Here is a 144,179-nt window from a genome sequence, read left to right on the forward strand (position 1 = left end):
GGAGAAGGGGGCCCTGCTGGAGCGCCCAAAGTCTGTTTCTGTCTGTCTGTTCATGGTGGTGGGACCGCCATGAACAGGAAGTTGCAAAGGGATATTGTAATCCCTATGGCTGTGCCTGCAAAGGCCCCACCGCCATTGTGGGGTTAGGAATCTAACCACTGTCTCGACAGGATCTTTGATCCTGTGGGAGGTGGCAGTCCTACCCCCCCAACCTCTGCTGTCTGACCGTCTGCATTGTAATGCGGCTGTCGGATTGATGCTCTGGATGGGTGGGTGGATCACCACCGATGGCCTGTCAGTGGGGGTCCGCCCGCCATCATAATGAGGGCCTCAGTGTTTAATGTAAGATGTATTAAATTATAAGACTTAATGTCAATCAAAGCGCATCTATATCAATATGTTTGGAAAAAGGTAAATCCTGGCATCATTACACCAATCCCAGTATGCAACAGCTCAGGGGCTACTTCTTAGGATGCTTGGCTTGCTCATCATTCTCTGAAAGATGTCCCAGGAGAGCAATGATCACTGCCAGCCCTGTTGAGTATCATGGTCCACCTTGTCAGAAAAGTGCCAGCTCAACTGACATCTGCAGTGCAGTAATAAAGCATTTATTTATTTATTTATAAAGTCTTATATAGCGCGAACGTGCCCCACGAGGATATCAGAGCGCTTTACAAAAGAAGAATAAACAATGGAAGAGGTAGTCAACACAAACAAAATGTCAATTTGTCATAATAGAGCAATAGCATCTGCAGGACAACTTACATTAGACATTGTGCTATCAGCCGCACAGATCTACATCCAACGAAAAACATTAATCAGCAAACAATTGTGGAGCAACAGGGGATGTGATAAAAAGACATACGATCAAATACGTCCCATACTTAGATTTAGGGCATGAATTTGTTCATTAATAGACTTTTTACTTCCTTTTTTAATACAGTAAGGGAGGTGATTCCACGCACTCGAGGTGGTAGAGAGTTCCAAATTTTTGGAGCAATCCCTGAGAAAGCTCTACAGGCTGTTCTCTTCTTCCTAAAGGATTGGGGTTTCAGAAGTAGAGTGCTCGCACTTCGTAGTTGTCTGCAGCCTCCTGATTTTTCCAACTTTAGCGCCAAGTAGCTGGGTGTATTGTTGTGAATTGCTTTGTGCGTCATGCACACCACTTTAAGGTGTATTCTTGCTTCACAAGGCAACCAGTTCAGTGCTTTCAAGGTTGGTGAGATGTGATTGTTTCTTTTGGTTCCTGATACCAGTCTAGCCGCAGCATTCAGAGCTGCTCTCAACGGTGCAAGCCTGTATTTTGGGAGACTAGCGAGGGTGGTACTTCCGTAGTCTAGTCTTGGTAGTACAATAGCTTGTACAGCAACTTTTAAGTCAGCCTGAGGGAGGAAGGGTTTAAGTTTTCTTAATATACTCATTTTGTAATTAGCTCCCTTGGTGGCAGTAGAGATGTGCGACTGCATATTCAAGTGTTTGTCAATGGTGACACCTAGGGATTTAGCCTAGTCTATGATGAGGGGTACACAGTCAAAGGAGGTTAGGTGTTTTAACCAGAGGTCTATCTTTGGGGTGTAGTTTGGTGGTGAGATGAGAATGAATTCTGTTTTTTTGGTATTTAGCATGAGGTGGTTGTTGGTGAACCAGCTTTGCGTGTTCAGAAGCGTAGTATTAAGAGCAACAAAGTCATCTGGCGAGGTGATTTTAAGGTATAGCTGGGTGTCATCCGCATATAGGTGATATAGAATGTTCGCAGAATTCAGAGCATTCGCCAGGGGCTCCATTAACAAATTGAAGAGAATGGGTGAAAGGGCAGATCCCTGAGGTACACCAAGAGTGGTTGCGAGAGTGAGTTATTCATCTTGAATCTTTGAGATCTGTTAATCGTGCTTTTAAACACATGCTTTTAAAAAAACATGTGTGGGTGCTCTATTGCATTGCCGACCACACACAGCTCATGTCTTTGCAGGGTTATAGTCAGCTGGGGCAGTGACCCTGGCAGGTTGTCACTCCTGGCATCAACAATGTTTACCTGTTTTTAGGTATGACCTTTTGATTTTATTAAAACTGTATGCATAATATAATTTCTTACAGGGGCTTTCATCCATGGTCTGCTATTGTGTTATTCACATTTTTATTCTACATGCTACAGCATACAGCCTGGGCAATGGATCAGCCCCTTGGGCTAACTTCAACGTGAGTGACAGCATTCTTCTGTTTCACAAGCAGTTCATCCACACACAATGTAGTTCCCTTAAAGACTATAGACTACTAAAGCAATACATTCTTCTTGAGACCATAAAATATTTTAGCATTTAGACAATTTTTTAATTCAGGATTGAAGAGGCCTGGCTGCTTCTTTGACAATAAGGTTTTGCAAACACCATGAAAACACAAAACAAAATAAGGGCTTACTTAACCATAAAGCTTGACATACAATTCAGGACCTATTGGCTTTGACAGTGCTTTCTTTATAGTGCTCCATACCCAATTTATGATGTTTCTGAGCACTATAGTTAACAGATGTCACTAGTATCTAATTTCTGCAAATATAAAGGGGTTAGAATAACAGTGGGAACCAAGAAGAAAGCTAATGAGCAGGACACCACCACCAGCACGTGATCTAGGAAGGGTCTGAGGATAGAGGGAACTGCAAGGACCATAATGCATCAGGGAAGTGAAACAGAAACATGGACTTCAAGGTGAATTGAAAATAAGTATGATAAGCGTTGGTGTGTATATTGACCTCTACTGATGTAAAGGCAGGTTCAGAAAGGGCCCACATGAGTGGCATCTTGTAACAGGATGGTAGAATCCTGACAGCTTAGGTTAAGTGCACAGGTGTAGGCAATGTAGATCATTCTCAAATGTCAACTGAAAATTTGTGATTCATGTTATGTGTGGGGAGGTCTTAAGTAAACTTGGTATTTAATGTTTTTGGATGATCGTTCCGGATCAATATGCACTGGTGCAGGCAATGCAGAAACAGCAAGTATCAATAAGTGTGACAATTAAAAAGAAGCTCCAAGACTAGATGGATTAAAACCCATTGAGAGATTGGTATGGGAATAAGGAACAGTGGCCAAAACCCAACAAGCTGTCAATAAAGTATCTAGCATGTCCTGTCAACAAGGTATGTTCAGAGTGAGTGTTCAGTGCAGTGAGCTCAATTGTCACAGTGAGAAGGATTAATCTATCTCCTCAAAACTTGGGGAGAATGCTGATGATTAATACTTAAAAATTATAAGACGTTAGAAGGCACAGCTGTGGAGGATGGCAATTTCTAAGACATCACATGTGTGATGTGTGATCATCCTTCAGACGAGCTCCCAGAATATGAGTCTGAACTCTAATTTCTGGATTAAAAAAGAAACAATAGCACAATAGAAATGTTTTATATATATAAAAAAAGTTGTATTTTTATGTTTGATTAGTGCCTATTGTAAATAAACTTAAATAGACTATCGTGCATGGCATAGATAGTCCATCAAGGAGGACACAGTCATTATGGCATGAAGACTAACTGATGAGAAGTGACAAAGAAGGAAACAAAACGTTTGAGTCAACTTTAGACTTTATGTGAGCAATGTATGGTAAATAAGTCTGCAACGAAAGCCTCCATTTCCTAAAAAGGGCAAGGGGGCTGCCATGCCTAACCTTTCATTCCTATGCTCAACTATCAGGAAAGATTCAAAGGACAGCACTGCTTAAATATGTACATTACTTTCATGAGTGATAGAGAGACATTGGGAAGTAGATATCATCACACTAGGAAAGGTAACCTGCATGATGGGTCGGAGGGTCTACGGTAAAGTTGGTATTTAATGTTTTTGGATGATCATTCCAGATCAAAGCTTCCACATGTCATTATGAGTGTTACTTGATTGTCCTTTCGTTAACTTAAGTCCATCATTTCAAGGTTCTCCCGCGACCACTCAATTTTTCTAGACTTAACTAAGGCTCACTTTTCTTTTATTTTCCTATTTCAAAGATCTATCTATTTCTGGAAGAAATAAAATTGCAACTATTGTCAACAACATGTGGAAGAAGAACCAAATGACTATTTTCTTCAATGGAAAATAAAAGACTTATGTTAGTGGCCTGGAAAAAGGTGAGATTATTAGAATAATGCAGACTAGTTGCAAATTATAATTAAGTGGTTATGGACCTGCTGATCACAGCTAAACCGTGTTATTGCTTGGGTGATCAGGGTACATGCAGCTAGTCTCAGGTTGTCTGCTATCAGTATGAGATTAGTTCTTAGTTAATAGTATTCCAGCCTGTACTCTGCAATCTGATTTCTCATGGGACATGATTACCTTAACTCTCCAATACTGTGCATTTCTTTTTTCATTCAACAGGCTTTCTCTTGTGCAAGGAACCTCCACAACACTCCTGCTTTGTGATTGAGCACTGCAGCCAGAAGAATATGGTTGCACCAATGGTATGCAGTACCTTCTTTTTTTCTTTTATCATAAATGTCTTGAACTGTATGGATCCTCCCTATTTTGAATTCCAGCCTAGTAACTATTAACTAAATTGGGAACCTTTGACTGCTAAAGAATAGCTTAACTGTTATCTTCCTTCCAAGGAAAATGTGAGGCGATCATGGAGGTGATGAATGGTGATCTCTTCCGGGGGAAGTATCCAGGTTAGGCTCGGGATAAGGGAGATCACGTCAAGAAGAGAGTAGACTTGATGTCAGTACCACGCACCTGTAACTCAGCATCCACAGGAGCAGAAGAACTTTTCCCCAAATCCCAAACTCCACTGCAAGCTAATTAATTCAAATCCACTCACAGTTAAGAGGGGGAGAGGGCATTGGGAAGACAAGAGAGACTGCCACTGATTTGTGCCTCTTCCTCACTGGTTCCTGATGGCTGTCTTCTAGGGCACCTGTAAACATAAACACAATTTTACAACTCCTTTCATAGATTCACTCTTACAAACCCATTATAACTCACTCTCTATATTTCCCCTATTACCTGTCACTCACAGTGGACTGGCTGCTCTCTGGTTGATAGTAATTATTTGTTAAATGGTGTGACTGAATATTATACTGTTGACTTTGTTCTGAGATTAATATTCTTCTGTATTGAACTAACACCTTTCTTTTCTAGCTTGCAGTTTAGGCGACTCTTGGTAGTAAGTACAAATATATATATATATATATATATTTGTACCTACAGAGTTTGATTCGATATCTATCTCTTTGTACACCCTTTTCAGGAAGGATAATTTTTCTCTTTCTTTACTCAGTTCAGAACCTTCCTCATGAATAATGCGAAGACTAAACTCTGGATTGAATTGATAGTCTTTTCTTAGCAAGCTATTACATCTCTCGTACAGTTGAATATTTCCACTCTCTTTCTCAAAAAACAGAATGATAAGAAGGAGCACTAGAATGCTCAAAAAGCCTCAGAACAAGGTTTAGGGAAAAAAGATCTTTTGATTTTAGACTAAATTCTTTAATGGAACAGTTCAGGTGAGTCTTAATCCACATTTCGAGACTCCCCTTAGCCCGCTTCACTGTAGTAGATGATGCCTCACACTAGAGTTCACAAATCACACCCAATATATTTGATCTGTAGACCATGTTTCCTGAAAAATACAAATGTCATATGTAAAAGCCTTCTATGAAACTCCTCCACTCAGAACGATAAATTTTTTATTTGAGGCTGACAAGGCTCCAGGAGAGAATTTTTAGAGCGTTGTTAGACACTAGTGCTGGCACCCTGAGCTCAAGGGATTGCCTCCCCTCAGCCTGAGACTAGGACTGGGCAGAGTTGTGCTATGTGGAACTCTGCAAGGGTCCAAAAAATTCGTCAGCGCTACGCGAAGTTCCGCAAGTGGCAGAGCGCGTTAGGTCGTGCCTTTCATGCTGATTTTTAGCAGCGGGTATTTGTCACGAGCTGGAAAATCCACATGAACTGCACCATGTGGAGTGGAAGAGGGTGCTGCTTCTTTCTGCCGCTCGAGTGGATTTTCTACTCAAGTGGCAGCTTCCTCAAGGCAAACGGATGGTTTCTCAACATGAGCAGTCCCATTATATCTAACCCATGCTTCCTGACATGGGATGGCAATCCCTCTTCCCTTAATGCCTAACCCCCACCCTAGAGGTTTTGTGTTGTTGGGTAACATCTAGACTTTTCTCCAGTAAGTTGGACCTGTCCCCACAACCACAAAAGGTCTTTGCTAGATTGAAATCAGGGAGATTACATTTAAACTGGATCTTTGACCCATTGCGGGAAGAGGTGTGTTGGTCCAGAGTCAGTAGGCCAGCCCCTAGAGAATCAATGGCTAGATCTAGAGTGATGAAATCAAATTCTTCATTGGAGTGCTGACGCTTGGCTGCTAGTATGTCAGATCTAATTATGGACTGGCAGTTCCGCCTCTGCATAATCCAATGGGTTACTTTACTAATTATTATCTCTCTGTTCTCCTGCTTATCTGTCACAATTTTTAATCATATGTATTGTAAACCCTTTAACTTCTCCTGGGGGCAAGTGACCAAAATGATTTGTTCCAGGCCAGCGATTTATGTGCGCACTAGTGGCTAAGTGGTCTCCCCTAAAATCGTGTCTTGGTCTCCCATTTGGCAGATGGAGTGGCTGGGGAAACCCTTTATTTACAAGGCTCAGTTCAGTGTGAGTAGGTTGATATCTCATGCGTATGTCTAGAGGAACGTGCAACTGCCTCTCCACTATATTACAGACAGTGGGATCTAGATTGAATTTAGGGGCTATAGAATCTTAGTTTGGCCCTACTCCCTACCTCTTGGCCACACCAAGCGTTGCTGATTTGCTTGACTTCCTTCAGGACCAGATGCTCTTGCAGAGAGTTCCCCACCATACTCATGCAAGCTGGTAGCTCCTTTACTTTTTTAAAATAGGTGCAGGATATAAATGTTGTCGATTAACTTCTAAATTAATAAAGGCATTGTATAAATCTCATTAGAATGTCTCTTAACCAGATCTTTCACTGGGCAACCTCAACAAGGTACATACAATTAACATCATTCTGCTTTTTTACAGTCTTTCTTCTAGTCCCCGTTAAGATGTAATTATTCATTTCAACCTCTTTGTTGCCCTCAATTAAAGAGGCTAGCAAACTAAAATGATTAGAACGCACAATTTGTTGAATTTTAGAAGTTTCTGATGAATTCACATGTGCATCATTGACAACAGCCAGGCTTTATGGCCCTACAGCGGGGGTACCCGTCTCCACCCCATCACCTGCACTTGTAACATCACCCTTGTCTATACCATCCAGACAGTTGGTTTATTGGTGGTGGTAGTTGGTTCCTGAGCAAGAGCTTGCTCTTTGTTAAAAATATCCGGCACATGCCTGTTGGGTTTAGGGGAGTTAGACGATGATGCCCCATCAGGTAGAGATTCAACTTCCCCTATTAGTACACCAATATAATCTACCACACAATTATTTGCTGCATGCAGTTTTTGGCCAGTTTAAGCCCCCGTGGGGGATGTCTTTTGCTTTCCTTTTGCCCATTAGTAGCTTTGTGTTACCTAGAGCAGGTTATGAGACTCTAGAACAGTCACAGATGTATGAGAATATCCAGAAATTGGAGCAAGGGGACGCAAGGCAGGTGTTAGAACTCAGGCCCTGCCCTGCCTCTTTCTGTCTCAGACAGGCTAAGACGGGCACCGTCTTGGCCCAGTCTTGGCCCGGGCGCGGCCTATGCTGCAGGAAGCCAAGAGCCCTTTTTAGCTTGTCGCCAGAGGAGGTCCAGTGTGCTTTGGAGATGCCGCCTGCAACTGCACCTCCTGGTGCACTGTGAGCTGGGAGATGGAGTCCACAGAGATCTTTAAGGGCAACAAGGTAAGTCCCTCCAAACCTTCTTCACTTTAGTGTCCCACTCTCCAGGAAGTCAAGAGCCCTTTTCAGCTCATCCCCAGAGCAGGCTCGCCCCCTCAGAAGATGCTGTCTTCAACTGCGCCTTCTGACGCTGTAAGCTGGAGGATGAAGTCCCCAGAGGTCTTCAAGAGCAACAGGGGTAAGTCCCCCGACACTACTTCACTTTAGTGTCCTGAGCCCTTTTCAGCTCATCACTCGAGGAGGTCACGTCCCCTCTGGAGATGCCGCCTGCAACTGCACCTCCTGGCACTCTGTGAGCTGGGGAATGGAGTCCCCAGAGGTCTTCAAGGGCAACAGAGGTTAGTCCCTTAACACTTCTTCACTTTAGACATCCAGTATCGAAAAGGGAATGAAAGTGGGTGGGACTTTTTGTACACTGGATCTCATATTGAGGCACAGGTGTACTATTCAGAGGATACAATCTCTTTCTGCAGTTTTTGATTTGTGTTCTCACAAAGGATTACACTGTTGACTAAAGCAATGCTTCTTCAATAACTGAACCACTTGGCTCAGGGTACAGTCATCCTTGCTGACTTCCTTATCAAATTCTCAAAAGGCACTAGCATTTGTCAACTTTCACCATCATCACTTTGGCAGTTGCATTCCCTCTCCTTTGTAGTATGTAATCGTTGATAGATCAGTACTGATCAAACAGGCATTTCAGCATTTAGAAGGTGGAGTTCTAATGGGTTGGCACCTTGCTATGAAAGAATGACTGAAATGAGTGCAAATCCTGTGACAGATGAACAGTATGTTGTTGACTACTACTTTTAGTTTAGGATGTCCTGCACAATTAAACATAAAATCAAAACTATCCTGAGTCAGCCACGGCTTTGACATTATTACTGCCATTGTCAATGCCATCAAATCCAATACTGAGACTTCTGGGTTGTAACCATTCATAGACTTTGGTATTAAATCATTCCAAGATGTTGGCAGCTGCATGTGAATTCTCCATGGAGAATGTTGCAACTGTGGCAATCTGATGAATGCCACGAACAGCATCCTCATTGGTGAGACCAGGGGCTGGACTTTGTGTAACCCTCTTCAAGGAAACACTGTGTGCAGTGATGCATTTGTAGTCTATTACTAGACAACTGGTCCATATGTCTGTCTTGAGGTGAATGGATTGAGCAGCGCTATCTATCATTGCTTCGTCAACCAATTGCAGCAATTGATGGTGCACCACTGGCACAGAAACCATGTACAAGTAGGTGCAGCTTGGAAACTTCAATTTTTGACAGACGGTCTGCACAAATTTCAGAAGCCCACCTCCTTTCATCAAGGAATGTCATGAACACAGTGAGCCTAGATCACAAAGGTAAACTTACACATAGGCCTGTCCTAACTTGTTAAGTGCAAAGGTCTCTGCCTTGACTGCAGAGTCTCCGCTGTCGTAAACTTACTACTAAATTGCAATTTTGTGAATACTGAAAAAGAGTAACCTTACATAAACATGTCCATCTACCTTTGTGAATCAGCCCTGTGCATCAGGACTCAGGAGTGTGGTGTCTCCCTCTAAAGGTAGACTTACCATCTTGCACTCAACCAAGGATGGTAAATACGACCCAAGTAAAGGGGAAAAACAGGGCAAGATGTAGAAAGAGAAAGATATTCGCCTGCAGGCTGTTATTCAGAAAATCCCAAATATAGTCTCATCCTGGTGATGGGAGAACATGATTTGATTAGTAAAATGACAACAACATGGAATGAACATTATATATAAGGGTAATAATGTGCAGGACCTATCCAGTGCAAGTAGAGGGGACGGCGTTGTAGAAAACACTGGCCTCCGGGCATCATGTGCCGCTTCTATACCGTGTCAGGCTTTTGAGGGTTGGATGAACGATGACTTGGTAGTTGCATGATCCGACACATCCTGTACCCGATGGATCCTGCTGGTCCGGGGTGCTTCGCTTGGTTCCCAGGCTGATCACTGTGTGCATTTGGAACAGAGGGCTACCCCGGGACCTTGGGGTGGGTGTTTTTGATTTCAAACTGATTTTTTTTTTTTTAATATATCTTTTATTGTTTTCACAAACAAAAAAACATAAACTGTGCATCATTCATTGACTCACATTATAACAGCATATGGTATCTCCGCGGGGAGGTCACGAAACACAGTGTTACATCACATTTTGTACATCATCAGGTTCATGTCCCATGCAGTCTAGCTGTAACGTTATCTGCGTAGTCTCAATAGGCTGGCAACGTGCGATTTGTTGCGGTCCCCGCCCCTTCTGGTTGCCACAGGGTCGCGGTCACTGGGGGGGGCCTATCTTGTACCGCGTGTTGCTATTATAATGACACGGTGTTGTGTGTTTTTGCAGCGGCAACCACGAAGCCTGGAAGTGAGACTAACGCGCCATTCACATGTTTCGGGGCGGGTAGGGAGGCCCGCCGTCATCGCATCTTGGTACAAAACCTGATTGTCAATTGCGGTCAACGTCATGGTTGGTGTGTTAATGTGTATCTCTCCCACTCTGGCGGCCCGGTGTATATCTAACGCCATGCGGCGGTGGTCGGGTGGAAAGGCCGTGTCACATGCTCCTGTGTTCCAAGATAGTCTGCTAATGTGGTCAAAGGGGCAGCTGGGAAATGAAGGGGTAATTCGTGACCATGGCAGAAGGAACGGAGGAGGCAGGAGGTTTAAGGAGAAGAGTGAGTGGGGATGCAATTGGGAAAGGGGAAAAAAGGGGATGGGAGGGGGAAGAAGGGGGGATGGGGGTTAGTCAACTCGGAGTTGTGGATCGTGTGTCATGGTAGGAACGCATCAATGTGGTGGGAGCTAGGAAGTGTCGCCATTTGTTGTTCATGGCCGCTCGTCCACTCCTGGGAGAGTAGCATGTCAGTCAGAGGGTAGGTCATGGTGTGGGTGAGGGGGGGTAGGGGCGCCATCGTGCAGATTAGATAGAAGTGCCACCAACAGGTCAGAGGGTGCCCCAATCTGACGGTTCAAATTCGTCGACAATGGGGCCTACGGGGCTATGGCTTGTGGTGTCTATCTAGTGTTTGTGTCGGGGGGAGTGTCGTTCGAGGGAACTTCCTGCGTCTGGCATTCTCGATGGAAGGAGCTCAGCATCTCGTCCCATAGGGTCGCAATGGGGAATTTCCGCAGTCCTGCTGTTTCCTCATTGTGAAGGTTGATACTCTCAGCCCTCGCCCAGTTATCTAGGGAGGCGCGCCAGTGTTCAGTTAGAGGTGGCTCCGCGCGCTTCCAATGCTTAGTGATGAGTCTTTTGACTGTGAGCAGGCCTAGGTCCCAAAAGCGGGAGGGGACTTTGTTAAGTTTGGTCCTCTTGTAGAGGCCCAGCAGACAAGCCTCCCATGTGTGTTGGATTGGCATGGCCGTGCTCCGCTCGAGTATCAACAGTACCGTCTGCCAGTACGCTTGGATCCGCGGACAGTGCCACAACATGTGTAGTAGGTCCGCCCCTGTCAGCATGCATCTCAGGCAACCCGCTGAGGCGCCCGGGAAGTACTGGTTAATTTTATCTGGAGAGAGGTATGCTCTGTGCAATATATAAAATTGTATCAGTTTAAATCGTGCGTTGCGAGGGATATTTCTGGGACTCACTATTACCGTCGCCCATTCCTTGTCCATCCATTCTTTCCCTCTATCCACCGCCCACTTGTCACGCAACGGTAGTAAAGTATGTAGCGTGTGCGATAACAGTGCTTGTGTTAACCAGTGTACCACGTGCGAGCCATCACCCAATACGTGGAGGTATTGAATTAGTTGATGTGTGGGCGGTTCCTCTGAAATGTTTCCCCACCGCTGTGTGTATGCCCTGATTATGGAAGCATGTTGCAAGAACTGTCCTGCCGGCAGTCCCGTATCGTCTGCGAGTGTTGCGAAAGGTATTAGGGCGCCATCGGCGTACAGGTCCGCCATGGTGTCCACTCCCGAGCGGGTCCAGAGCTCCATCGCTGCTTCGGTCACCACGTCCGTGGCCTTGGGAGTTCCTAGGAGCAGGAGTGCCGGGGCATATGGCCTAATTGTCTTTGCGAGCCGAAGGCTCCTAATATAGCATTTCGTGGCTACCGCTATGTGTAGCTGTATCTGTCTCTTCACTTTTGTCAGCGGGTGGAACAATGTGTGGATCTGCAGAGGGGACATCACATCTACGTCTGTGGCCGTATCTGCCAGATGTCTGCCACTGAGCCAGTCCGCTACCCATTGTAGTTGTGCCGCTAGGTAATAAAGCTCTAGGTTTGGTACTGCGAGACCCCCGTCGTCGACAGGCGCATATAATTTACTCAGTGCCACTCTGGGCCTCCCGGTATTCCAAATCAGATCTCGGACCATGGTTTCCAATTCCTTGAATGTACGGACCGGGACGTATACCGGGATGTTGGCGTGGTAGTATAGGAGCCTAGGTAGCACAATCATTTTTGTCAGTGTCACTCTGCTTGGCACGTTGAGTGGAAGGGTCTTCCAAAAGGCGATTTGGGACCTTATGGACGTGATGGCGCGTGTCAGGTTGCCATCCAAAATGCCTGGAGGAGTCCTATATATATATATTCCTAAGTATTTGAACGTGGTGGGGTACCATGGTAATCGTTCACCACTGATCCTGATTTCGGGCTCTGGGGTGTCAGGGTCGAACGAGTACACCCCCGATTTAGCCCAGTTTACCTTTAGGCCCGACATGGCCTCGAAGGTTCGGAAGATGTCTGACAACTCCGGTGGTAAGCGGGTCAGGTCTCTAATGTACAGGAGCAGGTCGTCTGCGTACAGCGAGACTACGTGTGTGCCGTCCGCCAATGGGATGCCCCAGTTCGCGCCTCCATTGCGCAGTATCTCGGCGAGAGGCTCTATCGCCAGCGAGAAGAGTAGTGGGGACAACGGGCACCCCTGCCTAGTGCCTCGTTTGACCTTAATGGCATCGGACAGCAGCTTGCCCGTGCGGACTCTTACCACTGGGTTTCTGTATAGCAACCCGACCATTTCTATGTAGTCATCCCCCAGGTCGAATTTGCGCAATACTTCCAGCAGATAGGGCCATTTGACCGAGTCGAATGCCTTTTCAAGGTCTAAAACCAAGCATCCCGATCTCGGCCATCGTCGCACCGCGTATTCCTGCACTCGGAACAGCCTCCTGATATTTTGGGAGGTGCACCTGGTGGGCACAAAGCCGTTCTGATCTCCATGTACTAAGGTGGGCACCAAGGCCGCTAGTCGCCGGGCTAGGGTCGATGCCAGGATCTTGTAGTCAGTATTTAAGAGAGCCAGAGGCCGGTACGAGCCGAGGAGTGTGCCATCTCTGCCTGGCTTAAGAAGAGGCACTAATGGCGCTTCATTCATCGACTGGGGCAGGGACGAGTCCTCCAGCGCCGCAGAATATACCAGGAGGAGCTCCGGGATCAGTATGTCGGAACAGGCTTTGTAGTACTCAGCTGGCAGCCCATCTGGGCCAGGAGCCTTGCCATTCGAGAGGGCAAAGATGGCTTCATGTAACTCTTCCGGTGCGATCGATAGCCCCAGGTCATCTCGCTGGCCATCATCTAGTGTAGGCAGCGTGACCTCTTCGCGGTAGGCGGCGATGCCCGGCTGGGGAGTCTGGAGTCTCGACTCATATAGTGCGCGATAGTGCGTTACGAAGGCCTCATGTATCTTCACCTGTGTGTATACCACTGGGCCGTCAGCGGGGTGTATCGCCGTCACAGGTGACGATCGATCCTCGCGACTTATCAGCCAGGCTAACAATTTGCCGGGCTTATCCCCTGCGTGATGTGTGCGGGCCGAGTGGGCAGTGTAGTTAACATGTCGTAATCTATCTAGCAGTGTGTTATGTTCTGTCCGCGCCGCCAGCAGTCTGGTGTTTGTGCCCTCGGTCGCTGCATGTTCCGCCCACATCAGGTCTGACTCCAAACGCCTCAGATCTGTTTCTATCTGACGCCGGGAGTGAACCTGAGTGCCCAGGCACTGCCCCCTAAGGACCACTTTAAATGCGTCCCATTCAAGCTGTGGGGTCGATGCCGTGCCCGTGTTTTCTTCGAAGTATTGCGCCGTTTGTGCGCATATGGAATTTCTAAATGGACCGTCCAGTAGCAGATCAGGTTGCATTCGCCAGGTAGGCACTGGAGGTCATGGCTGTTCCCATGCCAGGTCCACGAAATGTGGGTTGTGGTCCGAGTGTGTGCGGCCCATATAATAGGTGTCCGTCACATATGGCAGTAACTCACTGGTGACCATGTACCTGTCCAGACGTACGTGTAGGGCATGTGCTCCTGAAAAGTAGGAATATATTTTAGTGTGGGGGTTGCGACTGCGCCATGCATCTTGCAAGTCCCATTGCGCGGACCATGCCTGCAGGGTTTTAGCAGCGTGCTGCGCCTGTGAGCCTGGTGGCGGGGGATGTGACCGGTCTAGTGTCAGATCTAATGTGCAGTTGTAGTCTCCACCCAACACCCATGGGATTCCATACCAGGGCGCTAATGTGTCTGATAGTTGTGGTAGGAATTCCGTGTGACCTGTGTTAGGTGCATATATCGAGGCCAAGACCACTGGGTTCCCGTCTAGTCTACCATTTACCGCTACATATCTCCCGCCGGGGTCTATATGTTTTTCCATTACCGTCAAAGGAGTGCCCGGCCTCACCCACACCAAAGTTCCTCTAGCGTAGGAGGAGTAGTGCGTGGCCTATAGTTGCCCTCGCCATCTGCGTCGTAAAATACGAGTTTCTGCCTCGCTGAGGTGCGTCTCCTGTAAGAGGGCTATTTGTATGTGGTGACGTTTAAGGTATGAGTAGATCTGATAGCGTCGGGACGGTGTGTGCATGCCCCTCACATTCCACGTACATATCTTAACAGTAGACATTGTAAATCATCAGCGAGTCTCCCTCTCCGGCCCTCCCGCCACCCTCCAGAGGACCGCACAGGTCTTAACGAAAATACTCTCCCATCAGTGCTCTTCAAATCGTACCCATGTCCACACACCACATCATTGGAATAAGGGGGAGGGAAAAAACATGACTAATAAAACGATAAGCCATGGAACGTAATATACATGTAAAATACCAAAAGGTCGGTTGCTAAACATGCCCCCGGCCATTCTCTCGGGGAGAGCAACAAAGTCCAAAGCTAAGGGGGTTGCTGTGCAATTCGCACTATAACTGTAATCTAAATTAACTAGGGTCGTTGTGTGAGGGCCCCTCACCTTCCCGGGACATGCATACCAGTCTAGACCATGCTTGAAAAGGCAGGGAATCATTTGCACACGCATTGAACATCATACATTACGTGTCTCCGTCAACTGGCAGCCGGGTAGGACCTCTCAGGTCTCACGTGCCGGTCACACGCGGGCATCTGCTCTGCCCCTGAGATGTGTGTCCATTGGAAATGTATCTGGTGTACTCCCGCTCTGCTAAGTGCAGTCGGGCTCGGGGATGCCACTTGTTGTAATGAGCGTCTCTCGTGCCCGTGGCACCACTGTACAATCGACTCAGTGCTCTGCGTCCGCAGTGGTACTCCTCAGCAGGCGTTCCGAAGACAGTAATTTGATTTCAAACTGATATGTGTCCCTGGCGATTGACTTTTGTGTTTGTGCTGGGGCTATCCCAGGCAGTGGGGTGTGCATATCTTGGTTGTGCACTGGTTTAGGTATACCAGATGTTTTATGATTTCTGTTAGCCAACAGGGGACGGTAGTGGTCCTTCTGAGGATGGTAGTAGTCCTTCTGCCTTGACTTGTACCCACCATCAGCTGTGGGGTTGACAGGTGTTGTAAGGTGCACCCTAGCGGTTCTGTCATTCCCACGGTTCCAGGCACCTGGTACCTAGAGCTCTCCAGTTGTATCCAGGTGCACTTAGGTACAGGGGGATGGTGATAACAGGTGATTAGTGTGAGATTAGGTCAAGATTAATGACAATAGGCTTAGGGTGAGGTTAGGTTGCTTTTAATTTTTTTAGCTGTTAATGATGTATTTTAGTATTGCGACGGGGTATATATTGTTTATTTGGTTTTTTTCTGTGCCTATGAATTTTTCTGTTCACATGCAGTGACAATTTTTCACCCATTACCTCCCAGGAGATTGCCCTGCTTTTTTGTACGTTAAGGAATGTGTGAGTGAATGCAGTGTTCACCACCTCTCTTTTTGTTCTCCCACTTGTGGACTCTTCATGGTCAACTAGTAGCAGCTGGCTTGCTGAAATGACCAAAATGATTATTTTGTTTCCACTAACAACATTGTGCAGGGCTGATTGCACGATATGTGTATGTGAATGCGTTGCTTCCTCCTTGAGTGCATGAACAGTTTGTTACGCGGTAGGGACAGCTGCTGTATCTTCAACAATGGAGGTGTGAGAGGAGGCAGCACCCCTCCTGGGCCTCAATAACAATGACATACCATCTCATATACAGAAAACCATAGATTTTGCTCAAGGGCTTTGTGCGCAAGGCACAAGGTTACTTGCACGTTGGCAGGAGTAACTACAGAATTGGGGTATGCAACAATCGCGGAGCTGAGGGAGCAGCTCTCTGCACAGCATGCAACACATGATGTTGAAATACAACAACCAGATAGGATTTCTATTTGCTATCTTACTGCTGCTCTGTTGAAGGAGTTTCACAATTTGACTCAATTGGCCTGTGGTTTAGTGGCAGAGGGTCATGGATTAATAGTGTGTGTCCACAACCCATACTGAGAGGCAGTCCAAACAGACTCGCGACTGTCCAGATGCATTGACAGTGGGAATATCTCCACTTCATGTTTCTACTGTCTTTCTGTGCGATAAGGATCCCCCAGAGAGACCAGCGACACCAATTTCCCTATTTAGGTGAAAGATCTGATAGCAACAATTTATACAATGCAGAATGAGCAATCATAGAACAGAATGATAAGAGAATAAAAACATTTACAAATGTTTTCATTTTAGACATGTCAGCGGAGTTTAACTTCCCCTTTTGTTTAGGCTTTTTTCGCCGGCTGATCACAAACTCTGGGCAGGGTTCCAGACATAAAGCCACAGATTATCACAATATCCTGTGACTAGCAATAAGGGTATTATATCCGCACAGGAGACAAAGGATAGTTTGGTTGGTTTAAATATATATATTCTCTGTAGTGGAGAATGTACAACGAATGCTGATGAATAATAAATATCTGGATAGACTTAAGATTTGAGGTTTGTATAATTGTCCATACACCCTGGACGCAGGGATGTATATATATTCATGTATGAGTATTTTGTTAATTAAAATATTTGGTTGTTGCAAATGTACTTTGTTTCCTCTCATGTTTTTCCTAGGTTTCAGGACATAAAAGAAAAGATGTGTTTTCAAATGTGTCTGTCCATGTTCAGCGTTATGTTATTCCTATTGTTTGTGGGTATTGTTGCCTGAGGTACATGTTTTTTTTTTTTTTTTATTAAACTCAATCCAAGCAGGTACATAACAAAAAAATATTATTACAAAAGGATCATAGGAGCAAGAAACATGTTGAATGGAATACAAGTTAACATCAAATCATAAGGCATCATACTCATGTTCAAAAGAGTTTTACATATTCAAAAATGTTCCCACTCAATAAAAAGAAGAAAAAACAATAAAACAAGACTTAATACATAATTATACTGCTTAATATTTTCCACCCCATCTGAGAAGATCTAAACAGGTGGATTTAATCCTGATTTCCACCTCAAGACTGGAGACCAAATTGATTCGCCCAACTTTTTCCATTTAATTCCTCTTGTTGAATATATGGCTCTTTCAAAGCTGAACACGGCTAAAAAGCGAGCTAGCCACATCTGGAAGCTTGGTGGTTCAGCTTCTTTCCATCGGGCCGACAAAATAATTCTGAGCACCGCAGTGCCTATAAATAATAGATTTTGCTCACTCTTTGATAGGGCGATTGAAGAGTCATATCCTAAAATAAACAATGAATCTGTCTCTGGAAGATTATGACCAAACAGGACCTCCCAGTAATTAGCAATCATATGTTTAATTTGACTGAGCTTGGGGCAACTGCTTAGCATATGTATTAAATTAGCTGGTCCATGTGTACATCTTGGACAAAGATCATTCTCCCTTTTACCCCAGGAATATAGTTTGGCTGGTGTATAATAGAGGCCAAAAATAGTTTTATATGTTTGAGCTTTAAGGTTACTGGCCCTGAACAATCGTTGGCTCAGCTTAAGACTCTTATAGATGTCAACATTCGGATTGCTGAGTTTAATAGCCCAGTTAGATTCAATCTTTTCCAAATCATCTTGTACGTTTATTAGAAGAAGATTATATATAACCCCAATTCGTGTGTTAGACCTATTAATGGCCTCCAACAAATCTATTTTTCCTAGCCCAAGGGTAGATCTTTTTGCCTTAAGGTTTGTATATAATTGAACATATTTAATGTAGTCCCCGTTGGAAAGATGATATTTATCCTTTACATCTGAAAAAGTGGTTTCTAAACCATGTATTAGAAAATCTTTAACACGCAGAATTCCAAGACTCTGCCATTTTCTTGCTATTGTATCGTTTGAAAATGGTATGAACACTTTCATATGCCATAAGGAAGTATACCTGTTCACATTACTAATATGCAAATGTTTAGTAACTTTGCCCCAAACCTTAAATGCACCGTTTATAATTTCGTATTTCCGGTCATGTGAATAATCTCGTGCCTCCTTCTGTTGTAAAAGCAATCCATTGGCCACGTTTCCCAACAGTAACTCATAAATTGAAGGTGGAATATTATTATTATCAAGGGGTGATGCTTGTAAGTTAAAACTAATCAGTGGAGTCATTTGTTTAAGACGTGCAGCCCAGTGATACATGCTAATATTGGGTATTGCCATCCCACCTCTTTCACTAGGAAGAGACATTAATTTATGAGACCTTCGAATTTTGCCATGTTGCCAGATAAACTTAATCATAAGGGATTCAAGAGTTTTTAGGATCTTAGGATCAATAGCCAATGGGATTGCTCTAAACAGATAGAGGCATTTAGGAAGTATATTCATTTTGAGAAAATTGGCTCGTCCTATAATAGTCAGATGAAGTCCATTTACTCTATCCAAATCTTTTTTTATACTTTGAATTAAAGGATTATAATTATAGTTAATTACAGATTTAATGGCGGGAGTAATAACAATTCCTAAGTATGTAGCACTTGCTGCTTTCTTTGATCATTGTAGTCAATGTTGTCCGTACATAATTGTCTTTGTTTTGTTCAGAGAATATCCAGAATAGAGGCCAAATTCTGTGGTTAAGGCTTCATTTTCCCCCATAGCTTCAACCGGGTTTGATGTTACAACCGCGATATCATCAGCATATGCTAATACCTTAGTGGAAAATGGGCCAAGAACAATTGGAGTGATAGAAGGGCTCTCAATAATTTTCAAAATCAAGGGATTAATATATACAGCAAATAATAAAGGGGAACACGGGCAACCTTGCCTGGTACCTCTAGTTATGTTAATATCATCAGATTCAGAACCCATCAATTGTATTTTAGCTTTAGGAGAAAGGTAGATTGATCGTATCGCTTTGATAAATTTAGGGCCGAAATTGTTGAGCTTCATAGTTGCCCACAGGAATTTCCACGAGACGCGATCAAACGCCTTTTCAGCATCTAATAGTATCATTGACATTCGACCCCCCGTGACAGTCATGGCGTCGAACAGGGCTATTGCCCTAGAAGTATGATCTGTTGTTCCTTTACCAGGTACAAAGCCATGCTGCCACGGGGAGACGATTTGCTCAATGGCCCTGCTGAGTCTCGTGGCTAACACCTTGGCATACAATTTAGAGTCCGCATTGATTAACGATATGGGTCGATATGATGTTAACTCTTCAGGTAATTTTCCTTTTTTCAGAAAGACAATTATATTAGTATAATTCCAGGAATCCGGGGTTATCCCGTTCCATTGGATACCTAAAAAAAGATCATGCAGTATTGGACCCAATTGAGAGCTTAGAATTTTATATAGATCTATAGGTAATTTGTCAGGGCCTGCTGCTTTACCTGAAGCAAGTGTGGTTAGAGATAATAAAACTTCATCTAAGGTGATTTCGCCTTCCAGATCCTGTCGTGTAATATTATCCAATTTTTTTAGACCTTTGGTATTATTTATAAAGTTGTTTAAAAACTCATATTCTGTACTTGCTAGGGGGGTAGGGTCCTCCGTATAGAGATTTTGATAATACTGATGGAATAAATCAATGATCTCGTTTGATTGGGTATACGCCTTACCATTCACAGTTATTGACTTTATCTGATTAGAAACATTCCTTTGTCGGGTGTATAGCGCCAACTGTCTCCCCACTTTTTCTCCATTCTCATAAGTATCTCTCCTATGAGCACTATACGTTTGAGCTGCTTTTTGGCTAAGGTTGTTGTTTAACTCATTTCTTAATAGAGTAACTAAATACATTAGCTGGGTAGCATCTATCCCCTGAGAAATAGCTGTGGTATGTTCCTCCTCTGCCTTAGCCAAGGCTAATACCCTAGTATTAAACTCATTCTTTTTTAACTCTCTTGCTCTAGCTTGATAGCTAATAGTCTCACCCCTAAGAGCTGTTTATAAGAATCCCATACAGTATTTCTGGAGGCACTAAAGCGATTGATATCAAAAAATTCCTCCGTCCATTTTTTAACGTAACTAATATATTCATTATCAACCAGTAATTTTCGATCAAATGACCATTGTCTATGTTGCTTTCGATCACCAACTATTACTGTAAGAACCAGGGGATTATGATCCGATAATGATCTTGGGGTATTTAGTTATTGCTGCATTATCCACTAAGTCCCTTGTTGAAAAAAAGTAGTCTATCCGGGCATGTTTTTGGTGTGGATGGGAGAAGTATGTACAACCTGAATCTTGCTGATTTTTTACACCCCATATATCCACTAGTCCATGACTGTTTGTTAATCTCTTAATAGCCTTATATACTTTAGGTTTACGTCCTACATAATTCTGCAAATTAAAATTATTTTGACCATTAAATAAATGTGTTTTTAGAGAGATATTAAAGTCCCCACAAATTACTAGCGAACCTTGCCAGGTTGCAAGCTCAGCTTCCAGTTCTGAGAATATGGTAGGATCATCCTGATTAGAGCCATAAATTGTGGAGATAACCAAACCATTTGCTAGTTTCGCTATTGCCCATCTGCCGTGTGGATCCGAAGCAACGCGTATAGGTTGGCCAAGATAGATTTTTGCAAGTATTGCTACCCCTCTTATATTTGATGTTTGGGTAGAAACGGCTATCAAGTTATATCCTCTAATCCTCAGTTGTGACCTTTTTGTCCATGGTATGTGTGTCTCTTGTAGACATAAAATGTCTACTGGATTAAGTTTAATTAATTCACACAAACGGCGTTGTTTTTCCCTATTTAATAAACCCCCAATATTCCATGTTTGAATTTTCAATCTAGCCATTAGCTAATGTATCAACATAAATAAGAAACTCTCTGATTCTCTCATTATACTTATCAGTGATCTTCAACTTCTTCATCATACAGCTACTTCCTTTATTCATACAGTATTTAGACTTTACACAAAAAATACTACCTTTTGGATCAAGTTTTTTTCCTTTTTGTTTTTTAACCCCAACCCCCCCCCCTCAAGCCCCACCCACCCCTACAGGCCCCTCCCCCTCTAGGGACCCCCCCCCACCATTAGTGGGCAATCGGACTCTACCAGAGTCCTGGTGATGCTAGCAGTGTAGCACCTGAGCTACCGTGTCCATATAAACAATATATTATAAATTTAGAAAAAAAGAAACAGAGAGTTAGTTACACAATATATCCTAAAGAATGCTCACTTAAAAGGAGAAAAGAAAATAAAACAGAGAAAGCATAAGTGTCAAGCATTGTCAGATACTAATAATCAATCAATCAATCACTGATATCAGTTAAACAAGAAACTCTAAGTTCCATATCACAATACAGCATTATAGGCCACTATTTGTTAATCTCCTCAAGGTAAGCCTTTGCTTTAACCTCAGAGGTAAAAAATTTCGCCTGCCCTGCCCATACAACCTTTAGTTTTGCAGGATTGTTTAAATATGCCTGGGCTCCTTTCTCTTGAAACGGTTTAATTAAGGACCTTAGCCGCCACCGCCTCTCTACTGTAGCATGACAAAAATCAGGCCTAGTAAAAAAAGAAACCTCGTTATATGTGATTTTATGATCAGGTCTAGCCTTTTCGGCCACTGACTGTCTCAATAAGAAGTTTCCAAAATAGACTAAAATGGCCCGAGGATAAGGGCCAGGTTTAGCAGGATGGTTGAATGGCATCCTGTGGGCTCGCTGAATCGCAAGTTCCCAGTCCCAATTTTTTAAATCTGGCATAGAATCTTTGAACAATTTAATCACAAATGCCCGTACATTCTCTCCCTCAATTTTTTCCGGTATTCCCAATAGGCGTAGATTGTTTCGACGCTGTCTATTTTCAAAATCCTCCAATTTCCATTTTATATCCATCAATTCAGCTTCCTGAAGTTTGATCTTTTCTTCATTTACTTGAGTCTCGTTTTCAGTGGTCATCACCCTTGCCTCCATTTCAGTAACCCTTTCAGCAATTGATTTACAAGTTTTAGTCAAATTTTTTACCACCCCTTGTATCTTAGATAGAGCTAGCCTTGATCGTTTGCTGTCCTCTTCTGTATGCTCTCTGTGGGCTGCGATGGCCTGTAAAATTGCTTCTACTGCAGTGGAGGGGATTGTATCTTGACTAGGTGGATCCATATTATAAGGGCCTCTTTGTTTAGCCCTGGATACAGATTTAGGTTTGGATTTAATTGTATTTGATTGTCCTTCCTCCTCTATACTTTCTTCTGGTGAGGTTGTAAACAGAAGGGAATCACCATCTTCATCATATTCTATATCAATCTCATCACCCTCAATGCTAGAGTTATCTTGATCTGTTTCATCTTCCTCGGTCTCTGCCTCTACTCCTGTTTCATCAGAAAAGGAGTAAAATACATTCCCTTCTTTTTCGGGAAGGGAGGATCCTTGAGTTGCCAGTTCCCCTCTGTCCGATACATTACTGTCAATCAATGGCTGAGGGTCTGCATTTACATGGCCTTGAGTTAAAATACGATCTCTTAGAGGTGTTAGAGGTGTTTCTTCCATCATGTTCATCGTATTTATTAAAGAGGAGCTCCCAGTCAAACCATTCTGAGGTAGAGTTTCTTCAATTACCCCCATTATATTTTCACCAGACCCACAGAATGACATTGAAGATTTAGTGATTGTATCACTTTGTGTATTAGGAGAAACGGTAAGTAAATTGGGAGAGGGAGTAGTGGTTAAAGTGATAGTAGTATCTATAGGATTATTAATGCTAGTGCCAGTACCAGTACCCGTACCAGTACCACCTTTGGCAGATCTTAAAGTACTCACAGTTGCATTCTCCCCCTGGCTCATCTCCAGGCTCCCCATCGATGTACCCTGGACAGAGGTAGAACCATTTCCCTCTGGTTGCTGCGAAGGCTGCTGTGAAGGCTGCTGTGAAGGCGATAATACCTCAGGGGCTCCCCTTGTGTCAGGTGAGCATAGCGACTGCGCTTGGGTATCCTCTGTGCTCCCCAGGTTTGCTGTGGCCGCTTGCTTTCTTCTAAGCAAGTCAATTACCGTATTGCCTGGGCTCGCCATCTCATAAGTGCTGTTAATCCTCCGTTTAGTGGCTAGCACCTCCTGGCGTGGCAAACATGTAGTTGGTGTCTTCTGGGTTTGTTTCCTTGTACGAACATTACTTTTAGGAGCCACGGATATATCACCATTTTGACTACCGACAGACTGTTGTAACTGCTGCTCCTCCAGCTCCGCCTCTCGTAGTGCCCTTGCTGCTTTCGCAAGTCTTGCTCTTGCTGCCGCTGATGAGGCTGACTTAGAAGGCATTTCTGCAACCAGACTCAATTGAAACCAGCAATCAGGCGGTATCAGGGAAGTCAACTCTGCTAGCTTCAGCTTCAGTAGCTCTGCAATTACCTCTCCCAGATGTAAGCAGAGATTGTCGATGCCAGATTCCTCGTTGTTACAGCCAAAACTGACCTTGTGCTGCTCAAAATGCTTACTGTGCTTACTGTGCGGCACCGATACCTTCAATGCACCTTCAATAAATTTTTCCCATTTCCACTCTCGTTCCGCTCCGTTTTGCTCTGCTCCGTTTTGCTCTGCTGTGTGCTCCGCTGTGGGCTCCGCCCTGTGCTCTACGGAGTGCTCTACGGAGTCAACCCGCTGTCGGGAGATTGTCGGCGTTACCTTGGTGGCAGCCCAGCCCAGGAGGATCAGCAGCTCCCTGCGGGTCGCTTCGTCGAGTGCCGGTAATTCACTTCCAAACTCGAGGGAAGAAGGTAAAACGGTTGTGCGCGAGCCCATGGTTTTTTTTCCCAGTTACCAGCTTCGACCACTCACTTCTTTCTTTACCGCTTTGGTTCGGCTCCGCTTAATAATCTTTCTTAAAGCGAACAAAAATCTGTATTTTAACAGCTTTATAATTCCGTATTCAGTTTCCCTTCCTATTTCGTTTTCTCCATTGTTAACTGCTCCCGGTCATTGCATTTTCACGGAGCTCAGGTAAACGCTGCTACGCGATCTACGGCAGATCGCCATCTTGCCAAAAAAAAATCATTCTACATTAGACCTGAGGTACATGTTACTGTATTAGATACAGTAACATAAATACGCCTCCATGTCTCAACAGGTCGCAACTGCATGTTGTCCATAATGGTATTGAGTATTGATAAGACCTATATTTAATTTGCCTTTCTCTCTCTTATTGCTTATTCTCTGTTCTTTGTTTTTATAATAATATATGCCTTAAATGTGTTAACAAAAACGAAAATACTTGCATGTGTAATTGAGACAGGATAACGTGAGAGGAGTATGGGATTATATGTTCAAGTAGGAGACAGCCTTGTGCACTAGGGACTTTAGGGAATGGAACAGACGGGTTTAGTAGCATGTGAAGTAAGTGATGTTGGTGCGTGGGTTGGGCAAGGGATGAAAAGTAGGAAAAGGCTTTGCAACTGAGAAATGAATGAAGATGCAGCATGGTGCACCAATAATATTGATATTGACTATGCACTGATTATGCAATAAGGCTTTGGTTAGTCACCATGATGGCGTTTTGTTTTTAAGTTATTTCTCTCTTTCAAAAGAGATTATGTGTGTTACAGCACACGATACAACAGCACAGGGTACAACAATACAGGAGCAAACGGAGGTCTGGAGGAATAGCTAACCACAGACCGCCACCACATCAAAGTCCCCTGCTCACCCCCAGTGACCAAAGGAAATATCTTTCAAGAATTAGTGAAGGATAATAAGTGAGAAATAGTAAACAAATACCCAATGGTTTTCTTAAGATAGAGGCATGATTATCCAAAAGCAAAAATGAAAGTTTCTAGCTAAAGAAGTTAAATGTTTGGCTTATTATATTTCACAAGAGGGTATGCCTTCCATATCTAATATATTGCAGTACATTGAATGAATAGAAGCTCCCTCAAAGAAAGGCCAACTTTGTTCTAATTTGGGATAGTGTATTTTATTCAAGATTTGTCAATAAGCTTTGCCATGACTGCTTTTAAGGCAGTACTAAATTACCTTTGTGTATAGCCCTGCATGTGTATTAGAGACTGTGAATAAGAATAAATACTGTAAATTGTATTTCTCGACATTACCTTTATTGCAGGCACAGTTTTCTTCATGCAGTACCTTCCAAGGTGCAAGTAGTATTGTTGGACTCCCATCTGCTTATTTGATGCATGTGGGCTTTATTAGATGGGGGTGTGTGGAAGCCCCACTAAGGCAATAATGGCAATACTTGTCAGGGTTAACAACAAAAAGGCACTAAAACTAACTTTGGGTTCACCCTTGGAAGCTTGTAATGTATTTATGCAGCACACAACTAGTACTATAATGGAAACGCAACATGCGGTAAATACTAAATAATTGACATAAATAAAGTACTTTTTAAATTAATAAAGATATACCAGAACCACAGAAATGCAACAAGTAGAGCTAGAGACATTGACATTTTAAAGCTTTTCACAAATTAGTGCCAATATGAGAAAGGACAAACTTTATACATATATATATATATATATACGTGTGTCTGCATATTAATATTTTCCTTTGTATGGACAGCTGGCTTGCGGACAATATTGTACAATAGTCTTAGATTGTAAGTGGGGAGCGCTATAATGCATTTTGAATCAGTGCATTCGCTGGTGGCTAGAGAGAATGGGCAATGTGTGGTAAGGTTATCTTTATATATGTTTTAGTTGATGTTTTAGTTAGATGAAGTGTATTCAAATGCAAAAGGCACATTATGCATTGAATAACTATGTTGTGTATTGATACATTTACAGAATTAAATGTGTGTTACATATTTAAAATGCTTTTAATGTAATAAAAAAATAAGCGTGAGTGGCTGAGGTCCCATAAGCTTACAGTGCAGACATTTAACATTGAACATGACAGTTGCTTGCAGCATGATGCTGGCACCTTCCACGCGTCCCTCATTTAAAAGAATGTTCCCATTTTCTTGGCTTAGTGTAGAGTTGATAGGGGCTGCGAACATTTCTCATAGCCGAGGGGAGGGATAGAAACTATTCATTCACTCATCAAGTTATCTTCCTTATATTCTGTGTTGCTGTGACTGAAATTATACACTTCTTCATGCTTTGGGTTTTGCACTTTGATGGAATTTATTGTTTTGAAGTATGTCTCTTCATCTCCTTATCCAGAATAAATAGAAAAGTTTATGTTACAGTTGTTGCATCAAGCATCAATTAGGAAATGTTTATTTTCCTGTATGAATAAATGTTATGTTTAGATGTATTATGTCCTTTCAAGCTGATGCGGCCATGACCAGAGGAGGGAAACTGTTCATTTAGAAGCAATTTAACTGTATATGCCCTTGAAAATCTCCGATACCGTACAAATATGCTGTACACTGCTCAAATGTGTGCCCTTAATGTATGATACATTGCTGGATAACTATTGGTCTTGCCGTGCCCACAAATAATAGAAAGAAAGTGTTCAACGAGGTGTGATACGCCATGTTGAATGAATTAATAACTACACTTATTTATACTGCACAGGTAGTACAATGGGCTGTAGGATCAGGTGTACACAAAGGGGAAGGGTTACATCACAAATTTCTCAGATATGCTAATAGGTTTACCGTCATGAGCTAAGAGACTAATATACGCTCAATCATTTCTATTTTTTCAAGTATTGGTTTCTACCCTCTTATGCTGGAGTGATAAAAGGCAAAGCCGCACTGTGGCTGTGTTCAGAGAAAAGATAGAACATAAAAGATGTGTGCATCCACCGAGCTGTTCTGGATTGACGCACTACCACATGGTCGCCGACTAGCTGCCGCCCCCCTCCCTCGAACTCACCATGCCAAACCCAGGACACAGGCTCATGAAACATGGTTAACTTTTGGAAGGCGGGGGTCACGAAACCCCCGGCCGTATTTATTAAGATATAAGATCATAAAAATTTTAATTGCATGATAAACGTTTTATACAAAAATCATCAAGACATTAGATACAATGTTGTCAACAAATGTGAAAGCCTAACCTTAACAGAGACTCTAATACATTTTGTTTCCTAACCGAATCTAACATCCTCATCTAGATTTTTGTATATTACATTTCTGGCCATATGGCAAGGTCGCTAACCGGTGTCAGGTCCTACAAGCTGCGCCTTACCTAGCGATGTGCGCATGCGTAGCCAGGCCCGTTAAATTACCCGGTCCACGCCGTGAACTCCATTTACCCACTAAAGGAGGGCCCTTACTCTGCGCCATCCGGTGACGTCCTGAGTATGCGCGCGCGGGGTGGCTACCAGCCAAAGGAAAGCGTGACTACTCCAACCCGCGACCCTTTGAAGCACCAGTTACCTTGCCCCTGAAGTTCTAGGAGGTGCCAATGGCCCCTCCCCCTGGGCGGGAACCTCCATGGGATGATGCCCGCCCCCTCAGACCTTAAAAATTAGCTGCTCACCGGTCATGACCTTACCGCCACAGGCCAGCATTGTTAACCGACAATCTGGCCTCCCCTATTCAAGAATTCACCCAGGAGCGTGTTCACCCAGTAAATCCTTCCAACCAAGCCCAGATATTATTAGACCACAGGACATTCCCTGCCTCCGTTAAATGGACCCCATCCTTCAGGTAGAACCTTTCGCCCCAGATACACCCATGTGGAATTGTCTGCAACCGGGGGGCTCGAAATAGTTTGTCCAACTGAGTGTTGATCCTCTTTACCGAGTGATTCAAAGCCCTGACCGAGTCCCCCCCTCGCCACTGCCACCGAGGAATAAGTTGCGACCACACTACTGTGCAACCCGGGCAAGTCCTGGCCACCCACCCCGCAGTGGACATGATCTCCTCAATAAGGATGCGCCTCCCTAGTTTTGCCAGGTCATTCTCCCCTAAGTGAAGTATCACCACTGACGGGGTGGTGGGCTGCTGAGTTAAAAGTCCCTGGAAAAAAACCCTAAACTGGCTGAGGCACAGACCCCCTCTCCCAAAGAATGAGATAACACACCCCTTACGCGCCGCCCTTTCCTTACGGTCTCCTGAAAGAAAAACGCGTTCAGCACGCCTCACATAAGAGTGTCCCACAATCCAGATAACCTTTGTCCTGTGTTCTTCATGTTGCTTGTGCTGTGATGGTGCCGATCGCTGACGCCCGGCGGCGAGTTCCTCCCCTGCGTCACAGGTTTGAGAAACTGCAAAACCAAAACATACCAAGCGTGAGCACCAGCTTGTTACAGCATGTCAATTCGTATATAACGTTTATAACACTCAGATGTCCATCTCCCAATACTCTTCACATTTTCAGCTGAGAGACCCCTCAACGCTGCTTCAGTTGCCGCCCCTATCCTAAAGGAGTGGGTGCCAAATTCTTTGGGATCCAAACCCGCCTGCCTGACTGTTAACTCCAGGACTCTCCTAAACTGGTACCTAGTTAATGGTGTCCCATCAGCGTGACACAACAGTGCACCCCCCGCCGTGCCCCCCCGCTGCCTGTGGAAAATCTCTACGTGAGAGACCGGGCAGCAAGGGTTGACCCGGGCCCGGTGGAGCACTATGGTGTGACCCCGAGATTCCTGATCTGTTTTGGACCTCTGAATCGTCACCCACATAGTATCCTCCCTGATCTTGACACTAGACCACTGCAGGCCGCCCAGCTTATCCTTTTTTGATCCTGCCACCAGTTCACCAATCCTCAGGGCCCCATAGAAAGCCAGGGAAAATGCAGCCTTGAACAAAAGGACCTCCCACTGTGAGCTGCAGACCTCGTGCAATGCTCCCAGTAAGGCTGCCAACCGAGCCAATCCTATGGGCCTTCTCGCATCTACAGAGTGTCCCTGTAACCGGCGCCACCCCCTCAAAGCCTTGCGCACTATAAAGGTATTCGTGGGGTCTCGCATGCCCTTAGCCTGCGTAAAGAAGGAGACAGCTGCCCTATGCCTGCTTGCCGCTGCCACTGTGCGTCCTTCCGTGTGCATCCATTCTAAATAGGCCTCAAAACTGGCCTCCTGTGCCCATTTAGCTTCCCATTCCTGACCCAAGAAAACACAGTAAGACAAAAACGCCCCTTCGTATGCTGTCCTGGTCCTGGGGGCTAAGCTAGCAACCACGAGGTCCTGTAATTTGGGGCACCAATCTGCCAAAGTACTGCCGGGAAGTGTGCTGGCGAGGGGTCTGCTGCAGGAAGGTGTTCCCTGAAGACCTGCATTTTAAAACGAGAAAGGGAATCGGCTGCATTGTTGAGGATGCCTGGGACATGCTTGGCTCTGAAAACTACATTCCACTTTAAGCATTGCAGCACAATCTCTTTTATCAGACGTAGTATAAACGGACAGCGAGCCCCCTGTTGATTTATACATTCCACCACTGTCATGTTATCTGACCAAAACACCACTGATTGGTTACATAGGTGTTCTGGCCAGACCTTTAAAGCCACCCATACTGGGAAAAGTTCTAGGAAGCCAATGTTGGTGGTCAGACCCCATGCTCTCCATTCCTCCAGCCACCGCTGAGCGACCCATTTGTTCCCAAGGATGGCACCAAAGCCCACACTCCCAGCCGCGTCTGTCCACAGGCCTAACTCTGCTGATGTAGCAGGGGGACCTGACCACACTACCCTGCCATTAAAGTCCTCCAGGAATGCCATCCATATATGCATATCCTGGCGCACCTCAGATGACAGCCTAGTGCGGTGATGTTTCTCCCGCAATCCCTTCATAGCCTGGGCAATAGAGCGTGAGAATGGGCGGGCCATAGGGATGACCCGCAGTGCAAAGTTCAGTTGCCCGACTACTTCCTGCAGCTGCTGCAAGGAAACCTTGCTCTTACTTAGGCATTGACGTAGAGCAGCCCTAAACTTAGACACCTTGTCCCTGGGTAACCTGAAGCATCCCTCAACAGAGTCAATTTCGATACCAAGGAATTCCAAGCAAGTGGCTGGTCCAACCGTCTTACCCGGTGCCAGTGGGACCCCAAAAGCCCGCATGAGCACGCAAAATTCCTGCAATGCCCAAGCACACTCCTGAGAGTCCGCCGCACCTAAGAAAAGGAAGTCATCCAAGTAATGCATGACCTGCTGGTGGCCCGTCGCCTGTCTCATAGCCCATTCTAGGAATGAGCTAAATGTCTCAAAGTATGCACATGATATGGAGCAGCCCATGGGCATACATTTGTCCATGTAAAACTTGCCGTCAAAAGTGAAACCTAAGAGGTGGTGGTCCAACGGATGTACTGGGAGAAGACGGAAAGCAGATTCAATGTCAGACTTCGCCATTATTGCTCCTCTACCCAGAGCACGCAATAAATCAACCGCCTGGTCAAATGAAGCATACTTCACACTACAAATCTCTTCATCAATCGCATCATTCAAGGATGCCCCCCTCGGGGCCGACAGGTTGTGGATCAGTCTAAACTGGCCTCTCTCTTTTTTGGGTACCACTCCCAGAGGAGAACACACAAAATTGGGGACAGGCACCTCCTGGAAGGGGCCCGCTATCCTGCCTAGCGACAGTTCTTTGGAAATCTTAGCGGCCACCACCTCTGGATTCTGTGCTACTGAAAGTTGATTTCTGCAGTGTGGGCTACCCGAGTAACCCATTGCTGGGATCCTAAAACCTTGAGAAAAACCTTCCTGAAGTAGAGTGGCCGCTGTGCGATCAGGGTATCTATTCAACCAAGGTAGATGTGGTAGATAAATAAATAATACCCTATTTTTGAATGAATAAATGAATAACAGATAGCTCAATAAATAAGAGTCAAGATTCGAGGTAGTAGGAGTTTGCAGGTTTATTACAGCATAAAGGACAGGAACAGGATGGTAAGGCCCAGCAGCGCTGCCGGGGTCAGGATCGGGACAAGGGGAAGAACTTTTTAATAACAGTGCGTGAGCATATATACATAACGCAAACACATAGCATTACATTGCAATAGGCGTAGCAGTGGGTGGAGCAAAAGGCGTGACGCGTAGCAGTCGCGAAAGATAAGGGTGAAAAGAGGTGTAACAGGGCGTATACATAGACATGTGATGCAAACGTAACAGAATATGTCATGAATGGGGCGGAAACCATGGAGGGGGCTACCTGAGGAGCCGGGACCTCTAACCTGATGGTGCGCGCAAACTAGCAATGACGTGTTACTAGGAGAAGCTGGGGGCTATGAACTCTGTGCTAGGAGCAGAGACTGAAGTCTGGAGAGTCAGGGCGACATGTACCTAAACAGCATCTAGTATCTGATGTTTAGAGAACATGTTGATATAAACTAGAAGTCAGGAGGGGAAAGGCTAACTTGATTCTAAGACTGGACCATGCATTATTCTACATGTAGTGCGTGGTGAAGAATATTGAATGACCATTAAATGCAGTGTTTCTCTAACGTGGAGACGTGAAGGCTAGACAATGACGGAAACTATCGATGCGATTCAGTAGCTTTAGGAATGCAGAGAAGGAGGACTGAACTGATAACTGGAATCATAACATATTCTTGGCAGACTCAGAGGCAGAGCCAGGGTGAGCCGGGCACTGCGAGGCAGGAAGTAAGTGAAGGGTCGAGGATACAGGTGGGGGCTGTATCGCTCCTCAGCGAGGCTTCAGGAGACAGGAGCTGAATCTTGTGTCCAGGCCCTTTTGAGGCCTAGAAACGGGGACTTTTCAATAGAATAACGTGCACACTGAGAAACGTGGCAACGTAGCTTTACATAGGCCTGATATTCGTAGTATTCACGAGAACTGGAAACTGGCATACTAGAGGTGGACACAACTGTAATTGCGTCATTAATCGAACATAGGGAATGCATATGCATATTTAATCATGCACACATAACATATGATGGATGACACGTAGGGACACAGAACATGGCAAAATTTACTTTTCCACAATTGCAAAAATGTCTATTGGCGTTGGGGGGGCCGGCTGGACTGAATTACTCTGGCTTCCCCCTTCCCCTGTGACCGTGGTTACCCTGCTTGTTCCTACACGTTGTCTCGGGGTGGGACGGGTGACCACAGATTGCACATGCATGTCTAAATCTACAGGTGCCCTGAGGCCTTGTGCAGGAGCGTTTATTAAAGTCCCAACATACCCCTTTTCTCTCTGACCCCCCCCCCTATTCTTCCCGGGGACCTCACTCCCCTGGTTTGACCAAAAGGGGTGTTGGGGTCTGGCGGAGAACACCCTGACAGCACTGGTAGCCTGTGTAGGGGCTGTGTCCCCTGAGAACTGCTTGTGCCATGACATAGAATCCACCCTGTCCCACGTTAATGATGTATCAAACTCTTTGGCCTTCCTGAAATTAACATCATACTCCTTCCAGGCATCCCCGGTATACTGATCGCTCCACCCCACAATCCTACTCATGTAGCAAGACATAGCTGCCTGCACATTTGGGGGGCGCTCGGCCGTGATAGCGGAAAGGACGGCAAACGCCCTGATCCAATTCTTCAAGGTCTCCTCTACCTTGAACCTGGAGCACTGTGCCCTCCATTCACTTGGATGCATCCATTCCTTTAATAACTTAGCCTGTTCCATCTCCCTATTGTCTAATAACAAGGAAAAAATGTAGACATACTTTCCCGCCCAAATCAATTCCTTCACTGCCTAAGACACATGTTGCCCCAAGTTTTCACTCCTGGATGGCACTACGCCGTCCCCCAAAAGGGGCAGCGCCACCTCCTTACCATTTACGGGCACCTGTGCCGATGGCACACTATCTCCGTTCGGCTGGGCGGGACTGGAACCTGCAAATGAAGAAGATACGGGCACCGCAGTACTATCAGCCGCCGTTGCAGCCTTAATCTTCTCTACCAATTTAATCGCTTCCGCCGCGTGATCAGATGAGTCAAGACACACACCCCCTTTACGCAGCCAAGGCAATAAGGCCGCTATCTGGGATTCCAACTCAACCGGGACTGGGTCCGGGTTACCAGCTGGCACATTTGGGACCCCAGGAGGGATATCTGATGGACCTGGCGTATTAGGCAATGGGGCCGGTGACGATGGCCCACCCGGGACTGGTACCGGTCCCCCGGGCGCAGGTGGGGTAGGCACTGCAGGTGGGGCCGGAGCTGCAGGGGGCACCGGTGCCACAGGCGCCGCAGGCGCTGGGATCGCTGGCAGAGGTGCAAGTGGAACTGGTATCGCGGGTACAGGCACAGTCGGGACCGGTACTAAAGGTACAGGGGCAGGGGTACTGAACCTCGGCTTTTTTGCCCTGGATTTCTTGGGTGGGCAACGAAATCCCCCCTCGGCAAGGGTGCCGTTCTCTCCCGCACTGGCCTACCAGATGGGCCCGGGGGATCTGCAAATCTGTCATTCATGCGGGCCTCTAGTTCATCAACCTTCCCCAACTTTTTATTAATTTGAGCCATTTCACGCATCATGGCCTGCATCATCGCCTCCATGCTAGACCCCCTTTTACCACCCCTTTGCCCTGGCATGATTCGCACGCCACTGCCCTACACTCCTTATGTTGACAGACCGTGCGCCTTGTACCTTCACCAGCTGGAGGATGTACAGGGGGCTGTAAGCACCATGCAACAGCAACCGCAACGCCCCGGCTTATCCGGTTTGTCAGGGGTGAGTAAACTCTAACGTAGACCCACCCGGCGGCAACTAGAAGCTATGGAATGCTAGCCCCCCGCTCTCCTCTTACCGATAAATCCTGCGTGCACCCAGCCGGTATTGGATCAGCAACGACTTCTTATGTCCCCTTCTGTGAGCGAATTGCACCATTAATGTCTATAAATGCCTGGAATAGAAGATTGTATCAATACCGTGGAATATAAGGCAGGAGCAGATTTATGTACACCAAGCTTGAAATTATTGGAGGCTTGATCCCCCCTGTTAACTGTTTTGTGATTTCAAAAACACCAAATTCGTAGGATCATTAAATTGCACAGTAACCGTCATTTAAATCACGAACATTTATGATAAAATAAATAACCCCTTCTTTGTAATGTCGATTCACTGATTTACACAAATATTGCCCACTTTCATTAAGGGTCCATCCAGGTCCTGCCCTGGTCGACCCTGCTTCGCTTCCTCCCCGTGTAAACTGCACCAAACCCAGCCCGATTGTGACACCCTGAGCGGAGAAAAACAAAGCGCAAATGGGGTATTTTTAAAACCACCGCTTTAAATCAAACAGTAATCCTTCCCGCGCCGCTGTGAAGGCAGGAACTGCCCAACAAAGGAATTATTACACCGCCGATACCGCCCGGGTCCGCGTGTGTACCCAAGCGCCGGTCTCTTCCAAAAATAGACTACCGGCTGGCTCACAGGTCCCCGATGCGGCGCCCACCCCCGCAAAATACCTCTTCTCGGACCGACTAATCAATTGCTCTCCGACCCGCTCCCCAGCCGCTCCGTGTCACGGTGACCTCAGCTCCAGCGCGATGCCTCGGATGGACTCCGCCCGCGATGCTGCCCCGAAGCGCGTGTACATCGGCAGCCCTGGAACCAGCTCCCGGATCGTGAAGCCTGCAAAACAAATCGAGAAAATATTAAAAAACAAGAGGCCCCCGAGCGCGGGGCACGACCGGCTGCGTGGGAGCGTCCAGGAACAAGAGGGTTTCCTGGGCGCTCCCTGCCTCTATATTCCTAAGGGGCCCGGGGGGGGCGGCTACGCCCCCCACCCGGCCCCTCCTGCGGCCCGCCCCCCCGACCCGGAAGTCCCATGATGACATCCGGGTCGGGGAGGGCGCCACCCAATTGGTGATGAGGCGCGCCCAGAAGGGCACGCCCTCACCACCGAGAGGCCTGGAGAGGGGGGCGGTCGCCGCGCCGCCATGCGGGCGGGGGGCCAAGAGCCCCCCCTTTTCATTTGTTTGAAAGAGTGGTGTTCTGGCTGGCCTGTGCACATCTCAGACCACATGTCCATTGCTAGACTTTCAGTAGCTGATACCTCATCATCAGGCACTGCAGACCCTTCCTGATTGAATGACACCAACTGCATACGATCTCCAACCAGGAGACTGGAACCCTGCCAACGCCCTCATCAGAAGACACTGCCTGTTCAGCTGTTCCTCTTACCTGCTGTTGAATGTGAGGGGCTGATCCCCTGGTCCCACGGTCCTCATAACAAGAAAGAATCGGAACAAAAGCGAGAACACCAGACACCAATGGCACCACCTGCAGTTCCACCAACACCACCCCGGTACAACCTTCACTCCACCCAAGCACCAAGCAAGCGCTAAGAGGGCGGCTCATGCTGTCACCGCCAGGGGTGCAACTGGTCCCTGTTCCTAACAAGTACCCGGTTGGCATTAATGCCCACATGCATCAAACTGAATTGCATTTGCAAACGGTGCGAATCGCAAAATTCGGCCGTTTGCGAATGCAATTCATAGATTTGGGATGCATTAACCTTTTTTGCATTTTTCGCAATTTATTTGCGATTTCTTAAATTGCGATTGCATGTAAGAAATCGCAATTTTGCGATTTCTTAAATGCAATGCATGATTTTTTTTAAGGGTTTTTTTTTTTTTTTTGGGAGGCCGTTCGTTTGCTCTGCTGGCCCCATCCTTATGGAATTCTCTTCCTCAGTCTCTGCGCACGGAATCGTGCTTTCTGAAATTCCGTAAGGGAATAAAAACCTGGCTCTTCAACAACTAATGTCCTTCCCTCCTTTCCACTGCTCAGTTTGCTCTAGCGCCGGGAAACCTCCGGGTAGCTGCGCGCTCAATAAATGTAATAATAAATAAATAAATAAATAAAATAAAAAAATCGCAATTTGGAAGTGGTAAATTAACATGAAGTTAAACTTCATGCTAATTTACGAAACCTTTAAAAAATGCACAAAAGTGCATTTTTGAAAGTTTCATTTTAAACACACACATACCCTTTGAGCATGTGTGTGTGAAAAATGTACTTAGGACCCCCCCTGCACCCTTGAAAATGCATTCTCATTTTGCGATTCCTTCATTGCAAATCGCAAAATGAGAATGCCTTCCAATTGATTCCTATGGACCTCTAGGCCCATAGGAATCAATGTAAAGGGATTCCTTATTTGCGATTCGCAAAATTGGGAATCGCAAATAAGGAAAAATAAGGAATGGCAAAATAAATTGCGAATTTTTGATGCATTGCCGTTTGCGATTCCTTAATTGCGATTCCTTAATTTTCGCAATTAAGGAATCGCAAACGCAACAATGATGCATGTAGGGGTAAGTGCTGGTAAACCTCTGATGCTGCACAAAGGGGGTACCTCCAACTTTGGCATCATAGTTGCTGTTGCCTGCCTCAATAGGAGCAAGGGACCTGCTAGGTAGTTACAATAATTCATCACTTTCATTGTCTGTGGTTCTGGCTGAAAGGTTCTGCTGGAGCATTCTTTCTAGAGTGCCTCGCCTTCGTTTTAGAGTACCTATTGCTCAAGTACTGGCAACATCTGATGCAATAAATAGGGTACAGGAGATTGAAAATGTTAAAGGTTTCTTTTGAAGTTCTTCGAGACACCAATGACAGACACCTCTGCAAGGCCTGCCAATAAATGGCTATGGGTACAAAAGAAATATCTGAGCTACTGTATTTCTCGGGGTGGCTGCAGATTTCATCAGCAGACCTTCTAATAGGATCAATGAATGACATTAAGACTTTGAACTTTTACCACTGATTTGGGAATACAAAGACGAAGAAAAAAGTACAAAATAACCATATTGAACGAGAAGCAAAAAATGATGCACAGTTACATGTATTGTGTAATATGGGTTTTGCGCACACCTTCTCCAACAGTACCGAATAGATAGTAACATGCGGGGTAATAGGGAACATCACCACTACTTCTGTGAAGAAAGGACCTACACTTGACAGCCTGGTTACATGTCTAACATGCACTGCCACATATAACAGAACAGTGCACAATTCCTAGCTTATTGGCTACATGAAGGATTTGATTGCCTTGAATTTAATGTTAGACCAGCAGATAGTGGCCAAAAAATACATCCTTGATTACTGATGCATAGGGAGGAAGTTTTCTTACTCCATATACACACACACACACGGATAGCCCCAATATTTAGGTTTTGTCATGAGAGACGCATCCCATGAACAAATAAATAGGCACACAATTTGATAAAAGACAAGAATAAGCCCTGAGAACTGTGATACCAGAGATAGTGTAACACAGCGATAGTAATTGTTACCTAAGGTAGAACAGCCAATATGTCAGACATAATAAATATATGGATATACTAAAGATTTGAGGTTTGTATAATTGTCCATACACCCTGGATGCAGGGATGTATATATATTCATGTATGAGTATTTTGTTAATTAAAATATTTGGTTGTTGTAAATGTACTTTGTTTCCTCTCATGTTTTTCCTAAGTTTCAGGACATAAAAGAAAAGATGTGTTAAATACAGTAACATAAATGCGCCTCCATGTCTCAGCAGGTCGCAACTGCTTGTTTTCCATAATGGTATTGAGTATTGATAATACCTATATTTAATTTGCCTTTCTCTCTATTATTGCTTATTCTCTCTTCTTTGTTTTTATAATAATATATGCCTTAAATGTGTTAACAAAAACGAAAATACTTGCATGTGTAATTGAGACAGGATAACGTGAGAGGAGTATGGGATTATATGTTCAAGTAGGAGACAGCCTTGTGCACTAGGGACTTTAGGGGATGGAACAGACGGGTTTAGTAGCATGTGAAGTAAGTGATGTTGGTGCGTGGGTTGGGCAAGGGATGAAAAGTAGGAAAAGGCTTTGCAACTGAGAAATGAATGAAGATGCAGCATGGTGCAGCAATATTATTGATATTGACTATGCACTGATTATGCAATAAGGTTTTGGTTAGTCACCATGATGGCATTTTGTTTTTAAGTTATATCTCTCTTTCAAAAGAGATTATGTGTGTTACAGCACACGATACAACAGCACAGGGTACAACAATACAGGAGCAACCGGAGGTCTGGAGGAATAGCTAACCACAGACCGCCACCACATCAAAGTCCCCTGCTCACCCCCAGTGACCAAAGGAAATATCTTTCAAGAATTAGTGAAGGATAATAAGTGAGAAATAGTAAACAAATACCCAATGGTTTTCTTAAGATAGAGGCATGATTATCCAAAAGCAAAAATGAAAGTTTCTAGCTAAAGAAGTTAAATGTTTGGCTTATTATATTTCACAAGAGGGTATGTGATGTATTCCTATAGGTTCTGTATTGATTCCCCTATTCCCGGCCCTGTTCTGGTTAATACTTAACTAGCAGCCGACCCACGGTGCAAAACCGTTATCTGATTAAGCCACACCACGGCACAGAAACGTGTTATCTGATTAGGTAATAACGCATGCCGTCTAATTAGACAAGCACTATTCCTCCAGCCCCTGATAAGGCATACGTAGTTCTCAAAACAAATCAAACCTATGACAACCTGGGAAAATCCCTGCGGCCATTGTTTTGATTTCACCGAGAACTTCAGCAAAAGAATGTGCGAACAAGCCCGTTCGTATGACATCCTTATTGACGTATCCATGTCCATCCTTACGTCAATCTCGACACCTTACAGGTATAAATATTTCCGACATTGCCTTAAGCAAACACACGCGGTGGTGACGAGATCGGAGCAGCGAGACGCGCTGAGGAGCCCAGCAGAGAGCGAAGCCCACACGCGCTGCCCCGCCTTCCTGATGCGCTGAGAAAGAGACGCTGCTTTTCTCCTGCCGAGAAATCCAGCTCCGGCGCTTCCAAGCAGCCCTCGCAGGCAGCTGGAATATCAAGACCAGAGACGAGAGATACCAGCCCTCAACCATTCTAGATCTCAGGTACAGAACTGAACAACCCCTTGCAGAGAATTCTTGAGTCAGTCACTTGGCAAAACAAACTTAACTTAAACTGCTACTTATCTACTCCCGCCCACGTATTAGGCTTAGGTCAGGTACACTGGGGTAGGCGTGGTTAGAAGCACCAGTTGAGTACGGTTAGTCAAATGTATATATGTATGTATCTATTTTATCAATTTTAACTATCATATGGCTTAGAAACCATATCAATGCTTCTGCAGTATTATTTTATACTTCTGCTTTTATTGTATGCACTTTACTTAACCATAAGTATCGCAATAATATCCATTCATTTCTCTTGTACGAGAAAAGAGACTGATCAATAAATAACATCTTTTATTGAACACGCCCGTCTCTTCCTTTTCTCTACAAACTGGTGAAACTAAGAATGCACGTACTGACTGAGTAAAATAAGTTGTCTTTTGTTTTCACACGACTCTAGAGATACACTCTTGATTGGGGGAGAGCAAAGTTGTCATGTTCTATGGTTGTCAGAAACTAAATCCCTTCTTGTCTATCCAGGGAAGTTAAACTCCTCCTTGCCTATTCGAGAAAGTTTCTAGTGAACTCTGAGCTAGCTGGCAAAACCAAAAACTTTAAGTCTAATATCGTCAGTAGAAGACCTAGTTAACCTCTGCCCTAGGTCTATACTATTGAAGATATTATTCCAATGCGCAGAGCCTATTGGGATAATAGGAACTACACTACATGGCGCCCAACGTTTGGATAGGCGATAAAACTAACGCAAGACATTAGAGTAACTCAGTCGTGCTTTTTCACACAGAACCCCTTTTTTCCCATAATACTCCAAAGACGTCTGGAGTGGGTAAAAGGTCATATCCGCCAAACCTCGCAGGAGGAGACTCCTATGTATGGTTCTTGGTTTATTCAACGTTGAAGGATACACTGTTCCAAAATATTGTGCATCTAATCTTTGTTTCCATAGAAACCTGATCTGCAAACAAACAGAATAACCTTCCTGTCGGTAAAATGATAGACAGTGATGAAGAAAGGGAGACAGTTAGAATAGCAGCTGAACTCCAAGTAGCAGACAATACTCTGCTGCAAAATGACCCGGAGGCAAAACTCATCCCGGTCAACATAAGAAAATCTATAACTTTAAAACTTATAGAAAATGGACTGACATCGAGAGGTGGTACAGTCATATTCGTAATTGAGGCACACGAATATCGGCAGACAGAGGTATTCTATTCATGGATAAACTTTCCAGCAGCAAACGCTGTAACAAAAGAGTTCAACTATTATAAAATAGAGGAACCACCGGATACCTACACTCCTTTCGAGGAGGTGGAAGTACCACTCAAATTCCAAGAGCACCTGCTCTTGTTTAATGGCGCCCTAAAGCCTAATAATCACATCATTAGGCTCGGTCCACTAGGTAGACCAGGAGCAACGTGGCCGGTCCTAGCCGGATATACACCACATCCAGACATGGAAGAAATGTCTGCACCAGATCTTTTAGCACAGCTAAAACAACTAATCAAAATACATAGACAATTAGTCCAATATGTAATGCGGACTTCAACAATCCAACCAGCAAATAAAATTCCACAGCTGACCCCTCATCAGGGTAACACAAATAAAATTACACCACAGAACATACAGTCCTGTCTGGGTAAAGTACCCGCAAAACGGGAACAAATACCTTTCTGGCTAGCACAAAAAATCACTCAAGTAGAGGCGGTGTTTCCAGACACCACCCCGGTAGAAAAACACAGGATTCTGACTAGCTGTCTTCCAATGGGAATCGCACCACACGTGGAGGACTGTGACACCTGGGGTACAGTCTTTGCTTCTATATACACAAAAACACATGGTGTACCATCCATGTCAGTAATACCAGATGTGCTAAAACAAATTCAAGATGAATATGGTCCAGAACCTGCTTTAACTCTGGGTATGAAACTACTGAAAGATTTCAAGCAGGTCTCTGCAATATTATTAGCCAACATAAAGGGAGAAGCAGCAAACGTGGCGATCCGCCAAAGGTTAAAAGAGACAGATATAGCAGACCAACTAGGAAGAGATAGTCTGGGTGGAATACCGGTAAAACCTCAACTGATTGAAAGTCCTGAAAAGATATTTATTAAAAATAATTTAAACACTCAAAAAAAGAGCTGGGATGGAAACAAACAATCCAATCCTAAAGAAAAAAGATTCCAGTCCAGAGGAAGGTCTCCTCGGCGGAGAGAAAGATCTCCGAACCAAGGACGCAGGTCTCCCCAAAGTGAGCCCTCTGGGAAAAAATACAACCTTAGAAATAGGGATAATATAAAGAAACCTGATAGATATCAAGATAATGATACGCGTCCCTCTCAATCTTTTCAGATTTCCTCGCAGAAATCGGAAAGAAGAGGACGATCAGAACACAGGGAAGAGCACGTCAAGTCCAAAAACAAGGAACCTGCTCATCCGAATAAAAAGTTACAATTTCCAAAAAAGAAGGTAGCCAGTATTAAAGTAATCAAAGATGCCGAGAATACTGAGGACACAGCTGAAAAACGGAGAATGGGCTCAGACAATGCTAGACAGCGCAGCAGAAGTGAGCATAGCTCGCAAAGCCCTTATGAATCATCTGGAGACAGTGGACACGAATTAATATATTCAAGTGGAAACTGCCGACACCAGAGTTAGCAAACCTCACAAAATATATGAAATTACATTGCGTATAGAGGGGGATAAGAGTAGAAAAATAAGGGGACTATTTTGGGATAATCTCTCCCAGGGCTATGACATCCTTCTAGCTGAAAAAGACTGGCCACCCGAGTTCGTCAGAGAGTGCCCTCATGGCGAAGAAATAATTATGCCTGCCTTCTCAAATCACATTCCAATTCATAAAAAATATACACTTGCTAGAAAGTGGGCAGTAGCTCAAGCTCCTGCTTTATATAAAAATCATGTAGGATGGGATGAGGACTCTCCTCCTCACAAAATCCAGTTAAAATCACAACCTACTGCACAGAGGCAGTACCCAATTAAGCAAGAAGCTAAAAAACAGGTAAAAGAGATCCTAGATCAACTTGAATACCAGGGGGTGATTGAAACTTGCACCTCACAAATGAACAATCCTTTGTTTCCTGTCTCCAAACCAGACAACTCATATCGTCTAGTTTTGGATTACAGACACCTTAACTCATGTTGCAAAACTTTTGCAGTGCAAAACTCACATAGTGCTGCACTAATGAATAACATAGTACGCAAAAAATACAAAACAACATTAGACATCTCTAATGGATTCTTTTGTCAAAATATAGCACCAGAAAGCAGATATTTGACTGCGTTCTCGGTAAATGGCTCACAAAAAAGTTTCTGCCGTTTACCCCAGGGGCACAAGAATAGCCCAGGATTATTCTCAAAGAGAGTAACAGAATTACTACAAACATACGATGATGAGGCATTATCATATGTCGACGACATTTACCTAACAGATGATGACTTGGATACTCACTTGAAGAGAGTGAACACCATAATACTTGGGTTCGCAGCAGAGGGTTACAAATTCAACTTTAAAAAATCAAGAATTGCCCATCTAACAGTCCTGTTTTTAGGATATGAATTATCAAGTGAAGGCAAAAGCCTGGCTGACAATTTCCTAGAGAAATGTGCAGTACTCCAAGCTCCTAGAGCACTAAAATACTTACAATCAATTCTAGGCTTCCTAAATTTCGGAAGAACATACATTGCAAATTACGCAGAAAGGATCAAACCCCTTTATGATCTAATAAAACCAGATTTTAAAAGAATCAATTGGACTCAAAAACACACAGAAATTTTGAGATCTTTACAAACAGACATGCTAATTAAAACAAAATTAGAAACACGTGATAACTCACGCAATCTTGTGATTCGAGTCATCCCAGGAAGATGCGGATTCACATACCTGACCTCTAATGAGGGAGAAAAGGTACCAATTGCATACAAATCACACTTGTACACAAAGGCTGAAATGAAATTTAGTCCAACGGAAAAAATTCTGACAGCGGTACAGACTGCTGTAGCAAAGGAAAGGGCCCTAGCACAAGGTAAACGAATAATCATCGTGACACCAATACCAGCCCTGGAGGCGGTAACAAAAGCAAGCATTCCAAATGCTAAAGCACTCCATCCAAGGTGGATACAGTGGGCTAATTCTCTTGCTGCAACAGACGTTGTATACGAATTTGATCCCAACTTAAAAACACAAGAATTTCTCCAATACGAATTTGAATGTCCTCCGCCAATCGAAATTCTGCCTCTAGAACACTACGGCTGTATAATATATACAGACGGGTCAGCACAACCCGCAGTAGGGGGTAAACAAGCTTCCAGTGCTGCGTGCGCGATCGTTAAAGGTCGCTGGCACGAAGGGAAATTTAAACCAACGGTCACTAAAACACAATCTCTAGGAGATTGTACAGCTCAAAGAGCAGAACTACTAGCATTCAAGATGGCGCTTGAAAATACCGATCGAGAATTCCCCACACTCATAGTGTGCGATTCGTATTATTGCGTTCAGTCTTACAATTAATACTTACAGATCTGGCTTCAGAATGGTTTTAAGGATGCAAAAGGAGGCACAATCAAGCATAAAATGCTTTGGGAACAAGTAGTTCTTTTGCAAAAAGAACTACCAAAGACTCACGTGATACATACACTGAGTCATCAATGTGATGGCGTTCACGTTGCAGGGAATTCATTGGCTGATGAGGCAGCGAAGGCAGCTGTGCAAACGGCTTCCGTAGCCGCCATCACACGGTCAAAAACAAAAATAGACAGCGATATATTAAAAGCTGTCAGCGCGACAGGAAAGGATTCGATAGAAACACTCCCAAAAGGCTTTCCAGTGAAATACTCATATATGACTGATACAAACAATGTTCCGTTTGCTCGAATCCCTGGAGTGGGGGATAGGGCAATTCCAAACATGGAACATAGGTTAGGACTTATCATAGCGGCACACGAAGGACTTGCTTCTGTACATGCTGGCGTCTCAGCCACAGTATCATTATTAAAACAGAGATACTGGTGGCCGCAAATGAGAAGACAAACACGGAACTATGTTCTAGAATGTGAGATTTGTCAAAAAATGAAAGTATCAACAGTGAGACGACCAGCTCAGACGCCCCTTCTAATCTCGGATAAACCATTAGCTTGTGTTTACCTGGACCACTGTGGTCCCTTACAAAGGGATGGCAACTATAAATATATCATGGTCGCAGTGGATTCCTGCACGAGATTCATTTGGATGTGGCCCCAGCGATCGGCTGACGCCAGAACTGTTATAAGAGATTTGCGAGTCTTTATCGGCACATACGCAATTGGCATGTTGCATTCTGACCAGGGTCCTGTTTTAGCTCTCGCACTTATAAGGAGGCCATGACCAGCATGGGCATTGCATTGCGGTATTCTTGTCCATTTCATCCCGAGGGAAACGGAATCGTAGAAAGAAAAAACCGTGACATAAAGCAATCTATAACAGCGAAGGTATTAGGTTCGGGAGCTGGGTGGGTCAAACATCTAATAAGTGTCCAACGTAGTCTAAATAACCTGCCAAGAAATTCTCCGAGGGGATTCAGTCCGTACGAACTATTGTTTGGAACTAGAATGATGGTCTTAGATCTTGACAGTCAGACTTCAGTGGTTAAAGAAAAAAGCTTTGATATCAAAGATCGTTTGGCTATTTTACAGGACTTAAACGAAACAAGGAAAGACCTGAGCAACATAACGTTGAAACAACAGCCAACGACCACTGAAGAAAAACCACCTGTCCCAGCAAGACCTGTCTGGATTCCAAAAGTCGGGGATCTAGTCAGAGAAAAGATCGCGGTAAAGAAGGAATTTGGGCCTTCTTACAGAAAAGCAGTTCCTGTCTTGTCTATCAACGGGACAAGATCAGTAGTACTACCGCCCCTTGCTGGTAAAAAGGAGAACCGAGTTGTATCCATTGACCTGGTTAAACCACAATCATGTGGCCGATAACAAACAGTAGGCCAAGTGGACTCCCGATAAGTAGTAGAACACCAAGGTTTGCTACAAACACAGAGGTTCAATCTATGAGGCTACTCACGTTTGAAATGCCAAAAGAACAACAACAAGGTCTATGCAACAATGCTATGGAACTTAAAACTCTACAAACCCAAATAAAAACATTTAGCAAAGACACACCAATCTACAATGAAGTAATAAATGACTATGCTGCTGCAACAAAACACACGGATAAAGCAAATATCAATCCTGAAACTATTGGAACAATAGACAGAACGGCATCCGGTTACTTCATCAACTTCAGCGATTCATCTGAAAACCTGAGTGAATCAAAGGAACAAACATCAACAAAAACCTTTAAAGACAAAGATAAGGAACTTTTTCAACAACTGAAAGAAACCTATCTGATTTCTCCATGGATTGAATTCTGGGTGGCCTTAGGTGCACTTATCCTCATACTTTGGCTCATCATGATACTATGTTTGGGACACTTCATTGAGGGAAAATATGCTAAAATGGACACAGCAAGCCAGAAAATCAACTTGGTCCTCAAACCACACACGTCTTCACACGTCGAGAAAAGAGAACTTTCTTCAGTCAACTTCACAGCCAATCCTATACCCGGTGGGGTAGCATGGGACAATACTGATTATGAAATCTATGGTCCGGTTGAAATCCTGAAATATCCACACCAAATCAAGATCTCATTGAGTGACTTTGTAAAACCAAGCTCAGTTGCTGATGATTGGGACGTGGAAAGCATTAAGAATATGATGTCTGACCTAGTGATGTCTGCTAAATTTACAAAACATGATTATTTGCAGGGTTCATCTAATTATGATAAAATGTTCTGCTATAATCACTATAGTAATCATTATCTGCATAAATCTGCACAACCTAGAAATGTTCTAAATTATAATCAATGGGAATACTGTGCAACCCCTCCAAAAGGTAGCTCAAGAACCTTTTATGACAAATATTCATATTTTTCAGGGTTCAACACAAGTAATGCAGAAACGTTTTATTTCAAATTATCAAACAAGACAGGTACAAAAACGATGCTTACAAACACTAAATTGATATATTCAGACTCGTTTTTTGAACAAATGAGTACGTTTGGTTTTGAATACTGGGACAAAAATGTTGAAGTAAAAAGTGTTTGGGGTACAAAGGAATGGCAAGTATAAGGTATAGAATCATTGTTTAGAGCCTGCATGATCCCAGAACAAATGATATTTTTGAATGACACTATTCAACAAACTACCTGTCTTGGCCTAGCCAAAATCAAAGATTTAAACAAACCGTCTATTCCAAAGCCAACGATAAACAGTAATAGCTCGACAGATGAGGAGATAGACGTAAACCATATATTAAGCAAAAACAGAACACATCCAGATTGGAAAAAGTGGTTGATCTGGCCCACAGATACTAATAACTGTCAAGACAGATTCCTGAACAAAATCCAGGGGTTCAAATTGACCAGGCCAGACCCTAGATATTCCCAAAGACAACACCCAGGGATAATTACCACGTACAGTGTGGGCAAGCTCTGCCTTCAATGGCTACAAACATCCACACTGGCAGAAATTAAGCAACACCTAACTTTACTAACTGATGGTGCTGACTTGCGTGATTTCATTATGGGACCACGCAAACAGCGTCAAAAACGCTTCATAGCAGCCTCTGTATATGCAGCTTATAACGAAGCCTGGAAAATAACTCAAATTGAAACATCAGAGAGAATACGGGAAATTGACCGTATTAATTTGGAAAAATCACTTTCTGTAGTGGACAATGGGTTAATGACTCTGTCCTCCAGAATATACTCTTTGGACAGCATTGTGTCTTCAGCAATCGACATAATATCGCAAGACTTACTGTTGTTACAACACGGTCAGTCCCAATTGCGTTCTATTGTACAACTTGGCTGGACGTTACAAAATCTGCGTTCAGGCTATGTGCCTTGGCGTTTAATCAACACAACGTCACTGTTCAATATCTTTAACCTTACTGATAAACAAATCAGTATGGCACAGAAGGGTGCTGATTATACAATCCTGAGCATTGAGAAACTCGAGAGATTACCATTGACAATGTCAGAACGACCTGTCAGTGAGTGGATAATACATGGAATAATTAATATTCCAATATCTACTTTCAGGTTTCAATACTGCCAAAAATATATACAGGCTGGCATGTACGAAAAATTGGGTAAAGGGTACATTAAGTCAACATGGAACTTGCCCTATTCACATGCTTGTGTCAGTAATAAAGGCCGGAAAGTGTTTCTTAGTGGCAATAATTGTGCCATGTCACTAAGCGGTACACTTCTGTGTAATGGTATTAGTTTACACGGAGCCTGTGAAGGGTCCTCAAATAGCCTTTCATGTCACCAACTAGGCACACCTGCAACACAAATAGAACCATTCTTTAGGAGACTATCGAACGGGAGTTACATTATAATCGTAGACCGCAGATGTTGTAGCTTGGTGCCCGGAGTAGCTTATCTCATAAGTACGACTGCGAAGGTCATGTGCTGTGAACGAGTATTGTTCCCCAGCGCAATGCCAGACAGGGAGGCAAGGTTATGGCCGAATTTGAAAATTTCTTCCATTAGAGTCAATACTTTAAGCAGAATGAAAACAGTGCTCCTTCAGACGCCGACCAGGCTCACGTCATCAAAAGAAACGTATGATCTCCAAGTTGCAAGGACAACGGCAGAGATTCATTCATTGTTATCAACTAATTCCCCCATACATTTCACAGAAATCCTGAACGAAATCTTAAATATTTCTGATACCAGTGGAGTCTCAAATGTATTTAAGACAGTGTTTTCGGGGGCTTTAACACCATTTAAAGCCGTTCTGGGTATTTTTCCAGACTTTGTCCATTCCGTCTTTGGTGGACTTCCTCTCCTTTTGGGACTAGTGGCAGGAATCCTATTTTTGATCCTGTTATTTCGCTATGGCAAACCGTGTCACAGACAAAACACCTGCGACAAGGGAAGAAACAATCCTAGCCATTGGATACCGGGACCAGATATCTAAAATCCTTGGACTATCCCGGCTTAGAGACCTGAACATGACTTGGTTTCTTTCATTTAGACCAATGTGGCAAAGCTGTGTTTTACCTGTATTAAGGTGCTTGCTATGCGGAGAAGAATGCGTGTTGGACACCTGTCTGACGCTACAATCGGATGCGCCAATGGATGCAGAAACTTTGTTGGGTCCGGTCACGGCTCATGCATTGTGCTGTCCCCAGCGGCTACCAATCCTGATGACGGCATTCGTGGAGACTTCACCACTACGATTAAGGGGTAGTGAGGTTCAAGATGAAAGCAGCATCGATCAGGTACGACCTTCTGTCAGCTATGCTGATCCAAACATCAATGAAGGCAATCATGCTCACGAATGCATGGTAACATCTTTTTCCGAGTTAATGGAACTTTCACAGGAAGCTGTTGACAGCTTTTTCGAGAGTCTAAATGAAATGATGTTCTCACCAGAGCAGAAATAATGGCTTTTGAGCAGGCTAGCACACGGCGTTCCCAACACCATGAATTTGGCCTTCAACTTTGATAATAAAGTATCGTGAACAATTTTCTCCAGTTTACGGACAGCGGAACATTATTTTTCAGCGGCCCCAAAAATTATTTACAATTTTTCGAGACACTCATCTTCTGCTTAAAGTAGAGACTATTCTTAGAGAACTATATTTCTATTTTAGGAACTTTAGAATTATTAGCCGCCCTCTAGCCTGTTCATAAATATTTTATTTTGTGATGAAATGGTCTCGCATTTTTTTTCTTCTGTCTTAAGAGCCATTTCATGTGTAATTTTCATATTTTATTACTTATGATGTATGAATATGCGTGATATTTAGCATTAATATACTGCTTGAGTGCATATAATGTATATATATATCGTTTCGTATATTTCATGTTTCAAAATGCATATGGATGTATTTTGGGGTGGTACGGTATACACATGCTCTACTAGTGTATTTGCTATGCCTAGATCTTGTAAATATGGACATAGTCAGCGTGGAGTGGGTGTGATGTATTCCTATAGGTTCTGTATCGATTCCCCTATTCCCGGCCCTGTTCTGGTTAATACTTAACTAGCAGCCGACCCACGGTGCAAAACCGTTATCTGATTAAGCCACACCACGGCACAGAAACGTGTTATCTGATTAGGTAATAACGCATGCCATCTAATTAGACAAGCACTATTCCTCCAGCCCCTGATAAGGCATACGGAGTTCTCAAAACAAATCAAACCTATGACAACCTGGGAAAATCCCTGCGGCCATTGTTTTGATTTCACCGAGAACTTCAGCAAAAGAATGTGCGAACAAGCCCGTTCGTATGACATCCTTATTGACGTATCCATGTCCATCCTTACGTCAATCTCGACACCTTACAGGTATAAATATTACCGACATTGCCTTAAGCAAACACACGCGGTGGTGACGAGATCGGAGCAGCGAGACGCGCTGAGGAGCCCAGCAGAGAGCGAAGCCCACACGCGCTGCCCCGCCTTCCTGACGCGCTGAGAAAGAGACGCTGCTTTTCTCCTGCCGAGAAATCCAGCTCCGGCGCTTCCAAGCAGCCCTCGCAGGCAGCTGGAATACCAAGACCAGAGACGAGAGATACCAGCCCTTAACCATTCTAGATCTCAGGGACAGAACTGAACAACCCCTTGCAGAGAATTCTTGAGTCAGTCACTTGGCAAAACAAACTTAACTTAAACTGCTACTTATCTACTCCCGCCCACGTATTAGGCTTAGGTCAGGTACACTGGGGTAGGCGTGGTTAGAAGCACCAGTTGAGTACGGTTAGTCAAATGTATATATGTATGTATCTATTTTATCAATTTTAACTATCATATGGCTTAGAAACCATATCAATGCTTCTGCAGTATTATTTTATACTTCTGCTTTTATTGTATGCACTTTACTTAACCATAAGTATCGCAATAATATCGATTCATTTCTCTTGTACGAGAAAAGAGACTGATCAATAAATAACATCTTTTATTGAACACGCCCGTCTCTTCCTTTTCTCTACAAACTGGTGAAACTAAGAATGCACGTACTGACTGAGTAAAATAAGTTGTCTTTTGTTTTCACACGACTCTAGAGATACACTCTTGATTGGGGGAGAGCAAAGTTGTCATGTTCTATGGTTGTCAGAAACTAAATCCCTTCTTGTCTATCCAGGGAAGTTAAACTCCTCCTTGCCTATTCGAGAAAGTTTCTAGTGAACTCTGAGCTAGCTGGCAAAACCAAAAACTTTAAGGCTAATATCGTCAGTAGAAGACCTAGTTAACCTCTGCCCTAGGTCTATACTATTGAAGATATTATTCCAATGCGCAGAGCCTATTGGGATAATAGGAACTACACTACAGGTATGCCTTCCATATCTAATATATTGCAGTACATTGAATGAATAGAAGCTCCCTCAAAGAAGGGCCAACTTTGTTCTAATTTGGGATAGTGTATTTTATTCAAGATTTGTCAATAAGCTTTGCCATGACTGCTTTTAAGGCAGTACTAAATTACCTTTGTGTATAGCCCTGCATGTGTATTAGAGACTGTGAATAAGAATAAATACTGTAAATTGTATTTCTCGACATTACCTTTATTGCAGGCACAGTTTTCTTCATGCAGTACCTTCCAAGGTGCAAGTAGTATTGTTGGACTCCCATCTGCTTATTTGATGCATGTGGGCTTTATTAGATGGGGGTGTGTGGAAGCCCCACTAAGGCAATAATGGCAATACTTGTCAGGGTTAACAACAAAAAGGCACTAAAACTAACTTTGGGTTCACCCTTGGAAGCTTGTAATGTATTTATGCAGCACACAACTAGTACTATAATGGAAACGCAACACGCGGTAAATACTAAATAATTGACATAAATAAAGTACTTTTTAAATTAATAAAGATATACCAGAACTACAGAAATGCAACAAGTAGAGCTAGAGACATTGACATTTTAAAGCTTTTCACAAATTAGTGCCAATATGAGAAAGGACAAACTTTATACATATATATATATACGTGTGTCTGCATATTAATATTTTCCTTTGTATGGACAGCTGGCTTGCGGACAATATTGTACAATAGTCTTAGATTGTAAGTGGGGAGCGCTATAATGCATTTTGAATCAGTGCATTCGCTGGTGGCTAGAGAGAATGGGCAATGTGTGGTAAGGTTATCTTTATATATGTTTTTAGTTGATGTTTTAGTTAGATGAAGTGTATTCAAATGCAAAAGGCACATTATGCATTGAATAACTATGTTGTGTATTGATACATTTACAGAATTAAATGTGTGTTACATATTTAAAATGCTTTTAATGTAATAAAAAAATAAGCGTGAGTGGCTGAGGTCCCATAAGCTTACAGTGCAGACATTTAACATTGAACATGACAGTTGCTTGCAGCATGATGCTGGCACCTTCCACGCGTCCCTCATTTAAAAGAATGTTCCCATTTTCTTGGCTTAGTGTAGAGTTGATAGGGGCTGCAAACATTTCTCATAGCCGAGGGGAGGGATAGAAACTATTCATTCACTCATCAAGTTATCTTCCTTATATTCTGTGTTGCTGTGACTGAAATTATACACTTCTTCATGCTTTGGGTTTTGCACTTTGATGGAATTTTTTGTTTTGAAGTATGTCTCTTCATCTCCTTATCCAGAATAAATAGAAAAGTTTATGTTACAGTTGTTGCATCAAGCATCAATTAGGAAATGTTTATTTTCCTGTATGAATAAATGTTATGTTTAGATGTATTATGTCCTTTCAAGCTGATGCGGCCATGACCAGAGGAGGGAAACTGTTCATTTAGAAGCAATTTAACTGTATATGCCCTTGAAAATCTCCGATACCGTACAAATATGCTGTACACTGCTCAAATTTGTGCCCTTAATGTATGATACATTGCTGGATAACTATTGGTCTTGCCGTGCCCACAAATAATAGAAAGAAAGTGTTCAACGAGGTGTGATACGCCATGTTGAATGAATTAATAACTACACTTATTTATACTGCACAGGTAGTACAATGGGCTGTAGGATCAGGTGTACACAAAGGGGAAGGGTTACATCACAAATTTCTCAGATATGCTAATAGGTTTACCGTCATGAGCTAAGAGACTAATATACGCTCAATCATTTCTATTTTTTCAAGTATTGGTTTCTACCCTCTTATGCTGGAGTGATAAAAGGCAAAGCCGCACTGTGGCTGTGTTCAGAGAAAAGATAGAACATAAAAGATGTGTGCATCTACCGAGCTGTTCTGGATTGACGCACTACCATTTGTTTGAAAGAGTGGTGTTCTGGCTGGCCTGTGCACATCTCAGACCACATGTCCATTGCTAGACTTTCAGTAGCTGATACCTCATCATCAGGCACTGCAGACCCTTCCTGATTGAATGACACCAACTGCATACGATCTCCAACCAGGAGACCGGACCCCTGCCAACGCCCTCATCAGAAGACACTGCCTGTCCAGCTGTTCCTCTTACCAGCTGTTGAATGTGAGGGGCTGATCCCCTGGTCCCACGGTCCTCATAACAAGAAAGAATCGGAACAAAAGCGAGAACACCAGACACCAATGGCACCACCTGCAGTTCCACCAACACCACCACGGTACAACCTTCACTCCACCCAAGCACCAAGCAAGCGCTAAGAGGGCGGCTCATGCTGTCACCGCCAGGGGTGCAACTGGTCCCTGTTCCTAACAAGTACCCGGTTGGCATTAATGCCCACATGCATCAAACTGAATTGCATTTGCAAACGGTGCGAATCGCAAAATGCGGCCGTTTGCGAATGCAATTCATAGATTTGGGATGCATTAACCTTTTTTGCATTTTTCGCAATTTAAGAAATCGCAATTTATTTGCGATTTCTTAAATTGCGATTGCATGTAAGAAATCGCAATTTTGCGATTTCTTAAATGCAATGCATGATTTTTTTAAGGTAAAAAATCGCAATTTGGAAGTGGTAAATTAACATGAAGTTAAACTTGATGCTAATTTACGAAACCTTTCAAAAATGCACAAAAGTGCATTTTTGAAAGTTTCATTTTAAACACACACATACCCTTTGGGCATGTGTGTGAAAAATGTACTTAAAGTTTAATTTCAGGGGTGCAGGGGGGTCCAAAGGACCCCCCCTGCACCCTTGAAAATGCATTCTCATTTTGCGATTCGTTAATTGCAAATCGCAAAATGAGAATGCCTTCCAATTGATTCCTATGGACCTCTAGGCCCATAGGAATCAATGTAAAGGGATTCCTTATTTGCGATTCGCAAAATTGGGAATCGCAAATAAGGAAAAATAAGGAATGGCAAAATAAATTGCGAATTTTTGATGCATTGCCGTTTGCGATTCCTTAATTGCGATTCCTTAATTTTTGCAATTAAGGAATCGCAAACGGCAACAATGATGCATGTAGGGATAAGTGCTGGTAAACCTCTGATGCTGCACAAAGGGGGTACCTCCAACTTTGGCATCATAGTTGCTGTTGCCTGCCTCAATAGGAGCAAGGGACCTGCTAGGTAGTTACAATAATTCATCACTTTCATTGTCTGTGGTTCTGGCTGAAAGGTTCTGCTGGAGCATTCTTTCTAGAGTGCCTCGCCTTCGTTTTAGAGTACCTATTGTTCAAGTACTGGTAACATCTGATGCAATAAATAGGGTACAGGAGATTGAAAATGTTAAAGGTTTCTTTTGAAGTTCTTCGAGACACCAATGACAGACACCTCTGCAAGGCCTGCCAATAAATGGCTATGGGTACAAAAGAAATATCTGAGCTACTGTATTTCTCGGGGTGCCTGCAGATTTCATCAGCAGACCTTCTAATAGGATCAATGAATGACATTAAGACTTTGAACTTTTACCACTGATTTGGGAATACAAAGACGAAGAAAAAAGTACAAAATAACCATATTGAACGAGAAGCAAAAAATGATGCACAGTTACATGTATTGTGTAATATGGGTTTTGCGCACACCTTCTCCAACAGTACCTAATAGATAGTAACATGCGGGGTAATAGGGAACATCAGCACTACTTCTGTGAAGAAAGGACCTACACATGACAGCCTGGTTACATGTCTAACATGCACTGTTACATATAACAGAACAGTGCACAATTCCTAGCTTATTGGCTACATGAAGGATTTGATTGCCTTGAATTTAATGTTAGACCAGCAGATAGTGGCCAAAAAATACATCCTTGATTACTGATGCATAGGGAGGAAGTTTTCTTACTCCATATACACACACACACACGGATAGCCCCAATATTTAGGTTTTGTCATGAGAGACGCATCCCATGAACAAATAAATAGGCACACAATTTGATAAAAGACAAGAATAAGCCCTGAGATCTGTGATACCAGAGATAGTGTAACACAGCGATAGTAATTGTTATCTAAGGTAGGAACAGCCAATATGTCAGACATAAAATATAGGACTAAAAACACCCACATGCCATTAGGTGCCAAGGACAAATTGAGTGATAATAAAATAGCATGGACCTATATGTGGCTTGCACTGTGGTCAGGACTATACTCCTCACCCTGCACAACATAATAGAAATAGCGTGCCCAAGGAAGGGCGGGACATCTTCATTTGGGAAGTTTGATCTCTAGGATCTGGGAACAATGCACCAAGATAGCCCCTTGTATGGACATAACCACAATGGCAGGAGAAAGACAATTACTGGAAATTTCCTCCCATCGGACAAGAGAGGGGAGAACTTGGGGATAGCAAGTTTAAGGGTGCAGGACACAGTGATCACACCTTGGTGCATAAGGTATAGCCGAGATGACACACTAATTTGTGGAGATAACAGGAAGAACGTCTACGCACGGTACACACCGCACTGCACCTCCACCACATGCAGGTCAGAAGGAAGAAGGAATAGACATGGAGGAAAGGAAATAAGAAGTAAGGGATGCATCCTTGATTATCAAAGGACAGGAATGTGGAAGCCATTTTGGATTATCCTCTCATGCCAACAGCCTCACCAGCTCTGTGATACTCAATGTTATGTTATGTTATGTTATGCCCTTGTTACTTAGCAACTAAACTTACACACTACCACCCTCTGAGACTCTTGAGATTGAGTGATAAAGCATTGTTAGTTATTTCTCACATCAAAAGGGGCAGTTCTGGAGGCAGATCATTTTCTTACCTGGCTTCCTATTACCGGAACAAATTGACACACCATATCCGAATCTGTTCAGATCACTCTCGTTTTAGAAAAGTGCTGCAGACAACCATGTTCTGATCTAGCTGCTCTTCTTGCCTTGTCTCTTGGTTGTGCCGAGATACCCCTCGGGGTGATTCCCATGCATTACAATATAACAACACATGTATTTAGCACGCTGTTGGAATTGGGGGTCCTTATCGCTTACCGCCACCACCAAATGCTGGAGGCACGAGTCCCTGACCCCTCGCTTCAACGTTAGGCTAAGTAAGGACACCGTCTGAGATAGCCACGCTCAGCCCCTCAGTAGCTTGGCACGAGCAGCCAGGCTTATCTCCAAGGCACAAGTGTACAATATGTGCAACCCCACTCACAGCAACCCAATGATGTCACCACAAAAAGACTCAACACAAGTTTTTATAAAATGAGTATAATCTTTACATAAGAAGTTATACGATATGACCATACGATACAAAATCAACATATGAGAATGGGTAGTATTCTTTCTGGAGGGTTGGTAGGTTCTAATCCCAACCACCGCTTCTAACAAACAGTTAAGCTCACTTCTAACCTTTTCCAAAAGATTAGGCCAGTCGTATTGCTAGAATCACACACGTTGCAAAAGGAAACAAATACTGCAACGTGTAAAGATTCTCTTGTACTGTGCAACAGAGAAACAATGACATACGTAGCACCTCAGTCATGGTGTACTTTGCAATAAAAGGAATAATGCTATGCGTATCACTACCAGCATGCCCTGTACCAGGAAGAAACAAAGCAGTGAGTCACGCTACAATCCTGTACGGTGCAATGAAAAAATAATGCACTGCGCCTCGTTAAAATCAGATACTGTGCAAGAAAGAAATAATGCATTGCGCCACGTTACAATCAGGTAATCTGCAAGGTAAAAATAACGCAGTGCGTAGCGCACCAAGCATGTAGTTCGTCAGGCACAAATGAGGTCAGGCATCATACGCCAGTTCGATAGTTCGTTAGCAGCAATTATGCAAAGTGAAATATGACAGTTTAGGTGCTCCATTAACAGTGCCCCCAATATGGATCAAGGTACACAGACATAATATCGACTCCAAAATATCGTTTGGACATAATATCGACTCCAAAATATCGTTTGGAGAAAATATCGACAGGACAGAATATCGACAGCCAAAATATCGGTTTTAAGGTAAGTGAAGTAATATCGTTTTTAAGGTAAGTGAAGTAATATCGTTTTTATTTTTAGGGTTCAGGGTCAGTTTTGGGTTTTTGGGTAAAGGGGTATTTTTAGGGTTCAGGGTTAGTTTTGGGTTTTTGGGTAAAGGGGTATTTTTAGGGTTCAGGGTCAGTTTTGGGTTTTTGGGTAAAGGGGTATTTTTAGGGTTCAGGGTCAGTTTTCAGTTTTTGGGCAAAGGGGTATTTTTAGGGTTCAGGGTCAGTTTTCAGTTTTTGGGTAAAGGGGTATTTTTAGGGTTCAGGGTCAGTTTTCAGTTTTTGGGTAAAGGGGTATTTTTAGGGTTCAGGGTCAGTTTTCAGTTTTTGGGTATTATTTTATTATATTTTATTACTATATATATGTTTAATAAATATGAAATAAAAAAATATTTATTTAACTTTCATTAATTATTTAATTATTATAAGTTAATTTAAGTAATTTTAAGTATATTTTAGTAATTAATTATTAATATTAATTTAATTTAACACTGTTTTTAGTAAATACGATATTTTTTACAACTATATTTTTGTAAACGATATTTTTAACTCGATATTTTTGTACTTACCTGTTTGTAGATAGAAACTCGATATTTTGACTGTCGATATTTTCTCAACGATATTTTTGATGGTCGATATTCTTTCAGTCGATATTCTTTCAGTGATCCATGGATCAATGATGACACAAAAGTACTGCTTCCTACTCTGGCCCCAGTACTGCCCCTTCTTGGGTCAGCACGGGCCGGGATCCGAGCCGAAGCAACAGGCTTGCGCAGCTGACAGAAGCGAGAGGCAGAGAGTGTGTCCGTCTGGGTCCGCATCCCACTCTAGCTAGTGATCTACGTTACCTGGGGGGCGCAACCCCACTCTCCTCTCCAACATCAGGAACTTGGGTCTTGATTCAGAACTACATCACAGGGTGCGGCGAGCTCGGGCTAGCGGGTCAGCTCTTCCGGGGCTGCAGGTCTGGGCGCTGCTGTCTTACTCTGAGGGCCCAATAACTTGGCCCTCCTTCCGGCGGTCTCAATGAACACCCAGACCCACCCTCAGCACTGTGGAGACCTTACTTCCAATTCGGTGCACACCATACCAAGGCACTCCTCACCAGCACCTCAGGTTGCACCTCGACGCCCACACTGTGCGTCCGAGACTCGTCTCTTCTCTGGTGCTCACGATAACCTGGAAGTCTTCACCAGCCCCTCTGCTTGCGCCTCGACACTCACCCTGCACCCTGCACGTCCGAGTCTCTCCTCTTCTCCCGGTGCACATGATGACCAGGCGCTCCTCACCAATGCCCTAGCTGCACCATGACAGGCTCTCTGCGCGTCCGAGTCTCACCTCTTATCCCGGTGCACACGATGACCAGGCGCTCCTCACCAATGCCCTGGCTGCACCACGACACGCACTCCGCACGTCTGAGACTCACTTCCTCTTTCGGTACACACGATGTCCAGGCACTCTTCACCAACTCCCTGGCTGCACCACTCTGCTTGCTCGAGTGTCACCTCTTCTCCCGGTGCACACGATGACCAGGTGCTCATCACCAACACCCTGGCCTGCACCCCGACACACACCCAGAGTGTCCGACTTTTACTTTGTCTCCCCGTGCACACAACAACCAGGCGCTCCTCACCAACGCCTTGGATGCAACACAACACGCACCCAGCGCGTCCGAGACTCAGATTACTCCTGCATGCCCACGATCACAAGGCACAACTTCTGAGGGTCTCAAGCTGCAAAAGCATGCGTACACTGCTTTGCTTGGGACTTCTCCGCAAACTTTTATGATCCTGTATTTCCAAACAGGGAGCCAGCTCCCCTCGGGCCCTTGGGGTTACAAGACCCAGCACAAAGCAGTCTTCATCAAGCAGGGGGACCCAGTACCTCCAAGCACAGTCCCAAAAGCCTTCCCCTTAGTTAGAACAGCAAACCCCAGATCACGAAGCAAGGATTGGTGTTTCCATAGCAGTATTTTCAGTTGCTCCTTCTTTAGCAGAGGTTCCTCTTGACCACAGAATTGGTCCAAGCCTTTTCAGTCTCAATCCATTTCTGTTTCATTCTAACGTTCAGGGGTTTCAGCTCTCATAGTTACACCCCTTAGTTTCTTTTTTGCTCAGGGGTCCCTGACACCTCCCTAACTCAGTTCTAGGTGTCTCCCTCTCAGTGTCACCTCTCTCCCTTTGATACTGAGGGTCTGGATCCTTAATCTCTTAGTAGGAGATGGGTCAATTGGTTTATAGCACCAGCCCAGGCCTTTTTACCTCCCGGGCTTCTCCTCCCCCTACTCTCCAGATGCAGGGCAGCCTGGTGCCATCTCAACCCCTCCCTGGGTCAAGACCTCTGCCAGCTTCTCTCACTTTTCAGATCCAGACAGACAAGCTACTTTTCAGCAGAGACGCACAGGAATGCTTAGAGCACAAAACTCAGCCACTTTCTAAAAGAGTGGTTTCTGAACACACAGCGACAAAACCACCTTCACTGAAAGATGTGTCATGAAACTTACAGGAAACTAGGCTAACAAACACAACAACAAGCCTCCCCCATTCTGTCCTAAGGGCAGGATGGCCTTTCAGCAGTGAAAAACTAAAAGGAGTATTTTTCACTGTCAGAACATAACACACACCTTAGTATATATCCTGCCTTTTACCTACACTGCACCCTGCCCAGGGATTACCTGGGACCTACAACAGGGGTGCCCAATGTGTATGTAAAAGGGAAAGTCAGGCCTGACAAGTGGTTGCACTTGTCAGGACAACATGCTAACTTAGCACTCTGCTCACAGGCCCTACACTGCAGGCCTGAGTTCCCTTCTTCGCATGCCTTTGCATTAGTAGCCCTGGCACAAACAGTGCACATCACTAAGGACTTTACTAGTAAGGCAAACATACTAATCCTGGCCAACCAATTACCATTACATTTTACATAGGGAACACTTGTACTTTGACACTGATCAGAAATGGCAAAGTACCCAAAGCATCTAAATTGGCAACTCTATGTCAGGAAAGCGGTCTAGGGGGAAAACAAAATGTTTAGGGAACTTTAGCAAAAAGGCCAAGTCCTACACACGCCCTTTGTGGTTTCTATTATCAAAGACCACACTGGACTTCTGCAAATTGAACCCTAGGTGGCTTCGCCTATGGTTCCCGTGTACACGTATATTACATTTCGTCTATGAACTTTGATGAAGTCCTAGTTTGTATTTTATTTTGCAGGTTTTTACAATGTAACTAGCCTCTGGGGTCCCCCAAGTCCCATACAAGCACCAAAAATGGAAATGTGCACTGCACTGGGAGAGAGGAGACCTAGACAAGGCGACAAAGTGACAAGATGGTAATGAGGCAGGAATTAACAACAATGAGTATGCAGTCAGAGGAGAACAGGATAATGGAAAAACACAAAAGTGAAGGATCGAACAAGCTGAGTGCGAACTATAGGAAAAAGCCAGACAAACCAACAGGTGGAGTTTAAATACTTGGTTTACCAATATTGACTCAGAAATGGGCCGGGTCGTGCTGATTCTCTAGTGGGTTAGGCTGTTCATGTGAGTCTGGAAAATGTAGTATTTTGCATGTAAGTCCATATTTTCCACTGTACTGTGTGGCATCTCTTCGAAATTCCCAGTCTCTTGTTCCCACTCATGTCGTGTGGCCTGACAAACCTCCCATAGTATAAATAGGCATTGTCGTGGGTTCAGAAATATGGCACTCCTCGCTAAACATAAACTTGATAGTGGGTTGCTGTGATTGTTTTCTGTAGGTGCATACCTCAGCAGGAAAGATGCTTAGGCGCTTTTGTGACTGCATCCCTCTTTTCCTTGTGCCATGCCAAGGTTATTGCTGATGATAACTGCACATTACGATTGACAGTCACAGAGCTGCTTGCCCTGATGAAGACATCTTCTTCCTCACCACCTCCTTCCTTTATCAGTTTAATTTCTTTTCCTCTTGCACCAAAAGCCATCTTTCCCAGGTCCTCTTTCCACAAAATTGTGTGTTGATTTTCAGATGGGCCAGTTGAGTCAGGTACTATAATTTCCACTTGGCTTACCATGACACACTGGTTTTCATCAATACGAGCATTCTGTGATGTGCTACACAACAAAAGAGTAAAATTACAAATCTGGACAAAATGCACAAAAAATAAGGAAATGGAGGAAATGTATATACCCAACTCCTCCTCTATCCAAAAAAAATGATTTATCTCTTAATCCCAAATGGGCCACTACTCCAAACGCCTGGCTTTCCAGCAACAAATGTACAAAATTAAAAACAAGGAATAAAAAATAGTGGTGCCTTCCATTCCTCAAACATCAAACATTTTACAAAGTGCTGTATTAATTTACCTACGTATTCCAAGTCTGAAGAAGTCGCAAACTGCGTAGCAGAGCATTATTATTGAGCCAATTCCTGAGGAACCTTCTGACAGAAAGGCCAATGTTGTCTTTGACTTTCTCTATAACAGGCTGCGACTGCTGTAGGGCTGGTGGTTGCTGCAGGTTTTTTGGGTGTTTAAAAAAATGGAAGCAGGTAGTGTTGGTGTTACTGCATGACTTTGAGCAGGTTGAACAGAGGTGATCTGCACTTCCCTTTCTCTGTGATACTCTCCACATGAACAATCACTAGTTTTCTCCATCTCACTCTCTTTCAAAGCTTTCAGGACGCTTCAATTTTCCTTGTTTCTCACCGCCGGTCTCCAAAGGGGTCCAATCCATTTCATGGTCATCTTGATGGGGACTTGGAAAATATGGGGGGATTGCTCCTTCTTTATCTCAGAGAAGATACTGAAGACATTGTGTTCAATTGGAGAGTAGTCACAACATCCTTCTCTCCTGCTGCAGCCACCAGGACAGCTGGTGCAGCAGTCTTGAGTTGCTGTTGAGTTTTCTGTGAAGTTTGATGCTGAGACAAATTGCTTTCAGACCATGACTGCAGTTACTACATCTTTTAAAGACATTGGCTTTGATTTTGGTGGTGGTGGTGGAGGTGCAGACAAAAAAAAAATTGTCATGAATACAATGGCATCCACAAGGCCCTAAAAAGTTAATAAAATATCTAAAGCATCACATCACTGAGAATATGACAAATACATTACAAAAATAAATTTCAGCCCTACTGTGGACTAAGACGCGAACAGTAAAACAGTAAAACAGCAAAACAGCAAAATAACAAATCTGGAGAAAAATGAAAAAAAAATAAGGATGGGAAGAGAATATATATAACCAAGGCCCCACTATCTAAAATATGTGGTTTTTCACTTAATCCCAAATGAGCCACTACTCCAAACTCCTGGCTCTACAGCAACAAACGAACAAAATTACAATAAGGAATAATAAATAGTGGTGCCTGCCATTCCTTAAAAATATCCATTTTGCAAAGCGATGCATTAACTTACTTACTTATTCCAAAAAAGTAAAGATTCCAAAGGTGTGGAAGCTGCAGAAATTGCTGACAAACAGAGAGTGATGCTGTCCCTCCAATATCTGAAGCCAAAGTGATCAAGAGCTTAACGAAGCTGAAAAAGGAGTCTTCACGACAGGGAGAGGCAGTTGATACTGTTTTTATAGCAGGTGCCCTGTCTCTATGGGACTTACCCCTGTAAAGCAAAATGCCTTTTCTGATAAATTTACCCAAAATGTTTGCTCAGGTTAAAAATTCAACTTGAAATGTATTTTCGAGTTGCGTTTTGATGCCCACGTTTAAGAGAATTGCTGATTGTGCCGCATTCTGATAGATCATTTTGTTCCCATGCTCTTGATGTTTTTCCCAAACACACCTCTACAATGGTGCGATGGCATAATCTTGCATATTATGCAAGATTTTGATTAGGCAAAATGCCCAAGATTCCACTGGTGTAACGAAACTTACACTCAGTAATACTCTTTATTTGTGTCCTTCCACTGCTCACTTTTAGGGAACTACTTTTTATTGCTTAAGCACATCACAGGAGTAGATATGTTTTCCAGCTGCTCCCTTTGTGTGCTTCTCTCCTCCACCCAAGCGTCTCTTCATTGTCCCTTTCTGCCCCCACGTTGCTCTCTCTGTCCGTCTGTTCCTTCCCAACTACCAGCTCCACATTGCTCTCTCTTGACCATGTACTTCTCTCCCCTGTGCTCCATGTTGGTCTCTTTTGCCAGTGTTTTTCTCCCCTGCCCTTTGTATTGATTCGCCTACCTAAGCCCTCTGTGTTTCATCATCCTCACCTGCACCCTTTGTGGTGCTCCTCCCACACACAGCAGTAGTGTTGTGGTATGTCAGTTTCAAGGACCTATCTTAACGCAGCTAAACCTATGCAAGGATAATATAAAGACGTAACCAAGCTTTCACTAATGTTAATTCAAGGGTAATATATCTGTCCTTCATTGGACAAGTAAAATGAACAATTGTCATAGAGATGAATATCTAGCTTTGTTAAACATAATACGTTTTTTCCCTTTCCATATCTCTCTCCTTAGAGAGAAATGAAGTATTATCATTTCAGTGCAAACTGAGTTGCTCTTCATACTGACAGTTTGGAACATATTTCTTAAACTCATTCGTTCCAAGTAAGCACAACTCTTTTATGACTCTATGCACATGGTGGTAGATGGTTTTCTTTACTCTCAGCAGAGAGTATTTTATTCCTTTAAACTAATAAGTTTCACTGGACACTTCTGAAGTTCTTTTACTTTTTAATCATCCCTTTCTATAGGGGTCTTCAGTTCACATTTAAAAATCTTGTCCTGAAGATGGACTTGTATGAATCCACAAGATAAGACTAAAACGTCGACACTCTCAACCCAATTTCATCCGTATTTGTACATAGAAACTGCTCATTGTTTTTCAATGATGTTTTCCTTTCCATCTAATGCAAGAAATTAGTTTTAACAAAAGTGCTCTTGAGAAAATATCTATGTGAAAATAAGTGTTCTTATCGGCCACTTTTTATTTATGTGAAACATGCTTTTGTACCCTCTTTTGCTCTTTTTATATAAATTTGTATTAAAAAAGCATACACCCTCTTACGCCCTCTCTTTTTTTCTGTTTTTCTTTCTGATAAGTTCATTTCAAATTGCTACAATTTATATGTATAATTCATTTACTAGCGGCCAATAGTATTGAATAATTTGCATTTGAAAAAATCCCTTGTGGGCACCATTACCCTATAATAGTTCAAATCACCCAAGCCACCAAGGGTAGATTGGGTTACCCATTTTTACTTAACACGCTTATCTTTACTGGGCAAAGGCTGTGAGAAAGAAAAACAGTTTCTTACTGGGAAAGATATGCTGTTCAATCCATCTTAAGAAACTCAGGGGAAATTCTCAAGGACTTATCGCCGAGCTATCGGCACTTTAGCACAGCACAAGTAGCGAAAGAATTATCGCCCCAGTCACAAGCTGGTGCAAACTGCCAATATCGCCAGTTTTCCAGCGATAGCTTCCGCAAAAATCATTGCTACGGATGAGAGCAACAACTAACACTAAAGATATGCAGAGTAGGCTTTCCTATGCAAAAACACACAAAAACACCACTTCGCAATATTCACAACGTTCGGCCAGATCTGCGATGCGATCTAAAAACAGGCGATAAGGCGCGTTAGCAGTAGGGACTTAACACCTGCCTTTTACTGGTGTAAAGCAGGATGACTACCTGCAGTATGAAAGGGAGCCCAGCCCAGAGCCACATCTGAAGACCAACACATGTCATGGAGACACTGATCATGCAGCTCGGAGAACCAGGAGGGTGACAACACCCACCGCCAACACCCCCATGACCCTCTACCCCCAGACCACACCCTCCCCGACTACCACAGAGGCAGTGCAGAACAGGACAGCTGACGTTCCGAAAACGGCATGGCCCCTCAGCCACACAATAGCAGAATGTGGGGAGAGGTGGGAACCAAGTACGTGCGAAGGAGGCAAGTGACCCATCAATGAGAATGTACACAATAGCAAGTGTGGCAGTGGTGTGCTGGAAAAACTTAAGTATGCAGAGCACAGACATATCCACGTGGACATATACTGGTGGTGTTTGTAGTGTTGTGGACAGTGGACGCAACCATGTTACCTCAGACAGTGGGGAAGACCTCGTCATGCAGTAGTGTCGTCCCCCTTGCAAGCGTAAGCGGAGTGGGCTGGTTCGACGTACCTCAGTCCAGCATAGGAGTGTGAATAAATAGGCCAGGGGGCCCTGGGAGTGGTTCACTTGTGGGATGGCCAACGCATCTGCCAGGGAAGCAGCCCTCACCCTGCCATGAAGCCACCGCCGTGACTGCCGGCCTCCTCAACACAGGCTCCCAGCGAACCCAGGGGCACAGCGCCGCCGAGTTATGTCTGTGCTGACTACTGTCTTCGACCTACACTGCGCTCAGCAGGGCTCACAATTCAAATCGAGTCGGGATTGCATATGACGCAGTCCAGTAGACAAAAGACATTGCTCCCAGTGCGGCCCGCCCGAATGACGCATCATTGCTGGCTGAGCACCCCCCGAGCGCTTCAGGTGCCACTAACTCTGTGCACCACAAGTCAACACCACGTGGCTGTGAGCCCCTGCTGACCTCTGCCTCCGGCATACACTGCGGTCAGCAGGGCTCCCACACATCCAATCAATTCCTGACCTTCACGGATGACACATCATCGCTGGCTGCGCACCCCCTGAGCGCCACTGGTGCCACTAACTCTGTGCATCACAACCCATGGAGCCTTTATGATTGAGTTACGTACTGCGGACGCAACAATGTCACCTCAGGCAGTGTGGAAGACCTTGGACGATGATGATGAAGATGAGGCAGGTGTAACACACCCCACTGCAGCTGCAGCAGGAATATCCCAAAGGGACACAATCATTGACAATTTCCTCACATGAGCACGCTCATCTCTGTTGCCCCTACCTCAGTGCACCACAAGTTATGGCCCCTTCTGATTGAATATTGGGTGACCTCTGTACTTACGGTTACCTCCATGATGCTTCACAGTTGTTTGTGTTATGTTGGTGTTTTCTGTTTCCGCTGTAATAGTGAACACTGTTCAAGTTGTTGCCAGCACCAAACACTCCCCGAGGGCTGGCTCACACTCATCACACACCCATCCAGCACAGGCGTCACTGGATATGTGATCCTGGTAATAAAAAGGGGCCGGGCGCACATGCCGTAGGCATTTCCACTACCTACCCAAGATTGTCTGTGTAGTCATTATGTATGAATGATGGCCCCGGTCCCTACCATATTACATTGTGCTGTGGACAGCGGTCGCAATCATGTCACCTCAGGCAGTGCCTAAGAGCTTGGACATGTAGCTAAGTTGACCCCCTTGTAAGCAACAATGTTGCAATGTAGCATGCACCCTTAGGGCGGGCTCGCACAAACTGAGTAGGGAAAGAGCACAAGACCGCTTGGGGTCCAGATTTATACCTGCCAAGTGTTGTGTGTATCTGTATTGCCGCAGCATGAGCCAAATGCCTAGCCAAATTAGCAGCACCAGTTCAGCCAAGAATGTACTCTACATCTGTGTCTGCCCTATCCTTACCATAGGCCTACTCTCACGTGGCCCACCACCTTCAACGGCCAACATCACAGTGTCGTTGTCAGGCTTGTGGACATGCACAGACAGGCATGACAATACTGTGCCGTAGGAGTGCAAGTGATGCAATCGCCTAGTGCACATAAGTAAATGGGTTCGGGGGAGGGAGGAGCAGCTGTGAGGCAACGTAACAGATAGTGATGCCACTCATAGGCAATATGCAAGACATGTCAAACATGAATCCCGAAGTCGCACACATCCCAAACCCCACCCCCAACAAGCCACATTACATTACCTAAATGCAAGCAGATGACAAACTAACATTAGGGATGAAAGCTCCTTTGTTTCAACTATCAGGCAGGAGCACATCTGCACCTCCGACCTCAGAATTGCATGTGCCTGGCACCCCTGACAGATACCATAGCAGCTGATGAAAACTCCCACACTACGCACAGCCTGATGAAAGAACAATGTATTACCACCCCATAGACAGAAGTCCTTGCTCAAAGTTATCTTGCATGGAATGGCCTTCACACTTACTCCTACACCATCCCAGGCGTAGAACCGGTGCACACTAAACAACTCATTGATCCGAGCTGTGGCATTTCATCCACAGAACTGGCACAGGTCAGAACAGTGCCGCTTCAACCAGAGCCACTAACGCAATGGCAGAACATCCTGGACACATACACAAACCCTGTCACGTGGAACTGTACTGTACACGTATGCTGCATTTACTGGGGGCACTGCCATTGGAAATGATGCGGATCAGTTACCGGCTAAGCTTCCGCCTTACCATCATCACCTGCGTTCAGCCTGTGTTACATTGTCGATCGTGCATATTCGACTGGTGCATGGATGTCTGCCTATCCAACAGGACGGTAGCTGAACTGGATTTTGATATGTATGTGCGCCCCCTGTTGGCTCACGACTAGGAGTGTCACCGTGAGACCCGTTTATGGGATGCCTTGATACTTGACATACATGCTGGCAGCAGGACCTGGGAACTGCACAAATCCTCGTGTGCAGTGACCACATTGAACCGCTACCCTATTGGGCTGTAGTGTAAATTGGTGAAAGGGAGTGGACGCAGAACAAATGTACGGACCTGCTAATGGTTGGACTCGCCGTACTGTTTGATGAAGTCGACAACGACCTCATGTTGGAAATGTTAGCCTGCGAAGCTGCATTCGCTTTCATGGATGAGTAACTATGGACCTGCAGCCACAACAGATTGGAACATATTGCACATGTCCCAACACCTTGTTGCATCTTTGAGATCTGGTCAAATATCCCACGACAACAGTGGACATGGCCGCATTCGCCAGGACTCCGAATACATGAGGGGAAAACAACACAGCTTAACACACACCTGTGAAAGGTGAGGCACTGCCCCGGAGTGGACAGCGGTGCTTGGCAACGTTCCTCATTCTGACATACTGCTGCATTGGTCTGCATGTTGTGCCTCTTATCTTGCCCGTACTGACACGCATATGCTAATAAAGTCTACGCACCTTCATTTGTATTCAACTGTGAAGAGTGTTGATTTGAATGAGAGTGTGTATCGGAATGTGTGTCTCAATGCCTATCTGGGTCACGGCCATACATGCGCATTGATAGCATTACCCAGGGAGTACCTTTTTGTGGAATCACTGTCCCTACATTCATCCATACTTTCATTCTTGATTGATCATGGCCATGACACATCTGTGTGAATTGGAATGTTTTATTCACATGCAGTGGAGTGTTGAAGCTGGACCAGTATAGGGGCATGCAAACCCCACTTTACATTGTTGGCCCGTGTGGGGCCAGCCAGTGTACTTTCGGGATTCACAACTTCATAGGCGAGTGGACGACTACAGTCTGCAGTGTGATTGCTGTGTCATTGGTAACCAAACCAAATATGACAGTCCATGTCGAGGTCCAAGGTGAGTGTCGCTCATTGTATAGGGGGACAGTGAGAGGTGTTATTTCAGGGCATGATGCAGAGGGCAGAGATGAATGCTACCACTTTATTCTTACCACAAAGCTAGATTCATCATCATCTTCGTCCTCTGATGTGTCAGTTTACTCACATGCGGGTGGTGGTGTTTTGTCTGCATCACTGTGTGGCAGTGACATATCAGGGGCCAGAGGTGGAATGTCTGCCGCACTGTGTGGCACTGACACTTCAGGGGGAGGAGATGTGGATGTAGCAGGAGCACCAGCATCCATCCACGCCAGGCCTTGTGGTGGCAATGCCATGGTGAGGATCTGCAGGACATGGAAGATCACAGCTACATCTCGCTGGTGTGCAGCCGTTGTAAACATTCTTTCTGCCTGCATCCGCTCCAAGTTCTCCATGATCCTCCGTGATCCTCCGCATGTGTCCCAACTCCCGGGTGACATCGCTAGAGCCACTCTGACTAGACAGTTGTTCTTGGCACAGAGTCATGACTCCAGCGGTCAGCCAGGTCAGCTTGTTGTAGAGCAAGGAGCGGACAGTGAGTGGCCGTTAGGGACTATGAGTGGTCCCTGATGGGACTTAGACACCCACGTATGGCATCTAGTTTGACTGCCATGAGGTCGAAACCCACCGCAGCTGGTCAGATATCTCCTCCTGGCACCCTAACACACGGCGTTGGAAGGCCATGTGTTGGTCAAGGGCTCCTGAGAGACAGCTGTGATGGTAGGTGCTTACTGCTGTGTGGTCTGTGCAGGGAGTGGGGTCCCACGGATGCAGCTAGGCTGCCCTGCTCCTGGGGGTGGGGTGCCAGAGCTGTCCCATAGCTGTTGGGTTACGTCGGTGTAGATGTTGGGGAGGTCCTCTTCACCATCAGTGCTGTGTTGTTGGGTCTTCTCTGCAGGAGGTGTTGACTCCCTCTGCAATGTGAAGGGGAAATGCAGATTTACATTGTGTTCACAGGTATGTTCACGCATAGTGCAAGTTTACTATCAGACTGCATGGCAATGTACATTGTGACTGTTTATGAGGAGATGCCTATTTGATGCGGGACACTTGGCATTTCTACAGCATCAGGGATGTGAGGTTGTACTTGTACATTGTCATCTCACAGTTTCCTGCTATGCCAAATGCGAATGGCCATTTTCTAATCACAAGCGGCAGCAGTTGTGTCCTCTGTTCTGTTGTGAAAGTGTTGAAGTCTGTACCACATTGTTGTCAATGTTGGGGTGCTCTGCATCTTATGTGTGTGTGCTGCATTGTGGGTGAGTTGCCCCTTCGGCTCTGATTTGGCTGGCCCTTATCCCTTTCAGGCGGTGTGCTTTTCACTTCTTTGCTTATACAGTGCTGAGATGTTGCAGACTTGCGTAAATTGGGCTCTTGGTCGGAGTTGTGACTCTTGGGCATAGTTTGTCTGCAGATGTGCTATACTTACTTGTGCATGTGTGCCTGTGTGCCCATCTCCCCCCATCCCCCCAGTCCCTGGTCATTACCCACCCTGTTGCATTTGGCTCAGGTCATGTTGTTCAGTGTCTGGTGCCCAAACTCCTGCCACCGTCTCCCCAATGATGGTCCCAGGCTGGTCCTCCGTGGGACTTGTGGGGTTCTGGTTGTCTTCTGTACTTGCTTCAGCTACCTCCATGGTGCTTCGAAGTTGTTTGGGTCTTATTTGTTTTTTGGGTTGCCGCTTTTATCGTGATTTTGGCCGCCTGACTTGTGGGATTTGCAGGCTGGCACTGCTTCTCGCTGGATTTTTTATCTCAGTTGTGCCCATTGCAAGTTTTTTCACGTGGGGTTTGTATTTTTATCGTCCTCTAGGGACTTTTATCGCAAACATTTGACGTGGTATCGGGATACTATCACATGTTACCGCCGTGTTGAGAATACAACGTTGACACAGAGATATTTTCAAGCGATAGATGGCGATATGAAACATTGCGTTTACCTATTTTGGCGATGACTATCGCACGTTCTTGAGATTAACGCCCTCAATTTATAGGTTTTTATGCTTTTGGGAGATTTTATCATAGCATTGAGAAGCAGCGATAAGGTGTTAGAATGCTAGAAACGTGGTAACCATGAAAGGAATGCTTGTCTTGTTTTCCCTGGCAATGTAATATATTGCTGCATTTAATTTCGCATTCTAGGTGGTTACCATTCATATTTTATACACTATACATGGATTTTTGAAATAAACATTTTAAATTGTTATCCCTTGGCTCTTGGTGAGTCTGTTATTCATGTGCAAAAGAGAGTTTGGAATTCTGATGTGTCCTTGAACTCATCTAGAGGAACTAATTGCGACCAGAAACCACTGCACAGTATTGCTTAGTGGGTGTGTACTGGTCGCAGTTCATCAGAATTTCAAATTTATGCTGGTGCATTAACCTAACCCCTGGCACCAAGGGTTTAGAAATCTGAGCTTTGCTGCTTTGGTGGTACCCCAGATCATGACAATTGGCACCCAACGAGGGACATGCATGGAATATCTGAGCTTTTACCAATTACAATGACGCAAGCAGTTAAAAAAACAATCCCTTCAAGCATTCCCTCCAGGTTTAATGTAATTATTATTTATTTATTTGTGGTACTTATATAGCACTGACCTAGCAACAGTGCAACTGACCTGTACGAGTAACATGTTAGAGAATAACAATTGACAGGCTGAGAACAGTGCTATGAAAGTAGGATTTATTTATTGTAGTATATATTAAAGAGTTGTGTTTTAATTTCTTTATGGAAAGTCATCAGATCTAGACTCAGGGCCTGATTAGAGTTTGATGAACAAGGTACTTTGTCGCAAATGCAACAGGGTACTCTGTCCGCCAGACCCCCAGTCCACTCGCCTCCCTTAGATAGGGACGAACCTGAACATTTCCATCAACAGATCCCCTTTAGCTCAGTCTTTGGAAAACTGCCTCTGAAGATCCAACGGACATTACACCAGGTGCCCTATTTAGGTTCAAAATATGATGTGATTTTGTCCTATTTGTCACTGCAGCTGAAAAACCTGGACTTAAAAGGCAGAAAAAAAATTATGATCCCCACACTTCCAGGGTGGCGGATCATAAATTATTTGTTTTAATGAGAATGTTTATGTATATTGAAAGATACCACCATGACAGTGGTTCCTTTAAATGTATAGAGATGAAAGCTTGTCTGGTGGCCATCTCTAAATTTGACAGTCAGCAGTCTGCCAGGGTGGCAGACATAATGTCTTTTTCCATCGATGGAGCCAATGGGCATACAGTCAAGACAAAACTTAAGGTGCCCCATCTCTTAGTCACATTTGCAATTGACTACCCTATCCGCCAAATGCTTAAACAGGTCCCTAGTCTGGAGTCAGTAATAGAGTTCCTTTATCTTGGAGTAAGGCATGAGAAGGTTTCATATTTTTCCTTTTCGGATTTCGGAACTTCTACAATTATTCTGTTTGTCTACTTTTTTATTCCATTGTCCACCTGTGAAGTGCAATTTATATCTCACATAGGAGGATAAGTCATTGTGGATTAATTCGTGGTTTATGCATGTGATCTTGAAGTCAATCCTCACTTCAAGGGGGAGCAAGAGAAGTCGTTTCTCAACTGGGGTGATGCGGTCTGACATTTTAGTGCCTACAGTGGGCCTGGCAGTAGCATGAACACCCTGCTGGGGGACCTCAACCTCCACCTCAACAATCAACTGGACCCCAACACCACATCCCTCCTCGAAAACCTCCACAAGATCGGACTCCGCCAAATCGTGACGATCCATGCACTCTGCAGGACACACCCTCGACCCCTTCTTCACAACAGGAAACTCCATCACCTTCAGCCATACCACCAAACTCCCATGAACTGACCGCCGAGGCGTCCGCTTCACCTTCAAAACACCCACCATCCACAGACACCAGCACCTGCTCCCACGAAGAAACTGGTCCAGCTCACCTCCTCACTCAACAACTTCACCCCAAACAGCACGGAAAGTGACGACCCCAAAACCACAGCTCGAACCCTGCACAGATTGATCACCGACAGCACCAACATCATAGCTCCCCTCAAGGAAAACAACAACAACCACGCCAAGAAAGCAAGATGGTTTACCACCGAACTTCAAGAGTCCAGACGCACCTGCTGCCGCCTTGAAAAGACCTGGAGGAACACCAAATCCACAGAAGCACACAACAAATTCAGAGCCGCCACCAACACCCACCACCAACTCATCAGAAAAACGAGAAAAAAAGCAATTTACGACGGGATCTCCACACATGCACACAACAGCAAAGAACTCTTCAACATCATCAAGGAGTTCGCCCAAGCCTTCAGCAAGTCGACTGACATTCCTCCCTCACAACACCTCTGTGACAAACTTAGCATCTTCTTCGACCACAAAATCAAGAAGCATCTACGGCAATTTCAACGAAGACAACCAACACACGGAGCCCCCACCTACCACCCCCGACACCCGGAAGCCAGTAATCGACACTGGACAGCCCTCTCCACCGTAGACACATTGAAGAGGATGAAGTCAATCCACTCAGGGGTGCCCATGGACCCCTGCCCCCACCACATCTTCAACAGAGGCGCCAACACCATCGCACCCATACTCCGCCACACCATCAACCACTCACTGGCAAACGCCTTGTTCCCGATGACTGGAAACACGCCGCGGTCAACCCCCTCCTAAAGAAACCCTCGGCTGACCCCACCGACCTCAAAAACTACAGACCCATCTCCCTGCTCCCTTTCCCTGCGAAAGTCATCGAGAAAGCCATCAACAGCTAACTCGCCACATTCATTGTAGAACACAACATCCTTGACTCTTCCCAATCCGGCTTCAGGAAAAACCACAGTAAGGAAACCGCCCTCCTTGCCACAACAGATGACATCCGCACCCTACTGGACAAAGGGGAAACAGTAGCCCTCATCCTCCTCAACCTCTCAGCAGCATTCGACACAGTCTCCCACCGCACCCTAATATGCAGACTCAATGACGCAGGGATCCAGAAGGCCCTCGACTAGATCTGCTCCTTTCTCACTGGCAGAACGCAGTGGGTCACATTCCCCCTTCCTCTCGGACACCACACCAACAATCTGCGGAGTCCCTCTGGGGTCCTCCCTCGGCCCTACGCTCTTCAACATCTACATGGCTCCACTCGTCAGACTCAACATTGTGCCATGAGGGGATGACAACCAACTCATCCTCTCCCTATCCAACGAACACAACACTGCCAGACACAACTTTCGTGAAGGCATGGAAGCCGTCACCAATTGGATGAAAAACAGCTGCCTACAACTAAACACCAACAAGACAGAAGTAATAATCATGGGCCCAAACCCTGCCGCATGGAACAACTCATGGTGGCCCCCACCCTTGGAGACTCGCCCACACCCACGGACCACGCACGCAACCTGGGAATCATACGGGATTCCGAGCTCAAAATGGACCGCGAGATCAACTGCGTCTCATCCTCCTGCTTCCACGTCCTCCGCTTCCCGCGGAAGACATTCAAATGGATCCCCCTCGAATGCACGCTATGCCAGAATAAACAAAAAACTCACCCGCAAGCTACAATACATCCAGAACGCCGCCGCAAGACTGATCCTCAACCTGCCAAGACACTGCCACATCTCCCGGCACCTGCATTCACTCCACTGGCTCACTTTCAAGATGCTCCCCCACGCACACAAGGCCCTCCACAACACCGGACCAGCATACCTGAACAACCGGCTCAAATTTCACGCACCCCAAAGGACCCTACGATCAGCCCAGCTCTCCTATCTGGGCTGATCGGGAGGCCATTCCAAAGCCTGGAACGACCTTCCACTACACCTCAGACAGACAACATCGCCTCCCATCTTCGCAAGATACCTCAAAACCTGGCTCTTCGATGGAGCCCCTCCCTGATGGACCAGAAGCTGCACCCCCCCTCCAGAGCCTTGAGACCCCTACGGGTGAGTAGAGCGCTTAACAAACGCTTGATTGATTGATTGATGAACTGCAGCACTTAGAGCAGCTGTTAGAGTACTTCTTAGGTACTGCACTGGCTTTCTAGAGTCTCAGTGAGAAATAGAGGTCTTTGGTTTCCTGAGCAGATTTAGTTGATAGAAGACAGATTTTGTTACTATGTTGATGTAATCTTTCAGACTGAGAGTCTGGCCCATGTTGAAGCTGAGAAATTTCACTTGATGGATCAAATGGAAAATGCCTAGGAGATGTAACGAGCCAAGTCATTTCTATGTAAAGTTGGAGAGTCATTTGGGAAGAGCAGAACAAATGACATTTTGTTCAGATTCATTTTTAGAGAGAGTGAATTTGATTAGTTTATTTAAAAATAATTTCAAGTTAGTTATACTAGAGGGGTCTGGGGCACAAGGCTTTGTATCGTCGGCTTATTGGTGAAGATACATAGAACTGGCTTGGAGTATTGAGGTAATGTCTTGGAATATTAAGGTAATACGTTCCGTAGACATGTTGAATAGGTAGGATAAGAGGATGGAACATGCAGTACTCCAAATCTTACTGGCTGAATATCTGATTCAAAAGATTATAATTTCATAGGAGAACAATACATTTTACTCCCATTCTAGTATTCTGGATAGGCAGAAACAATAATGTGTTTTATTTATGATTTTATTTATATTTTTATTTATTTGTTTCATTTATGTCATGCATTTATTTTATTTTATGTTATGTTATGTTACTGCACCACCCCATAGCGTGTCTGCTAGTATCCCCTTTAACCAATTCATTAGCTATGCCTCCTCACCTCCTTCGATCATAAGGAACCATTTTGTCAATCCTATGCACTCCCCATTGTTCTTTCCATTATACTACTCCCACGCTGCACAGCGCTCAATTGCTTTGTAGCTTTGCTTACTCTATTGGAATCTCATACAGACCATCATGCCACCTTTATTTCCTGGTGAACAGTCTTCAGTTTAGAGGATGGTGATTTGAAAAACGGGGCTTAGATACTCCCAAGGAAGTCATGAAATTATGTGATTTAATATGAAACGTTCTCTGGTTGCTCTCTGCTGATTTAAACAACTCAGAACTGTGAAGACATTCATGGTCTGACCTAGGAAAGGAGATGCGATTAATTTCTATACATAAAAATATGTTGTCAATGAGACAGAGATTTTGTGAATACCAAGGCTCCAAACCCAAGGAGTTGTCGGTGAAATTATGCTTTTGTTTGTTGATATAAATGATTTAGAGGGGAGATCAATAATCACTTTGAATGGGCCTGGAAAGAATTGGGTGCTTGTGTTTCAGTTTTACCACCAAAGAGACAGGGATTGAAGATTCCTGTATCACAATAGCTCCTGTGACTGCGAGCCAGTGGAGTTACCTAAAAGTGGGTTTCAATGCAATCACGTTTCTCCCAGATGAAGGAGCGTAATCCAGTCATGCCATGGACACTGCTCTTGTTTACAGGCAGTGTTGTGTTTAGTTTCATTCTGTGATATATTTGGAGCCGTGAACTTCGGCACCGTCTACACCGTCTCCCACTGCACACTCACCGCCACATTCCATGACCTTTCATGCAGAGAACCGCCCTCGACTGGCTTTGCTCCTCCCTCACTGGCAGAACCCAAAGAATCATGCATCCACCCTTCCTCTACGAACCGACAGAGATCAACTGCAGAGTACCCAAGGATCATCGCTCAGCCTTATGCTCTTCAACATCTACATTGCCCTCTCACCGCCATCGTCAGACAGCACGGATTCGGCATAGTATCCTATGCCGACGACACCCAGCTCATCCTCTCCCTCACCGAGGACCCCATCACCACCAGACTCAGCTTACAGGAAGGGATGAAGGACTTAGCATCCTGTATGAGCAGCAGCTGCCTGAAGCTCAATTTGGAGAAGACAGAAGTCCTCAGACCCTTCCCGTCTGCATGGGACTACACTTGGTGGCCCACTGCCCTCGGCAGCACCCCCACCCCACGGACCACGGCTGGAACCTCAGTATCATACTCAACTCCACCCTCTCCATGACCTGACAGATCAACGCAGTCACCTCCACCTGTTTCATCACCCACTGCATCCATCACAAGACCTTAAATTGAACCCCCCGAATCAAGAAAGACTGTCACCCACACACTCATAACCAGCAGACTGGACTAAGGAAACGCCTTCTATGCCAGGATCACCAAATCTCTACTCCGCAAACTCCAGCCTTTACAGAACACCGCAGCCAGACTCGTCCTCGGCATCCCTCAACACGAACACATCACCCAACACCAGTGAGACCTCCACTGGCTCCCCATCGAGAAAAGAGTAACTTTCAAGATACTCACCCATCCCTACAAATGCCTCCACAACACTGGACACCAATATCTCAATGCAAAGAATCTCCTTCCACATACCCAAGAGAAACCTCCGATCTGCTGACCTCACCCTCGCTGAAGCCCTACGCATCAGCAGAAAAACAGTGGGTGGAAGAGCCTTCTCCTAAATGGCGGCTAAGACCTGGAACGAGGTCCCGATCGTCATCAGATGGGCCCCCACTCTGCACATCTTCAAGAAGACCCTCAAGACTTAGCTCTTCGACTGACAGGAGCTGCTCCCCCCGAACCCTCCAGCACCTTGAGACCCTCACGGGTGAGTAGCACACTTCACGATTCCCTGATAGATTGATTCATTGATTGACTAAACTCATACCAAGGACAATTAGATGCATCCATATGTTGGACATACTGGCCCTTCTCCTCCTCAGAGTCTCCTATTTGTCATTAGTTCTTATTGAACTTGTGTTTAAATGAAAATCACAAGCATTTGTCTTTTTAAGCCGTATATATTTTGAGAAGAACCAACAAAGTTTGTTAAACCACTGTAGACAAGCTGTTCATCAAAATAAACATCCTAGATATTTATTTCTACAGCAGCCAGTTCTCTGGGGGTCAAACCAGGAAAGAAAAGATAGTCATCATAATTCTAACAATGAACTGTACTGCAGTTGTACGAACTGATCCTCAATCAAAGGCTATTAAATATATTTTCACGCTGTGTTTTTTTTTTTTTTTTTTTTGGAGAACCTTTATTGTTACTTCAGGTAAATACACGCATGGGCCTACAACCACCCTGGCCGGCCGCTAGTCAAGTCGTAAGTACAGCAAATCAATATAGAAGAATACAGCAGCCCGAAAATCGGGGTCTAATAAGTGTCCAGGATATAACTTGTATTCAAGCGTACAATGCAAGATTCAGGATTCGAGAAGGTTCATTTTACAATAAAGAAAAACTCAGAATCAATGCCACACTGTCATACAAGGTCCTACAATAGCAAGCATAAAGCAGGAAATCCGCAAATAGTGTAAATACGTTTGAAGTATTGGGGGTAAGGCATACAAGTCAGGATAAATGTAAAAACAAACACGTTTCGTAACAAAGCTGCACCCCACCCCTCAAAACGAAACATACTGTAGGAAACATGAAAAACGACGACACCAAAAAGGAAGAAAGACAAAGGGCCATAGAAACAAAGAAAGGACAAATTAACAAATCCCATCCCCCTACCCCCCACCCTGCACCCCTGCAGAAGGCTACGGCCTCCCCCCCAGCAGCGTGCATGTCGCCCTAAATAAGAGACCCGAAATATAGAAAAAGAGGAAAAGAAGAAAAAGAGAAAAAATGTGGGGAAGAGCCATCGATCTGGCCACCCGCCCCCCCCCACCACCGCGCACAGTAAACATCCTAAAAGCAAGATCAGAATAGCCATGGAAAACATTAATCACCGATAGCACAATCAATAACATCCCCGCTGAGTGTCCCCCAAATCACCATCAGCCAACAATAAGGTCCACTATGTCCTAGACGGTCTCACCCCTGGCCTTTTCTATCAGTAGTACCAACATACATCCACTTATCAATCGGCATACAGAGCAGTGTGGAAGGTCCAAGAGATCCGGGCGGACCGGGCAGCGTTGTTCCTCCATGGGACTTCAGCCACCAAAACCCAGCCGAATATGTATGGCGGAAATCCAACTGTGTCAGTATCGACCCCGAAAACATCCTCCAGTCCGAACACAGTCTCACCAGCCAGGGAAAGAGAGTCACACCATCCGGTAAGCGCTGAAAGGCCGCCGGGGCAGCCCAAACCATAGATCGACGTTGTTTCCCCATCCGCCGAATAGATAAGTGCCCCGACGAGTCACGCACATGTACAACAGATCTGTCCAAAGCGATCTCATGAACCGGGTCTTCCAGCGTCTCCACGAACATAGGCGTAGCTGGAGCACTCATCACTGACGCAGAGGCGGGCACATCGGCGCTTCCTTGAGATCGAACTATGTCCGTGTGGAACGGTGGGACAAAAATGGCAGCCATCCTTCTTCCCAGATCCCGGGCGTCCCGGATCAGGGTCATATGTAGGGTTGTTAGCGCAGCCAGTATATCTCTGGACGTGGGCTCCATCTCGTGTCGCCAGACCCCAGGACTCTCCCGCACAGCAGCTTCTCTGCCTGGATGTGGTCTGCGTAAGAGGGTGCCATCCGCCATCTTAGCTGATCCGGCCTCGTCCTTCTCCACCTCACCTCGGGACCGGGCCCCACACCAGGGCGGAACAGGATTCACCACGAGGACCCCGAAGGTCAAGGCAGGCTTCTCAGCGAAGGGTCACCAAAAGGCTAAACAAAATCTCCGCCGCTCCCTGGGAGCCGCCCGCCGAGTCCGGGAGAAGTCATTAGTCATGCCCTGACACAACACTGGAAAGGGGGCCAAGTATCGTGCACTCCCCTCGACCCTGCTTTACCGCACATCCCACAAGGCACTCCGCTAGATGGACTGGGTCTGCACCGTCGCCAGCGGCCCATCAGATCTTCGGTGCCCTCCGGCCGACGCCCCACCTCCACCAGAGGCCGCTGTTGTCGCAGTCGCGGCCGGCTACTCTCCTCACTCGACACCCCGGTCCCAGCTCCGTGAAGGCCGCAAAACAGTCGGGAACATTTCCACGGGTCTGCCGCACATAAAAGCCTCAGGACAAACGGTCAGTGAAAGTTGTCCTTCGCCTACTTAAATATGCCGTTACGGCTCAGGATATTTGCCAGGATGTATGCGCGGGGTGAGAAGGCTCACGGAGCCGAGCGTCTATGCAGCCATCTCGGTCGCCAGCTTGGCTCCTCCACGCTGTGTTTTTTAGGAATTTTTGAATGTTTTGGATGGTTTTTTTCAAATGTATCCACAATTGTTTTTGCCAAACGTAATCACAACTGAGTAAACCTTGTAGTAGTACATTTGTATTCACTGCAATATAACATTTGAAGTTAGTTGGACGTGATGTCACCTTTTTAATTTTTTGTGCTGTTTGCACCATATTTGTCTAATGCTAATTTTAGTGCTGTTTTAGGTTTTTAAATGTATTTTATTGTATTCAGTCCATAGCTAGGGACTGGCAAAATTACAGGACATTACATGGGCACACTTCGCGAACATTTGTGGAAAAATTGCGTAGTTTATGACATTCAGATAGTTTTCATAGCAGGAAAATACCCCTCAAAATAGGCTTTTCTGCACATTAAATGTCTGAAATGTCAAATATTGAACAGAAAAAACATGCATATGAGATTGTTATGAAAGAATAGCAGTATAAAAATGTTTTACATTAGAATTATTCCTTGATGATAAATTTTTAAAAACTCACCAGTTCATGAATTTTGTTCAATGCGATTGGCTCAATTAAAAATGTACACACACAATCAATCAATCAGAGTACTTGTAAAGCACGCTACTTACCCGTGAGGGTCCCAAGGCGCTGAGGGGAGAGGGGGGTGCTGCTACTGCTCGAAGAGCACACTCTTCTGATAATACATGATAGTTTGACATTCCTGGAAATCAGTTTTCGCAGCGATGTTCCACCTTCTAGTAAATTATGTTTCCAGAGGTGTTTGCCTTCATTATATTTAGATACAAGCACAATTTGCTGTATGTGTCATTCTGTGTGAAATATGGCATTTTCATTTCCTATCAAAATATGTGAAGGTAATTTTGTCCCACGGCACTCGCTCATGGAGATGTGTTGGTCGCACCGAGCATCACTGAATTAGTTGAAATATGCTTGAATGTTTGTGGATGCTTTTCGTATGAGATATATATTGATTATCACTTTTCAAATATTAAGTGTAATTTATCTGGATATTTCTCTTTTTAAAATCTACCATTAAATCCATTTATTATAAGAATATGTGCACATCTCCTTTTTACATATATTTATTGAATACTATTGTAATGCACATTATTTCTTATTGGTACTATATAATTGTCACAATTGCACTACGGTCTATTTAAAGAAACAAATAAAAATTATTTACAACTTACTGCATGCACCTATGTCGGTAGGATCAACGTAGCTCCTGTGAGTCATGGTGATAAGTAGCTAATGCCCTCTAACAAGTATTACTTTTCCCATACACTACATGGTTAACAAAAGTCTGAGGCAAAAAAGTGTAGTAGCTTGGGGGACTATATGGCTCTGTATCCATTGCAATATGCCATTGGTGTAGTGTGGTGTATCCTCCAAGTGACCCAGCAAAAGATGCCTTGTGTGTTATTTCGCTTTCATATCTGCTCATCTTTAAAACCCAAAAGCAGATGCTTTTGTCCCAAATCAAGTGTGAATTACCAATGTGAGCCCATCTGTTTCATTGTACATCTCTTCATTATGCTTGGGGAGGGCTCAGTGAGAATATGTGGCATTCGCCCATTAATTTGTCTTCCAGCATTATATATGTCGGAAGAGCTGGTTCCATGATACATGGGTATGTTATGTTATGTTATGTTATTTTGGTTTATAAAGCGCACGTATACCCGGAGGTGTCTTGGCGCTATGGACAGCGGGGGTCTGCACTGACAGCTAGTTCTGGAACAGCCAGGTTTTCAGGCTTTTTCTAAAGGAGATGAGGGTGGGGACGCTTCTGAGCTCAGATGGAAGAGAGTTCCACAGCTTGGTGGTGTAGAAGTGGAAGCTGCGACAGCCCAATTGTAAGGTGCAGATTTTTGGCACCCGCAGAAGTTTTGTGCCAGAGAAACGAAGGTGTCTGGTAGGTTCGTACCAGGTGAACAGATTCTGCAGAAAGATCGGGCCTTTTTGGCTGAAGGCTTTGTAGGCTAGAGAGAGTGCCTTGAATTTAATCCGATGCTCCACAGGGAGCCAATGCAGCTTTCGAATTTCAGAGGTGACCGAGTTGTTCCTAGGGATGTTAGACAGTAGCCGTGCCGCTGAATTCTGTACACTTTGCAGTTTTTTCAAGCATTGTTTCTGTATGTTTCCCAGTAGTCCGTTACAGTAGTCAAGTTTTGACTGGATTAAGGATGTCACTACTGTTTTTTTTGTTTCTACTGGAAGGTATGGAAGGATCTTCCTTACCTTTTTAATGATAAAGTGACTGGCCCAAACCATTGCATTAGTGTGTTGGATAAGGGAAAGTTTGTGGTCTAGCCACACCCCCAGATTCATAGCTTTTACCACCGGTTTTGGGGGCTCGCTCATCTCTGCTGGCCACCATAGGTTGCCCCAACTCGGTAGTAAATTGCCAAAGATCAGAATCTCTGTTTTGTCAGAGTTTAAATTAAGGCAATGCGTATTCATCCATTGATTAATGGTACGCACGAAATTTTGAAATTGTAGGGTGGGGGGGTCCATTTCTGTATGCTGTTACCACAATCTGAGTGAACAATTGTTGCTGTCTCTGGTGGCAGATGAAGGACCATAGATCCAGGCCCCCTGGTTCCTTGTACCTTGCAGACTTCCAAATTGGGCACACTCAAAGGGAATTCACTCAGTTCCATCCAATATATTCACAAACGTTAGTTGATTCCCATATGTTTACTTTATTTAGGTATATTTCATAGTGTTAGTTGAGGAGTATTACCCAACTTGTAACTCTATATTTTTGTTTGATCTTTATAAATTATGTATATTTACGGTCTGTATTATATACAGCCCTGAAGAAGTTCATTGAATGAAGCATATTGGCTGTATGCTGTTTTAAAAGAAACTATGGAATGTATCTATTAAAGAAGAGATATGGAAATCAGCAGACTTTTGTGAATACATTGGATTGGACTGAGATAGTTCCTTTTGGGTGCCTCAGCAAATTGTCCAAGTCTTTGAGAGGTCAAAAAATGCCTAACCAACTTCTTCCTGGTGCTGGAAATCTTCCTAAATCTAAATCTCCCAGACTGTAATGGAAGGCTCCCAAGAGATGAAATGACAGATGGCAGTGGAAGAATAGCACTGCCTCTAACAAGCGTGGCAGTAGCAAGTTATTTGTGATCATTTGATTTCACTATGCCTTGATTAATGTTCTGCATCTTAAAAAGATGTGTTGCCTTTCCTCCAGCATATTTCGTTGGGTAACTGTTGCCCTGTGTTAGTGGTTTTGCATCATGTTGTGTCTCTCACTGTGAGATGATTGCCTTTCCATAGCTGGTTCGGAGGGGTTCTTCTTACAAATGTCCTTTCAAGGCTGCTGCAGAGATAGTATTTGAGTAGTGATACTCCTCACAACAAGGTAGTCTCCAGCCTGGAGCACCCACAACAGAGGTAAAGGGGGTGTGAGGTTGCCATTGTCTAAAATCAGCCCAACTAAAAGTGTGATTAATGAAGACAAAATGCCTCACTTAAGGGGCCCCTTTCACCTTGTACAGTAGAATCCGAGTCTCATCCCTCCCCACTTTCATCTACCAACAAGCAGTGTTCCAGGAAGTATAAGCAGCAGTCCTTTGCTAACAAAGTCTACATGGGATTTCAGTTCCTGGAGTTAAGCCTCCAGCCACAGGAATGAAGGCAACACACTTCCCCTGTCTGGGGAAACTGTACTCATTCTCCATTATGCACCATGCCAAACCATAGGTGTCCAAAATAGAACACACTTTGCTTTACAATTGATACTCTGGGCCAAACTTGAGAAGACACTCTCTCCAGCATTTGCAGAATGCTTTAAAGGTTTGCACCCAGCCATTACTTAAAGCGTTCAGTCCTTGAACTAATCAGCTTTGCTTGCTGAAATGGTGTTCTAGCGGTAGCCTAGCACTGCACAGAATATTGCACTCATTTCCTGAGCCTATGAAGAGTACCAAATATAGAACTATCTTCACATGCAAATATTGTTACTTCTGTCTAGAGTCTTGCCTCTTATTAGAAATGGGGGTTTGTAGTAGGCAATTGTTTGCACCTTTGTCCAAGAAGGGATTCTTCTTCCTAGTCAGGGTAAGGGGATACACTTCTAAAATAGCCCCTTCTCATCCCCTCGGTAGCTTGGCACAATCAGACAGGCTTATCTCAGAGGCAGTGAGTAAAACATTTGTGCACACATACAGTAATACAGTAAAACCACTACAAATGGACACCAAACCAGTTTAGAATAAGTAATCTTTATCTAAACCAAACAAGACCAAATTGACAAAAATCCACAATACATAGTCAAGGTATCCCCAAAAAGTAGTCATTCACACAAATAAAGCATGTAGCAACAAATAACTCCCCCTGGAGCTATTGCAACGCTGTGACAGATAAAAATCACAAAGTACGGCACCGACCACGAGCTTCGCAGCGTCGGCCCCGAAGTCACACGGACTCCACCAAACAGTACCTTGACAAACGATGAAAACAAAGACGGTGCACGGTGTCGAGGAGGTGATGCTTCATTGGCGCTGGGCGGCATCGGTTCCTTACTTTGCCAGGGAGGTGACATTGCGGTGGTGTCGAGACATCGGTTCCTTACGACGATGTGGGGTCGATGGATTCGGGAGGTCTCCCACTTCAGGTATTGACTCTGTGATGATGAAGCATCGGTTTCGGTGAAGTCGGGATGCGGCGCAAGTCGGAGCGGTGCGTCATGAGCATCACGAGCTGTGCCCTTGGTTCCAGTGCAGACAGCAGATTGGTGACGACTTCAGAGTCCATACGGTGTGCCGGCAGCAGGTGTCGGTTTCACAAAACAGAAGACCCTAGTAATTTAGGATCATGTAAAAGATAGACATACACTGAATAGTTTGTATGTCCTTTGTCCAGCCGGACAGAAATTTTATTTCACAGAATATCTTTACTGATTCACGAAGTGTACAATTATATACAAGTGGGCACAACCTGTGACCCACACACCACAAGACAAAACAAGTAAAAGCAATTTATGCAGGGGCGCACAAGGCGGTCTGTATTAGTTTTCAGTGTTACAGACTGGAATACATTTTAGCAAACCATTGTTAAAGACATTTTTGTGACTTTTTAGGAAACATATGGTGCTTTCAGGTCGACGACGTTTCGATGCAATAGAGAGATACATGCATCATCATCAGGACAAAAAATGAATCATGTTTGTCTTGAGAACATATTCTAAATATCATTGCCTCCGTTGGGAACACGCGTCTGTCCAGATTCGAATGGGCATTGAAGTTCTGTTTATTCAGCTCTTTTTAGAAAAGTTTAATGGCTGACAGATCCGTGCGAGCGCGGCGTGATAAGTATAATGGATGGTTATTCCAGCCGAGTCCGCGGTGGCTTGCACGGCAGCGCGATGCTCCGGCTTAAAATATTTTTGGTAACGATGCTTGATGGCAGGACGGAGGGGGTTCTGGCGGGGCTGCAGTGCAAGTCAGGCGGTCTATCGTGCACTTCAGGAGTGGTGCCCATGGCTTCAGTGCAGGTCGCCGCGTCACTCGATGGTGTCAGCGTTGCTATTTTCTTTGTGACAGCAGAAACTGCAGTTCCAGGTGTGGGAAGACAGAGAGGATGAAGTCTTTGTGTCCATGAGACTTCAGAAGAAGAGGCAAGCTCTACACCAAGCCCTTGGAGATCTTCTTCAAGCAGGATACACAGCAAACAGCAAAGTCTTTCTTCTTTATTGGCAGACACAGCCACTGCTGACCAACCCCAGGCAGCACACAGCAAAGGGGCAGCACTTCTTCCTCAGCTTTCCCAGCTCTTCTCCTTGGCAGAGGTTCCTCTTACGTCCAGAAGTATTCTAAAGGTCTGGGCACCGATATTTACACTCAATTTCCCTTTGTTCTCTTGTGGCAGAGCGGCTCTGTGCTCAGTGAAAACCAGGTTTGTCCTCTCTGGTCCAGCTTCCTAGCAGGAGGTGGAGACAGCATTATGTAATGCACACCAGGCAGGCCCATTTAGGTGCAAGGAAATCTCTTCCCCCTATTTTAAATGCAACCCAGGTCTATTTAGCTGAGTCCTGACTTATCCACGAAAGAACAGGACACACCTCAACCCCCCAGTGGCTGTCTACAGTAAATGCACAATCCCAGCCCCTGTCACTCCAAAGCTTTTTTTTTTAACACACAGTCATTTTCAATGTCCTCCCACTCCCATATCGGTCACGAGCAAAGAAAATACAACATTTGTACATGTATAATACGATGTAACCTCTGTCTATATAAACAACATATTGCAATCGCCCCCCATCTGATCATTGCAGAATCATTCTATATACAATCCAATTACAGGTATGCCCATCCGGCCCGCCATACCACGAAGAGATAGTGCCAGGGGTTCAAGGGCCAGAACAAATAACAAGGGGGACCAGAGGCAACCCTGTTTCTTGCCTCTATGTACCTCATAACTGTGTGAGATGTATCTACCAGTGCGAGCCCTGGCCGTAGGACGTGTATAAAGTACGTGAACCCATCGTAGGAAATTATCCGGGAACCTAAAGCGTTTTAAGGACTCGAACATGACCTCCCAGGACAGGGAGTCGAATGCCTGTTTGAGGTCCAGTGCTATACATCCCGCATAAGGGAAGTCACTAGTAGTAGTCGACATTATCGAGTGTAATCGGCGAGTGTTTAGGGAGGTACTACGATTCAGAAGGAATCCGCACTGGTCCTGATGGATAAGTGTGGGGAGGTGCGATTGTATCCGGTTTGCAAGCGTCTTACTTAATATCTTGTATTCAGTCGAGAGCAAGGAAAGGGGTCTATAATTGGTCGTGTCTAATTTATCTCTCCCGGGTTTTGGTATCGACGCAACCAGCGCCAGCATGGTGGACTCAGGTGAGCGACCCGTATCAATTGCTGTCTTGAAGACAGCTTCCAGTACCGGGACTAGAAGGTCCGAGTACGTAAGGACAAACTCCACGGGGAGGCCGTCCATGCCGGGCGTCTGATTGCGGTTTAAGCTCTTAATCGCTGCGCGGATCTCAGGTTGGGTAATGGGGCCATCAATATCTTTCCTAGTAGCTTCTGATAGTGTCAGGAATGGCAGTTCTTGTAGATATTCATTAATCCTCGCACTGTCTATTGGCTCTGGGAGTGCATATAGCGTCTGGAGATGAGTACGAAATGCAGTGTCTATTTCTATTTGTGTATTAACCATGACCCCCATCTGGTTACGTATGCAGGTGATGTGAGGTAGATCAGGTTGGTATCTCACCATTCGGGCAAGTAGTGTTCTACGTCTATCTGCTTCAGTGTGTTTCCGGTGTGTGTATTCCTTGTAATCTGTCACTCTGAGAGTTTCTAGCGTTTCAGCTTGGTCAATGTGAGCCGTTTGTAAATCTGCACTCTTCTTCGGGTCGAGGGCTGCCTCCCTTTCTAGCATTCGCAGCCTACTCTCTACATCCCTCAGTTTCTGGTGTATCTCCTGCCTAGCCCCTACTAGTTGTCCTATCGCAGCCCCCCTGATCACTACTATTCTATCAAGTTAGAGGAGGCTGTTTTCCAATTCCCCCTCAGGTAATCAGAGACAGCAGTAGACAAGGAAGAACGAAAGGGAGCGTTCTCTAACAACGGCGGGGGTTCAGTTTCCAGGTGGGTACCGGGGTCGGCACCCTACCCCAGAGCAGCGCCAGTGTTAGGGGCCTATGGTCGGAGAAGGTTTTAACTAGAAGCGGTCAATCCTGGTATGGAGGTTGTGCATAGGGGAATAAAAGGAGTATTCCTTATGCGAGGGATGAAGTGTCCGCCAGGCGTCAGACAAGGACCAGCCATTTGTCCAGGAGGCAAACTGTTCGGTCAATCTGGTCGTGATGGAGGCCTGAAGTGGGGGGTGCGATCTATCCAATCCTATATCCAGTATCGCGTTCCAGTCCCCTCCCAAAACCCAAGGAACGCCATCCCAGTCCGCCAAAGCCACACCCAGCCTCTGTAGGAATTAGTCTTGATCAAAATTAGGGGCATAAATGCTCCCCAAAACCAACAGGGAGCCATCTAGCATTCTTTTCACTAACACATATCTCCCTTGATCGTCCACCAGCCGTTTAGTTTCAACAAATGAGACACCATGACGTATCCAAATAGTGGCCCCCCCTAGCAAAAGCTGCGTAATTTGTCGAGTAAATACATCCCCTCCATTTTTTCTGCATTTTCTGAGTTGCAGCGTCTGTTAAGTGAGATTCCTGGAGGAACGCGATGTGTGTTTGGTGTCGAAGGAGGAATGCATGGATGCGGTGACATTTTTGGATGGAACCTAACCCTCTTAAGTTCCAGGTAAGCAAATTATAGGACCCCTGAGGTTTAACTGATCGGGCCATATCGCCTATGGTGAAGTAGGATCATTTCTCGTGGTGAGTGTTCGGGTAAGTATGACCAGGAATCCCTATCCCCCAGAACGTGAACTAGACCCGGCACAGCGCTAGAACTGTGCTGAGCCCAACAGTGTTGCAACAAGCAAAAATGAAAACAAATGAGGATGCGTACGCTAAGAGGGAGATGGCCAGCCGCCTGTGTGGTCATTATACGGCCAGCTATAAGTACCCGACGGCTCTACAGTACTCCATCACGGGGGAAGATAAAGGCTATGAGTATGGAGGGAGTGGCGAGGTGGATCCAGTTCCACACCAGGACCTACAACATTCGAAGGCCCCACGACCCTCGTACCAGACAACATCATCACCAAGGCCATGGAACGTACATATAAAGGACTCAGCCGTGAGCTTCAACCCACAATGCTTGTTCTAAGAGTGACTTCATCAGTGGTCTCGGGAGCCCCGGCGTAGGGGTGCAAACCACCCGCCCCACTCAGATCAACATAGCAAGGACACTACCAGTGAACATAGGCGTCGCTCAACAAATATAAGGATACAATGTCAGTTATCAATTATCTATTTGATCGTCAGCCATTCTAGGCGTAATGGTGGTGAACAACATGGCACTGTGTTCAGAATCTGAATGCCGGGTGCTGTCATTTGAGTTGGTGGCGTTCTTGTGCTGATCCTAACGAAATGCTTTGGCCGCTGCCAACGCCCCCTCCTGGTCTTTCCGCTGTTGTTCTTTCGAAGGGCCAGCGCCTATGCCACCCCGGCCGGGCTTCGGGGAATGGTAGGGAGACCCTTCAGAAGTCTCCCTCGTGCCCTGCGTAGATCTCTCCGAGGCACTGACCTGGCTGGAGCCTATGCCCATCACTTCCATCCACTCCTCAACGTCAGCTGGGCTTTCAAAGAAGTGTGTTTTCTTCTCATGAATTACCTTTAACCGAGCGGGATACAACAATGCATACATGAGCTGCCCGGTTTGAAGCTTTTTCTTCACTGCGAGATAGGAGGATCGCTGTCTCTGGACTAGCAGTGTGTAGTCAGGATATAAAGACACCCAGTGGTTTTCAAATTGAATGAGTGCCTTCTCCCGAGCTTTTTGCAGCAGAAAATCCCGGTCCCTATAATGAAGGACCCTCACGATCAAGGGACGAGGAGACGCTCCAGGTTTAGGTTGGCCAGTTGGGATTCTGTGTGCCCGTTCCACACACAAATACTGGGAAAGTCCTTCAGGTGCCACATGATCCCTAAACCATTGTTCTATAAATTCCGCTGCCTTAACCCCTTCACAGCACTCCGGCAGACCAATAACGCGTATATTGTTGCGCTTATTGCGCCCTTCCGCATCTTCCACCCGATCGAGGAGCGTAGTAACTTGCTGTTGGAGCTGCTTCAAGAAGGCGGAATGCTCCGTCACTGCCGGGGTGAGATCCGTTAAGGTTAGGCCATATTCTTTGACTTTATCCGCCAGATTGCCGTGGTCTGCTTTTAGGAGAGTCAAGCCAGTAGTAAGGGTGCCTAGGTGCAGCTCCAACGCCGCCCTGGAGTCGTGGATCTCTTTGAGGATCAGATGCAATTTGTCTGAGGGTTGCCCATCATCGTGTCCATTCAAGGTGGCCCTCGGCGAGGAACTCCCGCTGGCATCGTCCGACATGACGCTGGGGGCAGCAGAGGTACTCCGTCCGTCCTGACCCCTCGTCCGGTTTCTGCCTATAGAGGCAGGTGGCTAACAGGCCACGGAGGAGGGCCAATATAGCAGGCAGCGGGGAAGACGCACCCTGATCAGAACCAAGGCTTGGGCCAGGGTGGATCAGCTCACAACAGTCCAGGCCAACTCCCGGCGTAGTCAAGGCAATCATTTCCAGACAAGGTGCTCAGTGTAATAAAGGGGGGGGGGGAGAAAGCAGGAGACTTAGATGTCCAGAGTGGCCTCCAGCGTAACCAGTATCAGCCTTACATTCACGATCCACTGCACTGGTCCCCGCACGCAGACCACCGCCCTGGCTGCCACAGTTCCTCGGTCTGGCCAGTACCAGCAGGGCCAGACAGCTGTCCAAGCAGACAACAGGCTGTAAAAGGCGACACCACAGTCCAGGCAATCAGGTTGGCCCACTCTCCAGGTCCACCAAGACAGTTCCAGCCCGCTCCCCAGCCCCCAACCGTGCAATCAGGGGAGGCGGACCGCGACTCCAAGCCCATCCAGGCCTCAGACTCCTCAGATAATGTCCTCTCCGCCGCGCCAGTCCCCCCTTCTGGCCCCACTGCGGTCGGGGCTCAACACCAGGTACCTCCGCCCACACGGCCCACACGGCCCACACGCCGGCCTCAACAGGAGGAGCCGTGCAGGTCTCCAGCCTCCCGGGTGCACCTACTGTTCCTGCTCCTCTCGACTCGCCGCAGCAAGACTCTTCCCTAGAACAGGCCGTCACTAGCGGCGTGCAGCTTTCAGTCCCACCGTGAGTCTCGCTGTCAGTCACGACGGCATCAGGCCACATCCAGGTCCCGCTAGGGTGCCACCGCTCCCGTCGTCCCACACACAGCTCCTCACCTACGCTCAACTCCACTCAGGCCCGCTCACAAGTCTCGTTGCAGGTCTTCATCTCATGTGCCCGCCCGCAACGACTAGTCGCTCTCCGCTCCAACTGCTGCTGGGGGTCCCTCAGGCTCCATGTCGGACTGGCCGCTGTCACACCAGGCAGCGGCTCCCGCAGTCCGGCAGTCACCAGTGGGAACCGGGGCTGAACGAAATCGCGGCCACACTTGGCAAATGGCGGCCACGGCTGTACACTGGGGCACCCCCATCCGTCCTCCAGGAGGCGGCTCCACGCAGCTCCGCCTCCGCCTCTACCACAGCACCCAGTCCTGGCCTGCACTCCTCGGACAGCGGGACGCAGCTCTCCCCGTCATCACCAGGCCAACCTCTGGGTCTTGTTGTCTCCCAGAGGGGCACAGAGATAACGGCGTCCCAGTCCCACTCCTCTGCAGATTTAGGCGCTGCTGGTAGCGCGCCTACAGGATGATTACCCCCGGGATGGGCCGGAGCTCTATCAGGCTACGTCCACCATCTTGGCTGGCTAGCCACGCCCCTCCTGTCACTCCAAAACAGTCAATCCACAGATCAGCCAAGACTCACACAATGGCTAAGCAAGAAAATACCCACCTTCTAAAAGTGGTATTGTTAAACACACAATCGAGAAATCATCTTTACAAAAAGATGCCTTTTTTATATATTCTGAGTTCAGGCATACTAAACTCCTTCTTTCTACCTTGTCCCAATGGGAAGTTATACTTATAATATTTTGTAAATAAACTCCCATTTTATCCTATGGGACAGGTAGCCTTTTAATAGTGAAAAATGAAACACACTGTATTTCACCATCAGGACATGTCACACACATCAGTACATGTTCTACCTCCTACCTTTCACATGCACTGCACCCTGCCCACAGGGGTATCTTGGGCCTACCTTAGGGGTGACTCACGTGTAATAAAAGGGAAGATTAGGGTCTGGCAAGTGAGTGCTCTTGTCAAGTCGTCATGGCAGTACCAAACTGAGCACAGACACTACAGTGGCAGGTCCGAGATACAATTACCGGCTACTCATGTGGGTGGCACAGCCAGTGCTGCAGGCCCACTAGCAGCATTTGACTTAGAGGCCCTGGGCACACACAGTGCACGGTACTAGGGACTTATTAGTTAATCAAATAAGCCAATCATGGAAACACCAATCCATAATAACAATTTACACAGAGAGCATATTCACTTTAGCACTGATTAGCAGTGTGAAAGTGCTGAGTCGAAAAACCAACAGAACCAGGTCAAAAACAGTAGGCCAACTAGCATACATTCTGGGGATAAACCCGCTGAAAAAGCCAGGCCTAACACCTCTATATTCATATAATCCTGCAAGAAAAACTGTGGTAGCCCTAAATCCTAGCCCGGGACAAAAAAAGTCCTTAGAGACCTTTACCCTACTGTGGGATGACCTTTGATGGATCCCATGTGATGCAAAACATTACCTCAGGTAGATTAGTCAGGAAACTTTGTCCATCTTTGTGTAGATTTTGGTTTTGCAAAGTTTTAGTGAAATACTGAAAGTGTATGAGGTGTGGAATAAGAATATGTAACTATTGGGGGAATAAGAAGGATAGGGAGAAGCCATGTACAGCGACTGAACCAACACATTTGCTGGGCAGTTTCTTGGTACGTGTTTACTGCAGTCAATACTTCTAATAAGAAGAATTTTAGGTTTTATTGGAGGCACCTTTTTCTGTCAATTTATGAATTATTTATATATTTATTTATGAATATCAATATCTCTAAGAGAGGTATGTTCTGGAAGGCTGGGGGTTTAGGGTCAAGTTGAACTCATGTCATCTATATATATAAAAACGAAAGTATGCCTGTCTGTCTGTCTGTCGTTCTGTCTGTCTGTTTGTCCTTTATGCATTACTACACCATTCATCCGATCGCCATGAAACTTTGGGAAGTTGTTGAGTACACTCCCGTGAAGGTTTCTGGCATGAAAATGTTTTAAATATCGGCCCCCCAGGGCCCTCATAATCTTTCGAATACTGATGTACGCACCAGACGGAAAAACAAAAAATCGTGTATCCACAAGCACTTGAATAAATAAATAGAATTAATACACCATTCATCCGATCGCCATGAAACTTTGGGAAGTTGTTGAGTAGACTCCCGCGAAGGTTTCTGGCATAAAATAAATTCAAATATCGGGCCCCCAGGGCCCTCATAATCTTTCGAATACTGATGTACGCACCAGACGGAAAAACAAAAAATCATGTATCCACAAGCACTTGAATAAATAAATAGAATTAAAACACCATTCATCCGACCGCCAGGAAACTTTGGGAAGTTGTTGAGAACATTCCCTCGAAGGTTTCTGGCATATATTTTTTTTAAATATCGGCCCCCCAGGGCCCTCATAATCTTTCAAATACTGATGTACGCACCACACGGAAAAACAAAAAATCGTGTATCCACAAGCATTCGAATAAATAAATAGAATTAAAACGACACTTTGAAATGTTTTCCGTATCAAAATTAATAAGTTTCAATAAAAATGACACAATGTAAATTGAATGTTATCATAACGAGTTTCCTTGAATTTCCTTTCTTCGGAGATCGCAGCAACGCGCGACGGGTAAGCTAGTACCAAATAAAAGAGAGCAATGTGTAGTATAGACAGAGGAGCATTGGTCCCACCCCTTTTCTGATCACTCTATTTGCAGTAACACATTTTTTAGCAGTTCAGTTAATCCACCAAGGCACTGTTGCGTGGCATGAAGTGTCCATGCACTGGAATAGAGGCCCATTCTTATAAATTATACTGGTTTCCACTGCCCAGAAAACCCACCCGCTTGTGTTGCAAGTCATAGCCCTGCATATAGAATTGGAAATGGTCTGAGAGAAGGAGAGCCACTGGAAATTAGGGCAGAGCCTAGAGCTCTAAATCTCCATAAAGCTCAAAGAGAGATCCTATTTGCTAAAGAAACTATTCCTTGCCTTTTCCATTTCTATCAACTCTCTTGTGCTTTACAACTCTGCCACCCCTTTTGTTCTCCTTCCATGAGTTCTGATGTTCCCTCTACTTCTGACAACACACTTCTCCAATAGAGGTTTGAGGCGACCGAAACTCCCTAGCCCCCCTCAGCCAACTGAACCAAGAACCAGGGCTGGGTTTCAGGAGACAATGCTGAACCACAGGGACCACATTAAAAAAAACTCACTTGAGGGATGCACTTGAGTCTGTTTCCTGCTCTTCAATATCTGTCAAAAGTAATTCATCAATTTAGTGTATTAGCAGGAGGGGAGCTATCATTGGTGCATTGATTCCGGGACCCACTGAGTCCCAGTAAGGAGTACTTATCCTACCCAGTATGGGGCCACAGGGGGACATTATGGATTAAGGCGAATTATCGGACATTTCCCTCCAATGAACGTTGTGCAGCTAAACGTCAGCAGCCCCACTCTACCTCTCCAGGTAGGTTCCATATCACAAGTAAAATCTGCTGCTGCCATGTTTTACAAGTCCAATATTATCCTAGTGAGAGGTCAACATGTTTCAGCCTATGTGAAATGGTATATCAGGCATTCGTCAGGACCAGTGAATTAAAAAAAAATATATAATGTCAAAACCCATGTATGGATCCTGTCTAGCGTTAAATATGCTACTGTTTAATACCAAGTTTGGTGTGATGCTAGTCAGCATTTTATCATGGAAAGCAATTTCTTCGTGAAATTAACATTGAAAATGCAAAAAATCCATTCCCTCACCTTCAAGAGACATGAAAGAAGGAAAGAAACAAACAAACAAATAAACAAACAAACAAAAACAAACGGAAACAAACAAACAGGCAAACAAACAAAAACAAGCAGATACAAACATACAAATAAACAAACAAAAATAGAGAGAAAGGATAGTATATGAGAAAGAAAAAATAGAAAAACAGAAAGACAACTAGGGATGGGTGGAACATCAGGAAGTTATATACAGAGGAATAAGAAAAAGGAACAGTCAACATAAATACAATGGCTTTCAGTACTTCTATCCTCATTTACGGTCGGTGTGGGTATAAATAAACAAAACAGGCAACTTGTTTTTATACAGAATACCTAGTGAACAATGTCTGACTCTCCAAAATTCTCTAACCTTGATTAGAAATTTTATCAAGTTTAATGTTGATTGAGCTTTTCTTAATTTTCACCATTTCAATTAAACTGAACTGCTGCTGCAAATGCGGCGGCCTCAGATTTGGCAGAAGCTCTTGTCCCAATGTAACATACTGTTTATCGCTATGAATTTATGTAATAAAAGATTTCCTTGTTGTAATTTACTGTTTTGTTTTCTGAAATACTAATGTACCACTTCTTGGCAAGCGAATCCTTCTTAAGCCACTACATTGAAGTAATTTACAATTTCTTCTGAAATTATTTGTTCTAAAGTGAGGGAGAAAGAGAAAATGTTTTTAGCATTTCTATATTACTATGATGAGGCATGAAATACAGTTGCTGATTTTTAGGCACTTAACTATCCTCACTTTGCACCTCCGACAGCTTAGAACCTGATTAGTGGTTGTTGGACATAGCCCTCTCTGCAGGGTCACCCCCAAACGTTTTGCCTTCCCCCCCTATTGTTTTGTTGGCCTTAGGGCTCCGTGCACTTTACCACTGCTAATAAGTGCAAATGTGGTTGTGTTCTCTCCCTAAAACATGGTTCAATTGATTTATACCCAATTGTCATATTTAATTTACTAATAAGTACATTGTAGAGTGGTATACCATATACCGAGGGCCCGTAAATTAAATGCTATCTGTGTGCCTGCAGAACTTATTGTGCCACTCATTTAAGTTTCCCCCTAAAACATATTCAAGGCTTGCCATTGCAGCCTGAAGGCAGTGTTACACTGTCATGTTGACTTGGAATTTAAGTCCCTTTGCTAAGCCTTAAACTCCCCTTTTTATTACATATAAGTTAGTGCTTAATTTAAAAAAAATGTGCCAGGCAGCCTGTACCACACATTGTCCCTGCTATGCTGCCAATGATGGTAACAACACAAGCACCAATCAATCAATAAATCAATCAATCAGATTTATATCAAATTTATATAGCGCATCTACTCACCCATAAGGGTCTCAAGGTGCTGGGGGTGAGGGGGTGCAGGTTCCAGTCCATCAAGGAGGGGGTCTGTCGAAGAGCCAGGTTTTGAGGATTCTTGTGAAGATGGGGAGGGATGTTGCCTGTCTGAGGTGGAGTGGAAGGGAGTTCCAGGCTTTAGCAGTGAGAAAGGAGTAGGAGTGGCCCCCGATCTGGTTTTTCTGGTGCGGGTGACCACGGCGTAGGCGAGCTGGGCTGATCGTAGGGTCCTTTGGGGTGCATGGAATTTAAGTCGGCTGTTCAGGTATGCTGGTCCGGTGTCGTGGAGGGCCTTATGTGCATGGATGAGCAACTTGAAGGTGACTCTAGCCTCGTAGGGGAGCCAGTGGAGTGTGCGCAGGTGCTGGGTGATGTAGCAGTGTCTTAGCAGGTTGAGGACCATTCTTGCGGCTGCGTTCTGGATGTTCTGCAGCTTGCGGGTGAGGTTTGTGTTAATTCCGGAGTAGAGTGTGTTGCCTTAGGCTGGTAATCAAGGTGTGAGTGACGGTCTTTCTGTGTTCGAGGGGGATCCTTTTGAGGTTTTACATAGGAAGCGGAGGGTGTGGAAGCAGGAAGACGAGACAAGTTGATCTGGCGGTTAATTTGGAGCTCGGAGTCCAGAATGATTCCCAGGTTGCGCGCGTGGAACATGGGGGTGGGAGGGTTTCCGAGGGCGGGGGCACCAGGTGTAGTTCGAGGCATTGGGTTTTGGGCCCATGATGAATACCTCTGTCTTTTTGGTGTTTAGTTGTTGGCAGTTGTCTTTCATCCATTAGGCGACGGCTTCCATGCCTTCTCAAAAGTTGTGTCTGGCAGTGTTGAGTTCATTGGATAGGGAGAGGATGAGTTGGGTGTCATCTGCGTATGACACAATGTTGAGTCCGTAGGTTCTGATGATGGGGGCGGGCGGAGCCATGTAGACGTTAAAGAGCATCGGGCTGCGGAAGGACCCCTGAGGGACTCCGCAGATGGTTGGTGTAGGGTCCGAGAGGAAAGGGGGGAGTCTGACCCCCTGCGTTCTGCTGGAGAGGAAGGAGCGGATCCAGTCAAGGGCCTTGCCCTGCGTATTAGGATGCGGTGGGAGACTGTGTCGAACACCGCTGAGAGGCCGAGGAGGATGAGGGCTACTGTTTATCCTTTGTCCAGTAGGGTGCGAATGTCATCTGTTGCGGCGAGGAGGGTGATTTCTGCACTGTAGTTTTTTTCTGAAGCTGGATTGGGAGGGGTCAAAGATGTTGTGCTCTTCGATGAATGTGGCGAGTTGGCTGTTGATGGCTTTCTTGATGACTTTCACTGGGAACGGGAGCAGGGAGATGGGTCTGTAGTTTTTGAGGTTGGTGGGGTTCCGCCAAGGGTTTCTTCAGGAGGGGGTTGACCTCGGCGTGTTTCCAGTCGTCGGGGAGCGAGGCAGTCACCAGAGAGAGGTTGATGGTGTGGCAGGGCATGGGTCCGATGGTGTCGGTGGCTCTGTTGAAGATGTGGTGGGGGCAGGGGTCCTTGGTTGCCCGGAGTCGATTAACTTAATCGACCTCAATGTATCTTCGGTGGTGAGGGCTGTCCAGTTGTTGATCGCTGGCTTCCGGGTATCGGGGGTGTCGCGGTGGTTGGAGGGGGTTCAGTGTGTAGGTTGTATTCGTCGTAGTTATCATAGGTACTCTTGATTTTGTGGTGAAAGAAGGTGCTGAGTTTGTCGCAGAGGTCTTGTGAGGGAGGGATGTCAGTCAACTCGCTGGTGGGTGTGGTGAACTCCTTGATGATGTTGAAGAGTAGTTCTTTGCTTTTGTGTGTGTGTGTGTGTGGAGATTCTGTCTTCAATTGCTTTTTTCCTCGTTTTTCTGATGAGTTGGTGGTAGGCGTTGGTAGCAGCTCTGAAGTTGTTCTGTGCTTCTGTGGATCTGGTGTTCCTCCAGGCCTTTTTGAGGCGGTGGCAAGTATGTCTGTACTTTCAAAGTTCTGGCTTTCTTGGCGTGGTTGATGTTGTTTTCCTTGAGTGGGGCTATGGTGTTGGTGCTGTTGGAGATCCATCTGTGCAGGCTTTGGGATGCGGTGTTGGGGTCGTCCTATTCCGCGATGGTTGTGGTGGAGTTGCTGAGTGAGGAAGTGAACTGGTTGTCGGTAATTCTGTTCCAATTTCTGCGTGCGAGCAGGTGCTGGTGTCTGTGGATGGTGGGTGTTCTGAAGGTGAAGTGGATGCATCGGTGGTCAGTCCATGGGAGCTCGGTGGTGTGGCTGAAGGTGAAGGAGTTTCCTGTTGTGAAGAGGGGGTTGAGGGTGTATACTGCTGAGTGCATGGGTTCGGTCACAGTTTGGCAGAGTCCAATGTTGTGGAGGTTGTCCAGGAGGGATGTGGTATTGGGGTCCAGTTGGTTGTCGAGGTGGAAGTTGAGGTCTCCCAGCAGGGTGTAGTTGGTGGAGGCAGTGGCATGCGGGGAGATGATGTCCGTGACAGAGTTTTCAAATAGTCTGCAGGGTCCAGAGGGTCTGTCACAGAGTCACAATTCAGACTATATGAGACCCCAAAGCTTTAAGAGTAGCTTGGGTGGGAGGTAATATTATTTTTTAATGTACATTGAGTTAATAATTGACTGTTGTTGTGATCATCTCTAAATTAGGATCAGGATGCTTGTTTCCGGTCCAGGGAAGACATGGCTCGGCAGTTCGGGCTGGACTGTTCCCATGAGGCACAGGGTCAAGGCTGATTTGCATATGGCCATGTCTGAACTGGGGTGGCTTGGTGAGCACATAAACAATGGATTTAGACCCAGATCTCTGTACTGGGGTGAATGTATGCCATTGTTCTGCATTCTGTCCATCAACTGTTGTTTTTGCATTCGTCACCCCGAGTGGGACGGGTATGCTCAGACATGAGTCCCGTGCTCTCCACACCACTGGAGTCAAGCTATCCTGGCTGATGACGGCTGATTGCCAGAAACCGGTCCTAGGATGCTTGATTCCGGTCCAGGGAAGACATGGCTTCGCAGTTCGGGCTGGACTGTTCCAATGAGGCACAGGGTCAAGGTTGATTTGCATATGGCCATGTCTGAACTGGGGTGGCTTGGTGAGCAAAAAAACGATGGATTTAGGCCCAGATCTCTGTACTGGGTGAATGTATGACATTGTTCTGCATTCTGTCCATCAACTGTTGTTTTTGCATTTGTCACCCCGAGTGGGACGGGTATGCACAGACGTGAGTCCTGTGTTCTCCACGCCACTGGAGTCAAGCTCTCCTGGCAGATGACGGCTGATAGCCAGAAACCAGTTCTAGGATGCTTGATTTATGTCCAGGGAAGACATGGCTTGGCAGTTCAGGCTGGACTGTTATCATGAGGCACAGGGTCAAGGCTGATTTGCATATGGCCATGTCTGAACTGGGGTGGCTTGGTGAGCAAAAAAACAATGGATTTAGGCCCAGATCTCTGTACTGGGGTGAATGTATGACATTGTTCTGCATTCTGTCCATCAACTGTTGTTTTTGCATTTGTCACCCCGAGTGGGACGGGTATGCTCAGATGTGAGTACCGTGCTCTCCACGCCACTGGAGTCAAGCTCTCCTGGCTGATGACGGCTGATAGCCAGAAACCAGTCCTAGGATGCTTGATTCATGTCCAGGGAAGACATGGCTTGGCAGTTCGGGCTGGACTGTATCATGAGGCACAGGGTCAAGGCTGATTTGCATATGGCCCTGGCTCAACTGGGGAGGCTTGGTGAGCACAAAAATGATGGATTTAGGCCCAGATCGCTGCACTGGGGTGAAAGTATGACATTGTTCTGCATTCTGTCCATCAGCTGTTGTTTTTGCATTCTATTACTCATGGACAGGGGCTTCCTCTAGCAAACACAAGGTGCTCTTTTAGAGGGTACTGTAGTCGATCAGCCTTAGGCTAATCAGAGAGGAGTGTTAGACATCTGCAAATACACAAACTAGTCAATTCATGATGCACACAACTCAATAAGGAGATTTACACCAATTTATTAAAAAACACATATCTATACATAACTTTAGGCACCAAGATCCTCACAGTCAGGTAAGTGCTTTTTGAAATAGAAGGTTTGACGAAAACAGGTTTTTAACACTTTAAATCGTAATTGAAGCACTTCACGGCAATGTTAACCTAGGAAGAAAACATACTCTGCATACGGTGACTTAAAAATGACTTACGGGACCAAGGCAGTACCCACAGGTCACCTTGAGAGGCACAGGTGTGTCTGGGTGCAGAGGTGTGTTTTTCAGCATCAGGTGGTTTGGATATTTCAATTTGTAATTTAAGCACTTCAGTGTGATGTTGACCTATGAAGGAAAAACATGTATTGCATTCTGGCACTTAACAGTGACTTACAGGACCAGACTTCTGGGCTTAAGGTGGGTATGGGACAAGTTCCAAAGCAGCACCAACATTTCACTTTGGGAAGCCCTGTGTAGGCCGGTACAGAGGTGCCTAACAGAGTCTGGTGCCCCATTCAAGTCTATGGAGATCAGCCCGTTGGAAAAAGGTGCCTGCGACAGGGTGCATGGTTTTCCGCGACCACCCTTTTTTTCAATGGGATCCTGTGTTGTCGGTTGGAACACAGGCTCCAATTGAAGTCATTGGGAGTCCGACCGAACAGTGTTCTGAAACACCGTAATCGGTCAGTAGGCCACCCCGAAGCCAAGTCGGTCGGAAACGCTTCCGACAAGGAGTTGGTCCGAAGACTTTTAGACCGACATCGTAATGAGGCCCTCTGTCAGGAGCAGCGGACAGGCCGGTGGTGCTGGCACTGCGTTAGCTGCTTCTTCTGCAGTTCTTGCTTTTGCAGCTCTTTGACTCTTATTCTTCTTTTGGTCAGCATGGTATGATTCTCTGGTGCCAGGGGCTCCCCTAAATACTGAATGTAGGATTGTTAGGGGAGTGCAGGGTAGTAGCCAATGGGCTACCTATCCTTGGGGTCACTACACACCCTATGTGACTACTTCCTGGGGGAGGTGGTCATAACTCTGTCTAGAATTCCTGATTTTTCCATCACCAATATGCTAAATTTGAAAAGTCACCTCCACTTCAGGTAGTCCACCTTAGGGTTTGCACTTGCTTGAGGTTGGACATGCCTATCGGACTAGTTAATTCTTCCGCCTATCCAGGTGCCAAATGGATCTGGACATAGGGTGTTGGCTTTTCCTCCTGTTAGACAACAGTGAGTAAGTGCATTATGTGAATACCAAAATGAGTAAGTGCCTTCTGTGAATACCAAAATGAGTAAGTGTCTTCTGTGAATACCAAAATGAGTAAGTGCCTTCTGTGAATACCAAAGTGGTAGTAATTTTAGGATTTTGTGTTAAGTTCGTTCTGTGAATTGGGCCCTATTTTTTTTAAATAGGTTTGGGATTTTTTTTGTCTTGTGTTTTCACTTCATTACTGTTTGTGTGCTGCCTACCTTAGCACAGGTTAATTTAGTGACTTTTTATGGTTCACCTTGCAAAGAATTGTGGCTGTTGCGTGACCAGGGCTCACACCCCAGTCAATCAACAACCAATTTCTCACAGTGGTTTATTTAAAAAACAATAACAAGAGCTATTAAAAAAGGGGGAAATGCCTAATCTGTTAATACCACTACCTGCAGCATTTTAGTTCTACCTTTTTTAGAAGCTCAGCATTAGGAAATGAATTCTACTATTCATTACTGCACCCTTTATCTATAGCAAAATAGTGCCAGAAAATATATCTCAGATTGCTGTGAAGTGGTATGGTGACGTTCTACATCAGGGCCTGTATTACTGATGGGGTGCACTGTTCCTGTTTGCGCAACAGCACATCTTTAAACAAGTGCACCAGCACAAACAGGGACAGTGCACCAATTACAATGAATGCACTGCCCCCATTCTGTGAAATACAGAGTGGCTACTTCGAAGTTGATTCATGTTTCTCTGTGCAGGCTGAAACTTGCCTGTATTTTGAAGAGGGGTATGAGATCCCCCTGTTGGCAGGTGCAGTGACTGCACCAACCTTCAGGGGGATTTGTGGGGGGTGTCAATGGGACCCCCTTTCCTCTTTCCAGAGGGCTGCCATCAGGGGTCACACTCAGGCGGCACTGGGGCTACAGTGCTACTGGGCTTTTTTGCTTTATGACTGGGTGGAGGCCGGTTTCACTACAAGTGGGGCGGATTTAGGATGCTGCGAATTTCCCGGTTGCATTTCTGCTTTCAGGACTTGTAAAAGCAATGCAAAAAAGGGCTTTAATAATTTTAAACTGCAATTTAAAGAGTTCCTTTTTGCATTTTTTAGTTACAAGTGATGGAAGCAGGAACACGGCTAGATGATTTCCAGCAATGAAAATGGCTGCCAGGCGAAACTACATTTACAACGTAGGCATTACAACGTAATGCCATTTCAACTAATTCTTTACAACTCAGGTACCACTACAACACATGCCATTACAACACAGGAACCATTACAGCGCAAGGCATTACAACACAATTATGGTTGAGTTAAGTGGTATTTCTTGCTAAATATTTAGTTTATTTATTTGTATTGGTTTAAAATTTTATCTTAATTTAGGTTTAAAAATATATATTGTGTATGGGTTTGTAACATAATCTTAGAGACATGGACTCAGAGATATTTTGGGGATATGGGTGTGGAAGTTGGAAGTGTATCAATACTTAAGTATTCATTTTAAAACTTGAGTATTGATTTATTAAGATCATATTTCATAATTTTTAATTAGCAAAATAAATTAAATATTATAGTAAATGGTTTTGTAACATAGCCCTATGGGATATGAGGGATTTAGGGTTTATGGGCGGGAAATTGTATTAATACTGAAGAATTAATTTTAATACCTGAGTATTAATTTTCTTACCAGGAAAAAAAGTTGTTTTGTTACATAACTCTATAGGCATGGGTATAAAGGGATTTATGGGTAATAGGTGGGAAAGTGATTTAATACCTAGGTATACATTTTTAATAATTGTATATTTTGTGAAGATATATAATATATATTGTGCAATATTATGTAACTCAGGGGCCGGGTATGATGACGGTAGGACCGCCACTGATAACCCTCCGGTTAAGGTTCACCACCATATTAATATGGCGGGCGGATAGTTGGCGGTGGGAAAGACCAACCGCCATTCTTCCGATGGGCTCCTCGAGGAGAAACATATCCCTACAATGGCACGCCGTAGAGAATATGATGTCAATCTCCGTCCGCCTTCTCATGACGGTTAACCTGCCATGAAAAGGCAGGCATAAAGAGATGTTAGGGGCCTGTAGCGGGCCCCCTGGCCCTAAGCTGTGGGTTTTGGACGGCACTGTACATATCCCTGCACCATGTGGCAGGCACCACATGGTACCTGCCACGTAGTGCAGGGATATGTCAGGGGTCCCCATTTTTCATTTGCGGTGGGTGCTGCAGCCAGTACCCGCCGCAATTGAAAAGGTAGGCATTGGGATCATCATGGTGGTAATGCCTATGTCAGAACCGCCGACAGCCTATCGGGCGGTCCCATTTCCGATAGGGTAGTGGGCGAATGTCCTAATCAGCCCCGTAATTATTTAGGCACGGGTTGTGAGGAATTAACGGGTTATGGGTGGGAAAGTGTATAAATAAGCCGGTAGTCATTTTAATACTTGAGTAATAATTTTATTAAACAATTGATTTAAATATGTTAATTTTTTTTTTAATCCAAAAAATACAAATATAGGGTTAGTAACATAATCTTTTAGGCACGGGATGCAAGGGATTTAGGGGTTATGGGTGGGGAAGTGTATTAATACTCAGGTATTATTTGTACCACTTAATATTAATTTAACAACAGAATAAGTTAAGATTTAAACATTGTTTTTATGAAGAAAATATTAGGTATGGAATTGTAACATAATCCTTTAGGCATTTAGGGTTTATGGGTGGGGAGGTGTATTAATACTCATGTATTAAATTTAACACCTAATAATAAAGTTACCTAAAAATAGTACTTTATAATGTGAAGTTTAAAAAATTGAAAGAATATTTAAACACAAAAATATAATTTTAAAAACATTTTATAAAATAGAAAAGAAAAAATAGAATATTGTTTAATTAATATTTCAAACAAATAATAGAATTTAATAATAGTTTAAAATAAGAAATACATTTTGAAAAAATCAATAAACTGTTTTTGATTAAAAGATATAAATGTGCAATTAAAACAAAATGTTTGTATAATTTTGAAATTTGGTAATATGTTTTTTAAACATTAATGTTTTTACATTGTTTTCAATATTAAGAATTGTCCTTTTTTTCCTCTTTACTATTTGACTTGAACATCTGTTTTTACAGTCGGTGGAGCATAGCGGTCAAGATCGGATGCAAGGGAGAGCTGCGGTCAGGTAAGAACTTTTAATAGTTTATATGTAGATTTGTAGGTTGCTAAATAAATAGTAAGGAGAGTGGAGGGAAGTAGTTATATGGTGGTTAATGTTAAACACAATGTTATGTATGTTTTAACCCATTTTCCCATCCTACACAGGTAGCTGTTTTAGGAAGATGTTGGAGGATTGCGCTTATTGCAAGTTAAGTTTAAAAGAAAATATCTTGAAAAAAGTGGTATACTTTTCTAAACTCATTCATAATAAAAGCAAATTTTAAAATTTCTGGCTTTTTTTAAGACAGGTTTCTGTAGTATTGCTTGGTGTTTTTTCGTAATAGCAGCCACTTGGTCAATAGACAGAAAAGGATTTGTGGGATGGGATGCAGGCCTTACACAAGGGCGAAGAAGGATTTTTTTTTTGGGAACCTATTTTTTTAATTGATTCATGCATTTTGGAACTTAGGAAAAGTGATGTACTTGGAGACTTTTTTTGCAATTTAAACGTGGATCAAAGTATGGATTTATTTTGCATTTTTTTGGGTTCAAATTATCTTTTTGGGTTGTTTGCTCTAAATTTTGATTGGGGATTGCAAATTTTGCTTCAAAAAAGAGCTTTTTATTCCAGTAAATATGGTCTTGGTACTGGTGTTTACACAAGCCTATGTTTTCTTTTTTCAATCAGGCCATTTGGATATTTATGGATTTATGGCCAAGGAATGTGGATTTTGGAGTACAGAAGACTTTGGTGACAGGATGAATTGAAACATCACCAAAAGTTGAAGAATGAAGACATCTGCAGGTAGGATTTTCCGACATTCCTGATCAATTTTTAATTTGTGTTTTTAGAAAATGCCAATTTAATTGTTTAAATAAAAACAGACAAGTAAGGGGATTGTGTCCGTCCCCCATCCTGTCGTGGCAAGGGACCGTCCGCCATAATGGCGGACGTCCCGTGCGCCAAATTAGGATGCACCCGCCACAGTGGCGGGTGCATCCCGCATTTTTAACATTGTGGCGGGCGGTGCTGAAAGCACAGGCCCGCCGCAATGCTAAAAATGCATGTTGTGCGTTTCAAAACACAACATGACAGGCACCGCGCGATGCCTACCATGTTGTACTTTGAAACGCAGGGGGGTACCATAGGTACCCACCATGTGCACCTCCCAACCCCCCGCCCTTCACCCTGGGGGCCCGCAACGGGCCCCCAAAGCAAAGACCGTATGCCTTTCTGCGGCAGCAATAAGGCATTCCCCAAAGCCCATCCTAATATGGTGGTGGTGTCTGATAGAAACCACCACCATATTAGAAAAGCGGCGGACGGTCTTCCCGTCCGCCGCGGACCCCCCAGCCATCCTAATGTGGCGGGGGGTCATTTCAGATTGTGAATTGCTACCGCCAGCCAGTCGGGGGCAATCCGTCCGCCATCCTAATCGGCCCCTAAGTTAGAAGAAGGGGTTAGCCTGCATTAGAAATGTAGTATGCTTGCAATATTTTCCTGGTAGTCAAAAGCCACTGACAACGTAAATTGGTGCATTTGTACCAATAGTCGTTCTGACATTTCTTTACTTTTTTAGGATATAGGTGGGTTTAGACTACATGTTAAAGATTGGTCTATTCTCATTTCTTGGTAACTTTGCTCCTTCTTCGAGGTTTCCAAAAAATAATAGGACTTTGGGTGGGTTTTACCAATAGATTTGTTGAAGGTGTTGCGCCATCTCTCAATGGCATTATTAGACTTTGTGCCACGCTCTAAGCAGGTTGTGTAACAGTTCCACCAGTCAATTGGGTACATTGGTTTCCTCCTATGACCCAACCTGCTTAGATGGCTAATCCATGTGTCTTCAAAATGATGTAGTAAGGGGCCCAATTTCTTGTTGTTTTGTACAAAGTAGTCAGATTCAGTAATTGCTGTTTAGTATTCATTTACACAGTGGGGTGGCACAAAGCACAAGTCTGTTGGTTTCTTTAGTTGATATTGTAGTTCTCTGTCTGATATATAATCTTCACCTAAGAATTTTTTTGTATTTTCTGCCAATATGCCTCTGAAAAGTGAAATAACATGCTTGAATTTGGGTTTCTGGGTATAATTTAGTAATGGTATTAATTATAGATAGTTCAAAATCAATAATCAGTTATTTTCTAGGACTTTTATTAAGAGTTGTAGTTTTTGTCACTGACAAAAAATCAGTGCCAGTTGAAGCTTGTTTATCTGGCAGTAAACTGTACACTAAAGGAAATTCGAGGTTATGCTCTGTTGTTTTTTCAACATTGTCACCAAGAGTAACCACTCTGCCTGTGCAATGGGATGCATAATATCACACACACCCGGGGGGGTGTGGCCTAGCAGGTGAAGATGACGGTCGCACATTGAGTGTGCTCCCGGACCCCTCCGCTATCCGTCGTGATCCGCCTGCTTCCCTGGACATCTAGGGCTGTGGACAGCTACCCCCACTTTGCCTCTTACCTGGTGTTAGTCCTGGGGCCGCGATCCCGAGGTGCTCCTGGTGATTGCTGGACTATCCCGCCTTTGGGGTGGCTGGTGGCGGGGGTGCGGCGATGATCTGGGCATGGACAACTCCCTGTCCTCTTCTCCAGCCTGTAAGTTTGTGTGGCCCCGGCTCGCGCTGAGACTCTGCTGCCCCCTCCCCCGCCTGTGCTGCGGTCTCCGTGGTGGCGCTTCGGGCTCCCAGCGGCCCTGCTCCCCCATCAGCCGTCGCTTCGGGCGGCGGGAGCTTGCTTCCTTGGGGCGTAGTGTGGCCCTCCCGGTGACCGGTTGTGTTATGTGGCATGCGAGGAGGCCTCTCATCGCTGGTTCTCGCCTCCCTTGCTGCCGCGGCTGAGTTGGGCCTGTCCTCCTGGACTGCGGTGCTGCTCCTGGGGATCCTGCTGATGGCGCGGCTGGAGGAGTACATCTGGACCCCCTGCACCCGGGTTCGTGAGGTGGAGGTCTGTGATGCTTGGCCCCCCGCCAAGGGTCCCTTTTGTCTACGGGGTGGTGCTACTGCCGCTTGAGCTGGGGTGCTGTTGAGGTGAAGGCCTGCCATCGTTGGTCCCCGCCCTTTCTCTGCGGTGACGGTGCTTCTCTCCCTGTCGTGGGGCTGCTGGCTGACTGCCGGCTGACTGCCGGCTGACTAGCCCTTGGCTCCTCTGTGAGCGGTGCTATCCACTGCTGCAGCCCGTCTCCCCGGCAGCGCTGCTGTGACACTGGCCGCTTGCTGGGGGCCTGGCGGAGGCGCGGACCTGCCGGGGGGCGACCCTGGAGTGTGGTGGGTCCTGGCGACAGAGGGTGGGCCTTGGTGTGGCTGTGGGCGAATCCCCCGTGCTCCGGGCTTGCGTGAGAGATTAGCCTGGCGTGGGGGTTCCAGACAAGCGACCTGTTGCCTCCTATCGGCCCGGCTGCTGCAGATCCGCCCTCCAGGGCCCTGGTGCCTTGTCTGCCAGACTGCTGAGGCTGCGTCACTGCTTGGCGGCTCTGGTGGAAGAGCGCTGCTGGTACCTGGTTACTTGAATCGGGCCTTCTGTTGCCCCTGCCCTGGCTGTTCTGTCGTCTGGCTGCGGACCTAGGGCCTGCGGCGCTGTTTGATCCAGAGGCCATTGCTCCCACCCCCTGAGGATTGGCGTACCCAGCCTTGCCCCGCTAGTCGGAAGGGCCCCGGACTGGAGCTATAGGTGTGTAGCGGAGTGCGGTGGCCTGAACGTGCCGTGTCTCATCACCTTCCCTCTCTTACCTTTCCCCTGTTTGTTGGCCACTCTGGCCCCAGAGCCCGCACTCTACCTTCCCTATGCCCACAGGCAGCCATGGTCAGGGACAAAATACCCCAGACGCCCGCCACCCAAACTAAGATGGACTGCTTCGCTACCGTCGGGGCTGGGGCCTCAGGTGGACCCACGGACAGGGAACCTCCGGCTGCAACAGACCTCACCATCATCCTCCAGGCGATTCATATGTCTCAGTCCTCGGTTGAGGGGAAGATCGCTGAGGTCCGCGAGGACATGAACCTGATCCGGCAAGACCTTCGTAACGCCACTGCCCGGAGAGGCCGAGTCTCGGGTCGCTGTTGTGGAGGATGACGTCTGCCAGCTCTGACTTCTGATGACCCGACTTGAAATCCCGCACGCAGGAGTTGCACCGCCAGGCTGAAGACGCTGAAAATCGCGCCCTCCGCAACAACGTCCACCTTGTTGTATTTTCGGAGGACGTGGAGCAGGGCCGAACGGCGGACTTCGCTTGATATGCTCCTGGATGCCAGAGGGATCTCTCTTCCCTTGGTTTATGATTGAAAGGGCACATGGATCGCTGGCTCCTCGCCCGCGGCCAAGCACACCTCCAAGACCTATCATCTTGCATATCCTCAACTTTAAGGACAGACACGCTATCCTGGCGTAGTCTCGGAAACAGCAGCCTCTTAAGTACGAACAACTGACTATAATGATTTTCCCTGATTACACTCGAGAGGTCCAGTCCCAGCGTCGCTCTTATGGAGAGGTCAACTAAAAGCTATGGTCGCTGAACATCCAGTATCGGCTCCTTTTTCCAGCTCGGTTGGGAGTGCTTTTCCAGAACAAATCCTTCTTTTTCGAGACGCCTGAGGAGGCGTGGACATGGGCTACAGAGGAGCGGCTGATGAGGCTCACTGCGCGGGACCCGGCGCCGGCCAGTAGCAGGGAGGGCACTCATCAAGACATGCCGACCCTCCAGCCGCGGCGCCGGCGCTCCGAGAGGCACAGGAGCCAGCGACGCGCCCGCTCCGACTCTCCGGTGGGTCCTCAACAAGGCCGTGTGTCAGGCCAACTAGAGAGGCTGCTCCTCCTGGGCGGCGATCCGGCTCCCTGGGCCACTCTGATGCCAGGGCCACCTCGCCTAGCCCATCCTTGCTGGACCTCCCGGACACTGATCTGTCCCGTTGCCCAATGCTCCTCCCAGGCCCGATTGAGTCCATGTGGGGTGGGCAGCGTCCCTTGCTCCAGCTATGGAAAGATGTCTTTAGTTGCTTGTATCTAGTCTTATGATTCACTGATTACTGCTGATTACTAGCTTGTGCATCCTGCTATGAGGAGGGGTCCTCCATGATGTTCCCCGGTTACCAAGCGTTTTAGTTTGGTTTCCTTTTTTGCTTCCCTGTTTACTGTTGGGCGACAGATGCTTCTGTTCCTGAAGTGTAGGGTGGGGTGTTCGCGGAGTTGGGGTTGCGGCTCCCGTTTGTTCTGGTTCTTATTTTTCTTGTTCTCTGCACCACTTCTAGCACACTATATCTGGGTAAACACATCCCGCACATTGGCATGCTCCCAAGCCTGCTGGCGCCGAGCTTGGCTTTATCCCCACCAGCCCCATCATACAGGCCGATGGCCCGGTTTCCTGCTTGGTCCCCTCATGCCTGGCGAATCTAGCGGAGCGTCCTCGCTCCATATCATGTCTTGGAATGTCAACGGCCTACTGGACAAGATTAAGCGCGCTGCCGTCCTGCAATACGCTCAGCGTCAGGCCGTAGATGTGCTCCAGCTCCAGGAGACCCACCTATTAGGCAACCACTGCCCTTTCCTTGTCCGCTATGGCTTTGGAGCTGTCTGGCATTCCGGGTTCAATAGAGGCTCGAGAGGGGTGGCTATTGTGTGCACTGCGCTCTTCTCTTAGTAGCGCGTAAAGTGAGGCATGATCCGCAGGGTTGTTTTGTTCTTCTAGAAGGGGCCCTCGGAGACCGTCCCCTTAATTTAGTAGTGGTTTATGCAGCCCCGCCCTACTGGCTCCCACACTCCGTAGGCTTACCCCTGTGATTGCTGCCCTGCCCCTTGGTCTGACCATGGTGGGAGGTGATTTTAACGCTGTTATGGACCCTGTCCTTGACTCCACGTCCCCTTCCTCTGCCTCCAGAACTACCCAATCTGGCCTCCTCACGACATAGGCCGCCGGCCTGGGGCTCGGAGATGACTGGAGACTTTGGCACCCGACTGCGTGTCAGTACCCCCACACCTCAGCCTCACACCGCACCCATGCGCGCATAGATTATATCTTCCTGCCGGCCTTGGACTGTCAGGATACTCAAAGGGTCTCTATCCGGCTGGACAACCTCGCTAACCTCGGCTTCAAACAACTTGTCACTTTGCCCACTCACACCGCAGGCCACACACTTGACCCCATCTTCACTGCCAACAGCCACGTCTCCTTGAGCCACACCACTGAACTCGACTGGACAGACCATCACTGCATCCACTTCTCCTACCAGAAACCACCTACTCACCACCACCGCACAAAACCCCCCCGACGCAACTGGAGCAAAGTCTCAACAGAACAACTGATCTCCACCCTCGCCCAGACCCCACCGCCAGGAACCTCGGACCCCGACACAGCCGGCACCGACTTGCATCGCTGGTTAGCAGACTGCGCAAACACCCTCGCGCCGCTCAAAAAGTCCTCAAACACCCTGCACAGCGCCAAGGCCAGCTGGTTCACCCCTGATCTACAGAACTCCAAACGAGAACACCGCAAAAGAGAGAAGGCCCGGCGCATGGATCCTACCGAACCCAACCACATTGCACTCAAAGAGCCCATCCACCAGCATCACCAACTGATATGCACCGCCAAAAGAACCCACTTCAAAAACCGCATAGACAACAACGCCCACAACAGTAAAGAACTCTTCGGCATCGTCAAAGAACAATCAAACCCCAGGACCTGCTCCAACGAACCCCCCATCACAAGAGCTCTGCAACTCCCTCGCCACCCACTTCCGCAGCAAGATAGTAGAAATTCACAACAGCTTCAGCCCCAAACAGACCGCAAACACTCACAAACCCGACGCCCCGAGCAACACCAACCTCCTCCACACCTGGACCCTCGTCAACGAAGAAGACGTCACTCACATCATGGCCTCCATCCACTCCGGATCCCCAGCGGACCCCTGCCCTCACCACATTTTCAATAAAGCTAGCAACATCATCGCTCCCCACCTCTGCAACACCATCAACAGCTCCTTTGAGTCAGCCACCTACCCGGAAATCTAGAAACACGCAGAAGTCAACGCACTACTGAAGAAGCCCAAGGCGGACCCAGACGACCCGAAGAGCTACCGGCCGATCTCCCTCCTCTGCTTCCCGGCCAAGGTCATCGAAAAAGTCGTCAACACCCAGCTCTCCCGCTTCCTAGAAGACAGCAAAAATTTTTAATTGCTTTGTTCTTTTTATGGTTGCAAAAACAAGTGGCAATCGAATAAAAGTTTATGAAACAAAACGGAATACAGACACAGAGTTTTCACCTCTTTTGTTTTCATTCTACCTGCTCATTGGTCTCTTTTGTTTGACCAATGTGTTCCTAATCCGTTCCTCCTGGAGCACCGTGAAAGTGAAACCGTCCCCACTTCCTCCTTCCCCCCTGGGTTTATATATGGCTAGGATCATAGTGGACCTTGGAGGAAACAACTGTAGTAGAATGCAGCACCGTTGTAGGCACTCACCGTTCCTGAACGACCGCCTAGATACCTCTAGTTACAGTGGCTTCTGGCATCTATTGAGGGGGGGGAGGGGCGGTTAAATGGGTGGCTGTGCGCGTGGGCAAAGAAAATGTAATAGGAAAGAAAAACACTTACCAGATCCTGACAGACGATGTCCTCCTCACTCCGACCTGTTCTGCTGGGACTGCGGTACAGGCCCCAGCAAACACCCTCAACCAGTCCTGGCCTGCTCACATGCTGTTAACCAGCATGGAAGCAGTGCCTTGATTGGTGGGAGCAGCCTCTCTCAGTGCTCCCGAGGGCACTGGATGCACTTGCTCTCAACCCAGCAGTTCTAAGACAACTGGGTTGAGAGGTTTAAAGTGCACATGTCTGGTTGGCCGTCGGAAGATGGCGGCCAAAAAGACATGCGCACTTTGAACAAGTGCAAAGGCAGCCATCTGCCCATCACTCCTCCCTGCTGTCACTCAGCAGGCCCTGCCCCGCCCTGACACTTGTTTCAGGATTAGATGATAAAAAATCTAATCGTAAAAGGGAATTACCAATATATGTTTTATCGCTGGGGCTTTGGGGGGGCACTTAAGTGGGGCGACACTCGCTCCTCCACTTCAATGGAGGGGCCGCACCTTTCTAGTTAATGGTCTTAGTGGGTACGCAGCACTGTCACCCCATTGTTAATCGGCTGTGCATTGCTTTAAGGAGTTCATAAGTTAAGATGTTACATCTGCACTTGACCCACATGGCTCTTTGATATGTTCTGTTTTCCTGCGTCTTTAATGCAGATTGTGTGTGGGCCAAGGAAATGAGCAGGAAAATGAAACCAAATATAAAAATAAAACATTTTAATATAGAATGGTGTAAAAAAAGAAAAGAACAGTGAGAGTAGATAGAGCTGGAGATGTATGCCAGCACGTTTCCTTCTTCCTTTGTGTATAGGCTTCTGAATGTGAAAGGAGGCAGAAGAGTTAAAGTTTAGGTAGAAATGGAAAGTACAAAAGTGATGGAGAATCCACCAAAGAGCAAATGTACAGTGAAGAGGCAGCGTAGAGGTTTGGACTCCGATGTTAACAGCAACGTGCAGTGGAGTTTACAGAGGCAGAAGAATAAAAATCCAGGAAAATTCTGAAACAATGGCAGTTCCAAATTATGGGACTACAGATAAGAATGTTTTTCAATTTTTGTATAGAGTGATGAAGAGTCTTACCATTTTTTCTGTCAGGAAAAGGCCTTGTGAGATAGACACCTTCTCAGTCAGTAAACTAGATTGTGAATTTTGATCTATTTAAAAGTGATACAGGATACTTTAGAGATGTTACAAAATGTGTTAATGAGATATATGATCAGGTGAGCATAGAAATGATGAAAGGTTATATAAAGGTAGCGAGAGCAGTAAGGCAACTATTTTGCAATCAGGAAGTGATTGAAATAATCTAGTCTGGAGACAATCAAGGATTCTCCTTTGGATAAAAATCTCCTGAATTACTAATAAAATGAGATATTTAACAGTTACCACATCAGACAAGATGGTGTTAGTGGCAGCCATATGCAAAGATAACCAGCAGTGATCACTTTAGTGTGTCAAGCTCAGTTGCTAGCACTATTGTATTGTAAAACTGCTCTGTCAGCGTGGAATGCCTAAACATGGGTAATGCATAACAGCCATAGTTACAATGCTCCTGTACCAAGTTAATAATATTAGTAATACATTCCCCCAACTCTGTTTGATTTTTCTCACACAAATGTCACCTTTAAATAGATTTTAGAAACTCATCCATTTTCCTCCACACATAAGCTTTTGAGTTTCCTTTCAAATACATGCTGTTAAATTTAGGTATTCAAATATTAATTCATTCAAGCACAAGCTTCTAATTTAGTTGACTAGGCTGCAAACAGGAGAGCTACCAGTAGCTCATGCGCTACTCATCGGAGAAGCCCTGGATAAGGTTAGAGAGGCTCATAGAAAAATTGATTAAAACAAAGTAGCTTTACTATGAGAGGGAAGATAAGTCAGATAGATTGCTTGCCCACAAGAGATGCACCCACAGACTGCAGCGTCATATGCAGTCAGTGGTAGACGCTAATGGGACTCCCCGAACGTCAGATCGAGAGATCCTAGAGACATTTACACACTACTACAACGCACTTTATAGCAATGGGTTGAGTTCTTCTGAGGATCAAGATAGCTATTTGTTGGCACACTCTTTACCATGCTTAGACTAGACAGTGTAAAACCATTGGAAGAAATCCTCCTTACTGTCAAAGCTCTACCCGTAATATGTCCCTTGGGCACGATGGGTTCCCAAACTCCTTTTACAAAGCTTTGGCTGGGATGTTGATGCCATACTTGGTAAAGGTATACATACAGCTTGTTCCTGGATACTTGGGAGGTGACCCCATTGATGATGGAGTGCCTCTTAACATTGATCCTTAAACAGGACAGAGACCCGCAACAGTGTAGCTCATATTACATATAAATCAAGCTTCTGAACACTCTTTGCAAAAACTATTGCATGCCGTCTAGGAGAGGTCTGGACATGCTTAGTATCCTCATACCAAACTGGCTTTTTAGGAAATAGACAAACAGGGGGCAATATTTGTGGTTGACGGGGAGACAATCACAGACACAGAGGTACTTCTCATCTCGATTGGCACGGAGAATACTTTTGACCAGGTGGACTGGTCATTACTTAGAAAGACACTGATAAGACATCTTTGGGTCCCCAGATGAAAGCATTCATATTGGGCAATTAAGCCTGGACCTCTGCGAAACTCATGATAAACTCCTGCCTCTCCATCAGCCTGATTCATCATTCTCCCGTTTTGCGAGCCCCTAATAGCGATTCATAACGAATCGCTATTAAGGACTTGCAAAACGGGATTCATGTAGGAATTGCAATAAATATTGCGATTCCTACATGTTCCTTATTTGCGAGTAGCAAATTGCTAATCGCAAATAAGGAATAACTCCCCATTCATTCCTATGGGCCAAAAGGCCCATAGGAATGAATGGGGAGTATTCCTTATTTGCGATTAGCAATTAGCTAATCGCAAATAAGATAGCGATTTAAAGGGTGCCAGGGGTGTCCAAAGGACACCCTGTAGCACCCCTTAAATGCAAATTGAAACAGGTGTTGCGCACACACATGTCCAAAGGACATGTGTGTGTGCAACATGCAACTTAGAAAAATGCTTTTAAAAGCATTTTTCTAAGTTTTCGCTATTTACCACGAGGTTTGACCTCGCGGTAAATAGCGGGACGAAATTGCGAATTAGCAATTTTTAAATGGATGATAAATTGCATTTAAGGAATCTCAAATAGAGATTCCTTAAATGTAATTCCTCGCAAAATAGTGAAATCGCTATTACCGATTTTTGCATTTGGGATGATGAATCCCAAATGCAAAAATATCGCTCGCAAAGGGCCAGATTCTCAGAATCTGGCCCTTTGCGAGCCGATTTCAGCTTGATGAATCAGGCTGTAAGTCACTACCCCTCACAAGGGATAGCCGCAGGGCAGCCCCCTCTCGCCACTGATCTTCTCTCCTTACCATAAAACACCTATACCACAGGATTATGGCTAATCTGTTGATCACAGGTCTATCTGCCAGACAAGGACCGCTAAACCTGGCACGCAGATGACATTTGGGCCTAGATGTATCAAGCCTTTTGCGAATCGCAAAGGCTGAAATTCGCAGAATTTCAGCCTTTGCAAATCGCAAACGGTCTATTTGCATGTTTTGGCATGCATCAAAAAATCGCAAATTAAGGAATCGCAAAAATTTGCGATTCCTTATTTTGCCATAGCATTTAAGGAATCGCAATTTTGCGATTCCTTAAATGGTATGTATGTAGCATTTTTGAATTGCGAAATTTGGTTAAGAAATCGTAAATTACCACCAACTTGTAGTTGATGGTAATTTGCGAATTCTTTAAAAAATGCACAATTTGGATTTTTTTAAGGTGGCATGTGACACACACACATGCCCATAGGGCATGTATGTGCGCCATATGCACACACATGTACATTTCAGGGGTGCAGCAGGGTGTCCTTGAGACACCCCTGCACCCTTGAAATTATTCTCAATTTGCGATTAGCAAATTGCGAATCGCAAATTGAGATTAATTTCACAATCATTCCTATAGGCCTCCTGGCCCATAGGAATGAGTGGGAAATTATTCCTTAATTGCAAATTCGCAAATAAGGAAGATTAAGAAATTGCTAAAAAATAGCGATTTCTTACATACATCCCATTTTGCGATTTCTAAATAGCGATTCCTTAAAAATCGCTATTTAGAAATCGCAAAGGGGTATGTTGATACATCTACCCCTTGCTGCTTTTTTAAAAATATATATTTTTATTAAACTTGCATCGGTTTCAATAAACAATAAAGAGGTATCAATCAAATTATACATTAACAGAGGTATAGGAGGAACATTTTCATATCATTGCATTGTATAAGAGGGGAATGCTACGTGGTTAGGGAGTCATCTTGTTCAGCACTGCGGGCGGCACACAGACCTCTCCACGGTATATATTCCAGGGACTCCATATGCGGGACCACATTTTGGGGCAGACCCTGGCCGAGTATACCATGTTCTTTCTATACATACACCAGTCTAGTGGGCAGCTCCCCATAATTGTGCAATAGTTCTTTTAGCAAGAACGAACCCTAGTGTAGCCCACTCAGTCTGATGAGTGTTCAGGTCAGTGGGTTTCCATATATTCAAGAGGCACCTGGCAATATTGGTTCAGGCGCCTCAGGCAGAACTAGAGTGTTTCTGTCAGGTGGAAGGTTTCCAAGTGAACTATCAGAAGTCAAAGGTGATGGCGGTTGCTGGGGACCACGCTACAGCCAAGATGATCGCAGTGCAGTAGGGTTTCTGACTGAGACCGGAGGGAATTCGATATATAAAGTAAAGTCCACATTTGTAAAGCGCACAATCACCCGTAAGGGTCTCTAGGCGGCCGTCGGGAAGATTAAGCGAGCTATTGCCCAGAGTCACATGGTGCTGGGCTGACCTGCCGCCGGAGCCGGGGATCGAACCGTGGTCCCCAGATTCCAGCGTCAGTCGCCCTGGCCGCGGCGCCACACTATATGGGGGTGATAATCCCCCCTTCAGTAGAAGGAGTATTTTTTAGCAACGTCACACTGCTTACAGATACATTGGTTAAAGATCTATGCAGATGGGCAGGCTCGAGAACACCTGGGTGAGCTGGATAAATTGTGTATAAATTAATTTCTTTCCCCAACTCAGGGTCAAAATGCCCCGGACACTCTGAAAATCTTAAATAGGAGAATGTGGGCCTTCATCTGGAGTGAAGGCACTTCATGGGTCACCAGGGTATAGCTGATGATGGAGGGAAGGGTGCCTAATATTGATTGCTTTTACTTGCGGCACAGATCTCCCGGGCATTGCTAGTGGTGAACCCAGACTTTCTGCTGGGAATAGTGGATAAACACCATCAATCATGGAGTGGGGGAGAGACATCTTGCTTGGACAGTTATATTCAAGGCATTTGCCCAAAACAAGAGACCTTTTATTCATTTGTCAATGGGCCCAGAGGATCAGCACCAACTGACACAGGTGTTCCAATCCACTGTCCACAACATTCTTATTGCAGCATTACACATGGTAAAATCACCTCCTGCTGAGTTCCAAGTTCCTTGTGCATCCAGATTTAAGGCAGCAATAAAAATGTCAAGATACCTCTTGTTATTATATTCTTACTAGAGAGAGACAGGAGTTTTGTCTAGTGGCAGTTTTGACTCACCAAAAAGTAGCGCAGAGGGTTAATGTGCCTGTTACAAAGAACAGATCTGTATATGTGGATAGCTGAGTGGATTAGTGGAGCCAACATTTAAGTTGTTTAAAACAAATTAAATGTGTGTAAGAAAGGGGCCATGGTGAGATGGGGGCACTTTTGCTGGGTGGTAGTGAGGGAATCAGTGGAGGAGGGGGGTTGGGGGTGCGACCAAGCTCTTTACCGGGGCCGGTTTTCGGCCGTTTTTTGTTACAGAGCCGATTTTGCAGCTTTGCTGCAAAAACAGCCCTGTAACAAAAATGCCCCCCAGGGGCCCAAAACCGGACCCCACCCTTGCGGCCCACCGGGGGAATGCCCGGTGCCCGCAACGGCCAGTCAGGCCCTGCCTGGGTGTGGGATGTGGGGAAGTGAAAGCAGACAGCGTGATGGGTGGCTAAAACGCTGAGCGTCCACCCAGGTCACACCTTGGAGGAGCGGGAGAGTGCTCTGAAAAGGACACAAGGGGGCGTGTTTTAAGGTGAGAGTGGGACTTGTATGTTGACCCGGGTCTGCAGCAAGTGAACGGAAGGTGTCTGAGATGTGTCATTTTCCCATCTGCAATTCATGCTGTCCGTCGAGGCAGCGAGACTGTTTTCATCGCTTACAGGAAAGGGGCACGGAATTGTGCCCTTCTTTGTTAAAAAAAAACCTCTTCACTAGCACGTCACTCTGTAAAGCATGAAAACTTTAAAAAAAAAACACGCCAAGCTGCGAACTGCTCAACTTCAAACGCCGGTCCGAGATTATAACAAGTTGTACTAACCTTACCTTGGCCATGGACTGACAGAACAAAAAAATGACATGGGGCCTACCAAGCCATTTTTTCCAGGGCTGATTATTTTAGCGGTGCTCTAATGACAATATGCTGCCTGATGATTGAACACGTTTCCATAATGCAATGAGTCTCGCGCCGGCCCCTGCCCATAACCCTGGCAGGCACTGTGCCATCAGCGCTGTGCCTATCATACATCACAGAGCTGCTCATGAATATTCAACAGGCACCGCCAGCGAGTAGGAATGTTTCTCTTGCACGAGATTAAAGCTCCTCGGGGAATGCGTTGTAGGGCAGTAAATATTTGATTGGTTAAAATTCGACTTCGCTTCTTCGTGTCTTGCCATTAATGTAAACAAGATCAACAAATAGAAAGTGATCAAAACAAAACTCCTTATTAGAAATATAGGCGAGGGCTGTTGAGGAATATTATAATAAATGCGCAAGGCGGGCTGAAAGCCGACAAGATGCCTCAGTGAGTTAACCGCTCAGGATTGTGATCTGTTTGTGTGAACAGTAAAACCAGTCCCATCTCAGCCTGTCATCCTTCAAATGCAAAGGTAAACTGAGTGGCATTAAATTAAGTAATGGCAGCGTCTGCTATTGGCCATTTACAGGAACAGCAATTTGTACGGTTGTAAGAATATCTAATAATAAAGCGCACAATCACCCGTAAGGGTCTCTAGGCGCTGGGGGCCGTCGGGAAGATTAAGCAAGCTATTGCCCAGAGTCACATGGTGCTGGGCTAATCTGCCGCCGGCGATTGAACCGTGATCCCCAGATTCCAGAATCAGTCGCCCTAGCCGCGGCGCCACACCTCTTCATCTAGAAATATGTCATTATTTTAAATATTATTTGCTATTGTTTTATTTATTTGCGTTTTATATTGCGCTAGCCAGCGCTTAATTTGAGCCGGTTAATTGTCAACACCAGCGCCTTTGGCCTTCTGCCACGTGGTGGCGGCGCCGTTTATTTTATTTATAGATGATCAGAACAGCAATTGTTTATAATTTCAATAGACATAAAAAATGGCTAATACCTGCAGTCCAAAACATACTTATAGGTTTAGGAGTGTGGAATAGTCTGAATTGTCACACTTGTAGAACTGTGATGGTTAGTAGTTCTGTTGGTGCTGTCATTGGCATCGCTGGGGGGGGGGCAATGGGCAGTGCAAGCTGCAGTGGCCTCCTGACAGGGCCCTAGCTCCTATTTTTTTTTACAAATTAAGCAGTGGCGCTAACTGTTGTTGTTGTTATCACTGTTATTGCTGTTGTTATCGTTATTGGGGTTGTTGTTGTCATAGTTGTTGTTATCATTGTTGTTATCATAGTTCTTGTTATTAATGATTTTTTTCGATCATATTTAGTGAAATGTATAATTTTAAAATGCGTAGTCATTACAATATAGATCAGTTGTAATAACTAGTATGGTGATGTGATTTTGTATCAATCTGGTTTTTTTAATACTGTGATATCATTGCTTAAAACACACCCCAAAACAAATAGCCTGTTCTCAGGAAGTAATCTCAGTGACAGGTTAGGGAATTTCTTCAAAAACACATTCCGAAAGCAGTTGGATTATATACTGGTAATCGTTTTTACCTCGATTCTCCTTTCATCGCTAAAGTACTTTTTCCTTTATCCCGTTCAGCATTCCTCACAGAAGGTGACGCTCCAACCCACCTGCACTTTTGAGGGGGATTCAAGATATTCTTGCAGGCGGGCGTAGTGAGTGACTGAACCCACCTGCAAGGGGATGTTCCCCCTTCCAGAGAGCTGCTGTTATGGGGCGCACTGACAGTGCTCACCTTTTAGGTGGTGCACTGTCAGTGTGCCCCTTGACAGCCTCTTTACCTCTGCACCCACGTCTAAAATACAGCGAGGGCACAGATGCAAAGGGATTCCCTCATTTGCATGGGGTACACTCCCATGGTGATAGTGCTGGCGCTATATGTACGCCAGCGCTATCTGCATTGCAGAAAGGGCTGCACAAGCGTATATGGCCTTTTCTGTAATACCAAAGTGCCCTGGCGGGCGCAATGCAAATACCAATGCCCGTTGCACCCCCGGGGCACTTTCTATAATACAGCCCGAGGCGCCATATTACAGAAGTGCACCGGGGGCGCAACAGGAGTTTACACCCTCTTAGCGCACCCCGGGGTACTTTAGCATTACAGAAGGGTCTGCAGACGCTTGTTCGTCCTCCTCTGTAGTACCGATAGCTACACAAATATGCCTAGCAATATGGGTGAATGCTGAGGTAATATATATATATATAGCATGCGAGGATGTTACACACCTCCCTAATATAAATAAAAAAACAACAGATGCAAACAATATATGAACAAAATGTAGAAACTATAGGATAGAAAAGAAAAAGAACAGAAAAATAGGAAATTAGCTTACAATATCGAGCAACCTTCTGGGAGGTTGTCTAACACAACTTGACATCTTGACTCGAGAGGCAACCGTACCCTCATTCCCATTCATCTCTTCTGTGCGGTACCGGTGGCCATACCATCGTCACTGCTACGAACAGGATTATTCACTCTTACCAATGAATTTCCTGTCTTGTCATCTTCATTATTGGGAATACCGCTTCCATCAGTACATCTTGCCGCACGCCTAACATTCCACAATCTGCCATCTTGGGTGATGACACTGTTGGAGAATAATTTTCATGGCCATACCAAATCTTCCTGAATATTTACTGACGAAGCCTGGCCTTAGTATCCTTACCCAGTCCCCATCTTGAAATCATTTGTTTTGTTTTTACACTTATCATCAAACCACACTTGGTCTTGTTTTGTTTTGATCTTACTTTCTCTGCAGTTCTCTCAACTACACTCTCACTCCCTTTTCCCCCTCTGTACTTCTCCTTGACCTTGAATCACCATGGACACAATTTTGAGGCAGGGTCTCTCCCCTTTAGTAGACTAAAGGGACTAACCTCAGTGATTGTGTGCGCTGCAATGCAATATAGCCACAACGTTTCCTTTAGAGACTTTCTCCAATCACTACCCGGTCTAATTACCTCAGAAATATAGCCCTTCAACACCCGGTTGAACCTGTCAACCTGACCACTTCATGTGGTTCATGCAAAGAGGTAGTAACGTGTTTAATATCACAGAGTTTAAGGAATTTCTCCATCTCAATAGACGTGAGTTGTACCCCATTATCTGTAACCAACGTGGAAGGACAACCCTCTCTTGTGAACACCTCCTTGAAAATCTCTAGCACCACATTAGTGGTGGTTTGTGAAACAAATTTTACCTCAGGCCATTTGGAATGACAATCCACTAATACCAAAGCATATTGTGAATCACAAAGCAAACACATGAAAGGCCTCGAAATATCAAAGGCCAATTTTTTCCATGGTTCGTCGGGCCACTCCTTGCTCTTCAAAGGAGGAGTGTTAACTCTTAACATCTTCTCACTTGAAGCACATACATCACATTCCCAAACGGTACAATCAATGACGTGGTCCATGCCCGCCCACCACAAAAAGTTTCTCACCAGGCGTTTCATTGCAGACATACCTGGATTTCTTTTATGTGCCAGTTTGATAATCAATTGGCACTCACTTGGGAGGTACACATTTACCCCCTTTGTACATTAGGTCCCCTTCTAACTTCAATTTGTCTACAACATTGAACATGGGCATGACTTCTGAACTCAAATCCCTTTTCCTTGGCCACCCATTCACTATGTATTGTTTAGTGGTTTGCCATAGATCATCCTCTTCTCCATAAACTCTCCACCTGTCTTCTGTAATATCTCCAAAATCACCAGAAACTACGTCTTGAATTCTAGTCACAACATCACATTCATTCAATACCTCCAACTCAACCTGTTGACATAGAAGACGTGACGAAATCATCTGTCACATTTTTTTCCCCTGGAACAAATTCGTTTTTAAAATAACATTCCTGCAGTTTGGATGTAAGTCTTGCAATGTGCACTGTGGAGTTCCAGCCACCACCTGGGGATAAAATGTTCACTAGTGGCTTATGATCTGTTCTTAAAACAAATTTGCTGCCCCACACATAGTTTCGGTAATGTTCAATTGCCCATATGCAAGCCAGTAATTCTTTTTCAATCACGGCTTTCAGTTTAATTTAGGGTACGGGAAGCAAACACCACATTCACTCCTCCTTGCCACATCTCTGTGACAGCACTCCACCAATACCATACAAGCTTGCATCATCAGTGATTACACATTCCTTTTTCATACAAAATGGCTTTAAAGTGGGGGCTTCAACAATTTTATCTTTGATTACCACAAATTCCTTCTGCTGTTCATCCAGCCACTCATTCTTCACTTTATGTCACAACAATATTCTTAACGGTGCCATCTTGGTTGCAAAATGTTTCACAAATTTACTGTAATGCCAGCAAACAGCAACTGTTGTTTTTTTTTCGGAGCAGGAGCTTTCATGATAGCCTCTGCATTGGATTGCTTTGGGAGCACTCCATTCCGTGACAAGGTGTGCCCTAGATATTCAACCGATTCCTTGAACATTTTACATTTATGAGCTTTAAGCATCATCCCATTCCTTGCCAACCTGTCACACACTTTCACTAAATGCTTCATGTGTTCTTCCTCGATAGGTGAGAAGATCAATATGTTGTCCTGGAAGCATTTGACGAACTTGTAAACATCCCTGAAAATGTGAAACATCGCCCTCTGGAATTCAGAAGCGGCGGATGCTAAACCAAAAGGCATTCTGGTATATTGGTACAAACCCTGTGGTGTAATGAATGCTGTTAATTATTTGGAGTCCTCAGACAACTCAATCTGGTGGTATGCTGACCTCAAATCAACAGTGGGGAATATTTTTGCATCCTCCAACATAGACACCACCTCATTGATATTTGACAATGGATGGCAATCCACAACTGTACCAGCATTCAACATACTTACGTCCACACCTACCCTCAATTTTTGGTCAGGTTATCGGACCAAAAGAATGGGTGAAACCCATTCTGCTGATTCAATGACCTTTATAATGCTCCTGGAACGGCGGGATTTCACCTCTAGAGTCTGCTTACCATTCTCCAGAATCCCGTCACAGGTCGACTGGACCTTTTTACCTGTCATAGAGTGAATTAGGCAACCTAGTCACAACTAAACAATTCAATTATCTCAATACCCAATTGCTTTCCCCAAAGAACCACTGACGAAAGACTGAATTTAAAAGGTTTATTACATAACCAAAAATAACTGGAGATACAGGCACCTCAGCAAGAGGTTCAAAAGATAAACAGGTACTAATACAAACATAATCCTACGGAAAAGTCTCAAACGGCTAATGAATAGAACGAGGATCAATTCCAGGATCATCAGACTAAACAGGATTGCTATAACTTGAGTTCTGGTACTCATCAGGATAATAGACATAAATTCAGATCAGTCTGTCCCTACACTATGCTAGGTGACATCCCTACTCAACAATAGCCCAACCTAACCAAAAGGTGTCAGCCGTGGTGACTTCCAAAGGAAGTTCGCCCACATTCTCTTGTAGACTATAGTCCTCGACTTGCAACTACACCCTTTGCCCAAACGACCGCTCTCTCTAGCTCCTCAGCTCGTCTGCACTGCCTCCACTCTCGGGGTACTGTCCCTAATACCAAACCCCACAAAGTGAATGACACGCCTTCAGGTACGCCCCTCCAGGAGGTGTTGGGTTCTGGAAATTTCCAGCATGGCGCTGGTCCATCCTTGTCCGTTCAAACGTCCTTGAGTCCCAGGCTCTTCATCCTTTCAAGTTGCTTCTTTGAATTCCTGGTCTACTCCTCCATGTCTGAGTCTAGCATCCTAACGCTCATACACAATGGGCCCTTCTACCCTACTATCTGCTTGATGAGGCGCCTGGAAAGGAATACACGCAAATAGCTCACAGTCTACAAATGTTGCAACATCTTCTGAAAAGCTCTTTTATAAAACATTTCTACAGTTAAATGTTAAGCAAGACAATTTCCAACAGGCCTGCACCATTTCTATGAACTAGGCCTCAGCTTGTTATAGGCCCAACGCTTTACATTAGCACTTCTTCTTAGTTCACTAGGCCTCCAACCTTAAACAGCAAATGCATTTTCTACTTTAAGCTAATTATCGGGAATATATAAAGTCTGCTACATTCTCAGGTAAAGCAACTCTAAAAGGCTCAATTACGTTTGTTAAACACACGTTGCATAAGAAAAAGGTTTCATTTCAACAGCGTCGCTATTCAAGCAACAAATGTGTACTTATAATCCAACTAGTTCTCTATTCTTCATTGCGTTAAAACATGATTAAAGTCCTTTATATATACGGGTGCTGGCTACTTGTACATATGGTGCACCCTTACAATTTTTCACTATAAATGGCGCTCTCTCACTCTCACTGACTAACTCGTTCAGCATGTCTCTAAGTTTTTCCTGGACATTGATGGGTACCCCACACAAATTCTGCTTGGCAGGAACAGTGTTACATTTAAGTTTAATCTTGTGAGAGTAGTTCTTTAACTTACCAAGTTTTTCTGTGAAAACCTCTTTAAACTGTTCCTTAATATATGTCTCCCTGTCACCATTGCCAATGATTACCACTTGTTTGGACCATTCTCCCTCATCTAATAACACAGGCTCCTTTGAGCGGGGATTACAAATAATTCCTACTTTCCATTGTTCTCTTCATCCCAATACGTTCACTCCTTTAACAGCAATATATAGCTTGATATGTGCCACTCTTCCCTTAAAACATAATGACACATTCAAGAAACCATCAATATCAATCTTGGAACTAGCAAAACTTTCAGCCACAATGTCAGGTGGTAATATCCGTTCATTTTCACATACACCACTTAATATGTCTCTGTAATATTCCCTGGAAATTATAGCCCATGGGGATCCTGAGTCCGCCATGAGTTCTAAATCTACACCAGCTCTCTTAACTGTGCACATTGGTGCCTTCTTGACCAACTTCTCCTCAGACCTACATGAATTTGTTACACTGTGTACTATGGATAACAAAATACCTTTGTTGCTCTCACACAACATGCCACATTCACACACATGCTTGTTGTCACCCTACTTGTTAGTGCAGGAAACTTTCCCACAGGCTTGAAACAACCCCTTTTTAGGCTCTTTGCATACACTGGCAAAATGACCTATTCTGCCGCACCTTCTACATTCCTTATTTGAGGCAGGACATCCGCCATAAGACTCAATGCGCCGGATGTACGACCCTTTCATTTAGCACCTCGCAATTTGTGACACATTACGAGTCGCAAATTGCGAGGGGCTAAATGAAATGTACAACAGTGTGTTTACACTGTTTTGCGAAACCCAGTAGGGTCGCAAATTGCGAGGCTCAGTAATATTAATGAGCCTCTCGCAACATGCAAGCCCATTGTGAATGTCAGCCCTCCCAGGGATGGTGGCCTGCTGAGCTCAGCAGACCACCATGTCTGGGACTGCTTTGTAATAATGCAGCATTAAAAAAAAAAATGCAGCCGGTTTTCCTTAAAAGAAAATAGTATGAATTTAAAAAGAAAAAAAAATGAAACATTTTTGTTTCATTTTTTAAGGGCAGGCAGTGGTCCTTGGGACCACTGCCTGCCCTTAAAAAATATTTTGCATGCATTTGCAAATGGGAAGGGGTCCCGTGGAGACCACTTGCCATTTGCAAATGCATTGTGAGTGGTTTGCCACCGCAATTGCGGTTGCAAAACATTAGTACATTGTTTTGAGACTCGCTATATTCAGAACGCCCCTTCCAAATAGTGATTCGCAAAACCTATTTAACGATTTGCAAAAAAATTGTGACTCACTAAGTAGGCTATGTACATGGCCCAATATGTTTTTGCTCAAACTGGTTCGCAAACCTGTTTGCGCATGCAAAAACGGGCCATACATCGGGCCCAGTATGTGTTCCACTGCCACATCTATATCATGTGCCGAATCTTTCAGGTTTGTCATATCTCTTTAAACTTCCATTGTTGTTCATCAATGACACATTTGACCCAGAGTTTGATGATTCTATACGTTGTTCATCCATGCACCTAACAGCACACACTTCTTCCATGTTTTCTACATTGCTTTTCACATTCATCACAGTGTGCATCAATTTCTCTGATTGTTACAATGCCTTTGCAGTGGTTTTGGCCTCCGAAAGTTTGGGCTCTTCCATGACCCAAAGTTGCTCCTGTGTTTTCTTGCTTCTGACATGTTCAATGATTTGATCCCTAATCATCTCATAAGACATTGTGCTAAAGTTGCAATGCATGCTTAGGGTCCCTAATGCAGTTAAGAAATCATCAAAAGATTAATTTCCATTTTGCGTTCTGGTATAGAACTTGAATCTTTCAAGTGCAATGTGTGTAGTGGGCTTGAATCTTTGTTGCATTCTCAACATAGCTTCCTTATAACCATTAGAATCTTCATCACCTTCTACAGCTATGGCTTGCGGTTAAGCCCTAAACACCATTTGGCCTTCTGACCATAAACAATGTAAGAAAATGCTTTCCTTCTTCTTTGCACCCATACGCTCTCCCTCTATAGCTCTCATATAAGTAAGAAATTCTTCTTTCCACCTTGTCCACGCACTGAGGGTTCTCCTTTATTTTGTAAAAATGGTGCAGATGGATCAAATAGCATGTTGCTTAATGATCTTTACTGGTCTCACAAGAGACAATAATTCCATGATAAAATAAATAGAAATTTAGGAAAATTTGATTTAACATAGTTAACACAACCTGAGGTCTTCCTTAAATAACAGTCTTGCACCATAAAATAGTGTGTAACTTATTTGTTGAATAATGTGCTACTTGCCCCCAAAGTCACTCCTGGCTGCCTATAACAAGTTAGTCCCACGTGTTTGGCATCTGTCTCAACTTGTACATGTGCCGACGTTACGCTGATGAAAACCCAGAAGTTTCGTTGAAATCCAAAATGGCCACTGCATTGCGTCCTAGCGTCAGCGCAGTGCGTGACAGACGCTCAGGACCTTATGTAGCTACCATAGACAGTGCAGGGAATCCCAGGAGCGGCTGCGTTCTACCATCGCTCGAACATTGACTCTGTGGAAGAATGCGGCTCCCGCACAGATATTCATTTTTTAAATCCAGCACGCCGTTTTCCGTTGATTTGCATCTAATCTCTCAAGTTGACTTGAAAAATACAACTATTCACCATCCATCCCAACTTTGCAATCGCAGTCCACGTAATCATCCGATTTGTGCAGTCCATCAGGCAAATGCTCCTCCAATTTACAAATAACCTTGAATTAATTATCCGCTGGGTACAGGAAACACTTTGCTCCTGTGCTGCTTGTTGCGGTTGACAGGGGTGTTTCCTCGCTCACCGCCAATATTGAAATTAGATTCTCCACAACGTAGACCTTAAATTAAGATGTATTCAAGCAACACAACAACACATCTGAACAGTAGGAGGGTCCAGTGTAACTGAACCTCCCAGGCTCACAGCACCATACAGTTCCAGAATGGAATTAGAACCAGGACTGAAAATACACGAATATGCATAGCAATATGGGTGGATGCTGAGGTAATGGCACATGCCAAGTAGCATGCAAGGATGTTACACTGACACAACAAGAAAAATGCCCTGTGCCTCTGATATGGCCACAGGAGCAAAGCATGAAATATTAGCAGAAAGTACTCAAGCCATTACTTCCTGATTAGTTTTTAAGATAAGAACACAGCACCAGGTTTTGTGCATACATATATAGACCAACTAAACGTTAATCACTTATATATATACAATAGGACAAAAAGATATAAAAAAATATTCTTTTTATTCAATACTTTTTTGTATGGATTTTCTTCCTTTTTAAAAAAAATTATACATCTATTTCTGTTTATCTTTTTGATAATTAATCTCATTTATATCTTTTGTATATTATGCGTTTTCTTTCAACATCACATATACATCATTTTATCACATAGATAAGTAAGGGTACAAAAATAGAGTTACAGTCACAATGCTAATATACAGAACCAATTAATCCAATCAACGCGTTTCGGCGAATGCCTTCTTCAGGAATTCTGTATAGTCCCAATTAATAACTATGAAACAAAAAAATGTGTATATTAATTTTTCTAAAGTGACAACGTCTAGAAGAATACTATTTATACAATTTCTGAATTTTCTTTTATTCCTCCGAGGGACATCTGGAACACAGTGGGGAGAGAGCTAATTCTACTACACATTAAATTACAATTTGCTACACAAAAAGAACAATTCATATTTTCTATGTGCCTGATTTTATGCAGTGCTGAACAATCCTAATTTATATTCACAAATCCTATAAATATTTCGACCTTTAATACAATATTCCTCAATTTATACAATATATACATAATATATTTACATATATTACAAAACATATTTTTAACAAGATTTTCCTACATGGCCTAAGCTACCTACTATTCACCTCTATAGCCATTTGATGGGAACACTATCCCAATATAGCTACACTGGATTTCATGTAAATGAGCCATGTCACATATAACTGCCAGTGCTATGGCAACTGACATCCACATATATCTGTGTGAGATAAGCCATCTACTAGTATCACCTTTTTTAATGTGGCATAAGCTCCTTAGCATTGATTAGCGTGACCTGATATTTACCTTTCTCTATTGTCCTGATATCTTCAAGGACACACATTTGAAAGGAGAGTTAATTGACTCTCTACCTAATCCTCTAAATAATCTCAAATTAGATACCTGCATTTTATTCCTGATGTTTTTGCCGTGCAAGTATTTCTTGAGCGATGCGTCTAGATCTAGTTTGGTCGGTGGTTCTTTAAGTGTCAACCCACGAAGTCCAGTGGTATCTATAGTGCCAAATTAATAGAAGAACAGTCCTATTGTAATAACGCTATCCTTTAATTTTAACTTTATTTTTTAATCAGTTAATTGTACATACGTATTGAGCTTGTATTAGGTGCTTTTAGTTAGTTCCACATATTTTTAAATAAGTTATACCGAATTCACTGGATCCTATGCAGTCCGAGTATTTAATTGCACTTCTTCCGGTCTTTGTATTGTTCTGTGTTTAACAAAAATAATAAGCAATAAGACCAAGTATAAATGATCGCTCATATGCCATCTCTTGTGTTTGCAACTTTTTATACATATATATTCACTTTTAAATAAATACCTGATTTCGTGGTTTTAACAAGTATCACACTGTAATTCAGGAAAGTTTGATCGTGTTCATAAGTGAGTCGCTCTTCTTCAGATATAAGTTTAGACTCTAAAAAGCAAGGTATAGTATATAATAACTCAATCTTTAGGAAAAGATGTCTAGTCTCCAGCTCTACCCGACGTTTATAAAGCGTAATCTGAGCCCATCTAAAAAGGTTTTTAAAACCACGAAATCAGGTATTTATTTAAAAGTGAATAGCACTGGCAGTTATATGTAACTGTGTGACAGGGCTTATTTACATTAAATTCAGTGTAGCTATATTGGGATAGTGTTCCCATCAAATGGCTATAGAGGTGAATAGTAGGTAGCTTAGGCCATGTAGGAAAATCTTGTTAAAATATGTTTTGTAATATATGTAAATAGATTATGTATATATTGTATAAATTGTAGAATATTGTATTAAAGGTCGAAATATTTATAGGATTTGTGAATATAAGTTAGGATTGTTCAGCACTGTAGAAAACCAGGCACATAGAACATAATATTTGTTCTTTTTGTGTAGCAAATTGTAATTAAATGTGTAGTAGAATTAGCTCTCTCCCCACTGTGTTCCAGATGTCCCTTGGAGGAAAAAAAGAAAATTTAGAAATTGTATAAATAGTATTCTTCTAGACGTTGTCACTTTAGAAAAATTAATATACGCATTTTTTTGTTTCATAGTTATACAGAATTCCTGAAGAAGGCATTCGCCGAAACGCGTTGATTGGATTAATTGGTTCTGTATATTAGCATTGTGACTGTAACTCTATTTTTGTACCCTTACTTATCTATGTGATAAAATGATGTATATGTGATGTTGAAAGAAAACGCATAATAGACAAAAGATATAAATGAGATTAATTATCAAAAAGATAAACAGAAATAGATGTATAATTTTTTTTAAAAAGGAAGAAAATCCATACAAAAAAAGTATTGAATAAAAAGAATCTTTTTTTACATTTTTTTGTCCTATTGTATATATATAAGTGATCAACGTTTAGTTGGTCTATATATGTATGCACAAAACTTGGTGCTGTGTTCTTATTTTTAAAAACAAGTTATTCCTTGCTAGGGTTTACCAGTTTAGGCAGGGGGCCCGTAGCGTTTACTAATACATTACTTCCTGATTGCCTTCTTTGGGCCAGATGTAGGTAGCCCAATACCGGTCGGTAACGGACGAAAATACAGAATTGTGGCCGTTACCGACCGGTATTAGGCAATTGAGATGTAGGACACCAAAAAAGACCGAATCGGTAAATACGAATCAGTAATTTACCGATTCGGTATTTACCGATTCGGAATTTACCGATTCGGAATTTACCGAGATGTAGGTAACTTCTAAAATACCGAATTTCATGAAATTTGGTATTTAAGAGTCGGTATTTACCATGGATTGAAAGCAGGTGGTAACCAGGTGCAGGTTATAAAAAAGGCCCCAAAATGCAACAGTGTGACCAGAATGGCGGCATTCTATATGATAACAAAGCTGCTACGGCTACAGGCAGCAGGAGAGAGGGTCAGGAGACGGGAGGAGCAAGTCTACAGACAGCGGATAACGCTCTTCCAACTCACTGAGGCAGAGATCTTGCAAAGGTATAGACTACACCCCCAAACCATCCTGGACTTGATTAGGGACCTGCACCCACTCCTGGAGCACCCAACACCAAGGGTGCACGCCATCCCACCCCATGTGCAGGTGCTCTGTAGCCTACACCTGCTTGCATCTGGGAGTTACCAGGGGGTGATTGCTGCGGTAGATGGGGTGTCCCAGAGCTGCCTATCTCGTTTCTTCCAGAAGTTCCTAGAGGCCATGATGCAGAGAATGCATCATTACATCAGCTTCCCTGACACACATGCAGAACTGCTAAAGACCAAGACTGACTTCTATCAACTAGCACAGTTCCCACACATCATCGGTTGTATTGATGGCACTCACATCCCAATCTGCCCACCTGCTGCCACAGAGTACATTTACAGAAAAAGGAAGTCAACCCACCCTATCAATGTGCAGGTAATCTGTGATGCCAACAACATCATCACAGACTTTGTGGCCAAATTACCGGGAAGCACCCACGACTCCTACATCTTTCAGAACAGTGGGATCTACACACACCTGACAGCGGGGGAATTCAGAGAAGGATACCTACTAGGTAAAACACTGTGACACACCCTGATAGATGTTGCAGATGTATGTGTTGTTGCGCATGTGATCAATGGCTCTATCATTTTCAAACAGGTGACAGCGCATATGCCGTCCGCTCGTTCATCCTGACACCCTACCTGAACCCATCAACACCAAGCCAGAGACGATACAACGTGGCACACAAATCCACGAGGAACGTTGTGGAGCGCACCTTTGGGCTGTTAAAAAGGAGGTTCCGCTGCCTCCACAAAAGCAGAGGCGCACTGCAGTACTCACCACTCATCTGCTGTAAGATCATTGCAACATGCGCAATGTTGCACAACCTTGCTACAAAGAAGGGCACAGAGGGGGAATTGTGCGATTATCAGGACCATGATGATGAACATGCACTGCCTGACCCCAACACAGCCGGAGTAGGGCCAGCAACAGATGGCAGACAGAGACGGACAGAGATCACGTGCAACTATTTTTGAGTAAGAGACACAGACAGGTGGAGTATGTACCCAACGTAGTTTAATTATTGCCACTACGCAGGTACTCAAAGGCACAAATGTGCAACACAAATGGTATCCATTAATAATGGGAGTCCTGGCTCACTTCCCCATTAAAGGTCATGGAGTGTGGGCAGCATTAGTCATTTTCGGCCACGCCTACCGGTGCCAGATGAAATTGACTGGCTGTCCTCACTAGGTGTGTGGGCAGATGTAGCATCATGGAGCCTGCTGCTCCTTCGTGTCTCAGCAACAGGGGGGCTTGTCATGCTACTCCTACTGGTGCTTTCCTCGCTCTCATGTACATCCACAGCAGCATTATGTGCTGACTGAGCAATAAGCAGCACCGCCACAGCACTCGTCACCCTTGCAAGGCCCCATCGCCTGCAAAGAAGGGAAGTTGCTGTGGCCAGGTGGTTAACAGCCATAGTGTCTCGCTGTGCTTCCTGCCTGTCCTTCCTCCTTGTTGTTCTGTCCTGATCCAGTTTTATGCACAAGACAAGCACGGATTGAGACATGTCCCGCATCCCTGCAGCCATCTCCCTCATACCTGATGCCATCTCTTTGTTCTAATCCACCAATGCACTGATGCCCTTCCCTATGTTTTCCATGTTTGCATTCAGGTGCCTCATCTTGCGTTGCACCGACTGGATGGCCTTCCCCTGCATACTTTGTATCTTCACCAAGCTACCCTCCAGCCCACGGAAGACACTGGGACCCTCCACATGTTGTGCAGCACTGCTGTCTCTGGGTCTGTAGCGTCTGGTACCTGTGCTGGCACCCTCTGCGCTGGATTGCTGTATGGCAGTGCTTCCTTCCCCAGCCAAGGTTGGTGTCTCATCCCCCTCCATGTCACCTGCTGATGCCTCCATTTTGACTAGTGGGTCAACTACATGCCTCTTGCTCTTTTGAGCTGCAGGTGTTGTTTCAGGCAGTGACGCAGGCAGTTCAGGTGAGGACAGTAGCAGAGGGGATCCAGAACGCTCTGGGGAGGCCTGCAGCTGTGGAGACATTTCAAGGTCTTGGGAGGCTGGCTGTGTTGTTGGTGCACCAGTGTCCTCTGTGTCATTCCCTGCACTTGTGCCTGCCTTCTGGGTGTTGTCCCTCTGTGGTGCACTGCCTTCCTTCTCCCTGGTACGCCTGCGAGATGTCTCGCCTGTGGACATAAAAGCGTACATTAGCTCTGTGCTCCTGCAGCACTGCTTATACAATTAAATTCTTATCACTGAAACACTGTAGCTATTGCCTCAGCTTGCTTATCACTGATGTGTGTTGCATAACTTGTTGCTTGGTGTGCTATATGACATGGTAGGTGTTTCAATGACTACATTGACCATAATGCATTGCTGGTGTATGTTGCTACCTCTACTGGAGTGAGGTTGACACTTCCACATAGGGGAAAGGGAAGGTGATGGGGTGGGGGTGTTTGCTGTGCATGCTTATTACCTTTTCTGGTGGCTGCTCTGGCTGAGCTGTCTGCATCTCCCAGTCCACAGACGCTCTCTGGTTCTATGGTGGACTCCACCAGCGCCTCCAGCTCAGTCAGGGCAGGTGCACGGTTCCTCCCTCCTCCAGTACGGTTTGCCTCTTTGTGGAGCTCGGCAATTTTTTTCTTAGTTAAGCTCCTGAGGTCGTACCACCTCTTTTTCAGATCATCTATCTCCCGTGGAGTCACTCCTACAGCATTCACCTTAGACTGTATTTCCAGCCAAATCTTTCTTTTGGCAGATTCTGCCACGGTCAGGGACTGCTTCCCAAACAATTTTTGGTGTTCTTTCACCACCTCCTCCACGAGGACCTGCAGCTCCATGGTGCTAAATTTTATTTTTATTTTCCTCTCTGGAACTTCCTTTTCACTGGTGTTTGCCATTTTTCTCTTTTAAATGCAAAAATGTTTTCCTGTGGCTCAGGAACTCAGCTCTGCTCTCACAGCCTCTCCAGAAGCTTTTAATTGCTTCCACCTGCCTGGGTGTAGCCACTTCCTGGTTGGGAGGGGGATGGTTGCACCTGATTGGCTGACTCCTTAGTTTTTCTTTTTGCAATAGCCGATTCGGTATTTACTGATTCGGCATTTACCGATTCGGTATTTACCGAATCGGTATTTACCAAATCGGTAATTCCCAATCATTCCTATGGACCTGGAGGCCCATAGGAATGAATGGGAATTACCGATTCGGTAAATACCGATTCGGTAAATACCGATTCGGTAAATGCCAAATGACTGATACCGAATTTTACCGATTCGGTAAAACTCAACTAATTTTTACCTACATCCCATTTTCCGATTCTGAAATACCGAATCGGTAAAATTTGGTATTTTAGAATCGGCAAATCTGGATTACCTACATCTGGCCCTTTGTCTTCACCTTAATGATCATAACCAAGAATAAAACTCACTGCTAAACTGTAGCGATGGTGCACCAGACTCCATCCTAAAAGGTGGTTGGGCAGATGGGGCTTCCCTTTAATGGGGGTGCAAGGAGTTACGGAAGTCAAAGAAACAGGGGAAGTTTGTCTACTTTTTAATCAAGTTACACAGTTTTGGGGTGCATGTCCAGCTACTGTTCTCCACATGAAATAAGGTATGAGACAAGGAAGAGGGGTGAGGACATAATAAGAAAATCTCTGTCCTTTGGAAATTGCGTCGTAAGAAAACAATGTCATTGAAGTCCAGTGAATTGTGAGCTTTCATGAAGCTATGGGCATCTGAGCCTGACAATAATGGCAGGAAATTGTTCTTCGAGCAGGTTTATGCCTGAGTATTGGACAATTCTCCCTTTTAAGGGCAGAATTTGACATAGCAGTTCCCTTTCTAAAGGCCCACAGGCAGTGTAATACACTTACAGCTACCAGCAGGCGGTTGTATGACACAACCACGGATTCCTTTACCACTCATGCCTTTAAAACAAATTTCTTTGTAAAGGCATAATTGGTAAAGGTATATGTGTGGTACAGATCCCACAACAGTACCCCATTGCCCTGAGCCCTAAAATGTGTCCCTCCTGCATTGTAATCTACCCGCCCCAGCCCTATTAACTACTCCGATCCCCTACCCTGAGTCCTCAAAACCAGCCCGTCCAGTTCCTCAATTCACTGCCCCACACCACCACCATCTTCCATTCCAAAAAAGGCAAAACCCAAGGGAACCAGACACATCCTAAAATAATTGGACTTGCCACACAGTGTTCTCCTCCAAAAAATTCAAAGACATCCTGTTGAACTCCTCCAGAAACATCTGCCAAACACACAAGTCGGCACGCACTGCCAATGAATGCAACAGAACCGCCCCTGACATAGCCATGCAGAGACGCTACAAAATATCATCTCCACTCTCACCATCCTGCATGCAAAGTTCAGGAAACCGAGCAGCTTATGCACCACTCTCAATTCAATCTTCATCTCCCCCATCACATGTGTCAGAAAGCCCTGAATCTCCACCACAATGTCCATTGGCAAAACGGGACTCCCACTGCAGTCCAGCTCAATACCCAGGAATGTCAACACCACACCAGGCTCTTCCATCTTCTCCAGAGCAAACTCACACCAAATGCTTGGGCCAAAGACTTAAATAACCACAGCGCCCGCACACAGCTTCCAGAAGCCTGTCTCCCCACAAACAGAAAATCGTCCAGGTAGTGAGACACTAAATGGTAGCCAATGCTCTTGCTGAAAACCCACTGCAAAAAAGGTGCTGAAAAGTTCAAACAGGGCACAAGAAAAGGCACACCCCATTGGCAGTACTTTACCCACTTAGAGAGCACCCCCAAATTACATGCCAAGTAGAGAGAAATCAGTAGGATGAATGGGCAGCAAACAAATGGCGGATTTGACATCCCACTTCGCCATTTCAGCCCCCGCCCCCATTTCTGGACCAGGTGAATAGCATCGTCTACAGAGGCGTACAACACTCTGGTATCCTCCTCAGCAATAAAATAGTTGACAGATCCACCCTTGGCCAAGACAAATGGTCAATCATCCTATATTCCCCTACCGTTTTTTGGACACCACCTCCAGTGGATAGATAATCAAGTCCAGCAGGGGCCACTCAAGAAAAGGGGCCATACACTCTGCCCTCAGCTACTTCCTTGTCCAGATTTGCAGCTACCACCCAGGGAAGTTCCTTAGCTGACCTCAAATTGTCTGCCCACCTACGCCCCCTAGAACACTGATACCCCACCCGAAATCTCCATTCCAATTGTAACGCCGCCTTATTTTTAGGGTACACCGAGAGCCAAGGTAACAAGGCCTCCACCTTAATTGGGATAGGGGCCCTTAGGCCCAGACTGGCCCGACCTCTAGAGGCCTTCCATTGATCCACGGGGCTGGAGAGCAAAAAACATTGTGTGATGGGGTGGCAGCTCTGCACTTGAAACACTCATGCTTAAATTTGCATGGGTGTCGGGAATAGAAACCCTTGTTGAAGTTTCAGCATGCCTCAGTGGTGGGTCCTGCTGGTTTTGGAACATATCCCACTCCCAGCAAAGCGGGACAGGGCTGAAAGGACCAGTAGGTCACGGGCAGGTCGCTGGCTGTATGCGTGGAAGCCGAAGAGTGAGTGGATGACATCCACTACTACCACAGCTCCGAATCCTCCTCCCCCATGGCTTATCAGTGTTAATGCTGACCCTTGCCCAAAACTCCTCATCGTAGCTCAGCCATGCATAGCCCCGAAAATGCATCTGGACCTTGTGAATAGCGTCCATATATTTCAACAGTTCAATAGCCCTATCCAAATGACGCTCACAATATATTCTAGCGTAAATCAAAAGGCAGAGGTCCAATTCTACATATTTATTGGAATCCTCAGCCTACGAGTCAGCACCCACTCCTCTTCCTTGGATCCTTCTTTTGCTTGAATTTCCCTGTGGAGGAGCTTGAACACATCGACATGCTCGTATTTCCAAATCCTATTCTTGGTTTTCTCTGACCAATGAGAACCCTGTGGCATCGCCGACCCATGTAAGGAAGTCTCTTTTTATGTTTGTCTTCCTCTGCTCCCTCTTTTTTGTCCTTCTACCCATGTCATCCTTATTTGGACCCCTATACCTACCATCTGTTTTCTGCTGCCCGTCCAAGCTAGCTCTGGGGGCACAGCTGCATCCATCGGTGCAGCCATTAATTCATCCACCACTACATCCCCGACATCCACAGACTTACAAGACCTACCCCCACCCCTCAATGTCCCATGCTGCCCACCAATAACCTTTACCTGTTGATGAAGTTCCTCCAGTGGCCTTATCCATCTGCCATCCTCAACTGTTCCGGGGCATCTTAGACTTGGCACTCCCTTTGTTAGCCGACACCTGCAACACACCAATGTCGCCTTTTATTCTCTCCTTCTTCTCAGGCCTTCCAACCAGCACATCCTCCTCCTCCCATTCATCACTCTCCTCATCATAATCAAAGAGCCAATTCATTATCATCTAGAGTCAACTCAGAAGCAGGCACCCGCACCACTCCTCTCAGACTCTGCACTGGCACACCATGTTCCGACAGACTGGGCTCCAGCCGGACTCCTTATGCATGCACCCTTGATGGAGGGTAGGCCGCCAAGGAACTCTCTGCTGCTTCGGGCCAGCGTCCAGGGGTCGTGGTGCGTTCCGCTGGCATCTCCAACTGTCTTCCAGCCTCAAATGCTGGGCTTGTATTTCTGTCCCCCACCAGCCTGCTCCAACCCAGGGGGGTCCCACACACCACCAGGCCCTTGACCCGCATGAGATTGCCCACCACGAGCCCAATGGTCCCAAACCCACTGACCTTTCTACCTGGGACCCAACTTCATGTGCATCTCAACTTGCGCAAAAGCCCTGGTTGACTTATCGCCCACCAAGGGGAGGGCTGCGGCCCTCTCTCTGGCCTCACAAAACCTGGCCCATCGTTCTTCTGTTTCTAGTACTAGGAGGTGCCATTCTCTAATGCGCGCCTCCAAATCTACACCCTGCCACTTGCTGTGCTGTTCGAACTTGTGGGTCCCGGGTCCCTCAATGCCCCCAAGGGCAACTGTGTCTACCTGCTGGTCAGATGAGAAATCCCAATGTTTTACCTCCCTGAGCCCAGCAACAGCCAATTGGACTTCTTGAGGGTGGCCACACGGTGAACTGAATTCCCAGGGGGACCCTTGATGATAAATCCAAGGGCCCAGCCCCCCTGCATGCACATTGATCTGGCCCATACCGCCAGGGGGAATGCGCATCCGTTTAACCTCCAATGAAACAGGCCCGCCACGCTATCAGCTTCACCTTCTCCCGTGGTGGAGAGATGAGCCAGGCGCGCTTTGTGCTCCTGCCATGCCCTGTCCCAGGTTTCTTGGCGGTAGCGGCTCTGACATGCAAGCCTCTACCGCCACAGCAACTCCACCCGCCACAGCAACTCCGCCCGACGCGGAACGCGTCAGACGTCACAAGACGACCCAGGCATTCTTTCAAATATTTGCACTGGAAAGTAAATCCCAAATCCATACATTGCTCTGCTTTTCATACCTATTTGTGACATTTCAAGGGAACAAATCCTTGAGAAATTTGACCCTTATCGTTTTATAGGGGCCACTCCTGGTGCCACAGATGTATGTCTCGCAGGCAGTGCTTTAGAGATACAGTACACCAGCAGTATATATGACAGTTATGGCTTATGTGTATTTCCCTGTGTGACTATGCAGTGCTTAATTTGAAAAAGAAATAAAAAGTGCATGAACCCAATGGTTTTTTAGGAGCCTGAAGGTGCTCCTGAATGCTATAGTTGCTGAATACCAAGGCCCCCTAGCCTTTATTCTACCTTATGCCTCCTTCTTCCACCACCCAATACTTCCTGTCTCTTTATCTCACTCTTGCCGGTCCTTTTCATCCTTTCTCTCTTGCTGTTATCCTATTGTTTTCCTTTTACGCCTTTCTCTCATGGGTCAAAGTCTAATGATGAAAATTAAGTCTTGGTCACCAAATTTAGTGTGTGCGTGCCCCACCCACACCAGTAAGCACTTTATGAAACCTGATGCTTGAGCTCAGAGGAAAAAATGTGTCAGCTGCCCAATGAAAAAGAAACTGAGATAACTTTTTAGCTCATTTCTTCCAACACAGGGAGAGAAATATTCTGTTTACTTTCTCAGCCATCTCCACCAATCATTTTCAATGTTTCTCATAAATTCGTTGTGTCTTTGTCATTCTGGAGGCTGACTTCTCTAGGGGACGTTCCATTTCAGGCAATGTCATGCAACTCTCGACACAGGGACTTGGTTTCCCTTTGTGCCGAGGCACTATTTCATCCCGGTGACAGAAGGTTAAGGATAGCTGACACCAACCTCCCCGGGCATTTTTTGTTCTGAGAAACCATTTTTATAAATTTTTTGTAAATGCTGCCAAGATCTGTCATGCCAGCTATACTTTCTGCTGAAAGTTTCAATCGATTCTTGAAATGAGGTTCTACCTTGATATGCTTGGAATAAGAACAGAAGTGGCATATGATTTGCATAATTCTTTTTCAAGTATCTGTAGGAACCCACGCTTGGTACTGCATGTGTAAGATTGATTGTTGCTGTCTTAGCTCAACAACAAATGAAAGATGATTGTGGAACGGTGTGATGCTTTTATTGGAAGGACAAGTGTAGAGCAAAGAATACTGCATTTCAGATGGAAATAGTTTGTAACCTACAGAACAATTTACATTTATCCCAATTCAACTACATTATATACTTTTTTCCAACTACATTATACACTTGTGACGGAGACTCTGCAATCGTAAAGATATTACTCGTAAAATATTTTTGTGAATAGGAAAAAATCGTAAACATACACACAGGTGTAAGTATACCTTTGTGAATCAGGTTCACTCTCAAGTCAATGTGCCAAATTCATAATGCAAGGCTCAAGTCTTGTTATTCTCCTCTTATTAATCAATTTCAGTGGTATTATCCCATTGAACATCTCCACTCTAGGGACAGATTCTTACTTTGGTTTCCCAAGTTTCACTTAAACACCATAGGTGGACAAGTTTCCTCAGTGGCTGCGGCCACATTGTAAAACCGACTGCTATTTCAGATATGTAGTCCCGACAATCTGATCAGATTTTGCAAACAGCTGAAATATTTTACACTTCTCTTAATTCCTGCATTTACTTTATTTGCAGCAAGCAATAAACCTGTAGCAGATGGTTCTGCAATATTTTTGTGTTTTAGCGCCAAGATCCTACATGCCATTAGACCTGATTCAGACAGGAAACTCGCGATTTTGAAAGCAAAAAAGGCCTTCATTTGGCTGCCTCTCACAAGAAATTGCCCTTGTCAATAGAAGTCAGGGGTAAATACATACTCCCGAATAGGTTTTTAAATCTTCCAATTTTCTCTTCTAAAATGTTGGTATGTGTACAAGAAAGATCCACCTAGTGAGTGAATGCATACTGTCTACAAACCCCCAAAATAAAACCCTCAAAATAATAATAAAATAATGCTTAATATTGCACATAGAATGTTGTTTTAATATTTATATAGGTAAAACGTCTTTGTTTTGCAAGAGGCGCAAAGAAAACTGAAATTGCATGCAAAACAAATAGTAGCCACAGTCTTAAACATACGTCTAAGTAGAAATTAAAAACCATGGCATAATGTTAAGATCAAAACACCGAACATACAATTAACAAGTGTCTTTCGCAACTGTTTAACCTAAATCTAATATCAATATTAACCTGCAAATAAACCTATATGTATATTTCCCTAATTAATTACAAATCTAAGGTATACATGCACGTCTTTGCTCCAAACACCTACTGTGGCTAAACAATATCGTAACATGCAGAGCTACAATTGCACAGTTCAGCTTGCTCTCGTTTCAAGTTTTTAATATTCATTTTTGGCTACTCAGATGTTTCATGCCCAGAAAGTTAAAAAATACTGTTTAGCACATAAAACGTAAATTACATGTAAAGGAATATACAGAGGGCATTAGTTTTGGAAAAGAACACCACAAATCATAAGAAGAGGGAAATGTGAAAATACGGAACTTATGTGAAGACTACAAAGAATGCTAGGAAAATTGTAAAGATTTACCCAGGCAACATTACAGGGATCAGAACAGTCCACAAAATAACCCTAAAGAGAGTATGGGCGAAAGAGTTATCTTCATATTTCTGTGTTTTTGAAAGCCAGAAAAGATTTTCGGGGAATCAATCCAAGATAACTTTGGAAGCCTTTCTAAACAGCTCTATTCTTATCTCTAAAAATAGTTTGTTTTTTTTAAACTTGTTTTCATTGGCATTTTACAATTACAGTGACATATTGCAATGAAGATCATTCTCATCAAGTACATTTTGCTCGTATCGATTTTGGAGCACACGGACATCTTACTAGTCTGATATTCTGTCACTATAAGGGACGTCCTAGAAAGTAAAGTGGAACACAACTTGGGGGATGAACTAGGGGGTCGGGGGCAATCACGGGATATCGGGGACAAATAGTGGATGAGATCTGGAGTCAGCAGGGTTTTCTGGGTTGGTACAGGGTAGGGAATCGCCCAGGGTATTGGGGGAACCCATGGTTGGCCTAAGTATATAGGAACGGCGTCTACATGAGGTATCGTACCGGGCGCCGCAGCCAGTATCTCTAAAAATAGGGTTATTGTGATTTTCCACAGCCTACGATAATGCAGGCATTAGCTGACTCTCAGGTGTATATGTGAACTCTTCTCCATATCTTGAGTTCATCTTTGCCGCCTGCTCTTTTCTTCAGCCAGGATAAGATTGTATTCAGTATCACTTCCCAGGGGTCATCACTTGGGACTCTCTGTTGCTTTGTGATCATGATGCTTCGAGTGACAAACATGGGTCAAGTGGAATGAAAAAAGTGGGAATCTCTAAAAGGTGCATGGCTTAAACATGTAAACTAAATGTTTGTGAATCCAACAGTGTGCCACTCGACCAGCATTTTGAAATGAAATGAAATGAAAGTAAATTTTTAACGCGCAACTAAGCCCAATGGGCGTCAAGGCGCCTAACCAAAAGATACCAGCTATTAGAATATACTCCTACTGTGGGTAAGCCTTGATAAAACACCAGGTTTTCAGCGCTTTTTTAAAAAGGACCAGGGATGGTTGCGTCTTGATCTCTTGGGGAAGCGAATTCCATAGTTTGGGAGCAACAATGGAAAATGCCCTGTTGCCCCAACGTACCCTTTTGGCACGAGGAACTACCAGCAGATTCATCTCCGCAGATCTGAGAGATCTACAGGGCAAGTAACGAGTCAGCAGGGCGCCTAGAGGATCGAGTGGCCCATCTGTCAAAGCTCTGTAAGCTAGACATAGGATCTTAAAAGAGATCCTCAAATGTATGGGGAGCCAATGGAGACTCTTTCTGGCCATTGTAGCAGAGGATGCATTGGGAAGTGCAAGAACAAAACGAGCAGCCGCATTTTGCACAACCTGCAATCGATGGATGAGTCCCTTGTTGGAATCTGCATAGAGTGCATTGCAGTAGTCCAACCTGGAACCCACCAATGCCACCACCATCTGCTTACGTGCTGAGGGAGAAAGATAGTGGAGAATTCTCTTGAGAATTTGTATGACCCCCCAGCAGGTAGCAACCGTTCGGTTGACCTGTAGAGTCATGGCCAGAGAGGTGTCAAAAATTACACCAAGATTTCTAGCTGACTGGGAGGGCGATGGACAAGTTCCCAGCGAAGACGGCCACCACTCATTAGACCAGACATCCTGGTCTTTGCCAAAGACCAGGATCTCAGTTTTGTCGCCATTCAGCTTCAGGGAATTCTGGAGCATCCAATCAGAGACTGTTTGCATACAGGACCTGAAGTTGGTGGCGGATGTAGAAACTGAGTGGGCCAATGACACCATGATTTGTGTGTCATCGGCGTATGACACCACTTCCATCCCCTGAGATTTCACTAACCTAGCCAGGGGGGCAACATAAATGTTAAATAGGGTCGGACTAAGGGCCGACCCTTGAGGCACCCCACACTGCAAGGATTTGATAGGGGAAAGGAATTCGCCAAGTTTGACTCTCTGCTCTCTGTGGTGTAAAAAGGAGTGCAGAAGATTCAAAGCCGAGCCGGCAATCCCTGCCTCCCTCAACCGAGATGTAAGAGTAGAGGGAGACAGGGTGTCAAAAGCTGCTGTGAGGTCCAATAGGACCAGCACCGTGGTTTGGCCTGAATCCACCTTCATACGAATGTTATTTACCACCATAGTCAAAGCTGACTCCGTACTTTGGGCCTTTCGGAATCCATGCTGGGAGCTGTCAAGAAACCCAGATGAGTCCAGAAAGGTAGAGAGATGGAGATTGAGGTGGGATTCAAGCATTTTTGCGGGAGCGGGTAACAGTGAAATAGGTCTAAAATTTTTCAACTGTTCCGGGTCCAGCGTGGGCTTCTTAAGCAGAGGCTTCACTATCGCCCTCTTCCAGACTAGGGGGAAAGTACCTTGAGTTATGGAGCCATTCATCACTTCCAGAAGAGGCGGGAGAAGTGTGGATCTACATTCCTTCAGGGTCTTCAGAGGGCATGGATCAAGGGGGGATGAGGATTTAGTCCTATCGAGCAGGAGTTCAAGTCCTTCCAGAGTAAAAAGCGGGAAATCCGTTAGGCTATTGGAGTGATCTTTAGGCCAAGCCTCTAGGTTGACCAAGGTTTGGAGGGAGAAATCACCCAGTGTATTTCTCTGAGTTTCCAAAGCAAGGTAGATATCCTCGATTTTCTTATAGAAAAACTCTGATATGTTGTCACAGAGCTCCTGCAAACCCACAACTGGGTCAGGCACCTGAAGGGAGCAAAGGGAGTCGACGATCTTAAAAAGCTCCCTCGAGGAAGTGAGGGAGGCAGTGAGATTCGCAAAATACTGCTGTTTTTCCTCAATGACACTAGATTTATAATCTCGTAGCAGACCCTTAAGGACCTCCCTTTCAGTAGGGTCCCACGATTTCCTCCATTTTCTTTCCTGTCTTCTGCAGCCTTGTCTGAGGAGTCTTAGTGATTCCGTATACCACGGGGCGGTGGGCTTACGACGGGCCGAATATCTAAAGGATAAAGGAGCCAACTCCTCAACCGCCTTGGTAATAGAGTCAGAATATCGTTCAGCTGCTACATCCACATCTCCCAGGGGAGAGTAACTACTATTCTCTATATATGGAGCCAGGGCCTCATTGGTAATGTTCCTGAAACTCCTTTTCGGACCTCTAGTATTGGCGGGTGGTTCAGACATTACTTCCAGAGGATAGGCCATCAGGAGAGGGACAGCCAAATGATCCGACCAGACTAGGGGCACCGGCATATCAACGGAGAGTCTATCATCATTGGTAAAAACTCCGTCCAAAATGTGGCCCGCCAGGTGTGTCGGGTTGTTAACAAGTTGGATACACTCACAAGCTGCAAGTGCGTCCACCAACCTTATGGTGTCTGGATCCCTTAGGCTATCTAAATGAAAATTAAAATCCCCAAGTATGGTCAGATGAGATTTGCCAAAATAGGGTTCAAGAATTCTAAGAACGTCCTCGGAGAAAGTAGCTCTGGATCCCGGGGGTCTATACAAGAGGATTCCCGAGAAAGAGACCGAGGGGGCACACAGAATAGAAAAATAAAGAGCCTCAAAAGGATCTGAGGCTACAGACAAGGATTTTATCGTACATGTCAGGGCAGATTTACAGAGGATGGCCAGACCTCCCCCTCTGCGTTTGAGTCTATCTTGTCGGAACAGTTTAAAGCCTTCTGGAATGGCCATCAGTAGGTCATGGCCCGACGTATCAGAGGCCCATGTTTCGGTGACAAACATCCATTTCGGTTGTCTGTCCGCCACAAACTCGTGAAAAGCGATGTTATTTTTAATAAGGGACCTAGCATTGATCAAGAATCCCTTTTTTGTCGACAAAGTCCCAGAAGGAATAGAAGTATCTCTGG

Source organism: Lissotriton helveticus, chromosome 4_1 (genome assembly GCF_964261635.1).
Source record: "Lissotriton helveticus chromosome 4_1, aLisHel1.1, whole genome shotgun sequence".
Lineage (NCBI taxonomy): Eukaryota > Metazoa > Chordata > Amphibia > Caudata > Salamandridae > Lissotriton > Lissotriton helveticus.